Source organism: Onychomys torridus, chromosome 12 (assembly GCF_903995425.1).
Source record: "Onychomys torridus chromosome 12, mOncTor1.1, whole genome shotgun sequence".
Taxonomy (NCBI): domain Eukaryota; kingdom Metazoa; phylum Chordata; class Mammalia; order Rodentia; family Cricetidae; genus Onychomys; species Onychomys torridus.
This window is the reverse complement of record NC_050454.1, coordinates 73,206,775-73,350,265: the sequence shown is the minus strand read 5'-3', so window position 1 is coordinate 73,350,265 and position 143,491 is coordinate 73,206,775. Positions and strand designations below refer to the sequence as shown.

The window sequence follows — 143,491 nt, the reverse complement described above, 5'->3', positions numbered from 1 at the left end:
AGAAACCCTCCCTGTGTATCTGTGTCTGTTTGTGTTATGTGAGTGTGTGACATGGCCCATGGGAGGTCAGAAGACAACTTGTGGAATTCCTTTCTCTCAAGCTGACCTTGAGCTCTTGGTCCTTCTGCCTCTGCCTCCCCAGGCATGTGCCACCATGCCCATTCTGAGGTTTAGGTTAGTTGTTATTAGAAACAGGGCACCCCTGTGTGACTCAGGCTGGCCTCAAACTCATGATTCTCCTGCCTCAGCCTCTTGAGACTGAGTCTTACTATGTATCCCTAGCTGGCCTGGAACTCACTAAGTAGCCCTGGCTACACCTTCCTCTGCCTCCCAGCTGCTGGGGTTAAAGGCTTGGACCACCATGTCAGGCAGTACCTGGTGATAGGGAGTTTCAGACAAACAGCCCTGACTGATACTCTGAGACAGTGTCCAGCTAAGCCTGGACTTCTGATCCACCCATACTGAAGGGAAACACGCACATTGTTTTAGATACTATTATTATTTTAGTTATGGTTTTTCAAAACAGGGTTTCTCTGTGTAGCCCTGGCTGTCCTGGAATTTGCTTTGTAGACCAGTCTGGCTTCAAACTCAGAGATCTGCCTGCCTCTGCCTCCCTAGTGCTGACTGAGATTAAAGACATGTGCCACCATTCCCAGCTCTTGAGAATTGTTTTAAACTACTAAATTTAGGGGGCAATTAGTTTAGTTATGCACTCATAAATAACCAATGGAATAATTATCTACTTTTATTTTGTGGATTATGTTTCTGATTTTATGTTCAGGTAGGCTTTGCTTAACTGAGGAGTACAGCAGTGTGGAGCTGGGTCTATAGCTCAGTGGGTTGAGCATTTGCCCAGCATTCATGAAGCTCTGGGCTTGATTCCTCCTGTGTGTGTTGGCACAGGACTGTGATCCTAGCACTTGAGAGGCTGGGGCTGGAGAATCAGAGCTAACATATGACCATGCTCCTGCTGTTCGGGAGACTGAGGTAGGAAATTCACTTCAGCCTCAGGAGTTTGCTGTCATCCTAGGCAGCACAGCAAAAAAGACTCCTTCGAAATCAATTAATTAAAGAAAAAGGCCAGTGGGTGGGTGGGTGGTGGTGCTCTCCTCTAATCCCAGCACTCAGGAGGCAGAGGCAGGTGTATTTCCTATTTCCGAATCTGAGGCCAGTCTGGTTTACATAGTGAGTTCCAGGACAGCAAGGACTACATAGAGAAACCTTGTGTAAAAACAAAACAAAACAAAACAAAAAAGCAACCAAAAAAGTGGGGTCTGGAGAGATGGCTCAGCGGTTAAGAGCACTGGGTGTTCTTCCAGAGGTTCTGAGTTCAATTCCAGCAACCACATGGAGGCTCACAACCCTCTATAATGAGATCTGGTGCCCTTCTTTGTAGGCAGAACAATGTAATTTTTTTTTTTTAAGCATGCCTTTAATTATAGCAAGAAGTTTCTCTGGTCATGCCTGGTTCACCCGAGTCCCACCTGAATCCTGCAGCTGTTTACTTAACACACAGAGGCTTATTTACGAACTGTATGACCTATAGGTCAGGCCTTTTGTTAGCTAGCTCTTAGAACTAGCTTAATTCAACCCCTTTCTATTAATCTATATGTTGCCACGTGGCCGTGGTGTTACCAGTCTGCTGGTATCTTGTTCCTTGGGTGGTAGGCTGGCATCTCTCCTGACTTCACCCTTCTTCATCTGGTCTTCAGTCTGAATGTACCGCCTAAACTTATCCTGCCCTGCCATAGGCCAATGCAGCTTTATTTATTAACCAGTCAGAGCAACACATATTCACAGTGTACAGAAAGGCATCTCACAGCATTTAATCCCAGCACTTGGGAGGCATAGGCACATGGATCTTTTGAGTCTGAGGCCAGCCTGGTCTACATAGTGAGTTCCAGGAAGGCAAGGACTACACAGAGAAACCTTGTCTTGAACAGCGCCCCCTCCCCCACCCTCAAAAAAAAAAAGGGAAACACTGCATATTAAATAAGAAACATAGGGCTGGTGAGATGACCTAGGGGTAAAGATGCTTGCCATCAAGCTTGATGACTGAGTTTGAACCCTGGCACCTGTTTGCATTTAGGCTTCTGTACTGTCCTGTCCTGACAGGATATATCCTCAGCAACAGCCACTAAGAGCACCCCTGTGCGCATTTGCTACATTCCCTTATAAAAGGCAGACCTGTCCACCTCCCGTCTCTTCCTCTTCCTTCACTGTTGTCCCCAGGGACCGGTCTCTGGCCCCTTCTCTCCCTTCCCTCAATAAACCCCCACGTGGGCCTGTTGTGTGATGTGACTCCTTCCCGATTTTTTTTTTTTTTTTTTTTTTTTTTTTGGTTTTTCGAGACAAGGTCTCTCTATAGCTTTGGAGCCTGTCCTGGACTAGCTCTGTAGACCAGGCTGGCCTTGAACTCACAGAGATCCACCTGCCTCTGCCTCCTGAGTGCTGGGATTACAAGCGTGTGCCGCACCACCACCGCCTGGCTCCGATGTTTTAAAAATACAACAGGACCCACATATTGAAAGGAGAGAATCAATTCTTAAGAGCAGGTCCTCTGACCTCCACATGCACACTGTGTTATATGCACTCACACACATGCACGCAAACAAAAATGTAAAAAACAACAACAAAAAAAAAAACCCCACGAAACTCAACTTCAAGTGATTCAATTAAATATTGATTTTATTATGCATATTTATGTGAGATATATATGCAAAACGTGTCTAAAAGCTAACACCTGTTCTATGACACAAAGTGTATGGATTCCTTTGTACCATCCTCCCAGCTAATCCACAGGCTGGAGGATACTCAGAGTGAAAAGCTGGGGCAGAAGAGGCAAAGCAGTGATGAAGCGTACAGTACTCGGTCCCAGAGCACTGCCGCACTCGACCTGCATCCATCTGGAGTCCTGGGAGAAATATTGTAAAGACATGGAGCAGCTTTGGCTGAGGTGTTTAAATTTAGATGACAGTTTAACCATGGAAAATGTTTGTTCCAGGAATCAGATGTCGACAGAGCAGGGTTTCTTTTGGCAGGGTCTTCCTTTCCTACTGGCCAGAAGAAAATGTTCCCCCTCTGCTAATCACACTGGAATCTCACAGAACAACTGCTCGGAGGACAGGTTTGCCATTAGGAAGCAGAGCAAAATTGTCCCTCTCCTGGAATGACATACGATGAAGACAAAACACAGGCTGAAAACATGATGTGGAGAAGTGTGCTTCATCCTGGAGCACACACAAGCAGCATGCCTTCCTTAAATGTTTATCCACATGTGAGGGAGCAATAGGTCAGATGCAGAGCATTTTAGTGGACGGAAAGCAAAGACTTGTAGGTTGGGGAGGAGTTAGGTGGAAGAACTCTTGCCTCCTGTGACCTCAGCTCTATTTATTCCTAGGGCTGCAACTGGAGAGTGGGCTCTAAAAACAACTATGATTTTTTGAGACAGTGTCTTAGGGTTTCTAATGCTGTGAAGAGATACCATGACCATGGCAACTCACCCCCCCCACCCCACCCCCAACCCCCCACTCCCCCACCCCTGAGACAGGGTTTCTCTGTGTAGTTTTGGTGCCTGTCCTGGATCTCACTCTGTAAAACAGGTTGGTCTCAAACTCACAGAGATCTGCCTGCCTCTGCCTCCCGAGTGCTGGGATTAAAGGCATGGATCACCACTGCCTGGCGACCATGGTAACTCTTATAAAGGAAAACATTTAATTGGGGTGGCTTGCTTACAGTTCAGAGATTCAGTTCATTAGCCTCATGGTAGAACGTGGTTGCTTGAAGGCAGACATGGTGCTGGAGAAGTAGCTACATCTTGGCATGCAGGCAACGGGAAGTGGCCTGAAGCACTAAGTGTGGCTTAGGCACATATGAGACCTCAAAGCCCACCCCCACAGTGACAAACTTCCTCCAAGACCACACCTACCCAACAAAGCCACACCTCCTAATAGTAGCACTCTCTATGAGCTCATGGGGCCATCTTCTTTCAAACCACCACATTCCACTCCCTGGCCGCCATAAACTTGTAATATCATAATGCAAAATTCATTTATTATAACTTCAAAAGTCTCCATAGTCCATCACAGAGTCAACAATGTTTGAAAGTCCCAAGTTTGCTGGGTGGTGGTGGCACATGCCTTTAATCCCAGCACTCAGGAGAGAGCCAGGAGGATCTCTGTGAGTTCGAGGCTAGCCTGGTCTACAGCAGGAGATCCAAGATAGGCACCAAAACTACACAGAGAAACCCTGTCTCGAGAAAAAAAAAAAAATCCCAAGTTCAAAGTCTTTTCTGAGATTAATACCGTCTCTTAGCTGTAAGATTACAGGGGTGTAAATCAAAATCAAACAACATATCACATACTTCCAACGTATAATAGCACAGGATATACATTACCACTCTGAAACACAGGGTAGAGAGCATAGTGAGGAGATACTGGACCAAAGCAAGACTGAAAACCAGGTAGACAAACTCCAAACTCTGCATCTCCATGTGTGATCTCCAACTCCTATCAGCTTTGTTGAGTGCAACATACTTCTTTCTCTTGGGCTGGGTCCACGATCTGTTAGCAGCTCTCCTTGGCTCTGTCGTCTCTAACATCTTGGGGTCTCCAAGGCAATCCTGGCTTCAACTTTATGGCTTCATGAAATGGCCTCTCTGAGTCTCCATGCAGGGACACCTCAGACACATGTCTGGCCCTGGCGACTATTCTTAGGTGCAGAAGCAAACTCCATAACCCATTTCTTCTATCCTTAACTCTAAGCCAGAACAACACAGCCAAAACTGCCAAGTTCTGCTGCTTACTGGAGCTGGAACATGACCCCTCATTCACTTACATCTTCACAGCTTTCTGTTTTTGAGTTACATTTACTGCCTAAGTTTTGCTGTCCTTGAGCTTGCTCTGTAAACCAGGCTTGCCTCAAATTCAGAGATCTGAGAACCTTTGCCTCTAGAGTGCTGGGATTATAGGTGTACACCATCACATATAGTGCTAAGCTTTTCTTTAATTCCTTTCCACAGGATGGAAACATAGCTGTGTGGGATCTTGCCCTGAGGTCACCACTGACTTTATTCAACTTTTTGTTTTTGTTTTGGTTTTTTTTGACCCAGGATTTCTCTGTGTAGTTTTGGTGCCTGTCCTGTATCTCGATTTGTAGACCAGGCTTGGCCTCGAACTCACAGAGATCCTCCTGGCTCTGCCTCCCGAGTGCTGGGATTAAAGGCGTGCTCCACCAACACCCAGCTACATTTTGCATTTTTATTTGCTTAATTTACTCCTTTTCATTATAAATCTTCATTAAAATTATCACTAATAACCATACAACAGCGTGTATACTAGGATGTTTAAGATTTCCTCCACTTGGCAAAACAACAACAAAAAATGTAATGTATAATTAAGAAATGCAGGTTAGTAGTTAGTCATCTATAATAATCAAATTTGTATTCATATTAGGTATGTTTTCAAGGTTAATTTTAGATAGATAGGTGATCTTCAAATGCTTCAGAGATCTGCACAATATGGTGTTTCAGATGTTTAATAACCTAAGGCTTTCATAACAGTGAGACATGTCTGCTCCTGGCAGCACCAATCTACTTCATAAAAGGATGATGAGCACTGAAGAACCTCCATGTGGAGTTTGCTTTCATTGTGGCAACACTAGCCATTTGGGCAAGAAACTGTCTTTGCCTTCACTGTTGACAATGTACTATCCAAAGTGAACGTGCAGGATGTATAGGAAAGTGACTGCTGAAAAGTCTGCCGGATGGGGCTGGAGAATTGGCTCAGAGGTTAAGAGCACTGGCTGTTCTTCTAGAGGACCGGGATTCAGTTCCCATATGGCAGCTCACAACTGTCTATAACTTCAGTTCCAGGGGATCTAACACCCTCATACAGACATACACGCAGGCAAAACACCAATGTACATTTAATAAACAAATACATCTTTTAAAATCAGGTATTCTAAGCCTATAGGTGGAAGATGGATGTCCCAAATTTGCAGAGGAACCTTGGGTGACTGTACAGGCAGCCAGATGTCTCTGTAGCTTCTATAGTTTGGAAGTGGCTTGCATTGTACTTCCTGTTTATTCAGGTAATAATATATCCTTCTGGGATCTTTGATGGAGTTGAAGACTAGATAGTTATAGCTACAGGTTTCTTTATGTATGATAGAAGTTAAATTAGGTACAGAACTTTGGATTCACCAAAATAGGATAAATAATGGAGTAGTTTCTATGAATTTGCCCATTGCAAATGGACTGGATACTGTAAATGCAATTCTTACTTGATAATTGTTCTTATTGTATATAGTTTTATTGTGTTAAAGCTAAAATCTTTCTTTTTATTTAGGGAAAAAGGGGGAAGTGTTGTGGAATGCAATATTTGTTTAACTATGTAAAGATGTGGTGCTGTTTCACCTTGCCTACCTAAGGCACCTGGTTGGTCTAATAAAAAGCCAAATAGCCAATAGCCAGGCAGAGGAGGGACAGGCAGGGCTGGTGGTCAGAGAGAAAAGGGGGCCAGCCAGCCTAGGGTCAGCCAGCCAGACACACAGGAAGCAGGAAAGCAGGATGGACAGTACGTAGACGAGATAAATGAGCCTTGGGGCAGCACACATAGAAATGAATTAAGTTAAAAAAAAAAGCTAGCTAGAAACAAGCCTAAGCTAAGGCCAAGCATTCATAATTAATAGTAAGTCTCCATTCATGACTTGGGGGCTAGCAGTCCAAGAAAGCTTGCTACAGGGGAGGACCTATTCAAAATATTTAAGTTGCTGGACATGGTGGCTCATGCTTGTAATCTTTGTACTCCTGAAGTTAAGGCAGAAGAAGACAGGAGTTTGAAACTGTAGTGAAAGATCCTGCCTCAAAAAAAAAAAAAAAAAAAAAAAAAGAAAGAAAGAATGAATTAATTAATCCATTCGAAGTTGAGGTTTGGGTAAATGTCCAGGAAGACACATGTCAAGGCTTAGTCACCAGTGTGCACTATTTTAGGAAGAAGAGCCTGGAGGGATGTCAGGTCATTTAGGGAGCATCTTTGAGGAGCCCAAGCTCCTTCCTGTCTGTCTTTGCTTCCTGGCTGTCTGAGGGGAGTATTTTCCTCTCAGATCCTCTTAGGACCAGGATCTGAAAGGATGATCTCACATGAACGTTGTCCCTCAAGAGCTCACCGTCTCAAATACTCTGGTCCTATGATGGAATGGCACCAGACACAGTCTTGACCAAAAAGCAAGACACACCTGCTCCCACTTCTCCTGTGTACCTTTTCTACACAGGCTGCATACCTGCCCCCTGCCCGAACTTCTCCAGCCTAGAGACTGGACCCGGCTTTCCCTTTCCCCAGCTTCTTTAGTTTCTGTATAACCCAGCCATTTTGGTTATAAGGCGCTTTTGACCCCTTTGGCCTCTTTGCCCCGTGGTCATCACTCTTGGTCCCCTGCTCCCTCTCCTCACACAGCTCAGCTGGCTGGTCCTGTCTACTCTAGACTCTCCCAGATGTCTCTGCTCTGCCTGTGCTCTGCCTTCTAGCTATGATAAAACCCTTTGGCTCAGTCATGCCTCCTTTTATTTCTTCTCCTTCTTCTTCTCTTTTTAAATTAAGAAGCCATCCTTGTTTACACGAGACCCTTTTCTCAAAAAACTAAAAAGAGCTGGGTAGCGGGCTCAGTGGTTAAGAGCACCTGCTGCTCTTGAAGTGGGCTGAGGTTTGGTCCCCAGCACCTACCTGCAGGGCAGGTGACTCACACCTGGTTTGTCACCACAGTTCCTTTCCTGGCCCGGCCTCTTCAAGCTCCAGGCACATACACAGTGTACATTCTTTTTTTGCTTGTTTGTTTTTTGTTTTGTTTTTGAGACAGGGTTTCTCTGTGTAGCTTTGCGCCTTTCCTGGAACTCACTCTGTAGCCCAGGCTGGCCTCGAACTCACAGAGATCCACCTGCCTCTGCCTCCTGAGTGCTGGGATTAAAGGCGTGCACCACCACCACCCGGCCATAGTGTACATTCTTAAATGTGGGCAAAACATTCTTTCACAAAAAATAAAAATAGAATGGTTAGCCGGACGGTGGTGGCGCACGCCTTTAATCCCAGCACTCGGGAGGCAGAACCAGGCAGATCTCTCTGAGTTCAAGGCCAGCCTGGTCTACAAAGCAAGTTCCAGGAAAGGCGCAAAGCTACACAGAGAAACCCTGTCTCAAAAAAACCGGGAAAAAAAAATAGAATGTTTAAAAAAAAAAAAAAAAGCTAAAAAAAATATGCATACCTGCGTCTGTAGTGGTAAGCATTAGTTCTACAGAATTAGATAAATGATTATAACTTTATTGCTCATTTTAAATTTACATATACATATTTATTTTTTTTAGACTGGGGCCTTGACATTTTTAATGCTAGTATTACTACATACACGTACTGTGGAGCATGGCTTACATATAATAATTGTCACCATGTCAAAGAGATAAATTTTATGAGTTTAAGCCAAAAGCACCTTCTTTGAGCCTTTAATTTAATGAAGAGAGCAGGGCTGACTGACTGAGCAGGGCTTGTAAGGCCAGCATTTGGTAAATCCTAGAACGTAGTTCATGTAACTCTCATGAATAATGCTGAGTAGCTATCATCACTTACGTTTTTGAGGTGAAATGAAGGGAAGTACCAAGCTAGTCAGGGCACAGGCAGGCAAAATCATCCCCGGAGCGGATGCTATTTCCTAGAACTCTCTTCCATATGTGGGTTAGTCACAGAGGGTGATGTTGCACAACTCACACCAGACTGGAATGTAGTGGGTAGCCATCCCAGCATTGGCCTGGAAGTTCCAACCCCCATTGAGGCTTCGGTAATGGTCACGCCCACAAGGCGGGGCAGAGGAGGAAGCGGAAGACCCAGGATCGAGAGGAGGTCTCTCTCTTGGTTCTGGGACACTGGACGCAGGAGGTAGACCGAGCAGAGTTCTCCAGAGAACACTGCCAGACTGAGTCATACCTTTTCCAGACCCTACAACCTATCCCTTCATTTGTAAGTTACCCCACAAAATAAACCTCCCTTTTAACTACGTGGAGTGGCCTTAATAATTTCACCAATACTGGAAAGGCAAAAGCAGAATGAGACTGACCGTCCCACCCCACAGCCCAGGGCAGGCATCCAGGCACTGGTGGTGTGCAGGTTCATGGCTCTTTGTCCCTGGTCAATGCTGGATCAAGCCCCCAGCTGGCCAGAAACTGCTCTGAAATGACCAGCCTCTCCAGGATTTTCCTGAGGCTTGGATAACTTCCGGGCCAGGTCAGACACTGACATTCTCAAAGCCAGAGGTGGAGAGACCTTTTCCAGCACCAGTGGGTGTCTGTGACCTCTAGATGGTCCTCCCTCCCCTCCCAACTGCCTGCCCTGGGACCTCATGTCCCAGCATTAAAAGAAAGATAAGCTGGGCCATGGTGGCGCACGCCTGTAATCCCAGCACTCGGGAGGCAGAGCCAGGCGGATCTCTATGAGTTCGAGGCCGGCCTGGTCTACAGAGTGAGGTCCAGGAAAGGCACAAAGCTACACAGAGAAACCCTGTCTTGAAAAACCAAAAGATAAAATAAAATAAAATAAAAATAGTATAAAAAATAAATAAAAGAAAGATAAATGACTGTGGAGTCTTAACCAGCCAGTGTATTCTATAAAGTCAAGTCTCTGTTGATGCTTCGCAATCCACTGACTGTGGTTGAACTCTCAGAAGGGAGAGGCGGGTGGATCTCTGTGAATTTGAGGCCAGCCTGGTCAACAGAGCGAGATCCAGGACAGTCAAGGCTACAGAGAAACCTATCTCAGACAAAACAACCAAAAAACCAAACCAAACAAACAAATTAGGGGCCAGTAAGATGTGCCTGTTGGTGAAAGTGTGTGATGCAAGTCTGTTCACCAAAGTTTGATTTCAGAAACCAAAAAAGATAGGCAATGAGAAATGACTCCACAGAATGTCCTGACCTCCTCGTATGCTCGTATGTGTCCCCCCACAATCAATGGTATTTAATTAAATACATCTAAATAAACAAAAATCCAATCAAGAGAATACATAAACAAATAGAAACCATAAGGGTCTGTTCTGTTTTAAGCTCTGATGTCTCTTGAGTGAAGTGGCATGTAAAAACCACCATATTAAAGCCCCTGTATCATGGGATGCTATTGTTTATGACTGTCCTCCAAGCCAAACATCTGCCATCATGGGTGTTCAGCTGTGCCTGCTCACAAAAGATTATCCCAGCTGGGCTTGATAATTGATTATATCCCCTCATGGGATATAAACATATAATCCCCTCATATAATTGTTTACATCCCCTCACAGGATTCCCACCTGAGTATCCAGCCACTTCTTACCACCTGCTAGATGCTCTTCTATCCAGGGAAGACAGGGGGAGAAAGCTTCATCTATTTGGCTTTGGAGAAGCCATCATCTCTACTGGGTAAAGAGTTCCCAGTGTGGCCTCTTGTGGGAGGAGTACCTACCTCTCCCGCACCATGTAGGTAACCCTTCATCTGTGTTCTGGAAGGAAGCCCGATGAACTCATTGGCCCTCCAGAGTGAACCTTGGTAGAATCATGCTATGGTTTGTCACTGGGACCTTGGGAGGAGGGTTAGATATTGTTTATGTCACCCCAGGGGAAGGAATTTTAGCAACAGATGTGTTCCAAAAAGATGGGATGTTTTGTACGTGTTGGAAGATGATTAAACTCTAGAGAAGGAACATGTGAGAAAGAGGATATGGGGAGTTACAGACTCCCGGGAAGAGACAAGGAAAAGAGAACGAGGACAGAGAGGGGACAGGAAACATAAAGAAATAAGGAAAAGAAGAGAAAAGCAAGGACAGCGCTCTGCCCCTTGGGTGTGCTCACCGTGGCTGTGGCTCTCACACGCCATTTAGGAGGCTCTGGAAAGGATCAGCCTGAGAACAAGTGGGCAGATCACTGTGTCTCCTGTTCTAGTGAACTGTCACGTGTTCTCTGCAACTGAAGATATTTTATGGTCTTAGCCCAGCCCAGCTCCTTCTTACTGAACAGCTGTGAGATGGTAGGTAATTCGGAGCAGTGCATAGTTTCTACTTTTTGGTAGAAAAGCTAAATTTTCTTAATGCGGGAAAACTTTTTAGTAATTCCAAAACTACTCAGTAAATAGCATTCGTCATGGGGCACCAAGATCTGGTTCAAAGTAAAGCTGTGTCTTTTCCAGCATGGGACAGGGATCTCAAACTGTTTATAGGAAAGAACAAGATCCTACCAGAACCTGCTATCTGCAGGCTTTATAACCAGTGGAGATTTTTGGCAAATCTTGTTTTGAGGCTTGTCCTAGAAAAATTTATCTGTTATCTGTTATGAAAATTAATCCCCCAAATTATAATGAGCATACTTGATTTTTTTCTTTTTAACCATAGTTTATGGCTGGCCAGATGGTTCAGTGGGTGGGGATGCTTGTTTCCGAGACTGATGGCCTGAGTTTGATTGTTCGGAGCCACACAGTAGCGTGAACCAACTCCTGCCTGTTGTCCTCTGATCTCCACCTGTGACACTCCCATAAATAAGTACATAAATAAACAGTAAACAAAAATTGTACGTGTACACGTGAACATTCCAAAAGTGTAAGTGGAGGTCAGGGAACAACCTCATGAAGCGGCTTCTCTCCTTCCATCCTGGGTCCCAGACATTGAACTCAGGTCCTCAGATCTTCACAGCAAGCGCTTTCTTCTTTGGAACCACCTCGCTGGCCCCAGACACACACTCTCGGTGACAGCTACCCATGATTCCGTGAACTTTATTCCGGCATCACCTGTGTTAAACAGGATTGCACAGCCGGGCGGTGGTGGCGCACGCCTGTAATCCCAGCACTCGGGAGGCAGAGCCAGGCGGATCTCTGTGAGTTCGAGGCCAGCCTGGGCTACAGAGTGAGATCCAGGAAAGACGAAAAGCTACACAGAGAAACCCTGTCTTGAAAAACCAAAACAAACAGACAAACAAACCAGGATTACACTAGTTTGTCAAGGAGCGCGTCTCCGCTCTTTTTAATGTCTGTGAGAAACCCACCGGCTCTGCAGGTCCTGCGTTAACACATCTGCTGGGCTTTGCCAGGCCTGGGTAGCTCTGGATGTAGCATTTGAAGAGTGTCTGACGGAGAGGAGCTGAGTCTCTGCCGGAAGACCACCAGGAAACAGGCTTCAGGCCGATGGCGTGCATCCTGCACCTCATTTCGTCCAGGCCTGTACTTGCCACCCGAGTCCTCCAGCCCTAAGGCAGTCAGCGAGGGAAGAGGACAAGGTTGAGACTCCGGATGCCGAGGTGAAAGGCAGACTTTGGAGTCACTGCTCAGGTACCTGTTCTCCTTTCCTTTCCTTTCCCACAAATGGCCCCTCGCTCCTTGAGTAGCTAGGCTGGCTGGCCAGCAAGCCCCAGGGACCCTTCCCAGCCCTGGGCTATCCTACCCATACCTGTTGGTTTTCCCCTTGGGTTCTAGGGGGTCAAACTCAGGTCTGAAGTCTTGCATGGTCAGGGCCTTCTTCACAGCCACAGCCCAAGACTCTGTATCCTTGCATCAAAAAACATCTTAATTTCCTATCATTATATCATTATATATAGAGAGACAGGGTCTGTGTAGCCCTGGAAGACCGCCCCCCCCCCCACCATCTTCTTCCTTCCTTCTATCCTTGCCTTTTGAGTTCAGAGTTGATTCCCAGGGACCACATAGCGGAAGGACAGTGCAATTTGTCCTCTGGCCTTCACACCTGTGAACACATAGGAACAAATCTTTTTTTAAAGGACTTTGCTTTGGTTCTGTTGGGACACCTAAGGCTAAAGCTCTTTGTGACCAGCTGAGGCTGGGTTAGATCTCCTGCTTTGTTTGTTTGTTTGATACAAGGTTTCTCTGTGTACCAGCCCTGGCCGTCCTGGAACTCTCTGTAGACCATGCTGGCTGGCCTTGAACTCACAGAGATCCCAAGTGCTGTGATTAAAGGTGTGCACCACCACCTCCCAAGTGGATCTCCTGCTTTCAGACAACATAAGACTAGGGAGTGCTGTGGCCCCTTGGGACACTGAGGAAGCAAGGCCAGCAGTGTGCACTGTCTTCTGTGGGGCCTCAGGAGAGTGGGAACCTGCCAGTGAAGCTGACATTGTCGTCAGGAAGCAGGCAAAGGCTCTGCAAGTCCCCTGGAAATACAAAGACTTGTGGCCTATCCCTACAGCACAGAAATCCTCTCCCTTCTGGGTTTCCAATGGCTGCTAAGAAGGCTTCCAGACAGCACTCTACAGGGCAGGGCCAGCTTCATGACCCCAGGCGTGGGGGTGGCCAACAGGTTCTGACTGGCTGTCTTGGGAACTATTACACTGACCTGAAGATTTGAGTGAGGTTGAGAACTTGGCTCACGCTTTCACTGACTATCTGACATGTATTTTGTCAGGGCAAAGGAAACTCTAATTCTCCAAACTCTGAAAGGCAGTTCCAATATCCAGAAATTAGCTCAGCCTGGACTTTAGAAGGATTTCTGGCAGTTCGATAAAAGCCAACATTACCCAGGAACTTGGAATCTGGTTCCCCTCAGCCAAAAAGACAAAACTCTGCCTCCACAGAAGAAAGATCACACCACTGGCCTCACTTCAGCCTCAGAAAGTCTCCCAAGGAGGCACAGCACTCTTTAGTCTTACCTAAAAACAGGAAACCTGGTGGTGGCGCACGCCTGTCATCCCAGCACTCAGGAGGCAGAGGCAGGAAGATCTCTATGAGTTCGAGGCCAGCCTGGTCTACAGAGCTAGTCCAGGACAGGCTCCAAAGCTACGGAGAACCCCTGTCTCGAAAAACCAACCAACCAAACAAATAAAAAAACAGGAAACCTGCTGGGCAGTGGTGGGGACACCTTTGATCCCAGCACTAGAGAGGCAGAGGCAGGTGTATCTCTGAGTTTGAGGCCATCCTGGTCTACAGAACAATCTCCAGGACACCCAGAGTGGTTACACAGAGAAATCCTGTCTTGATAAAGCAACAAAAAAGCAGGAGACCTAATCTGGCCTCAGCTGGTCACCTTTGTCAGTACGACTCTCCAGTTAACAGACCCATAGCACCTATCAGCATGTCATGGTCTGTGCTAGGCTCCAGCCTCCCTCAATCCCTACTCACAAGTCAGTGCTTGTTAAACATTCCAAAGACTCCAGCTAGTCTCCTGACCCCCACCCCAGCTGTTCACTTCATAACCTGACTCATCCCACTCTTCTCAGCCCCTGCTCTTCTCACTCTGGTTTCTCTGTCTCTACCCTCTGCTCTTCTCCACTCGATCACACACAGCCCTGGCCATGTCCATTCTGCTTCCTTCTCTCTCTGCTCTGGCCTCTTCCAGACGCCTCTGGCTGTCCTCTGTCTCATTGCTACAATAAAACCTTCTCATACCATGGAGCGGTCATGTCCTTGGGTTATGCACATTTATTGTGTGTCTGGCTTTTGGATAGCTTGAGAGTGGTCCTGGTGAACAACGTGTGTCCATGTCTGTGTGCCTTCAGAGAATGGAGGAGAGGGGCAGTTAGAGAGAGGAGCAAGAGGAGATAGAGGTAAGGACACAAGAGCTGTGGAGGAGAGGCTGGAGAAATGGCTCAGCCATTAGAAGCACTGGGTACTTCTCTAGAGGACCCAGGTTCAATCCCCAGCATCCACGTGGCAGCTCACAACTCTCTGCAACTCCAGTTACAGGGGATCCATGGCATCAGGTACACACACACACACACACACACACACAGGCAAAATACCCATACCCATAAAATAGAATAAATAAATCTAAAAAAAAAGAAAGAGAAAGAGCCATGGAGGAAAAGTATGCAGGACCTAGGCATGTTGGCACACATTTGTAAGCTCAGCAGTTGGGCCCCCCCCCCCCCCAGAAAAAAATGGAAACAAGCCTCCACAAAAATAACAAAAAAGCCCACTGGGCCGTGTGCCTTTAGTCGCAGCACTGGGGAGGCAGGGGCAGGCGGATTTTTGTGAGTTTGTGGCTAGCCTGGTCTGCAGACTGAGATCCAGGAAAGGTGCAAAGCTACACAGAGAAACCCTGTCTCGAAAAACCAAAAAAAAAAAAAAAAAAAGGAAAAAGAGCAGGGGATGGGAGTGTGGGGTAAGGTTGAGTCCTCATCTTAGGGTGTTAGGGAAGATCTCACTGTAAATATGACATTTTATGGGTGGCTTTCTTGGGGAAAGAGCCTTCCTGTAGAAGAAAAAGCAAGAAAAATGCCCCGAGGCAGCTTTGTGCCTCTGCTACCAATGCAGACAGTCAGAGGGCAGAGCCAGGGAGAGGCCAGAAAAGCAGGAGAGGTCAGGCTATGTGAGGCCTTGTAGGACCTGGAGCCTTATAGGACTGGGCCTCCCCCAGGGTCAAATTGTGGCCGCTGAAGGACTCTGAGAGGGGCAGACTGAGTTTAGGCCTACACCAGAAGGAAGAAGCAGCTGTCTGTTGGAGGTAGAAGCAGGATTGTATGTAAAGAGCTTTCATCCTGGTGTGAAGGGCTTAGAGTCCAGGAATCCTCTGCCTGAAGGTTTTGGTTTATAATAACCTATGTTATTTTGGTTACAATAACCTGTGTGATGTTCCGCAAAGTGTGGGGAAGTGACCCTAAGTTTTTTCTTTAGCTTAACCAGAGGGAAATGACTCAAGGAAGGCTTTATGAAGGGATCTTTATGAAGGTTTTATTTGGGATCTGGGTGGCTCCTTTCAAGTTGAGAACTTGCAGAGCATGGGGGCAGTGCCAGGAAGTGGACAGAGTGAATTCTGGTGGCTGCTGGATAGTAGCATGCATCACTTATGGGGACCTACTGTAAGAGTGACAGTTCCAAAGAACCAAGAAGGCCTAGTGAGCATAACTGAAGGCTACTGACAAGGATGTGGGCAGTCTTCGTTCAGCAATGACTAGCAGGCTGTACCCCAGTTCTCTCAAAGCTTGCTGGCTGACCCAGGTGAGAAGCCAAAGTCCCTAAGGGCCAGAGGAGATTGTCACTTATACCATGTGAACTGCAATCTGCTTGAAAAAAGCAGTGATCAGGCGCAGCTAAGTGGGAAGGGTGCAGGAAACCCCTGGCTCTTTCCTCTGGCCTTCCCATTTCCACATCAGCTTCCTATTGGTTGATCCTGGAAAGAAAGCAGAGAGCAAGAGAGTCTGAGTCACAGTGCTCTGACTGTTTTCCAAAGCATAGAGTATGGGAGAGGCTGAAGAGCTTATAGCCTACAATCCCGGTGTGGTGGTACATGCCTTTTAATCCCAGGGCTCAGAGGTAGAAGCAGGTAGATTTCTGAGTTTGAGGCCAGCCTGGTCTACAGAGTGAGTTCCAGGACAGCCAGGTCTACACAGAGAAACCCTGTCTCAAAAAACAAAACAAAACAAAAGCCAACCAACCAAACAAAGCAACAACAACAAAAAACTCCCAGTGAATTTGATTTGGAAGGTGTGGGAAATAAGAAAGGGTTGGTTGTACAGACAAGAAACATGTTCAGCTAGACTTCAGGAAATGGACAGTGCCAGGATTGAGGTCAGAGTCAGACAGACCTCTGAGGACTGAGGAACTAAAAAGGGGAATGGAGAGAACAGGTTGGGGACAAGGTTTTATGAAACCTAGCTGGAACTGTGGAACCAAGTGGATTAGGGCTGAGTGGCCATCCATTGTAGCTGGAAAGGCCAGCCTCAAGTTCAGTGGGAAACCTTGTCTGGAATAAAAGTAAGGTAAAGAATAATAGGGGTCACCGGCGGTGGTGGTGCACGCCTTTAGTCCTAGCCCTCTGGAAGCAGAGGCAGGCGGATCTCTGAATTCAAGGCCTGTTCTACAGAGCTACAGATTAGTTCCAGGACAGCTAGGGCTACACAGAGAAACCCTGTCTGAAAAAACAAAACAAAACAAAAGAATAATGGGGAATATACCCAAAGTTAACTGATCTTTACACACATGGACCACACTCCCACAAACACATGCATATGGAAACATTTAGCACATGCACACTCAAAAGTAAGAGCTTTTCCTGTTTGAGTATATGGACCCTTTCTGCCATATCCCAGCATTATTTTTTTAAGTTTATTTATGCAATTGTATTGAGGAATGATTAAGTCTTGGAGGCAGCCAAGAGGTGGTGGGCGTGCACGCCTTTAATCCCAGTGCTTGTTAAGTTAGGGGCATGCAGAGCTCTTTGAGTTCAAGGCCAATCTGGCCTACAGAGTGAGTTATAGGACAACCAGAATACAGAGAAACCCTGTCTTGAAAACAAAACAAAACACAAACAAATAAAAAAAGTCTTGGAGGAATTAAAGGTGTCCCCACCATCACCTGGCCCAGGCATGGATTTGAAACAGGTTGTTTTTTTGTAACAAAATCAAGATGATTTTGAACTTTGACCCTCCTCCTATCAACTTCTGGGATTATAGACATTTTCTACCACTCCTTATTTTATGGGGTGCTGGAGATGGACCCAGGACCTGTGCATGCTGGACAAGCACGCTAGCAAATATGCTACATCCCAAGGCCAAGGGTTATATATATATATATATATATATACACACACACACACACATATATAAAACATTGTGTTGAAAGTAGGGTGTTTAAAATTTTTATAGATGTGTGTGTGTGTGTGTGTGTGTGTGTGTGCGCGCGCGCGCGCGCGCGCGCGCGCGCGCATGCGCGCACTCATGTTAATACTTGCCATGGTAAGTGTGTGGAGGAGGTCAGAAGACAGTTTTCAGGAGTCAGTTCTTGCCCTCCACCATGTGGGTCCCAGGGATTGGACCCGGGTTCTCAGGATTGGTAGCAAGTACTTTTACTACTTGTCTTTCTAACTGGCCCTGCTTGTTTGCTTTGAAACATGATCTTGCTCAATTGCCTTAGCTGGTCTCAAACCTTCCATCCTGCTTTAAAAGCCTCCTGAATGAACTGGGCATTGCTTAATGCCCATCTAGGCACTCTGAACACACAGCCTAGCTAGCCATGTCCTGAGCACTAAATTATACACGTGTATGGATGGATCAGCAGTATCCAGGACATAAAAATTATTAATTTATAGTTGCTAGCCTCATTTGAAGATGGTTAAACAGGGATGGTGAGATGGCTCAGCAGGTCGAGACTTTTGCTGCTAAGCCTGATGACTTGAGTTTGCTCCCTGGGATCCACGTGGTGGAAGGAGAGACTCTGAAATTACATGCCAGGATTCCATAGACGAAAGTAAATAATATTAAACAGCTAGTCAAAAGCAGGCTCCTCGGTAGATGAGGTTGCAGCTCAGTGGTAGGGTGGTTCTTTGGCATGTTTGAGGCCCTGGGTTCGATCTCTGGCACCACCCGAAAGCCCCCACGCCCACAGAGGTTGTTATTCAGCTCTGACATGCACATACAGACCCATTCTGGACCCAGCTCCCCAATTGCCAAGGTCTTATCCCGTCACACTGTGTTTGTTCTGATGACGTGAGGAACATCTCAAAGACTTGGGGAGAGACATGGGCTGATGCCTGCTGGTGGGGACAAATGAGGACAGAAGCCAGTGACTAGGGAGAGGCAGAAGTCGGAGAGGGAGATTAAATGTGGAAACAGTTTGCTGAAGGAGGCGGCAACAAGGCGCATGAAGGACAGCTGGCTGGTTAGATTTGACAGGAAAGATGACTCCACAGGGGTGGGTGAGGGGCTTCTGATAGTGCACCGTCTGAGAGCAGCTGGGGGCCTAACAACTGATCAGGAAGGTTGCAGTGGTGCATTCCTTTACTCTAACAAGGCAGATCTTTGTGAATTCAAGGTCAGCCTGAGCTGCATCGAGAGTTCCAGGCCCATCTAGGGCTATATAAGTCAGACTGTTTCAAAAACTGCCAGATACTTCCATGGTTTCAAATTCTTCTGCACATCTGTTAAGACATTAACTCCCATTCCCAGGGAATTTATTTATAGAACAATAGAAATTCAGAGCCTGCATTGACCATAGGGTGCCTGCCTTGGAGAAGGCCTTTGAGGTAGTAGTTGTAGAATGAATAATGATCCAGGTTTTTGGGGTACTTGATTTCACCTCCAGGTGCTGATTTGGTTCTGTTTATGGTGTGTCCCACTTCATGGCCCTCAGAACTCGACTGACCTTGTGGGCTCATTGCCAACACCTGCCATATGAACCTAAATTCAGTTAATAGAGTCAGGCATGTTGGTGCATGCCTTTAATCTCAGTACTCTGTGAGTTTGAAGACATCCTGGTCTACATAGCAAGTTACAGGACAGCGAGAGCTACACAGACCTTGTGGTAAACCAAACAACCAATTAATATCTATTATTAGACCTGGAATTTCTTTTTCTTTCTTTTTTTAGTTTTTTGTTTCTTTAGACAGGGTTTCTCTGTGTAGTCTTGGCTGTCCTGGAACTCACTATGTAGACCAGCCTGGCCTCGAACTTGCAGCGATCCACCTGCCTATGCCTCCCAAGTGCTGGGATTAAAGACGTGCACCACCATTGCCTGGTATCACCTTTACTGCTTATAGACATCCCTATCTCATTTTTCAGTACTTCAAAATTTGACTTCTCCTTTGTGGTTTTGAGACAGTCTTGTGGGGGAGTCCAGACTAGCTAGAAACCAGAAACTCTGTTTTAAAAATTAAATTGTTGGTGGCTAGAGAGATGGCTTAGTGGTTAAGAGCATTGACTGCTCTTCCAGAGGTCCTGAGATCAATTCCCAGCAACCACATGGTGGCTCACAACCATCTGTAATGGGATCGGATTCCTTATTCTGGTGTATATTTAAAACACATGAGTAAATACATCTTTAAAATAAAATTATCATTGAATGTACACACATGTACATGTGCTCATACCATTGTCCATTTACAGAGGTCAGAGGACAACTTTTAGGAGTTGATTCTCTTTCACTGTTGGGTGTGGATCCAGGGTTTGAACTCAGGTTGTCAGGCTTGCATGGTAAACACTTCTACCTGCTGAGAATGACTTTGAACTTCTGATCCTCCTGCCTCCACTTCCCCGAATTCGGGTGTGCATTACCATATCTGGTTTATGTCAGTCCTGGGAATTGAATTCCTGGCCTTGTGTATGCTATGAAGGTACATTACTGACTGAGCCACGTCTGTTTTGGAACTTTTGTTAAGTGTTTTGTGTGACGGATTACAACCTGTGGCAGCACATCCAGACCTTAACCTACTGTTTTTGTCTTTTGGGGGGGAGGTGGCGGTGGGGTTAGGGAGTTTAGGGTTGAATTCACACATGCTGGGCAAGTGCTCTGCTACTGAACCTTCATTTCCTGAACACCTCTCATGTGTGGTTGCTGTGGTCAGACAAATTTGCCTCCACTTTTTTTTTTTTTTTTTTAAGACAGGGTTTCTCTGTGTAGCCTTAGCTGCCCTGAAACCAGGCTAACCTTGAACTCAGAGATTCTCCTGCTTCTTCCTCCCAAGTGCTGGGATGAAAGGCCTGTGCCACCTCCACCTGACAACCTCTGCTGTCTTTTAATTGAGACAAGGGCTCATTTATCCCATGCTATGTAACCAAGGATGCCCTTGAATTTCTGGTTTTCTCTATCTACCTCCTGGTTGCTGGGATTATAGGCATGTACCACCATATCTGGCTTTAGGTATACCCCTGGATCCTTTGGCGCTTGGATGTCTGGCTTGTCACGTGGGTGCTGGCATTTGAACTCTAGAGGGACCTCATGTTTGCACAGCAAGTATTCTTAACTACTGAGCTCTCTCTCTAGCTGTAGGGAAATAAGAAATGTGTGTGTATAATGGAGTGCAGGTCCGAGGACAACTTTCAGGACACCTTATTTACATTCTGACTCAAATATTCCTTTGGATGCTATGATACAAAGCTCCCAAGTGACAAGGTGGGATTGGAGGAAGCATTACAGGGAAGCTTTAACCTGTTTTTTTCCTATGTGTATATGTATGAGAGAAAATGCCAAAGGTGTGTGTGGACACCTGAGAAGACCAAGAGGACATCAGATTCCCAGGAGCTGGAGTTACAGCAGTTCTGAGCCGCCCCACATGGGTCCTGGGAACTGAACTTGGGTCCTCAGGAAGACCAAGTGATCTTTTTTTTTTTTCCCCCCGAGACAGGGTTTCTGTGTGTAGTTTTGTGCCTTTCCTGGAAATGACTTGGTAGCCCAGGCTGGCCTCGAATTCACAAAGATCTGCCTGCCTCTGCCTCTCGAGTGCTGGCTTTAAAGGCGTGTGCCACCACCACCCGGCTTCTCTTTCCATCATTTTGTGAGTCCTGAGGATTGAACTCAGGTTGTCAGGCTTGGTAGCAATCGCCATTACCCCCTGAGCCATTTCACTGACCCCTTTGGGGAATTCTTTATTTTTTGGAGCTGAGGATCGAACCCTGGTCCTTACGCTTGCTAGGCAAGCACTCTACCACTGAGCTAAATCCCCAACTCCTTGGGGTAATTCTTAAACTCCCTAGGCCTCAGCTTCCTCATTCTTAATATGGGATATTAACTGACAACATGCTTGCATTTATCACTTGGCCTTGCAAATTTTCCGATCTCATGCGCTGGCTGAGCCACTCCCCGTAGCCTACTCTTCAGACCTGTTTCCCTGTGTGGTAGAGGGAGATTCTGTGGTGCTTGGTTCAGTCCGGGTGGTGCTGGCTCCCTTGTGTTTGCATCCCTGGGATGACTGCCCTTGGGTTGTTCTCCAGTTCTCTGGCTCCTGCTGTCTCTATGAAGTTGGTGGATTGGTGCAGCTGATGCAGCTGTGTGGACTCAGCCTAGGAAAGGAATGGGCTCCAAGATGTGTCTCAAAGTGGAGATGGGTGACAGCACTCCCTTCACATTACCTGCTGTTGGGATTTTTCCAGTTGCACCCAGCATCTCTTGATAATTCAGTTCCTCTTGTAATCTGGGGTAATTCCAGTATGGCTTGTAGTCACTTGTGTTAGAAACACACACTTTTAGTCTTAGAGATTTCTGTCTGGCAGGCAGAACCACTATTACTGGATGATAGTGCATTCCTTCTTCTTTCTTGCGGGCATACTATGAATCATCAGGGTCTCTGATAGGAGTTGAATGGGGATGATATTCTGCCTTGTTAGAAAACTTGTCTGTGTGTGTATGTGAGATATGCTCAGTGAGTAAAGTTGCTTGCTGCCAAGCCTGACAATGATTTGACCTCCAGGACTCAAGGGGAGAACTCACTCCTGTAGATGGTCTTTCTGATGGCTGTCTAAATTGTAATCCCACAGGGCTGTTTTACCTTTCCTTCCTTTTTCCCAATCCCAGGGCCTCATGCATAAGTGCTCTACCACTGAGTTACATCACGGCTTTCACCTTTCAGGTCCTCATCTCTGACCTCATGTAAGGGTTACTATGCTGCCTGCCCAAGATTGGATTATCCGGATGATGACCAGCATTTGGGGAAAAAAATTCTTGTATCCATTTGGGAATATATTTTGATACTGTTAAAAAATGAAATACCTAACTTCTTGGTCAATTTAAACATTTAAAGGAACTGGAGGGGTGGCCTGGTAGTCAAGATCACTTGATCTTCCTGAGGACCCAGGTTCAGTTCCCAGGACCCATGTGGGGCAGCTCAGAACTGCTGTAACTCCAGCTCCTGGGAATCTGATGTCCTCTTGGTCTTCTCAGGTGTCCACACACCTTTGGCATTTTCTCTCACACATATACACCTAGGGAAAAAACAGAGGTTAAAGCTTCCCTGTAATGCTTCCTCCAATCCCACCTTGTCACTTGGGAGCTTTGTATCATAGCAACCAAAGGAATATTTGAGTCAGAATGTAAATAAGGTGTTCCAAAGTTATGCATCTTTAAAAAAATTTTCAACTTATGTGAATGATTGTTTTGCCTGTATGTATGTATGTGCACCACGGGAGTCATCTGAAAAGGTTGGAAGAGCATCGAAGCCCCCGGAACTGGAGTGATGGATGGCTATAACCCCCCATGTGGGTGCTGGGAGCCAATCCTGAGTTCTCTTCAAGAGCAGTGCTCCTAACCACTGAGCCATCTCTTCAGCCCCCACCTTTAACAACTCCACCATGGTTTGTATGCCTTACCGACGGTGGTGGCAATAGCGCCACTAGTTACACCCAAGATTCTTTAATTTGGTGCCGCACCCAACCTCATCCCTTCATCCTTACGGTTTTCTTTTTTTAAAACTCTCTCAGGTTTACTGAGTAATACTTTGCTGCACCTTGGTCTCACACGGCCTCCTCCTCTCCTTGACTGGAACTTTCTAGTTATCTCAATTCAGTTGGAAACTTTCTGGTTCTGTCTACCAGTCACCCTGGATACTCGGACAAAACTTGTTTTTAAGGATCTCATGTATCCTGGGGCTTCACATTTGCCATGTAGCTAAGCATGTCCTTGAACTTCTGAACCTCCCACCACTGCCAGTGCTGGGATTAGTAGGTGCTCAGTTTATGTGGTGCTCGGGATCAAACTTAGGCAAGCCAAAGACGGGGGTGCAACATCCTCAGTCTGAAACTTTGGCTTTCACGGTCAGATGCATGAAATCCCTGGAAGAGTGAAAACTTGCTCTTTATACCAGTGCCCTAAATCTTATCATTAGGGTTCACATTTCCCCTAAATGGCACCAAACTGTTCTGACTGGAACACTGGAGCTTACTGTTCCAACGTTTTATCTTATCACTTGGTGTTTGTTGAGTGAGCAGTACTCCAAACAGGTGTGGGTCATCTATGTATTTATACGTACTTTCAGTATTCCATGTAATTCACGAAAGTCAACGCAGACGCTGAAAAACGCTATTAGCTCATTAAATCCTCTCGCGATGAGGTAGGTGCACTGTTGGCTGCAATTTACAGGTAAGGCCAATTGAGACGCAGGGGTTAAGTGATTTGCTTAAGATCATACACCTGATAGTTGGAGCCAGTCCAAGGTCCAGGCAGTGAATCTTGCCTGGGCGCGACTGGGACACCTCAATCAGCCTCCTTACGCTGCAGAGGTTATGCTCGAGGGTAGGCACGGGAAAGGCCGATTAGAATGCCTTAGTCACAAGACAAGGTTCCTACAGATGACTTTGATAGGTCTGCGGCCCCTCGCAGGGAGGGAGGAAGGAAAGCGCAGCCCCCTGGACCCTTTATGGTTGCAAGTACCACCCTAACCCCACCCTATAGTCACCGCCAGCCATTCCCCACACCGGCGTCCCCTTTCCGTGGGAGAGCAACCAGTCCGGTCGGCTGGGGTCAGGCATTAGTCTTTTTACTGCTCGCTGCTTCAGAACTCTAACAATGGCCATGTTTAGTTCTGTTCACCCCTCTACGGCAGAGCTCAGCGCACCCTGGACACGGTGCCGCAGATCCGGTTAGGTCAGGAGCCGAGCGTGGTAATTAGGGGAATCGCCTGGAACGCTTCCACCTCTCCAGCTTCAGGTCCCGGAAGGATTGACACAGGTTGGCCCCAGCAGCCTTCCCACCCGTCGCTCCGCGTCCCCGCCGAGTCATGCCGAACCCGCAGACTCCGTCATCCGCACACGCAATCTCTCCCTTTCCGCCGGTCCCCACGGGGTGCGGGCCCGGCCGCCAGGCAGGCAGTGACGCAGTGCCCGCAGCCCGGCGCGCTCCAGGTCCCGCCGTCTTCCCGCACAGCTCCTCCCTAGCCTCGGGGTCTTGAGGCCGGGCCCAGGTGACCGTCCTCCGGGTCCGGTCCCCGCCCCGCCCCGCCCCCGCCAGCCGCCCCGCACTGGCTCGGCTCGGCTCGCCTCCTCCGCCGCACAAAGGCCGGCGGCCGCCTCACCGCGCGCAGGGATCCGGGCCACGCGCGCGCGCTCACCCCCCACCCCCGCCCCCGCCCCGGCACGCTCCCCAGACGCAGGCCTCGTTTGCGCCCCACGCTCCCGACACGCAGGACGCGGAGGCGGGCCACGGGCGCCACATCCGCGTCCCGCCACGCCGCGCGCGGGGCCCCGCCGGAGAGGGACTACTTCGCTCCCCTACCCCCTCGAGCCCCGCGCTACTTCCTGCCGCGGACGCGTCGGCGCGCACGGCATGGCGGCGGCGGCGCGCGCCTGAGGCTAGCTGGGGGGTACGCCGGTCCGGTCAGGCCTCGGCGCGGCCTACACGCTCTCCGCCCCGCTCGCTCCCGCTCGCTCCCGCCTCGCGCCCCGCCATGGCGGAGCCCTCGCCAGCCCGACGTCCGGTGCCTCTCATCGAGTCGGGTAAGACGCGGCCGCGCGTCCCCCGGCCCGGCGCCGCGCGGCCGCCCGCTGACTGCCCCTGTCTTCTCTCCGCAGAGCTGTACTTCCTCATCGCCCGCTACCTCTCGGCTGGCCCGTGTCGCCGAGCGGCGCAGGTGAGTACGAGCGGACGGACGGGCGGACGGGAGGGCGAGCAGACCGAGGGCAGGCGGGCGGGTGGTCGCAGCCGCCGCCGCCGCCGCCGCCGGCCGGGTCTGACCGTGCGTCTCTGCCGCAGGTGCTGGTGCAGGAGCTGGAGCAGTACCAGGTCGGTCATCCGCCCCCGCGTCCCCGTCCCCGCGTCCCCGTCCCGCCCGGCCTCCCGGCCGCGGTGGTCACTCGGACGCCTTTCGTGTCTCTTTCCAGCTGTTGCCGAAGAGGTTGGATTGGGAGGGCAACGAGCACAACAGGAGCTACGAGGAATTGGTGAGCAGCGCCCGCCCGCCCGCCCGCCCGCGTCCTCCGCGCGCTCGCTCGCCCGCGTCCCCGGTCGGGTCTCCGCTCCCGTGCAGGCGCCGCGGGGCCGCTCCCAGGGGGTCCACGGTGGCCCGGCAGCTCTGGGCGGCTGGCCCGACCCCCCTACCCCCGCCCCGAGGGCTCGCGGTGGGGGCTGGGAGCAGATTTGGCAGAAAACGGTCCTGGGGGCGGTGCGGGGCACGGGCGGGGGCGCCCCTGGCGCGCGGCCTGCCTGGGTCTCCAGGTGCGCCGCCAGCCACTCAGAGGGGCGCTCTCGGAGCCCTCCGTTCCGACTTGTAACTCGAGCTCTCATTGGTCTCTCCTCTCCTGCCCCGCCCCGGTCTTCAGACCACTTGTTCCCTAGGAATAGTCCTTAGTCTGTGAAGGTGGCGAACTGGCCCCCTGCTGTGTCCCCCCCCCCCCCCACTCCTTTTCCTCTGCAGCGTGATATGCCAGTGTACTGTAGTGCCTTTGCTTCCCCAGCCGTGTTTGTTGACTGCCGTGGGAAGTTGGGCTCACACTTGATCTTGGTGTATGTAGTAGTAGTAGTAGTAGTACAGGGCTTTCAGTTGACATTCTTCCGTCTATCAATCATTTTTGGAGACTGGGTGTCATTATGTACCTGTGGCTAGACTTGAACTCATTATGTAGACCAGGTTCGCCTTGAACTCAGATCTGCTTGCTTCTTCCTCCAAGAGCTGGGACTGAAGTCCTTCGTGCCTGGCTTTCTTCGTTTTCTTGAGTGCTATCTTGTGTGTTAACTTGTATTTCCCTTTTCATTCTCCTCCCTACACTTGGTCAGACGTTCTGTGGTGTATGATTGAGTTTTATCTAGTTAGCCAAAGTTTGGGGTTTGGTTTATCGTTAATGGAACAGAAACGTTCCAGGAAAATAGTTTTTTTGTTTTTTGTTTGTTTTGTTTTCCGAGACAGGGTTTCTCTGTGTGGCTTTGTGCCTTTCCTGGAACTCGCTTTGTAGATCATGCTGGCCTCGAACTCACAGAGATCCGCCTGGCTCTGCCTCCCGAGTGCTGGGATTAAAGGCATGCGCCACCACCGCCCGGCTTCAGGAAAATAGTTTTTACAATTTTAAGTTAAGACGAAAAATTTGTCTTAACTAATTTGACTTGTTAGCCCACACTGAGCATGTTGTGTACAGAGGACAGTTGAGAACTGCTCCGGGTCTCCACAGCTGACTTGTGGTTACACAGGGCCGCTTGGCCTTGACTTGGAGTGCTGCTTCATCTTGAGCCCCGAAGTACAGAGGAGTGCCATCACACTGGCTTCCCCGCATGGCCAGGACTGTAGGCCGTCATCTTCCTGGAGTAGTTATCAAGAAGCCAGCCAGGGGATTTGTCCTGAGTGAGCAGTGGAGTATAAACAAGTTGCACTTTCAGGGCTAGGAATTTAACCTGGAATGCTCAGTTGGTCAGGTGCTCTAGTGGGTCCACTCCTGTTCTCTGCTTAGCCAGGTTGTTAGCTGTGACACCGAGGGGTTGCTGGTTTGTTTAATTTGTCCTTTTAGGATTAATTTTAAATAGCAAATGCTTCAGGCTGGTGAGATGGCTTTTCAGTTAGAAGCACTTCCTGCCAATCCTAACAACGTGGCTTTAATCTTGGGGACCCATGTGGAGGAGGGAAGAGAACGTATTTTCACAAGTGGATATCTGCCTTCCACTGTCAAGCATTATGTGTGCACACATGTACACAGAGGTAATACACTTTTAAAAAGTGAATATTAAGTGAATATTTTCAAGAGCTTTCTAAAAAACTAATGGGCCAAATTTGTTTTCCTACGTTTGATGTTTTAAGGCTGGTGTGTGTGTGCATGCTGTGGTGTGAATGTAAGGCCACTCCTGGTGCTGTATCCACAGGCAGGGTTTTACCACATTCCTTCCCACCAGATAAGGGCAAGGATTCTGATTTACAGCTCCAGCTGTGCAGAGTTGTACTTTGGAGCCACACCCCCTTCCTAGGTGTCTTGTAGTGTGTTTATGTCCATCTGATTCTCTGTGTAGGCCTGGCTGTTGTGGAACTCACTATAGAGACCAGGCCAAATGCCAAGTGCATCAGGTGTTCTTTTTGAAAGTCTAGGGAACATTTAAGTAGTTTGTCTCATAGTTTTACTTGTATTAATTTAAAACAGCCTGGGGGCGGGGGAAGAACCCTGAGCTGTTGTTGACACTGTAGTCCTACTGGGGAGAAATTAAGAAACAAACGTAGGGCTTGCCTTACCTTACCTTTCTGCAGAAGCCACATTATTAAGTCCAGAGAGGAGTTTTTCTTTTTGTCTTTGCTGCTAAGAATTGCTTAAAACCCACTTGAGGTACTGGTATCTGAATTTTCTGTGGCTGAGTGGCTCATGCCATGTCACTTCTCTGGTTGATTACTGTTTGGGTATCCTTCCCTTATCACTGTACCCCTGGTGGTTGGGAACACGTGCAGGAGTGGGGTCAGGGTACACCTGTGGGAGTTGGGCAGCGGGACTCAGGCAAGTGCTTTACCTACTTAAACCTCTCACTGGCCCTGGGACATTATTGTTACCATTTTGTGGAGGATGTATATAGCCTCTAGACTTCTAGATACTCTCTTTTTTTTTTTTTTTTAGAATTTAGGTTTGTGCTATTTCAAGTATATACAAAATTAGAATTATTCTCTACATGTTAACAGTTTGCAGTTTACCAGTTGGCTATGTTTACATTAGTTTCTGTTTGAGGTATTCCATTTTTATTACTATCAATGAAATCTCTCAACAGATAAATGGAATGCTGACTCACTCACAGGCTACCTGTTACTAATGATTAATTGGAATGTTGTATCTGTTCTCACTTTATTGAATTGAATTACCTGTTAGCCAGTGAATTAATTGCACTGCTGTGTCCTCTCACCCCATTGAGTTACCTTTTAAGCAAGTCTGTAAAGTAATTCTTTGAACTACTGGAATTGTGTGTATGATAGAGTACCTTGGCAGGTGTGTGGTGGTCAGAGGACAACTTTGAGAGCTGGTTCTCCTTCTAGGGTAAGTTCTAGTCCCTTGCTGAACCATCTCCTCCTGTAATTTATTTTGTAAATTACATTTATTTGGTGTGTGTTGGGGGGCGATGCATTTAAGTGGTTGAGTTGCAATTAAGAGAACAATTTGTGGGAGTGTTCCACCATGTGAGTCTTGGGATTGAACTCAGGTTGTCAGGCTTGGCAGCAAGTGTCTTTACTCACTGAACCATCTTGCCAGTCTCACTGGAATATTTTAGAGCAAATTCTACCCACTTATACATTCCTAAATTACTGTTGTATCACTACTGTTGTTTTTTGGTTTATTTGTTCTTCTCTGGAGACAGGGTCTCTCTTTTTAGCCCTGGCTGTCCTGGAACTAGCTCTGTAGACCAGACTGGCCTTGAATTCACTGAGATCGGCTTGCCTCTGGTATTAAAGTGCTGGGATTAAAGACTACACCATCCTCCAGCTATTTCTTTTTGAGGGGTATGACCCAGGTTCAGCCTCTAGCACAGCCAAAATGGAACTTCATGAATGCCTGTATCACAGTTGTGTGTCTTGCATGGTGGGTGGGTTAAGACAGGGTGTAAAGTAGCCCAGGCTGTCTGGCCTTGAGACATAGCTGAGGATGACCTTGATTAAGCACCTGATCTTGTTGGGCTTACAAGTGTGTAACACAAATGCTTGGCTTGAATAAAACCTTTAATAGTTTATTCCCTGTGCTGTCATTTTACTCAAGAGACCAAGTATAATCTGCCTTTATCTGACTGTTTGCTGCAAGTATTTCCCATGTTTCTCTTCCTCGGTGGTTCCAATCCTTTGATAAGAATTATTTGGTTGGGGGCTTGAAAGTGGCTCAGTGGTCAATTCCCAGCACCCACATGGTAGCTAACAAATGTCTGGAACTCCAAGATCTGGCATATATGCAGGCAAAGCACCAATGCAGATTAAAAAAAGTGATTTGGTGGAATTTATACATTCTCTATGTCCACGGTGGCACCAAATCAGTCAAATGTGAATCTACTATGGTGTGTCTGGGCAGTAGTAATTTTATAAGCTTTCCAGGTTGTTCAAATACAGCTTTACAAAGTTACACCTTACTTTACATTTGTGTCTGTACTGTATTTAGGAGCAAGAGTACCCTTGCCTATTGAAAATGGAGACTAAAGCCGGGCAGTGGTGGCGCATGCCTTTAATCCCAGCACTTGGGAGGCAGAGGTAGGCAGATCTCTATGAGGCCAGCCTGGTCTACCAAGTGAGTTCCAGGGAAGGCGCAAAGCTACTCGGAGAAACCCTGTCTCGAAAAACCAAAAAAAAAAAAAAAAAAAAAAAAGGACTAAAGCCAGGCAGTAGTGGCATACACTTATGATCCCAGCAGGCAGGTGGGAGGATCTTTGTGAGATTGAGGCTAGCATTGTTTATAGAGCTAGTTAGTTCCAGGTCAGCCAGGGCTGCATATAGAAATGCTATCTCAAAAAAAACAAAGAAAAGTATGCTGAGGCAAAGGCACTGATTGGCCAACCTGGGCTATGTGGAGAGACTATCTAGGAACGAAGCAAAGCGGAGCATTAGGAGGTCTCTCCCACCTCATTGTGCTGCAGGTTGGGATTGAGTCAAGAAGCCACCACATGGGTACTTGAACAACATTTTTTATTTTTGTTTTTTCGAGACAGGGTTTCTCCATGTAGCTTTGTGCCTTTCCTGGAACTCACTTGGTAACCCAGGCTGGCCTTGAACTCACAGAGATCCACCTGGCTCTGCCTCCTGAGTGCTGGGATTAAAGGGGTGTGCCACCACCGCCCGGCGAGCAACATTTTTACTTAGTGTCTTCCATAACCAGTAAGAGAAATCAGTTCATCCTTACATTGTGCTATCACTAGGGGATTATCTTTGGGATTTTGAATGTTTATATAAATTCCTTTAGAAGACTGATCCCACTATGTAGTCCTGACTGACCTGCCAGTGCTGAGATTAAAAGAGTGTGCTGCCATGGTGGTCTCATTGTCATTTTTCTTAGATCTTAAATTAGAAATTTTCTGTTTAGTAATTGCTTCTTTAAAAAAAAATGTATATATATATATATATATATATATATGTATGTATGTATGTATGTATGTATGTATTTATGGTATCAGTGGTTAAGAGCACTGGCTGCTCTTTCAGTTAGGACCTGGGTCCCTTTTCTAGCACTAAATGGCGGCTCACAGCCCTCTGTGACTCTAGTCTTAGGGATCCAGTGCTGTCATTTGGCTTCTAAGAGCACATGACACATGGTGCACAGAGGTTCATGCTGGCAAAACATCTATACACATAAGCAAACATTTTTAAAGATTGTTTTATTATTTTAATTGTGTGTGTGTGTGTGTGTGTGTGTGTGTATACGTGTGTATACACATGAGTGTGTGAGCACACATGAGTACAGGGGTACCCTCAGAGGCTAGAGGTATTGGATCTCCTGGAGCTGGAGTTTCTGGCAGTTATGAGCCTGTCTTAACATGGGTACTGGGAATCGAACTCTGGTCCTCTGCAAGAGTAGCATATACTCTTAACTAATGAGCTGTCTTTCCAGACCTCTTGAGAGGTTTTTTTGTTCTTTGGCAAATTAGTTAATCTCTGTGCAATCTCTCTTTGCCTTTCCTTTTCTTCCTCTTTGTGTTTTCCTGTTCCCCCTTCTTCCCTCCCTCCAGCACAGGGTCTTGTTCTGTAGTCCTGGCTGATCTGGAATTTGAGGTGCAGACCAACCTCCTGCTTCTGCTGCTTTAGTGCTGCATTTGAAGTGTGTGCCACTTTGCTGGGCTTCTACCTCAGCTTTATGTTCTATATAACAGGTCTAATAATTTTCCTTAAAGAGATGGCTTTAAGATGTGTATGTAGCTGGGCGTGGTGGCACACACCTTTAATTCCAACACTCAGGTGGCAGAGGCAGGCAGATCCTCTGTGAGTTAGATGCCAGCCTAGCCTACAAAATGAGTTCCAGGACAGCTAGAGCTGTTACACAGAGAAAACTTGTCTTGAAAAACTGGAGGGAAAAAAAAGATGTATATGTAGGGGCTGGAGTCTGCTCAGTGTTTGGGAATACTGCTCTTCCAAAGGATCTAGGTTCAATTCCCAGCACTCACATGGCATCATAATTGTCTGTAACTTCAGTTCCAGGGGATCTGACATCCTCACACAGACATACATGCAGACAGAACACATGCACGTAATATAAGTAACTCATAAAAAAATACTGTGTTCATGTGATAGACAGTATTTGTTATTTTGTTTGTTTTGAGACACTATGTAGCTCTGCGTGTCCTGGAACTAGGAGACCTGTCTGCCTTTACCTCCTGAATGCTGAGATCAGTATCTGTAAGATTGGGGTAACACCGAGTCATGTGGCCTTGGCTGTGCTGCTTCGAGAGACTAATTGCTTTGTGTCCACAGGCCCACCTGATCACTAGGGTTTTCATCTCCAGGGTAAAGTGCCATTGATTTGTTTCTTGGTGTATGGGTTATTGTTTTGTTGTTTTCTATATTAAGTAGGTTGTGGATTTGTGTCTTTTTGTTGTTGAATTTCTTTAGCTTTTTTTTTTCTTAAGTATAAGACACACTAGCCTTTCTTGTCTTCCTGTTGAATTGACCTAATATTTTAAAACTAGGAAATGACCCTCATTCAGGTGACATTTAACAAAAAAATTAAAATTTATTTTCATGTGTATGAGTGCTTTGCCTGCTTGTGCATGTATTGTCACATGTGTGCCTATTAATCCACGGAAGTCAGAAGAGGACATAGAATTTTTTGGAACTGGAGTAACAGATGGTTGTGAGTCACCGTGTGGTTTCCAGGAACTCAACCCAGGTCCTCTGTAAGAGCAAGTGCCCTTAATCTTTGAGCCATCTCTTCAGCCCCAAATGGTGTCACCTTGCAGTTGAGTATTTAAGTCTGTTCCTGTGTAACCTCTGGGTCCTGTGCTAGACAAATGCCCTCCCACCGAGCTATATAGCCCCCAGCTCGTCATTCTGAGTCTAAACCATGGGCCATATAAAGAAGATTGTTTTGTCAGTTCTTGAGGTGGGCTGGTGTAGATGGAGAAACACAGCTTTCTTGAAAGGAAATAGAAACTTCATCCTATAGCCAAATAGAAGTAACCATGGCCTGGGAACAAAGATTTAAATTACCCTAAATACCATGTTTCCAATGTGGCAACAGTTGCATGAAATTTTTATAGTAACAGAGTAAAGTCATAAACAAAGGTAGTTTTCTGATACATGTAGAAACTGTTGGTTGAAGTTTCTGTCCCTCCAGCCAGCTCCCAAATAACCACCCAGAGACTTATAAATACTCTCCTGATAGCTTAGTCTTGTTACTAACTAGCTCTTTCAACTTAACCCATATTTCTTATCTACACTCTACCACGAGGTGGTACCTTTTTTCATCATGGTATGTTCATCTTGCTTTTCTCCATGTCTTCTCTGGACTACACCCTTCTTCATTCCCAGGCTTTCTTTTTCCCTGTCTGCAAGTCCCTTCTAACCTCTTCCTGCCTATTGACTGTTAGCTCTTTATTAAACAAATGAGACTAACACATCTTCACACTGTACAAAAAGACTATTCTATAACAGGAAACATCAGCTAGGTGATTGCAACAAAGTGGGGGAATCTATGCTATTTATAGCTTGAGATGTACTCTTATCTGATGGTACTCTTAGCTTTTAGAATGGAGGGGACTGGACTGGCATAGTGGCACACCCCTTATAATCCCAGCACTCAGGAGGCAGAGGCAGGTGGATTTCTGAGTTCAAGGCCAACCCAATCTACAAAGCTAGTTTTAGGATAGCCAGGACTGCCAAGAGACCCAGTTTTGATAAATAAAAACAACAACAACAACAACAACAATGCTGGGTGTCAGTGTTTTCATGACTTCAGTCCCAGTACTGGGGGGGGCAGAGGCAGGTGAAATTCTTGAGTTTGAGGCCAGCCTGGTTAAGGACATCCAGGGCTACACAGAGAAACAAACACAACAAAACCCACAGTAATAAAAAGGTGGGGTCTGTTGGAACATTCCAGAAAGCTCTCAGCCATGAAGATCTTCAGTGAAACACAGGTGGCAAAAATAATATGTGGCTATTTAGGGCCCAAAGACAGCCCAAGATAATTTGGTTTGGGTCTTTACCATCCCACCTCTCCAAACACGTTCTCGGTCTGTCAGTCAGCCTTGCACTGCAATGAACATAGTGTGGCTGTGTCTGGGCACTTGAGTCTGCACTGAACTTGGTTGTATAAAAGACAGATGGCCCAGTGAAGTGTTCACCTAGCAAAGATATGTTTCCTCACAGGCTGTAAGTGTGGTTGGTGGCTGGGCCTTTGTAGTTTGTAGTTGATGTCCCTGGGCATTGTTGGATTTAGTTGACTTCACATGCTTTGAGAGTCTGATCAAAAGTTTTTCCAAAGAGTTTAGAATTTGGACATTTGTGAACATACGTAAGTGTATGTATGCATATATTTATTCATTCACTGTTTAGCTTTGTTGTTCTGGAACTCAATGTAGACCAGGCTGGTCTTAAACTCAGAGATTGCCTTCTTCTGCCTTCCCAGTGCTAAGATTAAAGGCATATGCCATCATAACTGGCTTATGTGGGTGCATTTAAACACTTTTTGTGTGTGTGTATACTCAATTTGTGTGTGTGCACGTGCTCATGGCATGTACAGGTGAATGTTAGTATTTTATTCATCATAAATATATTCAGACATATCTTAGTGCCTTTCATTAGTTAAGGAGTCATTATGATTAAAACATTAAAAACAGGGCTGGAGAGATGGCTCAGAGGTTAAGAGCATTGACTGAGTTCTTCCAGAGGTCCTGAGTTTCAATTCCCAGCAACCACATGGTGGCTCATAATCGTCTGCAATGAGATCTGGCTCCCTTTTCTGGCCTGCAGGGATGCATGCAAACAGAACACTGTATACATAATAATAAATAAATAAATCTTAAAAAAAATTAAAAAAATTTTTTTGGGTGACTGGGGAGATGACTCAGCAATTAAGAGCACTGACTATTTTTCCAGAGGACCCGAGTTCAATTCCCAGCACCCACATGGAAACTCACAACTGTTAACTCCCTAGATCTGACCCTCACACAGGCATACATGCAGGCAAAACACCAGTGCACATCAAGAAACCAAAAATACCAAACATTTTTAGATTCATTTATTTTTGGGACAAAGTCTTGCTGCATAGACCAGGCTGGAACTCTCAGAGATCTTCCTGCCTCAGCCTGCGATGGCTGGGATTAAAGGTGTGTGCCATTGTACCCAGCTAGCTTCACTTACTGTGTTTTATGTGTATGGGTGTTTTGTCTGTACTATAGGTAGTTGGTGCCCACAGAGTTTGGAAGATGGTGTCGAATGCCTTGGGACTGTAGTTAAGGATGATTGTGAGCCACCATGTGGGTACAGGGCATTGAACCTGGGACCTCTAGAAGAGCAGCCAATGCTCTTGACTGCTGAGTTAAGATGCTTGGAAAAGTGGTAGCTGATTGTCGTGGAGTTGAGTTGACAAGGCCAAACTCAGAGCCCACTGTGTTCAACTCAAAAGATGCTGCTGTAGATTTGAGGTCCTTTGTTGTGGAGAGTTGAGTCCTTTCTGTTGGTCATTGTCAGTTGAGGCATTGAGTATTTTGTGCATCTCATGCATTTTCTGGGCTTCTCAGATCTATGGGTTTGTTGTGGGTCAGACTGGCAGCAGTTTACAAACTGTACGTGGTCTTTGGTGGTGCAGGTTTGGCTTTGAAACGTCTTCATGTGTCCAGTGAGCTGGCTGCTGCCACCACCAGTCACACTGTTTGTTATGTCACAGGTCATTCGAGAAATGGTTCCTTTGTACTCAGGGTGAGGACAGCAGTTCAAAGGGCTGTTTTTGCCAATGCATAGACAATATCTTAGGAACATTTTCACTTAGATCAGGTTGCCCTTGAATTCACAGAGATCTGCTTGCCTCTGCTTCCTGAGTGCTGAGATCAAAAGGTGTGCGCTACCACCGCCTTGATTCCTATAGAGTTCTTTGCTAACTGCTACTGTAGCTGGCGAGTGATAGCTCTCTGTGCTGGTTACTCTTGTTGGTTATTGTCTCCTTAGCCTTTGAGCTTCTCATCTTCAAGGCTGACGTGAGAGCTCTTGCTTCCTTTGCAAAGCAACATAGCATTTTTATTAGTATTTATTTTCATTTTATGTGTATAAGTAGTTTGCTTGAATGTATGTTTGAGCAGCATGAACATACCTGGTATCTTTAGAAGTCAGCAGAGTGTGTCAGGTTCTTTGGGACTGGAGTTGCGGGCAGTTGAGCATTATGTGTGCTGGGAACAAAATCCAGGTCCTGTGCAAGAGCAGTCAGTTAGTGCACTTTGTGCTGCTGACCCATCTATCTGTCCAACCTCCTGCAAAACCTCACTCATGCCACCTATTATGCTGGCATTCGGAGCAGTTTCTGGTACAGGTGTGCTGTTGATGTTAGGAGTCGCTGTATAGCCCATTTTGAACTCAAAGATGATTGGGTGAACTTGACTTTTGTCTAACCCCCATTCCTGTATTGTAAAACAAATATAAAATAGCAAGTAATAAATCATTAGCAAAAAAGATAACATGAGCCGGAGGTGGTGGCACACACCTTTAATCCCAGCACTTGGGAGGCAGAGGCAGGTGGATCTCTGTGAGTTCAAGGCCAGCCTGGACTACCAAGTGAGTTCCAGGAAAGGCGCAAAGCTACACAGAAACCCTGATGTGTATTTGCTGTCTTTATATCCTCAATACAGTGGCTGTGAGAGAGGTAGGAGCTGTGTTTCATTTCCCTGGCTCCTTAATCCAGCCAGCTTCTTAGTCACATGTCCGTGCATAGAGGCAGGTGCCTGCAGTCTGAGCTCAGACAGCTGAGGCATGAGAATCTTGAGTGGAGGCCAACCCAGGCTTCCATCCTTAGCATAACGGTCTCAAAAACAAAACTTGCATTATTTCATAGTCTTGGTGCAGTGATGAAGTTTGTTCACGTAGGAAGCTCTGGATTAATCCCCAGAGCTACAAAACTGCACTCACCCCAAGGAAGCAATCCAGTCAGACCTATAGCCTCTGATGCAGACTTACACAAGTCTACTGCACAACTATTGCTGACTATTGAAAAGTCTTTATTTGAAATATTCTACTAGAGTCTGTCCAGGTTGTGATTTGTTGTTGTTGGGTGGTGTGAGTGAGTGAGTGAGTGAGTGAGTGTGTGTGTGTGTGTGTGTGTGTGTATGTATGTGTTTGTGTTGAGACTGTCTCACTATAGTTTGACTGGCTTCCCAATAAGAGATCTGCCTGCCTCTGCTAAGTGCTATAATTAAAGGTGTGTGCCACCATGCCAGTTGTGTTAGGTATTTTTGGTTTTTCTTTTTTCCCCCTGAGACAGGGTTTCTCTATGTATGTAGCTTTGGCTGTCTTAGAACTTGCTCTGTAGACCAGGCTGGCCTCAAACTAGAAGAGATCTACTTGTCTCTGCCTCCCAAGTGCTGGGATCAACAGCACTCACTGCCTGGCTGTTAGGTGTTTTTAATTAAGTTTTTGTGTTTTGAGATAGTGTCACATGGAGCCTATCAAGTACTTCAGCCCATAATTTTTCTGAAAACTAAACACAGGGTTTCTCTGTGTAGCTTTGCGCCTTTCCTGGATCTCACTCTGTAGACTAGGCTGGCCTCAGACTCACAAAGATCCACCTGGCTCTGCTTCCTGAGTACTGGGATTAAAGGTGTGCACTGCCACTGCCGCCGCCGCCACCACCACCACCACCACCACCACCACCACCACCACCACCTGGCTAGATGTATCTTTCTTTTTTTTTTTTAAACTGAGGATAGAACCCAGGGCCTTGTGCTTCCTAGGCAAGCACTGTACCACTGGGCTAAATCCCCAGCCCTAGATGTATCTTTTAAGTCTTTTGTGGGAATATCTGCAGGTGGTAGGGAAGATGAGTTGAGAAGTTGAAAGATATTTTCTATAGCTTTTTCTATCACTCTGCATAAATAAAATTCTTATGTTGGAATCAGACTATTTTACATTTGGATTAAGAGCAGAAATCCATTGTTAACTAATAGTTTTCTATATCCCAGTAATAGTTTCTTCACTGACTCAGTAAGCCAGATCAGACTGAAATGAAAAAGTAAAAGAATAGGCTTATTTGAGCAAAGCAACTCTGGGTGAGTTCTCCATCTCCAGAGATCAAAGCAGGAGAAGTCATACGCTCAGACTAAAGCCAGGGAGCATATATACCCTGTAGGCCAGTGGGGGGATGACGTGTCCACCACAAGCTGAGTTTGTGCCCCAGTATGGTCAAAAGCTAGAATGCTTAGGTTGGGACTTGGCCTGCTGGCAATTTCAGAGGAGGAGCTTCCGTGGCTTTCAAGAATGCAGAACTGGGCTTTTTGGTGCCTTCCCTTTCTTTGTTCAGAGATCTCTGAGAGGGTGGGGTTTGGAGAGAGAGGAAATCTTGAGATCAAGCAGGAGTGAGCTGGAGGTTCCAGCCAAACATTTACCAATAGTTGAGGTCATTGTAGATCTATACTTATATGTGTCAGAGTTTCTCTGGAGGAGTTTTCCCCCGAGTTTGAAAATGTTGATGTCCATAGTGCTGGTGCCCTGCCCAGTGGGATTTATCATTCCAGAAGTGCTAGGCATTCCAGTACAGATAGCCAGTGAGAATGATGTTGAAAGTGGTGGCTCACACCTATAATCCCAGCACCTTGGAGGCTAAGGCAGAGGACTGGTGCAAGTTCAAGGCCAGCCTGATCTGCTTAACAAGTTTTGGGCCTGCCAGGGAGGGATACAGAGGGAAGCTGTCATAAAAATAAAAATGAGGGGCTGGACAGATGACTCAGCTGATAAGAGCACTGGCTGTTCTTCCAGAGGACCCTGGTTCAATCCCCAGCAACCACATGGTGAATCACAACAGTTTGTAACTCCAGTTCCTTGGGATCTGACATTTTCATGCCAATGCACATAAAATAAAGTTAAATAGGGGCTGGAGAGATGGCTCAGAGGTTAAGAGTACCGACTGCTCTTCCAGAGGTCCTGAGTTCAATTCTCAGCAACCACATGGTGGCTCACAACCATCTATAATGAGATCTGGTGCCCTCTTCTGGCCTGCAGGGACACATGCAGGCAGACACTGTATACATAGTAAACGAATCTTTTTTTTTTTTTTTTAAAGTTAAAAAAGTTATTTATTTATTTGGAGCTGAGGATTGAACCCAGGGCCTTGCACTTGCTAGGCAAGTGCTCTACCACTTAGCTAAATCCCCAACCCATAAATAAGTTATTTAAAAAAAAAAAATAAAAAAGAAACCCTAGACAGGCAACATTTAGTTTTATTTCAGATATACTGATGTTATTTAACAGTGTGTATCTTCATGAGTTAAACTCTAGTTCTCTTTGTGTTTGCTCTGTGGCTTATCCTTATTGAGGTGAATTAACTTCTGTCTAATCTCTTATTTAAGGTGTTGACTTTGATAAAAGCTAAAGGTTGTCACTGCAGTGAAGACAGTGAAGAATTCTTTTTTTTTCCCCCGAGACAGGGTTTCTCTGTAGCTTTGGAGCCTGTCCTGGAACTCACTCTGTAGACCAGGCTGGCCTCGAACTCACAGAGATGCACCTGCCTCTGCCTCCTGAGTGCTGGGATTAAAGGTGTGCTCCACCACCGCCAGCACACCTTCCTGCATTTCTGATGTGCTCTGATTGATGCGCTTTCTTAAGCACAGCTGTCTCTTTTGTACCTTTTTTCTTTTTTAGATTTTCAAGACAGGGGTTCTCTGTGTAATAACCCGGGCTGTCCTGGAACTAGCTCTGTAGCCCAGGCTGGCCTCAAGCTCACACAGATCTGCCTCCTGAGTGCTGGGATTAAAGGCGTGCACCGCCGCCACCACCTGTCTGTTGTGTCTCCTATGTTATTTGAGTTTCTTTGTCCTTTGACACTTGAACGCATGTATACAGTGTCTTAGCTCCTTAGATTCCCCTCTCCAGCACCTCCTCTTACCACCTTTATCATTTCTTTACTTTTTAATGAATCTAATCAGTGCTGTCCACATGTGCAGAGGTTTTCCAGTCTTAAAACAGTCACCTCTAGGCAGGAGGCAGAGGCAGGTGGGTCTCTGTGAGTTCGAGGCCAGCCTGGTCTACAGAGTGAGTTCCAGGACAGCCAGAGCTACACAGAGAAACCCTGTCTCAAAAAAAAAAAACAAAAAAAACAAACCAAAAAACAGTCAACACTAACCGTGTGGCTTGGAACTTGATATGTAGACCCAGAGTTGACCTTGAAGTTGAGTCCTGCCTACCTCTGCCTCTGCTTTCTAAGTTCTGGGATTATAGGTGTGAGATACTGTGCTTGGTTTAATAATTTCTTTTTATTGTTACATATTATACTGGCATTGTATAGCATATTTACTTATTCGTGACTGGAATTTCGTTTATACCTTAATTGAAAAGAAGCTGATAACAATCGTGTAGGACCTGGAGAGATGACTCAGTGCTAAGAGTGCATCATGCTTTTGTAGAGGACTGGGGTTTGGTTTCCAGTACCTACATGTTGACCTACAGTCGTTAGTTAACTCCAGTTCTAGGGAAATTTGACCCCCTCTTTTGAACTGAAGGCACACGCGTAGTGCACATGACAGACGTGCAGGCAAAACAGTTTTCACAGACATGTTACAAAAAAAATTAATGAGCCTACTTATGAGCATGTGTTTTAAATGCTGTTACTTTGGAGTGGAGGGGCTGAACTGTTTTCAAAAGATCTAGGACCTTAAATACCCATCAGACATTTCTCCCTTTTTGTTTTTGCCTCTGCTCTTTGAGATGGGGTGTCATATAGCTCAAGGTGGTCTTGAACTTGCTGTGTAGCTGAGACTGCCATTGAACTGCCTCTGCCTCCTGAGTGCTGGGCTTACAGGTGTCTGGCTAGTTTCTCCATCTGGCCAGTCTTTAATACTAACCAGGCTAGTCTACTTGACAGTCGCAGTGGCTCCTGGCGGCTTGAGTTTGCGGCACAGCTTGGCTCTTTGGGCGTCTTCATGCCTGTTGGCCATCTGGATCAGGGTCTTTGTGCAAATCATTAGTTAGGTCAGAATTGGATTCTGACAGGTGAGTGTTTGGATTTGAGTACTGTTGAGAACTCTTAGCCTTTCTCCTCTGTTCTAGATGCAAGTTCTTCATTAGATGGGGCTTTGCAGTATTTCTGTCACTTCTTAATTCCCTCAACTGTGCTTTTTGAGGAACACATTTGAAAAATAGCAGTGTTCTCTTTGGTTTGTTCTGGTGTCTTTAGAAATCTGATCCCTAGATTGATCATAAGAATTTCTTTTTTTAAAGGTTTATTTATTTACTATATATACAGTGTTCTGCCTATATGTATGCTTTCAGGCCAGAAGAGGGCACTAGATCTCATTACGGATGGTTGTGAGCCACCATGTCGTTTCTGGGAATTGAACTCAGGACCTCTGGAAGAACTACCAGTGCTAGTGCTCTTAACCGCTGAGCCATCTCTCCAGCCCAAAGAATTTCTTTTTATGTCTCTAAATGTGACTTATAAAGTGACAATTTTATTATATATGATGGTCATATCTACTGTTTACATTTTTTGTTCTAATAAATGTTTAATTTTGATTTGTACACGATCAGTGTTAAGATACTCAGCAGGCCCATGTTCATTTCCACACATGTAAGCACAACAGAAGTATACATTAAAAGTTGATTGTTTTTGAGAAATAGTGTACGTCCTTGTTCTAGTACCATTTATTGGGAAAACGTTTTCTGCACTGAACAGCATTTGTCCCTTTGTCAGAAATTACCAGTTTCTTTCTGCACAGTTCATCCTATGACGTGTTTGTTCTCTGACACCATCCTGTTTATAGATTATACCTCTATAACAAGTCTTGAGATTGAGTATTGTTTGCACCTTTTCAAAGTTAGTTTGGGCTGGGCAGTGGTGGCACAAGCCTTTAATCCCCGCACTCGGGAGGCAGAGGCAGGCGGATCTCTGTGAGTTCGAGGCCAGCCTGGTCTACAAAGTGAATTCCAGGAAAGGCACAAAGCTACACAGAGAAATCCTGTCCTTGAAAAACCAAACAACAACAACAAATCAAAGTTAGTTTGGCTTCTTTTTTTTTTTTTTTTTTAAACTTATTTATTATGTACATAGAAGAGGGTGCCAGACCTCATTACACATGGCTGTGAGCCACCATGTGGTTGCTGGGAATTGAACTCAGGACCGCTGGAAGAGCAGTTGGTGCTCTTACCGTCTGAGTCATCATCTCTGCCATAGTTTGGCCTTTTCTATGTCATTTGTATTGAATTTTAGAATAAAATTGTCAGTTTCTGTAAAGAAAAATCTTGGAGTTTTTATTAGAGGTTGAGTCTATAGACAGTTTATTGCTTAAGGTGTGTCTTTTTCTTACTACATTTTATCGTTTTCACTGTGATGTTCACATTTTTTTAAAAAAGATTTATTTATTATGTATACAGTGTTCTGTCAGCACATATCTCTGTAGGCCAGTAGAGGGCACCAGATCTCATTACAGATGGTTGTGAGTCACCATGTGGTTGCTGGGAATTGAACTTAGGACCTTTGGAAGAGCAAACAGTGCTCTTAACCTCTGAGCCATCTCTCCAGCCCCCCTCCCCCCCCCCCCCTCCGGTTTTTTGAGACAGGGTTTTTCTGTAGTTTTGGAGCCTGTCCTGGATCTCACTCTGTGGACCAGGCTGGCCTCGAACTCACAGGGATCCACCTGGCTCTGCTTCCCCTTAATGTTCACATTTTAACAGACTGTTATGAATTAAAAAAAAAATGTTTGAGTACTCCTGTATGCAATGTTGTTATTAAAGCTTAACTCTCCAACCAGGTCTTGTCCAATAAGCATGTGGCTCCTGATCACCTGTTACAAATCTGCCAGCGCATCGGCCCGATGCTGGATAAAGAAATTCCACCCAGTATTTCAAGAGTCACTTCTTTGCTTGGTGCAGGAAGGCAGTCTTTGCTACGTACAGCAAAAGGTACCTTAATTTGAAGAAGTGTTCTGCTTTGTACTAATAGCTTATGTCATAATTGTGAAGTTGTGTAAGCGTTGTGAAAGGTAACAATGTAATTAATGCCATGGACTATAAATTCTCTGCAATTAGTGTAGATCTTTGAATTTTATCATGTGTTTAATGGGTCCTTTTGCATTTCAAATTGATAAAGACACAGATGTTAAGCTAAAAGCTTGAATTTAAGATGTGTTTGAGGTTTTATCAATGTCAGTTCTTAATTTTTCCATTTTTGTAGCTCACTCATAACTTCAATGGCTGTAATTGTATGTGTCTAATAAACTCTTTAAATACTAGAATTATTACTTTTGATATTTAGATTCTGAAAGTACTTTGTTATAAGGAGAAGTGATTTATAAAAAAATGATAGCAGCTTGAAAAAATATGCACCAAAAATGTAACTTGCATGGTTCCTCTTATTTTTTTTTTTACTAACTTTTTTTTTTTTTTGGCTTAGTTATGTGCTAGCAAAATGTTTTGAATTGCTATATTTTTTCTGTTAGCTTCGTATAACTGACTTAGACTAAGTACCTGTGTGTGACATGCTCTATGTATACATGTGGCTAAACTGCTAATGGGCAAGTGTGTTGGTTCTGATCTTAGCAGACTTAAATTTCATTGTGATTATTTTGTTACAAGCTGTTGCTGATGTAATGCTACCTCTTAGATGCTCCACTGGTACAAAGCTTGACGGAGAAAGAGCACCTCACTTCTTGTTTCATGCCAGGCCTGCTTGCCAGCCTTAGTTGTTTCTTAGTGCCCTGTGATCTTGCACGTGGCTCTCATCAGGAAACTGTCCCCATCCTCCTTTTCAGCATCTTTGTCATGATTTTCATCGGGAGTACTTTGACAGCAGTTGCTTGGGCAGCACATTTTCTTTCTCCCTGTGTCAAGCTCAGTGTTGTCTTGTGACGAGGCTTGTGTGAGAACTGGCAGACTTAGAAGAGGTCTCAGTGAGGGCCCCTATTTCTGCTCGTGTTCTTGTGCTAGTGCCCGAGGATGCTTTCTGTTCCTGTCAAACATGGCCTGCCTGTTAGTGTGGGGTACCCGAACTCAGTGGAGGTAGTTTAGTTCGATGCCTCTCCCTTGTTGGCACTTATAAAGCAGCTTGTTCTAGCTCAGCAGGTGCGAAGCGTGAGCCTGTGTTGGCTTGTGCTTTTCTGTGTGCTCTTCCCTTGTGTGTCTCCTTTAGACCTGGGCAGTATGTGTCTTTAGAAGGCTCAGGCACACACACTGTGTATGTGCTCTTCTCTGGAGAGCTGCCTTCTATCCTAATGTGGGAAGCTATTTAACTTGAACTCACTAATTCTTCCTGATGAGTTCAAGGCAATAGTACTGGCCAGACCAATTTTAAACTGAGTGAGTCAAGTCAAAGATTTTTAGATACATCAGATAAGTTCAAAATATCTTCTTAAAATTCTCTACTTTTGAAAACTGGGGTCAGTTGTGATAAGACTGCTCATTTTAAATGTTGTATGGTATTTTTCATTGAACAATAAACAGTTAACTTGGTATTACAGTCCCTCTTACTAATCATTTACAGTGGATCTCTTTAAAGGTCCTGGAACCTTGGAGCCTCAGTTACCTCATTTGTAATTAGTGGGAACACCTACCTCACAGGGTTGTTGTGAGGACTCATGAGCTGATGTATGTGGAAAGCACTTGGTGGACTGTAAAGTGCTGTGTTGTCAGTGTCCCTGCTGCTGTATCTGAGATGTCTCCAGAACTAGCTATAATGAACCTCCCAGGCTTTTCTGTTAAAAGTATATTAGCTGGTAAAACTTTGAATAAACAGTTTATTACAATGTACGTAAGTACTCTATAAGATCTTTATTTGGGTTAACTGTCAAGATTTTATGTGTGTCTAAACTTCGTTTTAAAGACTGCAGGCACACAGTGTGGAAGGGCTCTGCCTTTGCTGCTCTTCATAGAGGAAGACCTCCTGAAATGCCTGTGAATTATGGCTCCCCACCAAGTCTTGGTGAGTGCGGTTGGCCTGTGAGGCCCCAAAACTGTTCCTTGAATTTCATGAAGACATTAGAAATGCCGTGGAAGTGCTGGTAGAGTGTTACCGCATTAGTAATAAGTACCAAATTTCAAATCTCTTGTTGGCTTGAAGTAATTAAAAAGAACTGAAAACCGCCATAGTGGTTATTTATAGTTCAGTGAAAAGAATCATATTGGTTATTTATAGTTCAGTGAAAAGAATCATAGTGGTTATTTGTAGTTCAGTGAAAAGAATCATAGTGGTTATTTATAGTTCAGTGAAAAGAATCATAGTGGTTATTTATAGTTCAGTGAAAATAATCATGGTGGTTATTTATAGTTCAGTGAAAAGAATCATGGTGGTTATTTATAGTTCAGTGAAAAGAATCATAGTGGTTATTTATAGTTCAGTGAAAAGAGTCATAGTGGTTATTTATAGTTCAGTGAAAAGAATCATAGTGGTTATTTATAGTTCAGTGAAAATAATCATGGTGGTTATTTATAGTTCAGTGAAAAGAATCATGGTGGTTATTTATAGTTCAGTGAAAAGAATCATAGTGGTTATTTATAGTTCAGTGAAAAGAATCATAGTGGTTATTTATAGTTCAGTGAAAAGAATCATAGTGGTTATTTATAGTTCAGTGAAATTAGGACAAAGTGTGAGTCCTTTGGATTTCTCAAACTCTGGAAGTTGTTTGGGGATCTTTTTTAGTTTCTACATATTGGCTCCCCTTAACCATTTCCGTTGTTTTTATTTCCTAGTGGAGATACATCGAGGAAAGCAGCTCACAGGGTGTTCTACTTTTAGCGCAGCGTTCCCAGGAACCATGTACCAGCACATAAAGATGCACAGGAGGATTCTCGGACACCTGTCTGCTGTGTACTGTGTAGCATTTGATAGAACAGGACATAGAATCTTCACAGTGAGTCAGCATCTTAAACTCGATTTGTACCACCTGGAGTGCAGTAGATCTTGAGAGTCCTAGTACATCTTAAAGAGCACGGGGAGGCTGTTACTTCCCAGCCATAGAGATTTTGATCATGGAGATCTGGTGCAGGGTCTAAATTCTGTAGTTTCAGTAAGTATTGAAGTGACTGAGCAGCACAGTCGGGTCTGGGCTGTTTTGAGAGTGCCGGTTCCAAACATTGAGGGTCTTGTATAACTACTGGGGAGGTGGCGGTGAGTTCGAGGCTTGCTGGGTTTACATGAGACCCTGCTTCAAAATAACTGTAGAGCTATCTCTAGCTCTGTTGGTTTTCTTTTCTTTCCTTTTTTTTTTTTTAAAAAAAAAAAGATTTATTTATTTATTATGTATACAGAAGAGGGTGCCAGATCTCATTACAGATGGTTGTGAGCTACCATGTGGTTGCTGGGAATTGAACTCAGGACCTCTGGAAGAACAGCCAGTGCTCTTAACCACTGAGCCATCTCTCCAGCCCCTCTGTTGGCTTTCAAATAATAGAAAGTGCATAACTAAAAGTTTCTCTTCTAGCCCATTTGAGACTTAAGGGATTAAATTACATTGAGATTAATCTTAAATTTATCAGTAAAAAATTCCCCCTCATCCCCAGCAAAATCCCAGATAATTGATGACTCATGCTTACGTGGGTCAATCACTGATTCATTATACAACATCCTTTCTGTGTTCAAGGGATTATTTGAAAATTTAGAGAGTGTCTATTCCAGTGTCTTTAGGAGAAAAAAATTTTTCTTAAAGCAGATTGAAAACATACTCATGTATTGAATGATGAAAAGATGTATGGTTTTGGGATGGTAAATTTGAGATGCTGGTTTGCTGTTTTGAAAAGAGGGTGCTTCCCTCACTAGTGTGTAGTCTGGTCCCAGGAATTTAGGTCTGTCCCAATATTGACTTTGTAACTTGGTGAACTAATTTGGTCCTGTAGCTGGTATTGGGGAGTGGGAACTTAGGGTTGGACCCTTACATTCTTGGGAGAGAACTTTGTGAAAATGTATATGGGAGAATCTGACCCGTAGATTCTATGTAGACTTTGTACTTTGAAGAAAAATGCTGTCTCTGTTCTGGTGATAGTAGTAATCACAGTACTTGGCTGGAAGGGAAGGGAAGGGATAATAGTTCATGTGGGTGGCATCACTCTATGTCAGGTTAGTGGCTGCTGTGCTAACATTTGTATCGGGGTGTTGCTTTTTCTTAGGGGTCAGATGATTGTTTGGTAAAGATTTGGTCAACACATAATGGCCGCTTGTTGTCTACGTTAAGAGGCCATTCTGCAGAAATTTCAGACATGGCGGTGAACTACGAGAACACACTGATTGCGGCAGGAAGCTGTGATAAGATCATCAGGGTGTGGTGCTTGAGGACCTGTGCCCCAGTTGCTGTGCTGCAGGGACACACGGGGTCAATTACATCTTTGCAGGTAACCTCTAGCCCAGTGACACTAAGACTTAAGTAAATAGTAAGATGATATGATTATGTGGTGCTTTAAAAACTTGAATATTGTATTTCTTTTTTAAATGGATTTTGATATGTATGGGTGTTTGGCTTGCATCCGTGTCTGTGCACCACTATGTGTGCACATGTGTGCAGTGCCAGAAGAGGGTGGCTTGTGAGCTGCCATGTGCATATGAGCATTGAGCCTAGTCTTCTGTAAGAGCAGTGAATCATGGAGAACTCTGACTGCTGAGCCATCTCTAGCTCAGGTGATAATGTATTTCTGCAAATGATGGAAGACTATGTAAGGATGCAGAACTTTGTTTCTTTATTTCTGTGTAGCTTTGGGCCTTTTCTGAAACTCACTCTGTAGACCAGGCTGGCCTCGAACTCACAGATCCGCCTGCTTCTGCCTCCTGAGTGCTGGGATTAAAGGTGTGCGCCACCAACCACCTGCCTGGCAGGATGCAGAACTTTGAGAGTGAGTTATTGACTGCATTAAAGTCTACGTTTGAATTGGATGAGAGCCTGTTACAAACCAGCAATAGGTTATTTTTCTGTTTAAAACTTGTGGATTTTAGCTGGGCAGTGGTGGTGCATGCCTTTAATCCCAGCACTTGGAAGGCAGAAGCAGGCGGATCTTTGTGAGTTGGAGGCCAGCCTGGTCTACAGAGCGAGATCCAGGAAAGGCGCAAAGCTACACAGAGAAACCCTGTCTCGAAAAACTAAAACCAAAACAAAAAAAAAAAACCCCAAAACTTGCGGATTTCGATGAGTTGATTAAATTAGGTAAAAAAACTTCCTACAATAAGTGGGAAGTAGTTTTCAACATACATGAAGTATAGAAAAATGTACTGGGTCCCTGTGGCCTGTCAGCTACTGGCCAGCCCTTCCTGACCAATTCAGCTTGTTTGTGTCGCAGATCCTGCCCATACTAGTTCTTCTGTAAATGTTCCAGCCTGTAATTCTAAAATAGTATTTCCTTTTAAAAACCACCTTCGTATTAAAATTGTTAGTTGTCATGCAGATAGAGTATTGTTATTTAGTTTGAATTGGAAGCAAAACAAAGCCTGCACACCTTACAGTCGGCCACCATAGATCAGTGGTTCTCAACCTTCCTAATGCTGCAACCCTCTAATACAGTTCATGTTGCAGTGACCCCAACCATATAATTACTTTCATTGATACCTTATAACTGTAGTTTTCTACTGTTACAAATTGTGATGTATATATTTCATATGGGACCCCTGTGGGTCATGACCCATAGGCTTAGGACCACTGCTCTAGGTTGAAAGACTTAATTCCCAACCCTCCTTGCCTACCTTTCCCCCTGTGTAGTTTTGGTGCCTGTCCTGAATCTCGCTCTGTAGAACAGGCTGACCTCGAACTCACAGAGATCCGCCTTGCTCTGCCTATTTTTGTTGTTGTTGTTGAAGGGGCTTAGGCTGCTCATTTGTAGTCTGCTTTGGGTGCTGTTGGTGGCATCCTGTGTTGCTTGTACCACCTTGCTTTGTGTTTCTCCTAAGTCAGCTTTCTACCTCAGAACAGTGGCACTTTGGTATTCATGAGTTGACCTGCAGGGCCAGCGTAGATTGCTAAGCATGAGTGTGAGGGTTATGCTTTAATATGCTTGTGCAGAGCTTGAGAATTCCTGGTTATAACAAAGGTTCTAACACTGCTGTTGCATGGGAACATCAGCTCTCCCATCAGAGGTGCTGCTGTCCTCTGTGTTAGAACCCATTGATTATCACTTCACACCATTGGCTCCGTGGGAACCTGAAAGTGGTGCTATTCTGTGGTGGTTTTTGTTTTTTTGAGGCAGTTTCTCTGGCTGTCCTGGAACTTAGGTATCTACTTGACTCTGCCTCATGAGTGCTGGGATCAAAGGTGTGTGCCACTATACCCAACCTTTGGTTATCATTATTATTTTTTAACTCACATTTCTTAGGTTGAATTAAATTGTTAGATTTGTAAGGCTTTAACGGCATGTTTTGTTGCCTTTGATTTGGATTTGATTCAAAGTAAAGAGATGGTTCTATTTTCCTATGTAGCTTTGGAATAAAGTTCTGTGATCAAAGGTGACTTGATGCTTCTGCTGAGACATATACTTTTTTTTTTTTTTTGAGCAGAGGATCGAACCCCGGGCCTTGCACTTGGTAGGCAAGCACTCTACTACTGAGCTAAATCCCCAGCCCCCAGACATACACTTAAAAAGTTATTCTTGAACTGGAGAGATGGCTCAGTGGGTAAAGGCAATTGCTGCCGAGTTTGATCATGGGAAGGAAAGAACTGAGTCCTACAAATTGACCTCTGACCTCTCTCTATAAAGCCGTTCATTTTAATGTGAAGAAATCTTGAAATTCATGAAAGGTTTTTGTAGTTAGATTATTTTTTTTGAAAAGGTTACTTATTGTTTTAATTTTTGAGACAGTCTCATATTGCTTTGTTTGGCCTTCCTCATTTGTTACTGAGAGTGGCCTTGACTTTTAGTATCCTCAGCCTCCACTTCCAGGGTTCAAGAGCTGGAATTCATTACAGGTGTCTACTGCTACACTTACCGAATGTTTGGCTAGTACTTTGCCAACTGAAATACAATCCCCACCCCAAGAAGTCTTTTAAGCTTAAAAAATAATTAAAACTAGCAAGATGTCATAGTACCTATGATCTGATGAACCCACAGGAAGTGGAGTGGCAGTGGAGGAAACTTGTGCTCTTTGATAGAACACACATTCGAGCAGTGCTGGAGCATGGAGTAGTGCCAGCTTCGCCTGGAGCAATTCTGTTAGTTATGTGGGGCCATATGTGCTTACAGCCTGCTGAGCAGGTCTCAGGACTGACTGTACTGCCTGCTGTCAGAGCAGGTTTTCTTGGGGTTCTGTTAGGGGTGCATTGAGAGGATTCTTAAAATTCAGTGACAGCATTGTTCAGTTTGTTGAGAATATGACCAGTATTTAGGGACTCGGTACAGTCCTGGCTGGAATGTACTTACTGAAGTCCTGTCTGCTTGTGCTGAGATTAAAGGCCATTGTTCATGGTATTGCCTATAGGAAGATTAAATAGAAGATCAGAACACAAAGGTTGAAAAACTTGTCTCATCAATAATGACTGGTTTTAGCATCAGCTTTTTAAAGAACTGCATAGCCTATTTTCATTTAATGTAATTTACATTTTGAAAAATGTGAAAAGGTGTAGTTACCACCAGAGGCAGAGCATTCTCTAGGAATGGAATGCTCAGAGTTTCCTGGACTTGTTTTATTTTAAAGATTTATTTATTTATTTATTTTTTTGTTTTTTGAGACAGGGTTTCTCTGTGTAGCTTTGCGCCTTTCCTGGATCTCGCTCTGTAGACCAGGCTGGCCTCCAATTCACAAAGATCCGTTAGCCTCTGCCTCCCAAGTGCTGGGATTAAAGACTGGGATTAAAGGCGTGCGCCACCAACGCCCGCTTATTTTATTTTATTTTGTTTTGTTGTGTTGTGTTGTTTTGTTTTGTTTTATTTATTTTATTTTATTTTATTTTATTTTATTTATTTTATTTTATTTTATTTTATTTTATGTATGAGTATTTTACCTGCATGTATGTCTGCACACCAGTAGAGAGCATCAGCTCCCATAGGACTACAGTTAGAGACAGTTGTGAGCGCTGCCTTGTGGGTGCTGGAAATTGAACCCAGGACCTTCCCAACCTCAAGATTGGACTTATTTTTAAGACTGCTAGAAACACTGCACAGAGATTAAAAAACTGAGGCTTTATAATAGGAAATTAATAAAGTTGTCAGTCAAGTTGTCACCAAGCGATGGTGGTGCACACCTTCAATCCCAGCACTCAGGAGGCAGAGGCAGGCGGATCTCTGTGAGTTCAAGGCCAGCCTGGACTACAGGACAGGACCCCCCCCCCCCCTTTCCCCCGCGCCTTGTTCTTGGGTCTAATTTTGTTTTTTCCATTTGTCATTATGCCCATGTACTAGTTACACTGAATAGTGTTAGTTACTGAGGCCCAGGTTTGGCATGCTTTAGTGCCCTAAAACTGGGTCTTGACTGTATTAAAGTTACTTTTGTTCTCGTTTGCTTGTTACGAAAATTCATCAGAATCATATGTAAGTGTGCACGCTTAGATTTGTCCCTGTGCTGATGTCACCGTTGTTAGCATGTCAGCTGATGTAAGCTTGGAAACTGCTAAGTGTAACTAAGGAGACTCTAGACAGGGACTCATGTGTGTTGTTGACTTTCAGTTTAGCCCAATGGCGAAAGGACCTCAAAGATACATGGTCTCCACTGGTGCTGATGGGACTGTTTGCTTTTGGCAGTGGGATTTAGAGTCCTTGAAATTCAGGTGAGTGACTCACGTGGTAGTTTCTCTTTAATGTGATGGTGACGGTCTGAGAGGAAACTTTTCTCCTGAAGTTAATTTGTTACTGCATATGTTTTATATCAGCTTCACTGTAACAGAAAAGCTTAAGAGATCTTTTTCTTTGCTTACTTTTGTAAGCAGAATCAAACAATAGATACTGATTCAGAAAAGATGGAGTCAGAAATGTAGATAGCAGGGCTGGATTCCTGAACCTTTGCTGTTAGAGAGCTACAAAGTTGCCTTGTGACTACAGAGTAGTGTTCTAATGTATTTGAGGAACTAAAATGCTCATTTAAATTCAGAAGCTGGTATTTTATTCAGTTTGTGGAGAACTTGTTAAAAAAAAAGTACAAATGCCTTTAATCCCAGCACTCAGAAGGCAGACAGGCAGGTCTCTCTGTAGGCAGGTCTACAGAGCGAGTTCCAGGACAGCCAGGGCTACACAAAGAAACTCTGTCTCAAGAAAAGGGGGAACTTTTTTCTTTCTTTCTTTCCTTGCTTGCTTTTTTTTTTTTTGGAGACAGGGTTTCTCTGTGTAGTTTTGGTGCCTGTCCTGGATCTCACTCTGTAGATAAGGCTGGCCTCAAACTCACAGAGATCCACCTGGCTCTGCCTCCTGAGATCTGGGACTAAAGGCGTGTGCTACCGATGCCTGGCAATTTTTTTTTTTTTTTTTTTTTTTTTTTTTTTTTGAGATGGTTTCACTACACAGTTCTGGCTGACCTAAAACTTGCTTTGTAGATCAGGCTTGCCTCTAGCTCACAAGGATCCGCTTGCCCCTGCTTCTGAGTGCTGGAAATATATATATGTTATTGTTGCCATGTTGGTGGTGTATCTGAATTTACAATATACCTCAGCTCCAACTTTAATAGTTTTGATGAAGAAAATTAAAGATTCATACCGAGATGTATTTTGTTGTACATACTTACATGAGCTAGAGACTCCAAAAGCCTATCATTGAAGTCGAATCAGCATAGAAGTATGTTGACATGGTACACTTGGGTTTCTCCCATTTATGCGGTGATCAAACCCAAACCTTGTCTCAGCAAGCAAATAGTCCACTAGTTGAGCTATCCCAGCACAAGAAATGTTAGTAATGTTAAATATGCTGTGTTGAAAACATTATTTTAGTGCCAGCTAGATGGTTCTTTGGGTAAAAGCACTTTCTCTGGAAATCAGATGACTTGAGTACTCTCCCAGATCCCACAGTGGTTACTGATGAAAATTGTCCTCTCACCTCTGTGAGTGTACCATGGTATGTGTGTATCTGAACGTTCACACATTATGCACACTCAATAATCATAGATAAAACTCTCCAATGCTCTAATTACATATGTTACCATGTATTCTAAAGGCATATCATCTTCTTTTAAAGTCCCCGCCCCCTGAAGTTCACGGAAAAGCCAAGGCCTGGTGTTCAGATGCTGTGTTCTTCATTTAGTGTTGGTAAGATGATGCTTGCTTTTCTTTAGTTTAAAATAGCATTTATCAGATTACGTGGTTATTGTTTGGAGCATCAATCAGAAAAGTAACCCATGACTTCTGTTCTTTATATTAATTATTTCTGGAGTTTATGTGACTTTTAAGTACTGGGTTCAGTGGAACAAAGACACCTGAGAACATGAGTGTAGGCTTGTTAAAGGAGAGTAACAGCTATGAGTGAGGCTCAGCGTGCTCTCGCTCTCGCGTCTGACACTGCTCAGAGTCGATGATTCATAAGAGAATTCTCAGCAAGAAAGTTCATGGTATCCTGGACGTGGTCCTAGTGTCGTGTGGCCACGTGTAGGGCATGATTTTCTTATATCCTGCCTGAACATAGTTTGTTTAAATTTGACACAGCATTTTGGTGAAATTATTCCCCTTATTCTTGTACAGTGGACTTTCATGGCATATTTTATATATAGCGGCCAGTGCATTTCCCTGAAGAGGTGACTCAGTTCCAAGTGAACCCTTTACGTTGAAGGGTTTGTTCAGGAGACAGTTGTTACGGACTGATGCTCAGGGTGACAGTGCCTTGTTGCACTTCCTAAGGCTTAGTGAGACACGGGACTGTTCCCATTGGATCAGCTTTTTCACCAAAGCTAACAAACAGTTCAGCTTTATAAACTTATTTATTTATTTTTATTTTTTATTTTTCAAGACAGGGTTTCTCTGTGTAGCTTTGGGGCCTGTTCTGGGACTTGCACTATAGACCAGGCTGGCCTTGAACTCCTGAGTGCTGGGATCAAAGGTGTGCGCCACCAAGGCCCACCTTTTTTTTTTTTTTAATATTTATTTATTAAATTTTTTTTCATTTTACATACCAACCCCAGTTCCCCCTCCTTCCCTTCTCCCACCTACTCACCTCCCTCCCACTCTACCTCCATCCACTCCTCAGAGTGGGTAAGGCCTCATGGTAGTCAACAAAGTCTGGCATACCAAGTTGAAGGAGAGCCTAGCCCCTCCCCACTGTATCAAGGCTGAGCAAGGTATCCCACCACAGGGAATGGGCTCCAAAAAGCTAGTTCATGTTCCTGGGATAAGTCCTGGTCCTGCTTCCAGGGACTCCACAAACAGATCAAGCCACACAACTGTCACCCACATTCAGCGGGTCTAGTTTGGTCCCATGCAGGTTCCCGAGCTGTCAGTCTAGAGTCAGTGAGCTCCAACTAGAATGCCGTTTATTGAAGGAGGGAGGAGGTCTTAAATACAGGCTTACAACACAATGGGAGAACCCCGGTGGGCAGAAGTTCGCTTCTGTTTTTTTTAAGCTGAGGTTCGAACCCCGAGCCTTGCGCTTGCTAGGCCAGCGCTCTACCACTGAGCCAAATCCCCAACCCCGCTCCTGATGTTTTTCAATTTTGCATCTAAGCTGTTAATGCCAAATATGCTGGATACACAGACAAGGAGCTTCCCTTAAGCATTCAGGAGGGTAGAATCTTGCAGGGAATTAGCATAGGGAGGATATCAAGGTCAAGGTCAGCAAGCAATACAACAGTTACCCAAAACGGGAGCCAGGGACCTACAGGTCCCCTCTTATTACCAAAGAATGAGCTTCTGACTTAGGTTGCGTGTGAACATCACCAGGTTACCTTACCTGTCATGGAGACACTTGTCCAGGCTGCACAGGCATTCTGTCTTAGGTTGGTGAGTGCCCCCCAGGTATTACCCGTCTCTGAATACTCATTATCATACAGGCTCAATCGTGTGAGAGCTTCGGAGTTAACTGTTCATGGCCCACCTTTTATAATCTTATTTAAAGAGCTGGAGGATGGATTTGTAGTGATAACCTTAATTTTGGAGTAAGAGAACTTTTACATGCATAGAAGTATATTATGTGTATTATATGGTGTATTTGTTACCAGCTACACATTTAAACTTTTAACATTTTTATTTCAGGTGGTATGTTTTTAGCTACAGGTAGTACTGATCATGTAATCAGAATGTATTTTTTGGGGTTTGAAGCACCTGAAAAAATCGCCGAACTTGAGAGCCATACTGTAAGCATTCATTTTAAAAATTCTGTAAATGTTTTAATAATTCTTTTACTGTTAAGGCCAATTTTACTAAGGTTCCTCCCCCCCTCTCGTTTAACAGATTACTTTTATTTTAAATAACCTTTTCCCCCCTTTACTTTGGGCTTTTTGAGACAGGATCTGGTTTCCCTTTGCAGTTCATGTTACTCTCAACTCTCTATTCTCTTGCCACAGCCAATTCAGTGCTAGGATTATAGGGTATGCCACTTTGCCCTACTTATATTTTTTCTTTTTAACAATGGTGTATATACATGTGGGTCTATTGTGGTGGGTCTATTGGATATATCCCCTTGAGGCAGGTGCCAGAGTAGGCCAGAAGGGAGGGCATTGGATCCCCTGGATCTGGAGTTGCAGGCGGTTGCGATCCTGCTGCACATAGAGTGGGTACTGGGAATTCTATTCAGGTCTGAGCTCTCAAAGAACAGTATATGCTCTTGACTAATACACTGTCCTTCCAGACCTACCCTACTTATTTGTAGAGATATGTGAAGATAATTAGATTTATATATCTTACCTATCTACCTTCCTACCTACCTATCTACCTTTATTCTATGAGAATTTTGTACATAGTTTGGTAATATTCACCCCCACCACAACACCTCTTCCAACTCCCCTTCTACCCTCACAGCCAGTTTGCCTGCCTGAATTATTCTTGGACGTATAGCCTTCTGCTGGAGCATGGTCAGCTTTACCAGGGGAGACCCTCATAGAGAAAACTGACCTTTTATCCTATCAGCTAACAGTTACACATAGCTGCTCTGCCAGGGGCGGGACTTGGTGGTGAATCCCCACTCCATGCTGGGATTTGGTCTGGTTTGAACAGATCTTGTGCATGCTGTTGTACCTATGGGTGCAGCTGTGTGTTCATGGGTGCAGCTGCCCAGCTGTGTCTGTCATCCATGAGTAATTATATTTTGAAGTATGAAGGCTCTGTTGAATTTTTGAGACATCATTATTTATGTTTTATTCTTCTCAGTGCTGGGGATTAAACCCAAGGTTGGAACACACATGCTGGCTAATACTTTGCTGCTGCTGCCCCTCCTCCCCAGTGTGATAGCTTCCTCTGTTTTTACTGAATCGCACTAGATAGCTAAAATATATTAAAGTTCAGGGACTTTGTATGTTTGTAAAAGCAAAAGGGGTTCATCCCTATAATCCTGTTTCTTAGGAGGTGGAGGCAAGAGTATACGGAGTGCAGGGTTATCACTAGCTATAGATCGAGCCGCTTGAGGCTAGCCTGAGCTATGTGTTTCCCTTTCTAGTCAGTCTCACCAGTGAGCTTCCGGCTCCGTGAGCGACCCTGACTCCAAATGTAAGACAGACACTCAGTGTCTGCCTCTGACCTTCACATACATGTGCATGCATAAGGACAAATATGGACACACAGTCACACAAGCCGCGAACAATAAAAAACATTTTTTAACTTAAATTTGAAGATTATTTTTATGCCAGGCGGTGGTGGCGCACGCCTTTAATCCCAGCACTTGGAGGCAGAGGCAGGTGGATCTCAGAGTTCAAGGCCAGCCTGGTCTACACAGAGAAACCTTGTCTCAAAAAAGAAAAACGAAAAGGGAAAATTAATTTTATACATTTAAGTATGTGTGTTTATGAGTCACTTGTGTGCCTAGGAGGGGACTAGAGAGGGTCAGATTCCCTGGAACTGAAACCACTCACATGGTTGTGAGACACTGTATATCCTCAAGGACAGTTAACTTCTGCTCTTAACCATTGAGCCTTCTCTAGTCCTTCATACAATAAGGTTTTATGGAAAACAGTCCATATTCAGAGCTTATTTAATGAATAGGTTCAGGCCATGCTAAAACAGAAGGTTTTGTTTTGTATATAAATAAGCAAAGTACTGCATCTTTTTGGCTTCATTAGAACTTTTTTGATCTCTTTACTTGCAATCTAAGTCAAGGCGTGATTTCAGCACAGCTACAGTTTTGTATGCCTGTCTTTCTATGAGTGTGGTTCTCTTGGAAAGGTCTTAGTACTCTTAGTGAATCTCCATAGACTTTCCATAGATATGACACATGTATGACTGGCAATTCCAAGTCAATTCCTTGCTATTAAGCCAATGTATTTATTTTTTTGGAGAAAAGGACTCTTTATGTAGCCCTTGCTGTTCTGGAGCTTGTAATATATAGACCAGGCTTGCCTCAAGCTCAACAGAAGTTCATATACTTCTGCCTCCTGGGTGCTGAAATTAAAGGCATGTGCTACCACTCCTGATCCTCAATATATTTCTTAGCACACAGACTTGTTCAGTGAATTGATAGTAGTTTTCATATCCGTTTTTTTTCCTCTTTAGGATAAAGTTGATAGTATCCAGTTTTGTAACAATGGTGACCGGTAAGTATGTGTTTGTATTTGTGTATGTTGTCAAACAAATGAAATACACTACTTATTGCTCTAGCTGCTAAATATTTTCTCCTTCGTATTATTATCTACAGTTTCATTTTATTTGTGGGTATAATGACACTTGGACACACCACCTTATGAGCTTGTTGATGGTGGTCAGTTCTGGAAATTGAACTCAGCCCTGTGCATTGTAGATGAATGTTTTCCATTGAGCCATAATGTCATCTCATACTTAACTTTGACATTGAAATCTCAGTTTTAAAAAACATTGCATCCTCTTGTTAACTATACTGCTGTGACCTTGTACATTGCAGGTACTTGCAGTAGATAGAGTGGTTGAATAGAACCTGGTGTGTGAGATTTGAGAGTTGTTACTTGCTGCTTCTGAGACCAAGGGTAGCTCTTAACCAGAGGTGATCCCTGAAAAAATGAAGTCCAAAAAACGATATTTTTTCTGAGTAGGTTCAGAAAAATCTTAAAGCCCTCACGAACTAGCATTTGATACAGTTGCCTTCTGGCCTGTAGGATATGGCTGGTTCCTTTCCCAAAGTGCAGTTTTTTGTTTTTGTTTTTAAAGATTTATTGTTCTGTCTTCTGCTTGTATGCCAGAAGAGGGTACCAGATTTTGTGAGTCACCATGTGGTTGCTGGGAATTGAACTCAGCACCTCTGGACGAGTAGCCAGTGCTCTTAACTTCTGAGACATCTCTCCAGCCCTAGGTGGTTTTTTTTTTTTTTTTTTTTTTTTTTGAGATGGAATTTCTCTGTTTAACAGCCCTGGCTGACGTGGAACTCTGTAGACCAGGCTGGCCTGGTCTATAATTCGTAGAGATGCCTTCTGCCTCCCATGTATTTTATCTTCTTTCTAAAACTCAATGTATTTGTGAAACAACTGAATTTATATTGTGTTCTGCTTTGTAGGGCCAGGCAAAGAATAGTAAAAGGGGTAGGAGTGAGCCTCATCTAGCTTTGCATTGAATAATCTGACCTTGAATAACACCTGTAGGCCATTTGTATTTCACTTAATGTTAATTATAATCCTTGGTAGTTAGTGTGTGAGTAGATGATTTTTCTGGATGTTTCAAGGTTCTTAAGTGGAAGCAGAGATGGAACAGCTCGGATTTGGAGGTTTGAACAATTGGAATGGAGAAGCATCCTACTGGATATGGCTACCAGAATCTCAGGGTAAGTCAACGCAGGTGAACTATTGGTGAGTTTCCTCTGAATGTGGTTAATTTTATTGGGAGAGTTTTAACTACCTCCTACATACTATGAATAAAGTACTTCAGTCTCATAACCAAATTAATGCAGGAAAGTGCACATGTATATTTATTACTTTGACCAAATTTTCCAGAAAATAGAGTAAAGGAGAAAGGGTTTATTTGGTTCACAGTTTGAAGAGCTTCAGTCCATCATGGAACAAGGATGTGACAGAGCAGAGCAGTATGTGCTTTGTTGGGTCAGGAGACCTAGAACAGAGGCACAAGGGAACAGGCTAGGACAGAATATAGGCCCTATGACATGCACCCAGTGATTTACTGCCTCCTCCTAGGCCCACTTCCCACCCTTCCCTACCTCCAGTAATGCCATCATATGAATCCATTCTGTGATTAACCCTTTGTGATCAGGCCGGAGTCCTTGTGGTCTCTTCCTTGTCTATTAAAATATGACTGGCATACATAGAAGTGTCCTTCATTCAAGTGGACAGAATTATTCTTCACTTTGTACTTTTACTGTTAGATTGTTCTCTTTAGGATTTGCATTTAAAACCTACAGTTTAGAGGGGAGGAAAAAAAACCCACCCAAATTATTTCCAGTGTTGCAAATTTACAGTCTAAAGATAAGATTTTAAGGGCCAGGGGTGGTAGTACATGTCTTTAATTCCAGCACTCTGGAGGATCCCTGAGTTCGAGGTCTGCCTGGTTTACAAAATGAGTTTCAGCACAGCCAAGGCTACACAGAGAAACCCTGTCTCCAAAAACAAAACAAAACAAAACAACAAAGGTTTTAAAAGGAATTTAATTTTTTATTTGTGGGTAGGGGGAGAATGTGGTTGTGTATGCCTGTGGAGGCCAGAGATCTCCTGGAGCTCGAATTACAGGTGGTAGTGAACTGCCTATTGTGAGTGTTTGGAACAGATCTCAGATGATCTCCTCTATAAGAGAAGCAAGTACTCTCAACTCTGAGCCATCTCTGCAGCTGCTCCCCCCCCCCCCTTTCTTTTTTTGGAGGCAGAGTGTGTGGTAGCTCAGGTTGGTCTAGAATTTTGTAGCCAAGGCTGGCCTTGAACTCCTCATCCTCTTATCTCCACCTCCCTGGTGCTGGGATTACAGAACGATATTTACCTCTGCTGCCTGGTAGAATTTACTATATTTCTGCCCTATCTTTGTGTTGCTGGATAAAATACACTGATACAAATCAGCTCAGAGGAAAAAGGGTATATTTGGCTTATAATTTACAATCCATTGTGAAAATGATGACCAGATCTTTAACCAGCTATTCACATCCACTATCAAGAGCAGTGGAGAATGAATGAATGCACGCATGCCTGTATCTCTAGCTCAGAACCCCCTCTAAGTTTACAGATCTCAGGGTCCCCTGCCTGGGGAATGGTACTGCCCACATTGGGCAGATGTTCCAACTTCAATTAAGGTAATAGAGATAATTCCTCTTGCATGCTTTTCTGCTCACCAGATCTAGATAGGCTCGCATGGAGACTCTTCACAAGTGCTTCTACATTGTGAAATAGAAGACAATCTAATCATCATAGTATCCAAGGCTGGTCTTTGCTGCTGCTGGCTCATCCCTCTGGATATATATATATATATAAATGAATAAAAATAGAAGCTTTCTTGGAGCTAAAACTGGATAACATAATAAGCAAATATACTTTATTATTAAATTAAAAAATTTTGGTCCACTTGGAAACTTCTGCATGATAAAATTGTCGATTATAAAGTGACTTTGAGATAGGCAGATCTTTGTGAGTTTGAGGTCAGCCTGGTCTATGTAGCGAGTTCCAAGACAGCTTATGGCTACATAGAAGACCTTGTCTCACTTTCCCCTCCAAAGAAAACAACAAACACAAAAATGGTGAATTTTGAAAGTTGTATGTTGTTCTTTGTCTTTTTGTGTTTTATTCTCAATAAGGTATCTGTTATGAAGCACTTACATGTCTTAGTTTCCTTTGTGTCACTGATCAAATACCATAACACAAAGCAACCATCGAAAGGTTTGATTTGCTACACAGGTCCATTTCATAGTCTTAAGAGGCAGAGTCTGGAAGCAGGTAGACATTACCTTCAAAGTTGAGCGGAGAATGCATGTGTATACTCTTCTAGTTTAGGTTCTCTGCCTTGTTTTTTTCTGGAGAAACAGTTGATAGAAAGTTAGCAATCAGACCATCAGTGGTGGCACATACCTTTAATCCCAGCAGAGTCAGGAGGATCGCTGAGTTTGAGGCCAGCCTGGTCCACAGAATGGGTTCTAGAACAGCCAGGGATATATAAAGGGAAATCTTGTCTTAACAAACAAACAGTTTTTTTAAATAAAGTTAACAGTTGATTTGGGGTGAGCAGGATAGTTTAAGTACCAGTGGTGTCCTAAAATCTGCCCTGTCTGTATTGCTTGTTGTAGTTATCTTCTGCTCCTCTGGTTTTGCCCTGACCTATTTCAAGATAATTTGTTATGTGTTGATAAAATAGATCCATGAATTAGATTCCTCCCAGTTGTCTTTTCTTTCTGGCCTCCTGTAGCCTAGACTGGACTTTGACCTCATGTAGTTGAGGATGACCTTGAATTTATGATTCTCCTTCCTCTTTCCCACCTGATGGAATGACAGGCTTTTCACTGCCATGAGTGTTGTGTACTGGGGATCAAACCCAGGACTTCACTGTGATAAGCATTTCTCCAGCTGAGCTTCATCTTAGGTTTTCCTTGTTAACATTGTATTAGTGAGGGACTGTACCTCGAGTGGTATGCTTTCTAAGTGAGTTTACACAGTGTCTTTGCTTTGTTAGAGACACATCTTCTGAAGAAGAGAGATTTATGAAACCGAAAGTTACAATGATAGCTTGGAATCAGGACGATAGTATTGTTGTCACAGCTGTGAATGACCATGTTCTCAAAGTGTGGAATTCTTACACTGGACAACTGCTTCATAACTTACTGGTAGGTAGTTTTAATATAATAGAATTCAGAAATTTATTTTAGTGATTTTTGTATTTATTTTTAAATTATTTATCTATGTTTGCTACCAAGCCAAACTCAGAATTTTTTTTATTTTGAATCAAGTCTGGGTTGGCCTTCAATTTGGTGTATATCTCAGAAAGATCTTTAACCTGTTGTTTTGTTTTTGAGACAGGGGGTCTCTGTGTAGCCCTGGTTGTTTTGGAACTCCCTATATAAAACAGCCTGGCCTCGAACTCATAGGTTCGGTGACCCTGAACCTTCCCCCTCCCCCATTTCTTTGAAACTATAACACTGTTATGAGTATAATGTATAAATTATTTTTATTTAAATGATTCAAATAACTGGGAATTTTTATATACATGTATAAATTGTTTTTATTAATTTCCAACATGTAAGTTGCCAAAACTGTCCTTAATATTGTTACTTTGTTGACTAAAGGGGCATGCTGATGAAGTATTTGTTTTGGAGACACATCCCTTTGATTCCAGAATTATGTTGTCTGCAGGACATGATGGCAGCATTTTTATATGGGATATTACAAAAGGCACCAAGATGAAACATTATTTTAATATGGTAAGTGAAGTGAGGTTTTTATTTGTGCTTTTATGCCAGAAGGTGATTGACATGCTGTGGCAACTTTTGTACAAATTAAGGTAATAGAAGCTTATTACTAAGTGTCTGATAGCCCCATACACATATGTACATGACATTTTGTAAACTTACAGATATTTATAAGTGTTAACCTAGATAGTTTTTTTTTAATTCTGCATATATGCCTGTCAGTGTGTTTATTTTATATGTGCAGGTGTCTTGCATGTCTATAATGTGTGTGCAGTGTTTATAGAGGCCAAAAGACAGCAGCAAATTCTGTGGAACTAGAGATACAGATGGTTGTGAGCCACATGTGGGTGCTGCTGGGAATTGGACCCTAGATCCCCTAGAAGAGGAGCCTGTGCTCTTAACTGCTGAGCCATCTCTCTAGCTCTGTCTGTATATATCCCTGTATAAAACTGAGTCAGTTGTTAGATTATAGAACCTACTAGGATTGTATTAAGAATTTAAGACACATCCATTATATGAGAAAAAGACAGAGCTTAATCTAGGTCTAGGCTAGTTGTTACAGTGCCTTTCATAGTGGTAGGTCACTGTTTAAATCAGGATTCACTACAGATTGATATGCACCGTATTAAATGGCTCTCTCTCTTTACTCTTCAGTTGTGGTGGTCCACCTGCCACTTTTGTGACCCAAGGTACTATGAAGTAGGGAGAAATGAGAAATATTAGATCAAAGGAGATACCCAGATGACGAGAGGAAAGACAGAAACACGGGATAGCCTCGGGAGGCCTGGATCCTTATTCTTCAACCCTGAACTTTATTCCAAAGGGCTTTTTTTTTTTCCCTTTTTTAAAGATTTATTTATTTATTATGTATACAGTGAGTGTTCAGTCTGCAGGCCAGAAGAGGGCACCAGATCTCTTATTGTAGATGGTTGTGAGCCACCATGTGGGTGTGGGAATTGAACTCAGGACCTCTGGAAGAACACCCAGTGCTCTTCACCGCTGAGCCATCTCTTCAGCCCCCAAAGGGCTTTTTATGACAATGCCAAGGGGAAGACTCCTCCCCGCAGGGGTGGGGGGGGCATATAGCTAAGTGTAGAACCTTCCAAACACCTGATGCTCAGGCGGGTGGTCATCATCCTCTTTATGCACCTGCTAGATAAAAGCCACTAGGAAACCTAAATGGGCTCCAACGTCCTACCTTCCTTGTTTTCTCTTTGCTACTCTGTAACTGAGGATAGATGTGAGCAGATGTTACAGAATGTCAGTTCCATCTGGTGTTTCATGGTTAGATTCTACTTCACAGTTTTTCTTTTCTTTTTCTTTTTTTTTTTTTTTAATGTAATAAAACAAGTGACAGTGTTCTCACACATGGTCTTGGGCACATGATTTATTAGTCTCACTTGGTATGGATAAGAAATAACTTGTTTAAAATGGCACTTAGTGGGTTTATCACTGTAAAGTATTTTTTATTCTTGGGTTATTAAACTTTTGTATCATTTTATGCTTATAAATATATTTTCATCTAACCTTACCAACAAATTCTGATTTTATATTGAGATTAGGTGTCTATGAGGTAGCTGTGTTCTGTGGGTTAGATGTGTTGGATCCCCACTTGAGCTAGAGTTAGAGGCAATTGTGAGCATATCTTGTGCTAGGAATTGAACTTGGAGCAGTACATGCTCTTAATTTCTGAGCCATTTTGAGTCTGAGTTTAGGCTGGCCTCCACTTTCCTGTGTTGCTGAGGATCATCTTGACCCTTGAATCTTCTGAGATTATAGATGTGAACTGCCACACTTTGTTTATAGATTTTTTCTTTGTTTTTTTTTGTTTTTGTTTTTGTTTTTGTTTTTGTTTTTTTTTTGAGACAGGGTTTCTTTGTGTAGTTTTGGAGCCTGTCCTGGATCTCACTCTGTAGACCAGGCTGGCCTCAAACTCACAGAGATCCACCTAGCAGGAGAGTGCTGGGATTAAAGGTGTGTGCCATTACCGCCTGTAGTTAGAGTTTTCCTGCCTGGCCCACAGTCTGGACAAATTTCTCTTACCCGCCAGGCCCATAGACGCTCAGACCCAACCAAGTAAACACACAGAAACTTACATTGTTTACAAACTGTATGGCCGTGGCAGGCTTCTTGTTATCTACTTCTTCTATCTTAAATTAACCCATTTCTATTAATCTATAACTTGCCACGTGGCTTATGGCTTACCAGTGTCTTTACATGTTGCTTCTCGTGGTGGCTGGCAGCTATCTCTGACCCAGCCTTCCACCTCCCAGAATTCTCTTCTGTCTTGTCCCGCCTATACTTCCTGCCTGGCCACTGGCCAAACAGCATTTTATTTACACAGAGCGATATCCACAGCAGCCTCCCAGCCTTGTTTATAGTTTTTATATTACCTTGAAATTATATTCTGAACAGTTCCTTCTTTCTTTCTTTCTCTCTCTACTTTTTGGTTTTTTGAGCCAGGATTTCTCTTTGTAGCCCTGGCTGGCCTGGAACTCAGAGGTCTGCCTGCCTCTGCCTCTACTGGGATTATAGGCATTTACCACCACTGCCAGCAGTCTGAGTAATGTAATAACCTTAAGATGGAGTAATTATTTATTGTCATTAACTGAAAATTCAAATAAGACAACTAAACTGTAATATTCAGGCATCTCTGAAAATTGTCTCTATTCTAGTTATTGGAAAAAGCACCTAAACCTTGGCCACTTTCTGTGTGGTCTTAAAATTCACAAGTATACCCATCTCTTCAATACTGTGTAAAACTGGCTAGGCGTAGTGGTACACACCTTTAATTCTAGTACTGGGGAGGCAGAGGCAGGTGTAGCCTTGTGAGCTTAAGGCCAGCCTACTCTTCATAGTGAACTCCAGGACACCTTAGAGCTACATAGTAAGACTCTTATTTTCACACACAAAAAGGGATTAAACTCAGTAAGGGAGTCAGTCTAGAGAGAGCTCAGTGCTTGGTGCATACTGCTCTTGAATAGAACCCAAGGTCAGTTCCCTCTTTTTTTAGCCACTTCTGTTTACCGTACTCATCATATATACAACCACACCCTTTCATATATGTATAATTACAAATCCTGAAAAATAAATTTTTAACCATGTCAGGATGTTGCATTCGAGGCAGGCATGGTAGCTCACACCTGCAGTCTCACCATTTGGGAGAACTGAGGTAGGGTTGCCACCAGTTTGCAGTGGGTCTGACCTCAATAGTGAGTTCAGCCCAACCTGGTCTGTGATATGAGTGAGATTCCATTTCAGAACACACACACACGCACGCACGCACGCACGCACGCACGCACACAACACACACACACACATGCACACGCGTACACACACGGATTACATTTGAAATTACTGTGTCATGAAAATAAATACAACAGTAATGCAATATTTAGGTAGACAATAGCAACTTAGTAAGAAAGAATAAGGACATTGTTTTTAATTAATTTAATTTATTTTTTTTGAGACAGGGTCTCACTGTGTAGCCCTGGAACTTGCTATGTGGACCTGACTGCCTTGAAACTCAAAAAGATACTCTTGCCTCTGCCTTATGAGTGTTCTTGAGATTAAAGGTGTATGCCACTGTGGTTGGCTCCATTATATTGTATTTTGAATTTAAATTGTGAAAGTAAAACTATATAAATTTCACACTTTAAAAACTGTATTTAAATAATCTCTATACAAAGAGTAATTGTGTAGATGAACAGTCTTATTAAATAAGAAGCACAGAGCCAAATGCAGAGTTAAAAGCCTAAGAGGTCAGAGCAGTAGCTGAGAGCTAATACTTAAAACCACCTTCTTACCCTTCCTGCCGCTGCTGTCCTTCCCCTCAGCAAGAGACCTACTTCCTGTGTGTCTGTCTTTTTATTGACTTTCTGTTCTGCCTTCTCATTGGTTGTAAATCGAACCACATGACCTCCTCGTCACTGCCTGTCTATACAGACCTCCAGGTCTTCTATGGTTGGTATTGAGATTAAAGGCGTGTGTCTCCAGGCTGGCTATATCCTTGAACACACAGAGATCTGTTTGTTATTTGATCTGGATTAAAGGTGTGAGCCACCACCACCACCTGGCTTCTGCTATGGCTTACTATTAGCTCTGAGCCCCAGGCAACTTTATTAATAACAAATAACTTTATTAATAAACAAAGTCACATTTCAGTACAAATAAAATATCACCATATAATTGACCTTGTATAATGAGGCCCTCTTATCTCACTGCCTATCTGAGAGGCCTAGGATTTCTTTTATTTTTTCAAGATACTAGTTTTATATCTGTGTTGGTCTGCATATGTGCATTTGGATGCCTATGGAGAGGCCAGAGAGAGAGTCAGATTGCCTGGAGCTGTGGTCACAGGCAGATGTGGGCAGCTGGATGTGGTGTTGGTACCTGAACTTGGACTCTGAAGAGCCGTGCTAGGAAGAGCAGCAAAGGCTTTTAACTAGTGTGTCATCTCTCCAACCACAAAGGCTTTGATTTTTGATTCCTGGTGCTAAACCTTACACAGGTTTGTTCCTTAGTTTGGAACAGGACTTCCTAAATATATAATAGACCTGAGGGTGGGAGGACATTGACTTAATAAGGTCTGTGGAAGAGTTGCAGCTTGTATCTCACCAGGAATCACTGTGCAGGACACGTAAACCTCAGAATTGCTTTGCTGACAAACTTGTTGCACAGCATGACCCTGGGATACTTGTGGTGTAGCTTGGCCAGTGTGTGTGATAGGACCCTTTCTATTCTGAAGCTCTCCTCTTCCCGGCTTCCTTCCAGTTCACTATGATGGGTATTCTAGCCAGGGACATAGAGAACAAGGGGCAGATTGTGCCAGGGGGCTGCTACTTCAAGGGTCTCGGGGTTGTACTGCATTCTATGTTTTCATAATGGGATGTTGGGAAGTACAGGGTCATCTGCATATGTTTGTTTATTGTGTATGTATAGGAGCATGCTCTTGACAGTGTCCACATGTAGGTCAGAAGACAACTTTGGGAATTCTCTCCTATCATGTGGTTCCAGGCATAAAACTCAGGTTGTCGGGCTTGGTAAAAGGTGGCTTTCCCTGCTCAGCTGTCTTGCTACCCCTTTAATGATTTTATTTCATGTTTGCTAGCCTGTGCTGATTAATATGCAGCATAGCAGAAGGGATGCCACTTCCTGCCCTGGCTCACAGGGTCATGAATATGCATTTATGCTGAGAATTCATGGGGTGCATGACTTTTTTTGTTTTTTTGAGATAGAGTTTCTCTGTATTGCCTGTCTGTCCTGGAACTCGCTCTGTAGCTCAGGCTGGCCTCGAACTTAGAGATCCACCTGCCTCTGAAAACTGTGGGAGTTTGCAGTGAGGTGAGTGTAGCGAGGTGAGCACAGGTTTGAACACCTGTGACCCCCAGTCATGTTTGGTCATTAGAACGGTTTAATTCTAGGCAAGTTTAATTTTCAAATACTAAACTTTGCTACTCTAATTCTTGACCTGTAGGATTATCCTTTTTATATATCAAACAATTGAATAAAAGTACATGCCATTCACCTGTGAGAAGTAAAGAAAGCCTTCATTCATTCACTCATTCATTTATTTATTTATGGTTTTTTCAAGACAGGGTTTCTCTGTGTAGTAATAGTCCTGGCTGTCCTAGAATTCACTTTGTAGACCAGGCTCACCTCAAACTCACAGATATCCACCTGCCTCTGCCTCCCAAGTGCTGATATTAAAGGTGTGTGTTGCCACTGCCTGGCACCCTTTAAAAAAATAATTTATTTAATTTTATTTTATGTTCATTGGTGTGAGGATGTCAGATCTCCTGAAACTGGAGTTAGGGACAGTTGTGAGTTGCTGTGTGGAGGCTGGAAATTGAACCTAGGTTCCCTGGAAGAGCAGCCAGTACTCTTAACCACTGAGCTATCTCTCTATCCCAAAAACCTTTACTTTGAATTGTTTTTTATGTATTCATTTGATCATTTGAAGTGTTAATGATTCAGTCTTTGAGGACTTTCCCTAGTTTAATATCATCTACTACATGGATAATGTAAAATTGGTTTAAATTTTTTTTTTTTTACTTAGAAGCCTGTGAGTGGATTTGAGAGAGAGAATGTTTGCTTGACATTTGCAAAGCCCTGGATGCAAACCCTATGTCTTAAAAAATGTTCAGAAAGAATAGTATTTATTGAATATATTGTAGACAGTTATCCATGTTAAAGAAGGTTCTACAGCAAAGTTGTTTGCTCAGGGCTGGAGATGGCTCAGCTGTTGAGAGCTTGTTGGTTTACTAGAGGACTTAGGTTTTGTTCACAGCACCCACGTGAAGGCTCACAGCATCAGTTAACTTGAGCTTTAGGGATCTGGTGTCTTCTTCTGACCTGACATACAGACATGAACTTGAAGCACGTACACACGTGTAGGCCAGCCACCCACACATACAAAATAAATTAAATCTGAAACCTTTTATAGTGCTTGCATGGTGGCTGGAGAGACTGCTCCCCCAATGCTCTTGCACAAGAACCTGGTTTGGTGTTTTCCAGTACTCAGTCTGTCTGACAACTCCATGCATCTCCTGCCCTAGGTGGTCCTGTGCCCCTTCTTCTGCCTGTGCTGGCCCCCATGAGCAAGCATGTAGCATATATTTCAGCAGACAGTCCTACATGTAGAGCTAAAACATAGAGCTTGTTAATGTGCCTAATGTTCTTTTTTCCTGCCTCTCCTAGATTGAAGGGCAAGGACATGGAGCAGTGTTTGACTGTAAGTTTTCACAAGACGGACAACATTTTGCCTGTACAGATTCTCATGGGCACCTTCTGATATTTGGTTTTGGATGCAGCAAACCATATGAAAAGGTCATTTTTAATCCTTTCTTGTAGTGTATAAAATGAATAGTTGGGAGAGGTAGTTTGGAAATAGTTATTTAATTTCCTATTGCTTCTAGTTTTAAATACTTTTAATATTATTATTTGTAACAAATAAAAAAAATCTCAAGATGTCATTCCATGATCTTTACTTTCATAGATTCCTGATCAAATGTTTTTCCACACTGACTACCGACCACTGATAAGAGATTCCAATAACTATGTCTTAGATGAGCAGACACAACAGGCACCTCATCTTATGCCCCCACCATTCTTGGTAGATGTAGATGGAAACCCTCATCCAACCAAGTACCAGAGATTAGTACCAGGTCGAGAAAACTCAGCAGACGAACATTTGGTTCCACAGCTAGGCTATGTGGCCACAAGTAAGTGAAAATTCCATCTTTCTGTGTCTGTCTTTCTGGTTTTTCTGTTTATCTCTGGCTTGTCTGTATTTGCCTGTGTAGAATAGGCTGGACTTGAAATTGGAGCTATCCTCCTGCTTCAGGAGGCGTGCTGAGATTACCTAGTGCCACCCACACTTCCCACCCCTGGTTCCCTTCCATTCCTACTCTTATTCCATTCATAAAGGAGCGGGCCACCCATGGGCTTGAGCAAAGCATGGCACATCAAGTTGATGCAGGACTGAGCTCCTCTCCTTGCATCAAGGCTGGGCAAGGTAATCCAGCATAGGGAACAGACTCAGAAAAGCCAGCTAAGTGCCAGGGACAGGTCCTAATCCCACTGCTGGGAGCCTCACAAAGAGACCAAGGCACACAACTATTATACACATGCAGGTGGCCTAGGTCGATCCCATACAGACTCCCCAACTGTTGGTCCAGAGTTTATGAGTTCCTACGAGTCCAGATCATCTGCCCCTGTGGGTTCTTCCATCATGACCTCCCTGGCTCATACAATCCCTCCTTCCTTTCTTTAGCAAGACTCCTGGAGCTCAGCCCAGTGCTTGGCTGTGGATCTCTGCATCTGCTTCCATCAATTACTGGATAGAGTATCTCTGATGACAATTGGGTAGATCACCAATCTGATTACCTAGATGGCCAGTTCAAGCACCCTCTCCACTATTGCTAGGAGTCTTAGCTGGGGTCATCCTTGTGGCTTCCTGGGGGTTTCCCTGGTGTTAACTGGTGATTTTTGAGGGTTGGAGAGATGGCTCAGTCCATCCTGATAAACCTGAGTTTTATACCCATTGCTTACATGGTGGAAAGAGAGAGAGAAACAACTTATAGTTGCCCTGATTGCCATATTCACAGCACGGTGTGTGCTTCAGAGGCACCTACACAAATAAAAGTAAAGAAATTAAATTTTGGAAAAATTCAAAGAATAATACAAGCACTTCTGATACTTTTTAGGTCTCCAAATGTTAGTGTTTTGCAGGATTAGTGTTTTTGTTTGTTGGTTGGTTGGTTGGTTGGTTTATTCTTTTGGTTTTTCAAGACAGGATTTCTCTTTGTTGTTTTGATACCTGTTGTGGAGCAGGTTGGTTTCAGACTCTCAGAGATCTGCCTGACTCTGCCTTTCTTTTTCTTTTTGGTTTTTCGAGATAGGGTTTCTCTGTGTAGCTTTGTGCCTTTCCTGGAACTCACTTTGGAGACCAGGCTGACCTCGAACTCATTCATAGAGATCCCAGTGCTGGGATTAAAGGCGTGCACCACCACTGCCTGGCTTTCTTTTGGCTTTTTGAGACAGGGTTTCTCTGTGCAACTTTGGCTATCTTGGAACTCTCTGTAGACCAGGTTGGCCTGGAACTCAGCAATCTGCCTGTGCAGGACTAGTTTTTAAGATTTATCTATTTATGTGTGTGATGTGTGGCCGTTAGATTCAGTGTCATTAGTATGACTGAAATTGGGCTTGTCATATTCCTCCTATTTGTTAGTCTTTTCTGTCTTTTGTGACTTTTTTGCCTTTTTTCTTTTAGTCTCAGGATTGACTTAAGGGCTTGATGAGGTTTAGGCAGGCAGGCAAGTACTTCAGGTCACAGACTCAGTCTTTTATCTTCTCAATCTTCGATTTTATGTCAAGGTCTCACCCTCCATGAACACTACCACCACTCTCTGAAAGGCATTGTTTGAAAAATCACCCGTACTTTAAAAACATGGTTGTGTGCTTCATATAGTAATTACTGGTACTAGTTACACTCGAATACCTCAGTGATTAGAGCACTTGCCCTCAGAAGACCCTGGGCTTTTGAAAACAGTACCATAAAGAAAAGAAATGCTCCACTATCCACTACCCACTAAGACATCTCTCAAAACCTCTGGGGCTAGTAGAGACTGGTTGTCTTTTGTTGGAGACCAAAAGACCATCTTCTTTTTTCTCGAGACAGAAGAAATGTCACTGCTTCTTGTCCTTGGCCACCACCCAGGCAGGTGGTTGTTTAGACCCAAGGTCTGGACAGCAGCTTTCAGTGCGGCACAGTGTGTACAAATGAAGGGGCACAGTAGGCAGCAGAGCTGCGGCAAGTCCACAGGTCACTGGAAGGTTTTTTGTGATCCTTCTGTTGAGTTAATTACTCACCTGTTGTGTATTTTCCTACTAGGGTACGTTTTGAAAAGAACTTTATCGTAGTGCTTTGTTTCTGTTTTCCTTTGTTCAGGGTGCCTGGAATCAGCGTCTTGTTCAATGCTGGGTGGTGCTCCACTGCTGAGCTTCCTGCCAGCCCTGTTGATGTGTCTAGTGAAGCTTGTAGTTGTTCTGCTCTGATATATCATGATTACAGATTAGTGGATGACTTTGCAGGTGATGGAGAGGTGATTGAGCAGATCATAAGCCTGCAGACCAATGACAGTGGTGAAGGAAGCCCTGAATCTAGCATTCTTGATGGGATGATTCGACAGTTGCAGCAGCAGCAAGACCAGAGACTGGGACTGGATCAGGATGTGACTGCAAATGGACTTTCAAATGGAGAAGAAACACCCCGAAGAGGGAGTAAGTACAAGTGGCATATTTTACTTTAGCATGAGAGAACTGGAATGAGACGTCATCGCTAGGGACATGCATTGCAGAAACCCACGAGTTCTGCATCTAGTGTTCTGAAATTGCTTTGTTACTCAAAACATGGAGTGGTATTGGACATGAGATTTTCAAGCATTGAAAGGCTGTCAGCCCTCTGAGCTAGAAGATGGAGTTTGTGTGTTACGTGAGAGCAAACAGCAGTATTTTTAAAGGAAAAGTTCTTTCAGCCTTTCTCCTTGTTTTGACATTCACATCTTTTGGGAAACTTACTTGAGTGGAGACTTAATTTCTTATTAAATCAGAGTTTAAGGGTGAGCTAGAAGAACGTAGTCCTTCATTTTGTGTGCTGAGAGACCTACCTGGTAACTAGTGCAGAGTGATACCCCTAGTGGGGCTGCTCATTTCACACTAGCAGTTCCACATTTCAGCAGTTGTCCTCCTTGAGGGCTTTTTATATATATATATATATATATATTTCATTTATTTTATTTTTTTTTATTTTTTTGAGCTGAGGATCAAACCCAGGGCCTTTCGCTTGCTAGGCGAGCGCTCTACCACTGAGTTAAATCCCCAACCCAATGAGAATATATGTTTCTTCTCAGGATCATAAAATCCAGATAGCATTACTTTTTTTTCCCCCCCGAGACAGGGTTCCTCTGTGTAGGTTGGAGGCTGTCCTGGATCTTGCTCTAGTAGACTAGGCTGGCCTTGAATTTACAGAGATCTGCCTGGCTCTGTCTCACGAGTGCTGAGATTAAAGGTGTGCATCACCATCGCCCAGCTGGCTTTTATATTAAAAGCGTAGTACCCTGAAGGAACAAGTCTTGCTACACATTGTGTCTCTGGGTTTCTTTGATTATTATTAATTTTTTTTTCATATGTGTAAAGTTTATTTTATTTATTACTTAGGTTCTGTGTTGAGTGCATGCCATGCCACACTCTTGTGCCTGTGCATGCATGTATGTCCATGTCTGTATTGGGTTTATATTGCTATCCATGGAGTCTGCTTTATGACCAGAGGAATTTTGGGGTTAACTCACAAGACAAAATAAAGGAATTTATTGCAGGATCCTGGAAGGGTGAGGCACAGTCCAACACTGTTCTCTGGAGAGCTCTGCCCTGATCTGTTCCAGCATCCAAAACCACAAGGCGGTAGTGAAGAGAGAGCGTCATACATGCATCCCAGGTCTTAATGGTCCCTAAGTGGCCACGCCCCAGGAGCATGTACCTCAAGGTCAGAGGCAGGTGTAACAGTTATCTGTTTCCTTACTAGGGGCAGTGCTTCAGGGCATGGCTCAAACAGCTCCCACTACATGCATGTGTGTGAGTACTTGTGGAGGCCAAAAGAGGGCTGGGGGTACAGGTAGTTCTGAGCTGCCTGATGGCATGCTGGGATCTGAATTTTAGGTTCTTTATAAGAAGAGTCATCCCAAAGGACAAACATGGTATGACTCACTCCTAAGTGGATTCTAGATATAAAGCAAAGGACAATCTGACTGCAGCCCCCAGAACCAGGGAGGCTACATAGCAGGGGGACCCTAGGATGACTGTGGCTTACAGTAAGTTTTGGTTTTACTCAATCACTGGGCAAGCCTCAGTGAAACATTTCACTATTAGGATAAGAATTTATACTGTATCAAGCTGATAATAGAAAAATAAATCAATTAATTAAAAAAAAGAAAACAAAAAAACAAAGCTTCACCAGACACTGGGGGGGGGGACAATAAAATTATTGCTGTGGGATGTTCTGTATGCTGTGAATATGTTTCTCTGATTGGTTGATAAATAAAATGCTGATTGGCCAATAGCCAGGCAGGAAGAATAGGTGGAATAAACAGACAAGGAGAATTCTAGGAAGAAGAAGGCTGAGTCAGGAGATGCTGCCAGCTGCTGCTACCAGGAGAAGCAAGATGTAAGGATACCAGTAAGCCACGAGCCACATGGCAAGGTACAGATTTATAGAAATGGGTTAATTTAAGATATAAGAACTAGATAGCAAGAAGCCTGACATGGACATACAGTGTATAAGAAAAAAAAAAAAAGGGTTAAAGTTATAAGAACTAGATAGGAACAAGCCTAAGCTAAGGCCAAGCTTTTATAAGTAAAAAAAGAAGAGTCAGATGCTCTTAACCACTGAGCCATCTCTCTAGCCCAATTTATTTTTATTCTTGTGTATTCTTGTGTGTGTGTGTGTGTGTGTGTGTGTGTGTGTGTGTGTGAAGAGCCAAAGCACCCCCATTTCAAGCAAGCCCCTCACCCCAGCTTCAAACAGGCCCAAGTTTCAAAATTCTCAGAGCTGCTGACATAGGTCCCAGGACAAAGTCAGGATGTTTGAAGAGCCATCTGGTAGCAACTGATTAACCATAAAATGTCCTAATGCTGGAGATAGTCTAAAAAGTTTGACAAACAACTGGTCAAACTTCAAAGTAAGATAACACAGAAATTCTAGAAAGCTCCTAAAACTTGAGCCAATCAGAATTGTACCCATACTAGCACCCCTAACTGATGTAACCTAGTGGTTTTTGCCTTTAAAACCTGAGCTTGCAGAGGGGCAGGCTCCTTCTCTGCTGCGCCAGGGTGCTCCATGCTGCTTGAACTGCTTCAGAAAACTTGCTTTTGCATTTCAGTAATTTCGTGTCTGGTGGTCTCCTTGGGGGTCTCGCACCCAGGGCACAATAAACAATAAACTGCTGGTCCATCTTCAGCCCTTTGGGAATTAAATAAAAAATATGTTAAAATTATGCTAATTTGTGTGTCTATAAGAGAATGTGTTTGTGTTGTGTGTGTGTGCGCACCACCTTGTGTGTGTACCACCTTGTGTGTGTGTGAGGCCCATAGAGGCCAGGATCTCCTGAAGCCAGAGTTGAGGTGGTTTGAAGTTCCCTCGGTAGCCTAGGGTCATGTTCCATTACTCTTGTTGGGTAGCCTTCCCAATTTGGGGCAAATGTCCTTAACAAAGGTTTTCCCAAAAGGGAAAATACTTTGAAATACAAATGCAATGGAATACATTTTGTATATTTTACAGTTTCAGAAAGTCTAGTAAAAGTTCAAACTGAGGTTTATCAATTAATGTTATGTAATACATTGTAGTTTTAGTTATAGTAACATGTTTCTTCTTACAAGTTCTTTTTAGTGTGTCCTCTTCCTGGTTTGGGGTATGTGTTCTAGTAGGAGTGCATTTTTATTGTCTTAGGTTTCTATTGCTGTGATGAGACACCAAGACCATGGCAACTCTCATAAAGGAAAGCATTTAATCGGGTGGCTTACATTTACAGAGGTTTAGTTCATTATTATCATGGTGGTACATGGCAGTATGCGACAGACAGCGTGCTAGAGAAGGAGATTAGAGTCTTATCTTTATCCACAAGCAACAGGAGTGAAATGTCTGCTACACTGCACATAACTTGAGCCAAGGAGACCTCAGAGCCCACCCCCACAGTGACACACTTCCTCCAACAAGACCACACCTGCTCAAACAAAGCCACACCTCCTAACAGTGCTGCTCCCTTTGGGGCCATTTCCTTTCAAACCACCACATGCATGTTAATTTTGAAATATTTGAAAATATTTTCTGAAAATTTTTCCTAGGTTTTAGAAGATTGAGTTTAGACATTCAGTCTCCTCCTAACATCGGTCTCCGCCGGAGTGGGCAGGTTGAAGGTGTTCGTCAGATGCATCAGAATGCTCCCCGGAGTCAGATTGCAACAGAGCGTGACCTGCAGGCTTGGAAGCGGAGAGTGGTTGTTCCTGAGGCACCACCAGGCATGTTCAGGTCTGTTGAAGGACACATTCTTAACTGTCAGGAAGTTGTTGTAATGTGGTTATCTACACACCTTGTATCCCACTTGATGTAGGAATAACTACTTATATACATTTAAGTAATGGATGAGCAATTTAATTGTGGAGAGAATTCAGAATTTAATTTCCTAGCATTGTTGAGTAGTGAACTGTTTCATATCTGAAGACACCCATTTCCCTTCAGTGTTATTTCGAAATGAGGACACATAGTGTCATCTTTAGGTAATTAGCATGTGTTCCTAAAAGTCAAGCATTATTTTCTCTTACCATACCTTTAAACATAAGGAGTTCTTCCATATAACCAAAGATTTAGTCAGTATTGAAATTGCCAGCTGTCTCAAATGTTGTACCTTTTTTTTTCTTTTTTTGGGCAAGGCTGTTGTAAATTATGTAATAAGGCACATGCAACATCTAACCTAGTTTTATTATGTCAGCACCTGTTGATGTTTATGTCTAGATTCATTGATTTAGGTAATAATGTGATCAGGGTCTCTTGTTTACATTTTTAAAGGAGTCGTTCCCTCTTTTGGTTTTTCTAGACAGGGTTTCTCTGTGTAGCTTTGCACCTTTCCTTTGCTGGAATTAGAGGCGTGTGCCACCACCGCCCGGCAGGAGAGGCTCCCTCTTAATGTTCTTTTTGTTTTTTAAATATTTATTTATTTATTTGTTATGTATACAGTATTGTCTGCATGTGTCCCTGCAGACCAGAAGAGGGCATCAGATCTCATTACAAGTGGTTGTGAGCCACCATGTGGTTGCTGGGAATTGAACTCAGGTCCTCTGGAAGAGCAGCCAGTGCTCTTAACCTCTGAGCCATCTCTCCAGCCCTCCTCTTAACATTCTTAATCATGCAGTTGTAACATAGATCTGTGAAAAACTAGACAAATATTTTTTTTTTGACCTTTAAAATAAAAATTTATTTTCAAGCCAGGTGGTGGTGGCGCACGCCTTTAATCCCAGCACTCGGGAGGCAGAGCCAGGTGGATCTCTGTGAGTTCGAGGCCAGCCTGGTCTACAGAGCAAGATCCATGACAGGCTCCAAAGCTACACAGAGAAACCTCGTTTTGAAAAACCAAAACTAAAATTTTCTTTCTTTTTTTTCTTCAGCTTTGTTTTAATTTAGATTTTTAAAAATGACAGAATCTCATGCTGGAGTGATGGCTTATTGGTTAAGAGCACTAGCTGCTCTTTTAGAGGAACTGGGTTCGATTCCCATCACCCTCATGGTGGCTTACAGCCACCTGTAACTCTTGTTCCAGGGGATCAGATGTGGTGCACATGCGTGAGTGTAGGCAAGACATTCATACCCACTAAAAAAAAAAAAAGCCCTCCTTCCATCGTTTTATTTTTAAAAAATGTTGCTTTGAAGTCAGTTTTTGTCCCTTGTACATTGTTAATAGGCAGCATGGTTAAGACACTAGCCTTTCCTACATCGAGGTGTTAAAAACATCAAGCCAGATGTTTCAATTAGTGTTTAAATTAGAATCAAGAGACCTGAGTCTTTTCACAGCAAAAACAAATGCCATTTTACACTCATGGTAACAAGCTCCTTGGTGTGAAATTAGTCCTGTTTAAATCCTCTCCTGAGCAGGGTTCATGATGTGCACTTACAGGAGTGGAATAACACTGTGGTTTTAATTTAATGTGAGACACAAAACTGGAGTTGAATAATTTGCCTAGAAACATGTTGCTTTTAATTTTATTTACAGAAAGGAAGTGTAATCTTTGAAAATTATGGGAGAGCACTGAAATGGGATAGCCTCTTGAGATGGTTCTAATAGGACCATCTCTAAATTAATACATGCTTTTGTATTTAGTATAAGTAGGTATCACTGAGGTTTGTTCTTAATATTCAGAAGTAAGAAGTACATGAAATGTCAAGTTCCAGGCAGTTTGTTTTGGGAGTGTGTCTTAGGTAGGCCCTCCCCTCCACAGCCTGAGTGAGGCTTGAGGGATGCTCTTCCTAAGCCTCCAAGTGATGGAGGGGCACTGTGCCCAGCTCTACGTTCTTCTAAGTTTAATCGTTTCATGTGTCCTTTAAAGATTTATAAACTGAATGATTTTTAAAGCTGTAGTGATTTACTGTTTGTCAGTCCCACAGCCTCTGCCACCACACATTTAATTTTACAGGCGTTTGGAAGATTTTCGCATTGAGAGAGGCGAAGAGGAGAGAAATCTGTATGTAATAGGGAGGAAAAAGAAGTCTTTCCAGCTTTCACAAAAGGTACCTGAGTCTACTATCACAAAATTAACATTCAGTGTTCTTTATAAAAACTTCAGCCAAGCAGTGGTGGTGCACGCCTTTAATTCCAGAACTCGGGAGGCAGAGCCAGGCGAATCTCTGTGAGTTCGAGGCCAACCAGGACTACAGAGCGAGATCCAGGAAAGGCGCAAAGCTACACAGAGAAACCCTGTCTCGGAAAACAAACAAACAAACAAACAAACAAACAAACAAACAACAAAACAAATAAACAAAAAAAACCCAACAAAACTTCAGTAGCTTTCTAAAAGCATAATATTGATAGCTTGAGGTCTCTGGTTGGGTGTTTAAAGCCAACATAGACGTGTTCATTGTTAGTACGCGGTTCTGTAGCATTAAAGGATCCATGTCGATAACGTCTAGTGACGTCACGATCTCCTCTGTCATTTCTCAGCATATGTGTGCTGTCTTTCTGATGGAGCCAACTGTCATAGCTTGTATAGCTGCTATGTAGGTCTGTTCCAGCACTCCAGGTCTGTGGGATACTGGGGACTGAACCTGACTGAGTGTTGAACTTGCTAGGTGAGCATTGACCAACTTAGTCACATCCTGTGAAACTCTGCTCATGGTGGATTTATGCCATTAATGGTGATCTGGTAACTTACAAGGTAGTTGTGAAAAAGATGAGCTTCTGTGGTTTTTTAAAGTGCTATAAGGAACTAAAAGTAAAAAATAACACCTTGGATAAACAATATTTGACAGAATTGTTTCTAATCTTTGTCTCCTTCAAAACCATTTATAGTTAATGCCATATAATGCCCATTTTGTTGGTAATGCTCATGTTTCTTTGTTTCAGTCAGATTCAGTGGTTTTGGTGCCCCAGTCTAGACAACGGACGTGTAGGCGTAAATACGCAAATTATGGTGGAAGAAATGCTGGCCGGGGTGAATTATCCTCTGGCAATGAATCTTCAGGCTCGGTTGGACATGTGAGTAGAAGGCCTTCATGAAGATTGTCTTACATGGGTTTGTCTAACTCTTGCATATACTCATGTGCTTGTGTTCTGGAGTTAGGTAATGAATCTAGACATGGTAGTCATGGTAGGTCTAGGCATGGTAAATAGCACTGATAAAACCCTTTGAGCTTCAGGAGAGTCTTCTTGGGCACGGTTGGGCTTGAAGGCCTGTGCCAACAGATTCTGCTGAGTTTGTCCTAAATCTGCTAATTGTTTTCTTTAAACAATATAATTTTTTTACATTTATTTATTTTGTGTATAGATGTAGGTATATAAGTATGCCATGGTGTGTCTGTGGAGGTCAGGCTGTAACTTGTAGCAGGTTGTGCTTTGCTTAGAGTATGTGGGTTCTGGGGATTCAACTCAGGTCATCAGTCCTGACAACAAGCGCACCCTTTATCCCCTGAGAAGACTTTTCACTGGTCCTGAATTAAATCCTCCCTCCCCCTTGGTGGTGTGGTTCAAGATAGGGTTTCTTTGTGTAGTCCTGGTTATCCTGGGACTGGCTTTGTAGACTAAGCCGCCCTTGAACTCACAGAAATCCATCTGCCTCTGCCTTTCCAGTGCTGGGATTAAAGGTGTGAACACCCCTGCCCAGCCTGAATGAATTCTTTATTTTGAATGTAATTCACATTTATGTGAAAATAATACATAGATGAAGATGACATTTCCCATGTTTGGTTTGGACCCTTGGTTGGCTGTCAGAGAAAGAAAACATGTTTTTCTGTGCCTTGGCGGCTGCCTGGAATCCCTGAGCTCAGGCAGCTCTCTCCCAGGTGTCTGAGATTCCAGGACAGCCTTTGATCTGGCTTTGTGTTCTGTATTTCTATGTGAGGTCTGAGCTAGGCTCTTGGTGTGTTCCAGGCTTCATTATCCTTGACTTCATCGCTCTGCGTGCGGAGATGAGAAGCGCCTGCCACCAGGCCTGGCTGAGGTTTTCGTCTTTTTCCCTTGGTTTCTCTGTGTAGCCCTGGCTGTCCTGGAACTCACTCTGTAGACCAGGCTTTGTCAAACTCACAGAGATCCACCTGCCTCTGCCTCCTGAGTGCTGAGATTAAAGACCACCACCGCCCTGCTGCCTGACTGAGATTTTTATAATTAGTTTTATCAAAATCACATACCATATGCACATGTACTATAAGAATATCTAAACATTTTTACCATTAAAGTACCACGTACCCATTTTCTCCAACCTGCACTACATTATCTTTTGTTTTCCTGTTCTGCATTTGGGTATTATGGAATCAAACTGATTTTGGTTACTGGTTTTTCTGCTTTTTAACATCTAAATTGTACTTTCATGCATAAAACATATATTGGGAACATAGTAGTGTATGGCTATAAACCTTCTTTTGTTTCTTTACTTCTCAGCTGATGGATATTTGAATATTGATGTTGTCTATGCTTTCCAGCTGTTTGTATGTCCATCATTGACATTCATCTGCAGCTCTCTGAGGGCTAGGCCTAAGCCTCTTGACATTTCATTTTGGTTATGAGCTCAAGCTCTGCATCTGTACACCCTACACTGTCCACTTTCATTCACGCTCTTCGTGGCTGGAGGGTAGCATGTTGTGCTTTCTATTTTCGTCTGTCTAATCTCTAGAAAGTTAAAGGTCCTTTTCTCCACTTAGAGAGTGTTTTAAATCTTTGGAGAGAATCTAATTTATAGCCTGTTTCAAATTTGTTTTATTGCTTTTTGTGTTATTTACATATTTCAGGAATAAAATTTGAAGTGTTTACTGATTTCTGTTTTATCACTTGTTATGTTGCATGTAAGCGGTCTGTCTAATCCTACTGCTTGACTTTTAATGACTACATAGAAATAGTTGAATTTTTCTTTTCAAAACCAGTCTCTCTCTCTCATCCTGAATTTGCTGTATAGCCAAGAGGATGGCCTTGCCCTCCTGTAGTTCTCCTGCCTCTGTCTCCCAAGTGCTGGGCCTTCAGCTCAAGGCTTCATGCGTGTTACGAGAGCACTTTACCAGCCCACCCCCTCCCATTTGAGAAGACTTTCTAAGATTTCCTTTATGTGTGTTTGCCTGTATATATATGTGCCTATGTGTACCAAGTGTCTGCTTTGTGGAGGCAGAGGAGCTTGTGAAAACCAGTCTAGGGCACTGGACTTCCTGCACTTGCAGTTTGAGTTGGCATACTCACAATGCAGACATCAGGAGCTAGAGTACAGTTTCTACATCAGATTTCTTCATCTCTCTGTGCTTCTGTTCTATCTTCATCCTAGCCTGTCTAAGAATCTAGTTAATAACTCATTAAAGTAGAGCTTGCTAGATGTTGATGTCAGCTGCTATTCTATTGTAACTTTTATCTTGAGTATTTTTTCACTTGTATGTATAGTGCTTTGTTCATATTTTTAACCCTTCACGATTTGAGGTCATTTTTGATGAACCTCATCAGCCCTTCTGAAGAGTATAAAGTCTCTAGTTCCTGTATCAGTTAGGTAAGATAAACTGTGGGTCATAATCATGTCTGTAACTCATTTAGAATGTCAGCTTTTTTTTTTTTCCCTCCTAAGACTGAATTGCATCGTGTAACAGACTAGACCAGGCTGACCTCAAACTTACAGAGATCTACCTGCTTCTGCCTCCCGAGTGCTGGGGTCAAAGGTGTGAGCTGCCATGCCCGTGGTATATCAGGCTTTCTTATTTGACCTTTTTGTCTTTTCAGGCTTCTGGCTCAGTCAGGGTGGGCTTGCATAAGTGAGTAGGAAGTCGTATATATAGTCTCCTGACATTTTAAGAACTTTTACTCTCAGCTGGGCAGTTGTGATGCACTTTTTAATTCCTGCACTCAGGAGGCAGAGGCAGGCAGATGTCAGTGAATTTGAGGCCAGCCTGGCCTACAAAGTGAGTTCCAGGACAGCCAGGACTGTTACACAGAGAAACTCTGTCTCGAAAAACCAAACCAAACCCTTACTCATAGGTTGTTATTGAGTTTTACACCTTCCAACAGCTCCTGTTGAATTTTGAGTCCCAACATTCTCCTTACTAATGCTCTGTGTATTTCTTAAAAATATGTCGTCATATTCCACACCAAGCATGTATTTGTAGTAGACTTGTAGAGTTGTGGTTTGATGACTAGCAGCCAGGACAGGCTTCTCACTTGCCTTCTTACACTGTAGTTACTGCCCGGTTTAGTCACCACTGCCTTCTTTGTGTGTGTGTCCTGTGGTTTCCCAGTCCTCTAGAATCCCGTCCATTGTCCATGGTGTAATGTTCAATCAAGCCTTACCATCTCAGACTAGTGAGGGAGTGCTTGTCATTTGCCTCAGTTTTCTCGTGTTTGAAGTGGTGATTGTATAATTTTCTCCAGAGGGTCATTGAGTAGAAATGTGTTTAGAATTGGTGAGATTTTTATGTATGCTGTTACATCCCAATAATTAGGCCAGATATGATGGCTCATGCCTTTAAATTCAGCAATGAGGAGGTAATAACAAGTGGATCTCTGTGAATTCCAGGCCAGCCTGGCCTTACACAGTGAGTTCAAGATCATTTTTTTTTCTTTTTTTAAAGTTAATTATTTTTTAAAATAACTTAAAAGATTTATTTTTTTTCTCTGTGGGTGTGGGTGTGGGTGTGTTGCTTGCTTTATATGTAGGTGAATCACAATGTGCTCAGTGCCTGAGGAGGCCCGAAGGGGGCGTTGAACTGTCTGCAGCAGGAGTTATAGATGGTTGTGAGTTGCCATATGAGTATTGGGAGTCAAATCCAGGTCTTCTGGAAGAGCTAGCTGCAAGTGCTTTTTTTCCTTTTCCTTTTCTTTGTTTTTTGTTTTGTTTTGTTTTAATTATTTTTATGTTCATTAGTGTCAGGTCCCCAGGAACTGGAGTTAGAGACAGTTGTGAGCTGCTATGAGGGTGCTGGGAATTGAACCTGGGTCCTCTGGGAGAACAGTCAGTGCTGTTAACCTCTGAGTCATTTCTCCAGCCCTGCAAGTGCTCTTAATGGCTAAGCTGTCTCTCCAGTCCCACATTTATTCATTGTGTGAATCTAGTTCTCTCTTCCTGTGAGATCCAGGAACTTGAGGTCAGATTCAAGCTTTGGGGGAAATGAAGTTTTCCCTGTGTAGCCCTGGTTGTCCTGGAACTAACAGAGATCTGCTTGCCTCTGCCTTTAGAGTACTGGGATTAAAGGTGTGTGCTACCACCATCTGGCACTTGCCTTGATTTTTTTTTTTTTTTTTTTTTTAAATAAAGACAAGTGTTCACATTTTCTAATGGTACTACAGCTCTGTAGTTACATATTTAAAACCCTCTTTTCACAACACACAACAGTGTGACTTCCCACTCTAGCTTGGCTCTCATTTGGACTTCTTTTCAAAAGCCTGCCATACCTTCAGGCCCTGTTGCTCTGGATGGCAGTTGTGCAGACAGGAAGGGGGAAAATTCATCTCCTAAAACATACTGTTAGCCTAAAGCAGCAAGTTAAACAAAAAAGGCTTTAAATAAATCACATTGCAAACAATACCAAGAAAGGTATTGACACATTTAAAAACAATTATTATTAAAAGTGCTCAATAAGTTATAACTTAAATTTTACAACACAAAATGGTCAATTTCCTCTCAAAAAGAAACACATTTCACTTTCACTCATCTCTGAACAACCACACATCAAGAACCAATTTATTCAGACACATTGCTAATTACTTAAGAGACAAAAGGACAAACGAAGAAAGATGCTGACACCACATACATATATATCTGCACATTGTAGCCAACAAAAGCAAATATCAAGGAATCATAATCCTGTTAGACTTGACCAATTGAACTGAGTAATGCCTGACACACTCACTGACTGCTTCTGTGACTATGTACAAATTACCTTGACTTTTTAAAAAATTACATTACATTTATGTTTTTTGTTTGTTTTGTTTTGTTTTTATTTTTTTGAGACAGGGTTTCTTTGTGTAGCTTTGCGCCTTTCCTGGAACTCACTCTGTAGCCCAGGCTGGCCTCAAACTCACAGAGATCCGCCTGGCTCTGCCTCCCGAGTGCTGGTATTAAAGGCATGCGCCACCACCGCCCCAACTTATGTATTTATTTTCATAGATGTCTGTGCATGAATGTATGTGTGCCACGGCTTGGGTCTAGAGGTCAGAGTCTTTTTGTGTATCCTAGAACCCACTCTGCAGACTAGGCTGGCCTCAGACTCACAGAGATTGCCTGCCTCTGCCTCTGTTCCTCCTCCACCACCTGGCTTCAGAGTACATTTTGAGACAGGTGATTCTGTTTTTTGTTCCCCGGTGTGTGTGTGTTGGAGTTTGAACTGAACTAAAGTTGTCTGGTTTGTTGATAAGTGTTTTTATGCATTGAGCTATTTTTCCTGCCCTGTTAAAATGTTTTTGTTTGTTTGATTTTATTTTAAAGACAGTGCCTACTGTCTCAAACTGTGTTGCTCAGGATGATATTTCATTCCTGGCCCTTTGCTACTAACTCCTCTCCTGGCTTAAGTGATGTTGAGGACGTTACTCAGGATTCCTGCTGCTGGGCAAGCACTCTTCCATTAAGTTACATCCTCAGCCCCTTGAAAACAACAGCAGCAAGAGCAAAGCTGCTCAGTTAGAGTTCACTGTGAGTGCCTCTGCCTCTGCATCAGCCTCGAGTGCCTGGGACTTGAGGGCATATGCCCCATCTGGTTATCACAAACACTGTTTCTCTTCTCTCTGATGAATACCTTTCTAGGACATCAGTTAGATAGCCTTTCATTTAATTGTCCTCTTGTCTCTTGTGTAACACATATTGATATATTCTCTATCTTCTCTTAGCTTGATAGCTTATTTATTTTTACTGTAGTTCAGCATTCCATTGTTTGAAAGTAACACATTGGTGTTTGAGTTTTGACAATTATACATGCAGACTGTAAGCATCTGTGGGAACTCTATAAACTGTTATGTCTGGAGCTTCTCTAAAAACCAGGGATTGTGTGATGAGCCTGTTTAGCTTTGTGACAAACTGACAGTCTTTCAAAGTGGCTACACTCATTTGTATTCTCATTAGCAAGAAAGGAGCGTTTCTATTGGGTCACATCTTTGTCAGTATGTTTCTGTCATCATCAGTATAATTCTAGTTAAAATCCCAGCAGGTTACTTTTGTAGATGTTGACAAACTGTTTTGAGAAAAGAAAAATCCAGGGAGCTAATGTAAAATAGCAGAAGAACATACATAAAGGACTGACAGTGGCTGCCATTATGACTTGTTAGAGTTTCCAACACAGTGGTGTTGCGAGAAGAACAGACCAAAGTCAGGTATAGAAGGATGTCTGGGGGATGTGTTACCTTTTGTTAATAGCCAAAATCCATGCACAGTAATTACAAGACAAATGAAGTATCCGGGCCATGTCACCAGCTGCTCCACTGTTCCCACTGGGGTCCAGCTCTCAGCTACTGCCCTTTCCCAAGGGGAATGGGAAACCTCACCAAGCCCTACTTTTTTCTGTGGCTCGCTGATAGCTCCTCCACCTTCTGAGAGAGAGTTTTTCCGCTCTGTCTGAGTTTTTATTTGGGTATTCAGGTCACGTCCCCTTTAATAAAAACTTTGCTCTTTGGGTCAAGCTGCTCCTTACAATTGGCTATCTTACCGATGACAGATAACAATCAGGTAAACAACATGATCCCAAACAGATCAGTGGTCTGTTGATGTCCAGCAAAGACAACTCAGTGCTTGAGTGAGTACTCATGTAATAGCTGGGCATACACACTCCGCAAAACCACTCTGCAACTAATCTTTCATATGAGTTCACTCAATCTGGATCTGGTGGTACAAGTCTGTATTGCTGATCCTCGAGGCTGAGGCCCTGACTGTGGGGACAAGGGAAAAAACAGCTCAAAATGAGTCAGAAACTGAATATAAATACAAAAAAGAGTTTCAAATTTGTACAAGCTGAGGATAGAATATAGGTGTCTTCAGAGACTGCAATGTTATTTTACATGCAGTTTTCAAATTGATAACTTTGACTCAATTGACATTTCAAAAGTGCTCCAGAAAAGATAACTGTTATGAGACAAAAAGACAAAACCACTAGTGGGAAAAATACTTGAGAAAAACTTGCATTCAATGTACATACAGGACTGTTGAAATGATGTAGTGAGAAAACCGTCCTTTTTTCAATGGAAACATCTCACCGCCACTTGGTCAATAAGGTTGTATAATGGGAAGTTGCATTGTATGAAGCTACTGGCTGTCTTTTCTCAAGGGTTGAAAGCAAGCAGCATTAGATACCCACGTGCACCTCAGTGCATGGTACCGAGCACTGGAGTGGGAAGCACAAAGCCCGACCACAGCCCATCACTTCTCTGACTGGTGGCTGTCAGCCTCACAAATCCTTTTTGGAAAATACCTTGATAAAAATGAAGATTTAGAAGCCAGGCCTGGGGCTGGAGAAATGGCTCCAGAGGACCCAGATTTGGTTAGTTCCCAGCACCCACATGGCAGCTCACAACTGTCTGTGACTCCAGTTCCAGAGGACCTGACACCCATGGCAAAACACTAATGCACATAAAATAATAAATGGAAGCCATGCCTGGCGATGCTCACCTGTGACCCAGGAGTGTCAGAAATTCAAAGCCATTCTCTGGTACATAGTGAGTTGGAGGCCAGCCTGAATACAAAACCTCTCAGAAAGCCCTTCATTGCTTTAGTGAACATGGCTTACTTTTTAAGTTTTACCTAGTTACGTTTCTACTCGTCATTTGAGTTTCTTAGGTGTAGTAGTCTTGTTGGGATGATTCAGCAGTTTGATGACAGGTACGTGTGGGGTCAGATGTTTATCTTCCATTCACGTCTAGGAGACCTCCTGTGACGACCAGAGTGAAGGTTCCTGTTCTTCAGAAGACGATGAATGGAGGAGTGACAGGAGAAGCGACAGCGACAGTGAGAGCTCAAGGTAGCTGTCTGCGCCCTGACCTCTCTCCTCGGAGTTTAGTCGTTGCCTGGGATTGGAGCAAACCTGGGCTGGCTCTGGACTGTGGAGAATGTCCTGCGATGCTTTACCACCTGTAGTAATGCACACTAAGCACCTGGTAAAGAGTGCATGGTAAAGCACATTAAAATGAGTATTCCAAGTCTGTGCAGTCTTACATTTTTACTATGTTTTAAAATGCCTTTAAATAGGATCCATGTTTCAGTATGATTTTCAGCCTCCATTTTTCTTTCTCATGTTGTTTTCCTTCCAGAAGCTTCCCCTATCCCCTCTAGTACACAGATCATCTCGCCTTTGTTGTCTCTTTCTGTGGTACTCGGCCTCATTTCTTGTCTCCTTTGCTCTATTGTGACTGGGATGTGAGTAGTGTCCTAGAGCACAAGAACGTGTATTATTTTATTCTTTTAAGAATTTTCTTTGAATTGTGGAGCATCCATGACATAAAAATATTTATAGCTGGGTGGTCGTGGCACACTCCTTTAATCCCACCACTCAGGAGGCAGAGACAGGTGGATCTCTGTGAGTTTGAGGCCAGCCCGGTCTTCAGAGTGAGTTCCAGGACAGCCAGAGCTGTACAGAGAAACCCTGTCTCAGAAAACAAAACTGAGTACGTCGTGAAGCACTTGAGAGATGCTCAGAGCCCTCATCCCCTGCTGTGTGGTGAAGCTTCATTGTGGGCCGAGAGCTTCTGTTACAGCCTCTTGGAGGAGTCTGTCCCTTCCTTTGTTTTTGTGATTGAGGTGCTTCCCTTGGGTTCACTTGATTTTCCACTGGTGGTTTGTGCTGCAAGGTAGAGTTTATGAATCAGTATCCACCAGTATCTTGGAGGTGCTGGAGCTCTTAGGGTCCTCTGTAATGATTTCTAGTAACTGTGCTTTGCATTCCGAGGAAGTTATCACTTTATCAGCTCTCCTTTAGAGGGTACTTCACAAAAGAAAAGGGCTGGAGATGTAGCTCTCAGGGTAAATTAATTGTCTAGCATGCCCAAAGCCATGGGTTCAATTCCCAGTGCCTCAAAAAATAAGAAGCTCCTTGAGGAGTTAGCCAGGGTTGCTGTTAAACAACATTCCATGTGTTTTCCTTCTTCCCATTGTTGGTGAATGAATCTTTTCTCTCCCCCTCCCTCTGTTCCTTCCCCTCCCCCTCTATATGAGTGTTTTCCCTTAATGCATGTCTGTGTATCATGTGTATGTCTATTACCTAAGGAGGCCAGATGGCATTAGATCCCCTGAAACCAAAGTTCCTGACGTTTGTGAGCCACTATGTAGGTGTTGGGAATTGAACCCTCGTCCTGAAGAGCATCTGGTAGAGCTGTTGCTTTAGTACTGGTGAAGACTTCTTTGTCCATCTTTGTTGTGATCTGTGGTCTGTTGGTCTTTGCTGGTAGTGTGAGCAGGATGTTCAAGTTAAACGGGGGCTCATCATCTTCCTCTCTGCATGCTCTCTCTTTATTCCCTTGGTTCTCCTGTGAACTGTTTGCTTACATTATGGTTCTTGCAGTGACGCTTCATCTAGATACTCTGATTGGACAGCTGACACAGGAATCAACTTGCAGCCTCCTTTAAGGATGTCCTGTCGCCGTAGAGTAACCCGTTTCTGCAGTAGTTCAGAGGATGAACTGTCTACAGAGAACATATCTCCTCCAAAAAGAAGGCGGAAAAGAAAGAAAGAAAGCAAGCCTAGAAGGGAGGTAAGAAAAATAAACCTTTAAAAATAATGTGCCTCTACTTTTAGGCAGTGTTGTTTTCCATGTCTAGGTTTGTTTTGTTTCTTTTCTGTTTTTTGTTTGTTTGCATTTCTTGTCTCTCTTGGTGCTGGGATTGAACCCAGGCCCTCAAACTTCACACCGAGGTCAATTCTCTGCACTGATCTTCAGTGAAGCATGTAACGATGCACCAGGTGCCCTCCCTGACTTTGCAGATTTCACCCTCTACAGAGTCTTGCTTGTTAAACTTTACAGTCATTGAACAGTTCTCCATTGCTGCCCTGCTCCAGCCTGGCTCTTGTCTTCCGTTCAACTTTTCTTGTGTTTTATTTTTGTAAGCAGTTGTTTTTAAGGTTTTCCTTTTTTTAAATAATTGTTGATGTTTTGTGTCTATTGCAAAGGAATAAAGAGAAATGTGTTGGAAGAAGTAAGGTTCCCCCTGTTCTGAGGAGTGTTTTAAGGATTTATTTTTTTATTACATATACACTGTTCTGCCTGCATGTGTCCTTGCAGGCCAGAAGAGGGCACCAGATATCATTACAGATGGTTGTGAGCCACCATGTGATGTGGTTGCTGGGAATGGTACTCAGGACCTCTGGAAGAGCAGTCGGTGCTCTTAACCTCTGAGCCATCTCTCCATCCCCTGAGTAGTGTTAATATATAGCTTCAAGCTGAACTTCACTTTGCTACCAGGAATATAAACTTCAGAGTTTGTAGACATCTCCTGCCTCTTGTGTGGTGGTGCTGTTGGTTGTTTTTTGTTTTCATTTTTTTGAGACTGTTTCTCTGTGTAGTCCTGGCTGTCCTAGAACTAACTGTGTAGAGCAGGCTGGCCTCAGACTTAGAGATTCGTTTTCTATCTCTCGAGTGCTGAGATTAAAGGTGTGCACCACCACTGCCTTCTGTCTGCATATTTTCTGTCTTCATGTTTTCTTATGACTATAGTAATGATTTATTTCTTCTTTTGTTTGTGCCTGTTAGGTACTGTCTCTTGCCAGTGTCATTATTAAAAGATGTCGATCTTGGTTTTTGTTTTCTCTTCATGTGTAACACATTCCCTGTCACTTAGGTCACTTAGGTATAAGAATGTGTATTTCTCATTTCATTTCTTTCTTTTTTTTTTTTTTTTTTTCCGAGACAGGGTCTCTCTGTGTAGCTTTGCGCCTGTCCTGCAACTCACTTGGTAGTCCAGGCTGGCCTCGAATTCACAGAGATCCGCCTGGCTCTGCCTCCCGAGTGCTGGGATTAAAGGCGTGCGCCACCAACTCCAGGCTCATTTCTTACTTTGGTGGGTCAGGAATGTAGGTTCTTCCTGAGTCATAGGTACATCCAGGGCATCTCAGGGTTCCATCTTTTTCCCAAGCTTTGTCATGTGGGTCGTCCCCCCCCCCCCCCCCCCAATGGGTTTCTCTGTGTGGCTGTTCTGGAACTCACTCTGAACTCAGAGAACTTGCCCCTGCCTTAAGACTGCTGGTATTAAAGGCATGTACCACCACCGCTCAGCTGGTCATAAAGCTTTAACTCTTTGTCCCATGTGCCTTTTTCTTCAGCTAGCTGCTTTGATCTTCTTACAACATGCTGTCTGACTTTCCCCAGAAACTGTCCAACAGTAAAGCAAGGGAGTACACCTTGATGCCTCTATGGCCCAAGTTTCATGCAGTTGATTCATTGTATTGAGCAGAGTGAGTCACTGAGTCTCAGCTGAGCTCAAGAATAGGAAAGAAGTATGGAGAGCCCGTTTTGTTGAAAAAGCACCAGGCTTGGAAACCTTACAAGAGGAGATGATCTATGGGGCTGGGGATATTGTTCATTTGATTTCTTGTTTACCTGGCGTGCTTGAACCCCTAGTTGTATTTCTAGCACCACCTAGGGCAGGCATGATGTTAGCATGTCTGTAACCCCAGAACTCGGGAGTCACCTGTAGCTATGTACTGAGTTGGAGGCCAATTTGGGATACATAAAACCTATCTCAAAATACTAAAACACAAAAGAAGATTCCTAATTATTATTACAAGGCTGTGTTCTAATTCCGAGTAGAATGTGCGTAGAAGAGCTTGTGCCTAGCAGACCTTTAGTGGAATATAAGGGCATGGGGATGAGGGAGTCCTAGGCTGGCTTTCGGTAGCTCCATGGTGATTTTAGAAGATATAGGTGAGTGTGGAGGATTAGAGCCAGGCACATTTAATAATTTTTAAAAGAGCAATATATTCTGTGTATTGAACCAAACAAAAGGGCTGTGAATGGTAAAGTATTTGTTTTTCAATTAAGCAGCCTATGTTGCCCCTTTCTATCAAAGTTTTCCTGTCTTCTCTTGGCAGAGTTTGCGAAGGGTGACTCCTGCAGAGCTTGCGAACATAGAACGTTTGTATGAGTTTCACCCTCCTGTTTGGATAACTGACACTACACTTCGCAGGTCTCCTTTTGTTCCTCAGATGGGGGATGAGGTGAGAACAGAAACCTTGGAGAGTGTGCGAACGAGTGTGCGAAGTCTTGGTGCTTGGTGGCTCACTAGTGAACAAACACTTACCTTTGCAGGTGATCTACTTTCGTCAGGGTCATGAAGCTTACATTGAAGCTGTCCGAAGAAATAATATTTATGAACTGAACCCTAATAAGGAGCCATGGAGAAAAATGGATCTCAGGGTAGGTCAGCGTTACAGTCTAGTGTGTTGTTACAGTAGAAAGTAGAGGAGACGGATGCATGATTCCATGGGTGAGAGAGTTCATTGCAAGCTTGAGGATCAAAGTTTAGTCCCCATGACCCATATGCTGGGATGAGAGAACCCACTCCTGTACGTACTGCTTTGACCTTTACGTGGGTGCCATGGCACATGCATGTACACAAACACACAATAAATGCAACAAGAAAATGACATTGAAAATATAAGTCAAGAAAATGTGAGATTTTTAACTGGTTATCTTGTGCTGATCCCAAGCCATGCTAAAATTCCTTAGATTTCTAGTGAGTACACTGACTGCTTCTGTGAGCATGTGAGATGTCTACCCTCTGGAGAGTGGGAAGGATGATTGCAGTCAACGGCAAGTTATCTTTGCGTTTCTGGAACTCAGATACGGTGCTGGCTAGCCTAGCAGTAGTACATTGAGAATTACAGTCGTGCTAAATTGAAGTTTTAAAAAGTAAAAATAAAAAAATAAAATTTCTAAATAAATGTCTATTACAGGATCAAGAATTGGTCAAAATAGTTGGAATAAGATACGAGGTTGGACCACCTACACTCTGTTGCCTCAAACTAGCATTTATAGATCCAGCAACTGGCAGACTTACAGATAAATCTTTCTCCATTAGGTATGTATTTTATTATATTTCTGTGGAATTACTTAGGTACAGATTTTTACATTTTGCTGATCAGTAGGCCTTCCCCTGTAGCTTCATCATGCATCTACAGCACTGTGGACAGGTCTGCCAGGAAGCAGTTAGGCAAGGGAGTCTGCTGCTTGGATGTCTTTGCCGATGTTCACACAGGCAGAGAGGATCATGGGAGTGTTCCATGTGCTGATTCAAGCTGAGTGCAAACTGCATTTGTGCTGTCTGGAGACTGAAAAAGAGGACAGGGTCCTCCCTAAACCTGGACCTCACCATTTCATCAGGCTGGCCAGTCAGGGCCCTCTAGGAACCTTTCTGTCTCGGCCTTCCTAGCGTTCGGATTGTAGGCACATGACACACCTAGCTTATGTGTGGACACTGGCAATCAGAACTCAGGCCCTTACGTTACGTTGCCCTGAAAGTACTTTTGCTAACTGAGCCATCTCTAGTCCCCTTTTATCTTCTATAAATAAGATGGCTCAGCTAGAAAGTCGTGAGTTCCACCATGCTGGGCAGAAAGAGACAGCCTTGGTGCTCACTGGTCAGTGAGTCCAGCTTGCTTGGTGAGCCTGCATAGCAGTGATAGCCTGTCAGAAAAGCAGGTAGGTGGCATTTGGGGATGATGACATTCAGGGTTGTCCTCTGCACTCCACCCTTGTGTGCTCGTGGACAGATAGAATGCCTGTGCCTTTTGAGCATCGTTACTTTCAACTGAGGTGACTTTTAATTTTCTTTTAGATATCATGATATGCCAGATGTTATCGATTTTCTTGTGTTGCGTCAATTTTATGATGAAGCAAGACAGAGAAACTGGCAGCCTTGTAAGTCTGTCCTTATTGAATTGTATGTAGTCTTAAAAACCATTGAACTGCTCTTTGTAGCACTTATAATTATGGTTTTACAAACAATTCCTAGAAGCATAAATGACTTTTAAATATATTGGCTTAGTACTTGTGCTAATTAGTACCTATTCCATGTAGACTCTTTAGCCTTACAATATTGCTTCTGCTTATGGTGTGGATGTTTGGAAATCACAGATTTGTGTTTTGTTTTGTTTTGTTTTTAAAGATTTATTTATTGTGTGTACAGTGTTCTGTCTGTAAATATGCCTATAGGCCACAAGAGGGCACCAGATCTCATTACAGATGGTTGTGAGCCACCATGTAGGTGCTGGGAATTGAACTCAGGTCTCTGGAAGAGCAGCCAGTGGTCTTAATCTCTGAGCCATCTTTCCAGCCCCTGAGTGCTGTGATTAAAGCCATGTAGTACCACACTTGGCTGTGTATACTTATACAGGATTTAAAACAGTGTTTCTCAGCCTGTGGGTCTCGACTTCTTTGGGTTTGAATGACCTTTTCACAGGCAACGCATATCAGATACTCACTTTACGATTCTTCTTTTTTTTTTTTAAAGATTTACTTATTATGTATACAGTGTTGGTCCTGCATGTATGCCTACATGCCAGAAGAGGGCACCAGATCTCATTACAGGTGGTTGTGAGCCACCATGTAGGTGCTGAGAATTAAACTCAGGACCTCTGGAAGAGCAGCCAGTCAGTGCTCTTCACCTGTGAGCCATCTCTCCAGCCCCACTTCATGATTCCTAACAGTAGCAAAATTACGGTTAAGAAGTAACAACAAAAATAATTTTATGGTTGGGGTTTAACACAACATGAGGAACTGTTTTAAATGGGCACATCATTAGGAAGGTTGAGAACCACTGATTTAAAACAACTAATGGTTAAAAAATAATTACAGGGCTGGGACTTGGTTATGCATGCTTCTAATCCCATTGCTCTGGAGACAGAGGCAAAGAGATCTCTGAGTTTATGGCCAGACTGGTCTCCAGAGTGAGTTCTTCGACATCCAGACCAACACAGAAACTCTGTCCCAAAAAATATAGGAAAAAAATGTTGTGTGCCACAGTGTTGTTTTACTCCTGCAAAAACAAACTAGAGTTAAGTGACACGTCTTGTTCCTTTGGAAGAGGAACAGAGTTCAATTCTAAGCACCCGTGTCAGACAGCTCATAACTGCCTGCAGTTCCGTCTCCGAGGGATCTGATGCCCTTCTTTCTACTGTGCGTGGGTTGGAGTGCCAGTGCTTCCCACCCATCCCCTTTAAAAAAATGTTAAAAACATGGGCTGGAGAGAGGGCTCAGAGGTAGAGAGCACTGGCTGCTCTTCCAGAGGCCCTGAGTTCAATTCCCAGCAACCACATGGTGGCTCACAACCATCTGTAATGGTATCTGGTGCTCTCCTGTGGCCTGAAGTCACACATGCTGTATACATAGTAAATAAATAAATCTTTTAAAAAAATGTTAAAAACAAGAAGAAATAGAAACATTTGGATGAGCAAGATAGCTGAGTGGATAAAGATGCTCCCACTGTATCATAGCGTGACAGCTAGAGTCCAGTCCCAGGAGAGAGCGACTCCTGGAAATTGTCTTCTGACCCCCACTTGGGACACCCTGCCCCCAACACACATATACAGTAGTAATGAAGATTTAAAAGTCTTTCAAAACTTCTCACGAACTATAGACCCGAAGGCTGTGGAGCCTGCACAGGACCAGACTAGGCCCTCTGCATACAGGAGAGAGTTGTGTAGCTTGGTCTGTTAGAGGGGCCCCTGGCAGTGGGATCAGGATTGATCCCTGGTGTATGAGCTGCCTTTTTGGAGCCCATTACCTATGGTCGGACTCCTTGCTCATCCTTGATGTGGGGGAGAGGGCCTTGGTCCTACCTCAACTGAATGTTCTAGGCTCTGCTGACACACCATGGGAGGCCTTAGCCTTTGGGAGGAGGGGATGGGGGGAGAGGGGGGGAGGATTAAGGGGGATCTGTGGTTGGTATGTAAACTGAAAGAAAAAAATTCTTAAATAAAAAAGAATTATCTGTACATTTTGCTCACTTTTCTGTAAAATTAATAAATTTTATTAAAACAAAAAATCTTTCAAAATTTACTTTATTGTTTTCCTTTGTAATCTAGTGGCTTTGTTTTGCAGTCCATGTGTATGGAGGAAGTTGACTGATCTCATTTTTACACTGTGCCATTATCCTATTATTTATTGTAAAATTATTTTTTGAGACAGGGCCTCACTGTGGCCCTGGCTGGCCTGGAATACTGTAGACCAGGCTGGCCTTGAACTCACAGAACTGTCGGATGGATGGGTGACTTTCTTTGGTGTTGAGAAAATGCTGTGTTATTTTATAGTATGTACAAAGCATAGGTGAAATGGCTAGTATCCACTGAAGTCAAGTCAGATTGCACTGTTGTTGTAGGATACATTTAAATCCTTATAGTCTAGAACCACTACTGCTAGTTAAAATTTTAATATTTAGTAACTGTGTGGGGTTGAGGGGGTCATGCTAAGCCACAGACCCATTCTACCCTTGAACAGATTTGTAGAGGAGCCCTCTGCAAAAGCCCTTTACAAAGATCTGCTTTTTCCTGTTGAATTATTGTAAGATAGTAGAATTGATTAGTGACTATGTTGTTCTTTTAAATAATACATTTTTTAATGCTTTGAAGTATTTTCAGACCTGACATTTAACTTTTTCTTTTAAAATTTATTTTGTGCATTAAGCATGCATATATTGGTGAAAGCATACCGCGAGGCTTATGTGAAGGTCAGAACTTTTGGAAGGCTGGGTTCTTCCTTCTGTCCTAAAGGTCCCTGGAGATTGAACTCAAGCAGGCAGTTAGGCATGGTGGCAAGTGCCATTATCCATTAACCCACTTCCCTGGCCCCAGGCCCTGTTGCTCATGTGTGATCATAAGACTAACCATGGCTGGTATAATTTTTCTGCAAATTTTTTGAATATTTCATACATTTCTCAAGAGTATTTTAGTTGCATACAGTGGAGAACTAGTCCTCCCTCTTCTCACATGTTGGTTGAGCACAGGGCCTTAGGACCCACTGTGATAGACCCATAACCCTGAGGATTTTGAATTTTCTTAAACTTTGTGCTTGACCTCTGTTCTTTGTGTTATGGTATTTCATAGGTAAAAGATATACATAATGTTAGCAAATGCATATCTCAGACTCGATCATTTCTCTTACAGGTGACAGATTTCGATCTATTATTGATGATGCTTGGTGGTTTGGAACTGTATTGAGTCAAGAGCCATATCAACCACAGTATCCTGACAGCCATTTCCAGTGTTACGTTGTTAGGTTTGTATACAGAGAGAAATTGTTTACTGTTTCAGATCACCATCTGACTAACATGATTTAAGTCCAGTGACCTCTATAATGTCTCTGAGACCTGAAACACCTGTTGTTTGCTTCTGTCTAATACTGCTGAGTCACAGCTTAGCATTGATACTGTATCATTAGTGTTTAGAAAAATCTCCACCTCTTTCCCACTAGCTGGCTCTAGGGTAATAGTCTGACAGGCTATCTGTATGTTCTCCCCTCATTCTAAGGACAGGTTGCATAGCAGTTCTGATGTTTTCGTAAGCCTTACAATTTTATTTTGTTCTTTTTAAAAAAATTATTTATTTTTATGTATGTGGGTATTTTGCTGGCATACCTTATACACATGCCTGGTACCCACTTGGAGGCCAGAAGAGGGCATCAGATCCTTTGAAATTTGAGTGGCGGATATGGTGAGCTGCCCTGTGGGAGCTGGGAATTGAACATTTGTCCTCTGACAGTAATCGGTGCCTCTAACCACTGAGTCACCTCATTATCCCCTTGCATAAGCTTTTGCACTTTCTTTTTGTTTTTTGTTCGTTTTCTTATGTTTTTGTGTTTTGAGAGAGGGTCTGTCTATGTTGTCCTACCTATCCTGGAACTTGGGTATTATTAGATCAGACTGCTCCTTGAACTTGAGCTCCGCCTGCCTCTGCCTCCTAAGTGCTGGGATTAAATGTGCGTGCCACCACTGCCTTGCCTTTCTCAATTTCCTCTCCTCTCCTCTCTCCCTTCCTTTCCTTTCCCTTCCTTTCCTTCCCCTCCCTTCCCTCCCCTCCCCTTCTCCCTCCACTCCCTTCCCTTTCCTTCCCCTCCCTTCCCTTTCCTTCCCTTTCCTTCCCCTCCCTTCCCTTTCCTTCCCCTCCCCTCCCCCTTCTCCTTTTCCCTTTTTCCATTTCCTTTCCCTTTCTTTCCTTTCAGCTGAGGATTGAACCCAGGGCCTTGTGCTTGCTAGGCAAGCGCTCTATCGCTGAGCTAAATCCCCAACCCCATCCTTTCTCAGTTTTTTTTTTTTTTGAGACAGGGTTTCTCTGTGTAGCTTTGCGCCTTTCCTGGAATTCACTTGGTAGTCCAGGCTGGCCTCGAACTCACAGAGATCAGCCTGCTTCTGCCTCCCGAGTGCTGGATTAAAGAAGAGATCATATTTCTTTTGTAATTGATGTATTGCTATTCTGTACAGTTTGTTTTTGGGAAAAGTTAACTAGTGCTTCTTGTTTTTCGTTTAAACAGGTGGGACAATACTGAAATTGAAAAACTTAGCCCATGGGACATGGAACCAATTCCTGACAATGGTATATATTTGTCTTAAGTTAAGAAAACATTTGTCTTCCTAGGTTCCTCTCTTGCTTACGTACATAGTAGGGCCTGTTTGTGTTTGTTCATAAATGTCCTGAAGTTACCACAGTCTCAGCTTTGCTAGAACAAAATAGTTTGAGGTCTTCGAGTCCGTATTTATTGTAGGTATCTTAGCAGCTCAGCTCTCACATGACCCACTTTACTTTAATACACAGTCCCCCCCGCCTCCCCATTCTGTCCTGCTCACCCATAAAAGGAGCAGATGTGACTGCCTGTCTCTGTTGTAGTTTGAAAGGCCGTCCCTTTCCCCACACTGGCGGTTTCCCGGAATGGTGGTTTTTCTGCTGCTTGTGCAAGGACCTGGCGTTTCCAGGTTTGCTGATGTTTCCTGTCCTTACGTTTGGTCATATTGAAGGCTGTATTGAATGTTCCTTTCCTGCTCCGCTTCAGGAGCAATGCAGAATAGCTGCTGTTGACATTTTTTCACTACTTTATCATTAATAATTGAATAGCTTAAAAAAGATAGCTGTCTTTCGAAAACCTCACCATTTTAATAGTGAGAGGTCACCAGTAACTGGCTTCCTTTGCTGTTGTTTTGAGTTTAGTAACTTACAGTGGTGTCTACTGGTCAGAAGAGACATTGTGCTGTGTGTAAAGTTGGCAAGAAGTAAGCCATGTCTTCTCTAGCTGATCAGTCTCAAAGGAGAAGCTTAAGGCCAAAGGCTTATCAACTTGTCTAAAGTTGTACATGCTGGAGTTTAGAATTGGATTCCAAATCTGTGGCCAGTCTTCCCCTCCCTCCCCTCCCACTGAATAGTAGCCTAAAAAACATGACATATGCCCTGTCTGTCCTAGAACCTACTATGTATACCAGGCTGGTCTTAAACTCTGAGGTTCCTCCTGCTTCTGTCACCTGAGGGCTGGGATTAAAGGCATACATATCATACCACATCTGATTGGATGGTACTAAGTCTGTGTTTTCTAACTCATACTAATGACAATATTTTGGATTCTCACATTCTGTCTTGTGTCTTTCCTCCTCCACCCCCCAACCAGTCTCTATCCCATTGATGTGCTTCTCAAACCTAAAGGACGTGCTTCTCAGCCCTTTATGCTGCAGGCATTATTTTATCTATTTTTGACTGTGTGTGTGTGTGTGTGTGTGTGTGTGTGTGTGTGTGTGTGTGTATAAAATGATCTTACGTAGCCCAGGCTGGACTAGAAGTTGCTCTGTATTTGTGATGGCCTCTGGCTTCTGACCTCTTGCTTCCCCCAGGAATGCTTGCATTACAGGTGCACACCATCACACCTGGGATTATGAGGTGCTGGGGATAAAACTCAGAGCTTCCTATATGCTGAGCAAACTCTGCCAATTGTGCTGTGCGTGTGGAACACCAACCACCCCCCCCCCCAAATCATGTTTTGAGCTTTTAAAAATCACTTTTTGAACTTTAAATTGTCTGTTGAAATTTGCTTTCAGAAACCTTGTTAGGTTTGTTTGTTTTTTCCATTTTCTTTTTTTAAAAAATTTAAATTTTTTATTTTTTATTTTTTTAATTTCCTGGACAGCCCTGGCTGTGCTGGAACATGCTCCGTAGACCAGACTGGCCTTGAACTCAGATATACCTGCTCTCACCTCCTGAGCATCAGGATTAAAGGTGTGCACCACCACCGCCTGGTTCAGTTTTTGGTTTTGTTTTTTTTTAAAGATTTATTTATTTATTATGTATACAGTGATCTGCCTGCATGTATGCCCACATGGCTGAAAAAGGCAGCGGGTGTCACTATTGATGGTTGTGAGCCACCATGTGGGTGCTGGGAATTGAAACCAGGACCTCTGGAAGAGCAGCCAGTGCTCTTAACTGCTGAGCCATCTCTCTCTCCAGCCCCAGGTTTTTTGTTTTTTCTTAATTGTTTTTAAAAGTAGTACCTGGAACTTTATAGTTTGAAAGAATAGACTGAAGCCATGAAGATGATCTCTGTTCAGACTTTATCAGGATCATAATTTGTTCTTACACCTCAATTCAAGCAATTTTGTAGTCTCAGTGAACAACTTAGAATGTTGAAGAGTTGAGATCTTCTTTTTCCCATAGAGATAGGATCTTTTTTAGTTGAACTTGTGTCTATAGTATACATTACATGTTAGAGGTTAACCCCCCCTTTCCTTCTTTAATTTTTTTCTAAATGAAATTCATAGTTGATCCACCGGAAGAATTGGGAGCAAGTATCTCCGTCACTTCAGATGAGCTAGAGAAATTGCTCTACAGACCAGAAGACGGTGAATGGGGCCAGAAATCAAGAGATGAGGAGTGTGAACGCATCATCAATGGCATAGATCAACTTTTAAACCTCGGTGAGTTTTATTTTTAAGTTTCCCTTAAAGAACTTCAGATGTAATTTAGGTTCCGTTCTTCACTTAGTTCCTCTTGGTTTGTCAAGTTAAATGGAGTGCTCTCTTAGGAATGATTTTCTAGTTAAATACCACCTATAGGTAATGAGCTTACTGTTTCAAAGCTTACAATTTGGTCTTCTCTTACAGATATAGCTGCAGCTTTTGCAGGCCCGGTGGATCTATGTACATATCCAAAGTACTGCACAGTGGTGGCTTATCCAACTGATCTTTACACAATTCGAATGAGACTTGTTAATCGATTTTACAGGTTGGTAGAGCACCCCTTTCAAGATACCATATGGCTTTTAGGCCATAGTAACCAGCATAAGTTAGAGGTGTTTGGTTGGCTAGCAAGGCATAAGGTGACATACCAAGCTGTGTGTGTGTGTGTGTGTGTGTGTGTGTGTGTGTGTGTGTGTGTGTTAGAAATTATGTTAACTAGAAACCTTTTTTTTTTTTTTTGTGACAAATACTTTTTAAATGCATGAGTTACGGAATTTTTTTTTTTTTTTAAGCTTCATTTTTATTTTATTCATGTGTCTGTGTGTAAATGCCTGCATGTGTATCCATGTGTATGCAGGTTTCCTTGGAGGTCAGAAGAGGGAGTTTCATCTTCTGGAGCTGTACTTAAAGGTGGTTGTTTTCAAATATGGATGCTGGAATTGAACTCTAGTCCTATGGAAGAGCAGCAAGTGCTCTTAACTGTTGAACTTTCTCTTTAGTTCAATTACAACTTCATTAATAATCGTGAACTAAAAATTTTAAAAGCTTATAAAACAGTATAACTCATTTTATGATAATGTAGGTAGAGATTTAGGTACACACTGCTGTGTGATATGAAGCCTGTACTGGAAAAAAAGGAAAGTGATCTTGAATTTTCCCCCCTTTTCTTGAAGTTAACTATTAACTGCTACATTTAAAAGTAAATTTCATGAGTTAGTAATTGGATTTGTTCTTCTGAGGAAAGCTTATTTCCCAGGAATATCAACTTTCTGTTGTTGGCATTTAGATCATTGTTACTCTTACAGTCACTTACTAGTAATTATTTTGTTGTTGTTGTTTTTGTTTTTGGTTTTGGTTTTTTGAGACAGGGTTTCTCTGTGTAGCTTTGCGCCTTTTCTGGAACTTGCTTTGGAAACCAGGCTGACCTCGAACTCACAGAGATGCACCTGCCTCTGCCTCCCAAGTGCTGGGATTAAAGGTGTGGGCCACCACCGCCTTTATTTTATTAGTAATTGTTTTTATAGTAATTGATGGTATTTCAGTATTTATAATCCCATTGATGAAATTATTGTTGACCATAATTACTATTCTACAATTACTGTGTATATATCTAATCATATGTGTTTGAATTAGAAACCAATTTGTAATGAAACTGACTCAAAGTTGATACACTACACATTTTTTTAGTGTGTCTGGATTGGGGGATAGGGGTGTGGTCTGTGCTGTTGCACATGTGGAGAATGTCCAGTCCCTTGATACTCAGCCTCTTATAGATCTAGATAAGCTGACTGCCCAGTGAGCTCTTGGGATCTGTATTTATTCCCAGTGCTGGAGTTAAAGGCTCACTTTATTTTCAAATGGGTGTTGTAGACTCTAATCAGGTCTTCATGTCGTACAGCAAGCAAGCAGTTGTTCCTATGGAACCATTTTCCCAGCCCCATTGGTTGAGTTTTAACATCTTCAAAAGGTACTGATAGGAATGGTGGAAGGAAAGGCTGTGTGTGTGTGTGTGTGTGTGTGTGTGTGTGTGTGTGTGTGTGTGTGTGTCGTGAGGAGGGGGCATGGAGAATGATTTAAGTGGTGTATTTAAATTAGTTTCTGCAATTCATTGTCCGTTATAATGTAATGTCTGGCTGAGCTGAGTTGAGAGCATTAGAAGGTGATTTATCACAATCTTTCCCTAGTGTTGACTTGAAGATGTGTCTCTTTCGTTTAATAGACCAACTTGACTAGGTTTTGATTATTTTCATTTTTTTAAGTGCTAAGTTATTTTTCTTTTCAAGGCGGTTGTCTGCTCTGATTTGGGAAGTCCGATATATAGAGCATAATGCAAGGACATTTAATGAACCTGAAAGTGTAATTGCAAGATCAGCTAAAAAAATAACTGACCAGCTTCTGAAATTTATTAAGTAAGTGATCTCATGTGTGGTAGAAAAGTGACTTTTCAACACACTGTGCTTTAATAGTCTCATAGCTTCCCGTTTATATCACTTAAATTCTTCTATCTGATGTTTTACTTGAGGCAACATTTCCTTGTAAACTTGTGTTTCAGTAAAGGAACGTGACCAGTTCAGTTTTAGTTTTTAATACTTCGTTAAGTGTAATGGGTATTTTCCTGCTTGTATGTATGTACACTTACTTGCGTGCCTGGTGCCCATGGAGGCCAGAAAAGGATGTTGGATCTCCGTGCACTAGAGTTACAGATGATAGTTAGCCTCCATGTGGGTGCTGGGAATATAATCCAGATCCTGGGGAAGAGTAGCCAGTACTCTTAACTATGAGCCATCTCTCCACCCCCAACTTTTACATATTTAAAAATTTGAAGTAAGTAAAAAAAAATCTCATGTATGTGAATGTTTCATCTGCATGTATTTATGTGCATCATGTGTATACCTGGTGTCTGAGATCAGCAGAGAGACAACATTGGATCCCTTGGAACTGGAGTCAGAGATGGTTGTGAGCCACTAAGTGGGTGCAGGGATAGCAGCAGTACTCTTAACTGAGGAGCCATCTCTCCAGCAAATTTGAAGTAGTTTATGCTACTCTATGCCTGTTAGAGATTTACTTGGTGTACTCTATGCCTGCTAGAGAGTTACTATGGTGTACATGTAATTCATTATTTTCTGAATGCTGGTCTCTTAATTTTGTAGACTGTTTAGGTTTTCCAGGCATCTTCTAATGACAAGATTGAATTTTAGTCCATTTTGAATTGTACTCTGTGAAAGTCGACATGTATAAATGCTCTGTTTCCTTTCCTTGCAAATTTCTTTGGAATTCCATGAAGGCAGATGTGGGAATTGAGACCTAAGTTCCTCCCTCACAGGCTTTAGAGATGTCATCCTTTGTCTGTGGACAGATAACTCAACTTCATCCTCCTCATGAGAGACTGAATTCCCTTCCCGTGTGTCTGTCTGTACAAATTCATTGAAAGACTCGATTAGTGTAAGGTCCTACTACTCTGAACATGCCTGGTCTCATCTGAAAGACGTTTTGAGGAAACAGTAGTACCATAGTTAGCATCTAGCTAACATGGAGGGATGTGGGTTCTGTCCTACGTCCTTAGGATTTAGATGTGGTTAGCCTCCTCCAGAGATGTTCCCTCTGCCTCGGGAAGCAGTACTCCTGTTTTTGTCTTGTCATTTCTTTCTAGAGCGTCCTGTTAGCAGCTCTCCCTTTGTTTAGTCACTGACACTTAGATGTTCATTTTGTTTTGTTTCTTCTCTGTCTTAAATCTTCTCTTTTCTGGGTATTTGCTATATCAATATTACTGTGGTAATGCCTAGCAAAAGTCATGTTTGTGTTCAGCCTGGAGAGGCCACTTCAGAGTACCATTATTTCTGTATTATCAACTTCACTTTGAACACACTTAAAAATTGTCATTCTAAATTAGAATGTTAAAGTCCATTATTTTCGAAGAGGACTGGTTGCAATCTCATGTCATTTGTAAAGTTGGGTGTGCCTAGGCTGGGGAGGTGTTTGCATTTTAATGTGAAATGAATGCTTGTCAGGAGTAAACTATTCTTCATATGATTAATTGTGAAAATTTTAACTTTTAGGAATCAAGATTGTACAAGTATATCAGAACTATCTAACACATCAGAAAATGATGATCAGAATGCTGATGATTTGGTATGAAGTTTTAACTTTATAATGACACTAATTTCAAATGGTAACTTCAAACTGAGAGTAGAAAACGTAGGTCATCTAATACCGTTTTTTGTGATACATTCCAATTAGCTATGGAAATAGGGTACTTGATGAGAACTTTCATGGTTAAGTGATGTCTCTGGTACGCCTTTTGCTCAGATGATATCTGATGAGAACTCCATAGTAAGGTGCTCTGGTTTATCCTAGGACGATAGTGATCTCCCTAAAACGTCTTCTGGAAGGAAAAGGGTAAGTCGCTCTGCATGGCTACCTGGTTTGTGTGTTCTGTGTTCAAAACCAAATATTCATCTGGATTACAGCTTTTGTCCTTTAAGTTATATGATGATAATGGATATTTATGAGGTGAGTTACTTTGGTTTATAAGAGAAATTGGGAAAAAAAAATCACTAAATTCTGGTTTTGTCAGCAATTGTTTAGTTGAGAGTTGCTGTGGGAACTGAATTATTAGTTTAGATGTAGTAAGATGTGGACCTCCCACAAAGAAGGAAGTAGGGGCATATGTGTTTGTGGGCCCTTTAGGGTATTGGCCAGACTTGTGTGTGGTTCCTTTTTGGGAGGAGTAGAGCACCAAATCCAAGGATTTGCTGTAACTGTAAGGTTGAGCAGCAGTTGCAGCCGTAGTGAGTGAATTCAGCTTGGAGGATAAGGTGTCTGATGGTTTTCCTTTTAATGTGCATTGAATACTTGACAAGAGTATTTAACATATAATTGTATAGTCCAGGTACAGATAGTTAGTTTTGGTAAGAAGGTTTGTTGAAAAGGGGAAGTTTTAAGGAGAAAGGGAGAAGATTGAGAACTTGGCACTTATGTAGTAAATTAATGAGCAGACTATTTGTAACAGAATGGGCGAAATACTGTAACCCGTGCCATTTAAAATTTTACCTAGCTGCTCCTTGAGTTTAACGTTTATTTAAAAAAAAAAAAAAAATCCGGGTGTGGTGGCATACACCTTTTAATCTCAGCATTCAGGTGGCACAGGCAGGCAGATCTCTCTTGAGTTTGAGGACGTCCTGGTTTATGTAGTGACTTCCAGGCCAGCCAGGACTACATAGTAAGACCCTATCTCAAAAAAACAAACAAACAAACAAAAAACCCAGCCAGACAAATTGAATGCTCAATCTTTTGTACAATGATTGTTGTACTCAACATTGAAGAGCTAGACATGCAATTGTCTTGTCTGGTTTGTCATTTTCATGTTGCTTCATTTCCAGCTGAACTGCCAAGTGTTTCCTTATGTCCATTTCTTGGCTGTATCTGTTGTTGCAGATGACATACTTGATTCCACAAGTCAGATGTTGCCATGTGTATGGAGTAGAAGTTTGATAGGCTCCCAGTGAAATTAGGGTCATCCTCTCTCCCTCCCTCCCTCCCTCCCTCCCTCCTTCCCTCCTCCTGTGCATTCTGTTTCAGTTATTTCAAACCAGACCATAGCTTTTATGTCTCTGACTAACCTGTCGTCTTTGTGGTCACATTGGTCTGTATAAGACACCTTGTCCCATGTGACAGCAGTCCTAGGCTCTCACATCTTTGGTTGAGGTGTCGTCATTCCCACCTCCTTTTCAAATGAGTGTGACAGCTGATAATTGTACACAGACGAGAGAGAGAATTGGCAGAATCGCTTGTTAGACATAGTGTGCTGTGCTCATTGGAACACTTTCATATCTAATCTTACTGTAATTTTTCTCATTAATATTAAAGTGTGCTTGATTGCTTTAAGATTTTCATAAAGAAAACTGTGTTTAGAACATCATAAAACATGATTGGATTTTTGTAGCACTCAGCTTTTTCCAGCTAGATAACAAGTTGAAAACAGCCACAACTTCTATGCAATACAGAAAGCAGAAGAGCCCGTTTATTTTATTTAATTTTTTGTAGCCAATATTATAAACCATAGTGTGGATGTGCTCTCTTCTTATTTTCCACCCAGGCTGAAATAACCTACAAGTATATTTTCAGGTCCACAACTGGAGCAAAAGGAGCAGCAGAGCCGCCAGCTGTGTTGAGAGCGACTGGCGGAGGCAGTGCAAGGCCCTGCTTATCTTGATCTTCCAGTGTGAGGACTCTGAGCCCTTCAGACAGCCTGTGGACTTGGTTGAGTACCCAGTAGGTTTCCTTGCATGGAATTTTGACCCCTCTTTTTGTGTGTGAAGAAGAGAGTGGGGTTGCAGATGTAGATTAAACCCAAGAGAGTAAGATAACAGGCTTTATTCATGTTGGTTTGTTGATCTCTCCCACTAGGTTTGAGGTAGACATGGTAACTCACTTAGACATAGTTGCACAGTGTAGGGTGAAATGGGGGTCTGTACATGGGCATCACTGTCTGTAGGCACAACATTAAGAAAATTAATGTCCTGGAACTGGAGAGATGGCTCATAGGTTAAAAGTCTTGGCTGCTCTTAACAGAGGTTTCTGGCACCCACATAGCAGCTCATAGCGATCTGTAACTCCAGTCCCCAGGGATCTCCACAGGCAGCAGACATGCATATGTTGCACATTCTTACGTACAGGCGTACCCACTTATTTTAAACAGTAAAAATCAGGACAGGTGGACAATGATCAAGACCAAGAACCAAAACCACTGCCTGCTACAGCAAGCTTGGGATTACTGAGGACCATAAAGAAGGAAATTAAAATACCCTTGTGTCAGGACCAATATGAATTGACATTTGATGATATGTGTGGGGTGGCAGAGATGGTTAAGAGTGCTCGCACAGGACTGGAATTTGGTTTCCTGCACCGTGTCAGGCAGTTCATAACTAACCTGTCACTCCATAGGGGTTTTGGCCTCTTTGAGCTCTACACTCACATCCTAACACATAAATTAAGATAAAGTAAGCTGGGCAGTGGTGGTGCACACATTTAACAGCACTTGGAAGGCAGAGACCAAGTGGTTTCTGTGAGTTCAAAGCCAGCCTAGTCTACAGAGAGAGTTCCAGGACACAGAGAAACCATGTCTTGAAAAACCAACACCCTCCAACTCCCCCCCCCCCCCCCCCCCCCGAGGGGCAGAGAAAAAGTAAAATCTTCAGTATTTGATACTTTCTACTCTATCTTTTTCCCTGCCTTTCTGGATCTACTTTTAAATACTAATCCTTGGATCCTTTTCCCCTTTTGTTACTTGGAATATTTTAGAGATCTAAGTCCAGATGTTTACTTTAAAAAAAAAAAAATGTGTGTGTTTGGGTATTTTATGTGTGTTCTATTTGGGTGTGTATTTAGTGTACCTTGTTCATACTGCCCAGGGAAACCAGAAGAGGTGTCGAATCCCCTGGGGCTGAGCCATCTCCCAGCTTCTTATGTGTTTACATTTTGAGGACATGAGGTTCACCTGTGAATTGTCATTTTTAAAACAGGATTACCGAGATATTATAGACACTCCAATGGATTTTGGAACAGTAAGGGAGACTCTAGAAGCTGGGAATTATGATAGCCCTGTGGAATTTTGCAAAGACATCCGGTTGATATTTAGCAATGCAAAGGCATATACACCCAACAAAAGATCAAAGGTAATTTTTTTCCATGCTTTAATTTAATAAAGTATGAATGATGTGTGTATTTTTCTACTTGATAGTAGCAGTCAGAACATGTATGATAACTGGATAAACACAAGACCTCTGTGTTGGACAAAGCTGCAACCAAAGCCCGCATAAGAACAATTTTTAATCTTAAAAGTACTCTCATGAGTATGACGTTACATGTGAATATAGTGGTGAAGTTCATAAATTAGACATGGTAAGAGAGTACTTGTATCTACCAGTTAAGTAGCACAGTTACAATAATATAATAAAAGTTACATGAATATTGTTTCAATTGTCAAGAGCTGGCTAGTGTATACAGTATGGATACATAAAGATGATTCATGTCCCAAATGGATTGTTGCAGAAAGGCATGAGATTACATCATGCCTTTCCAAATGGAGTGAATTTCAGAATTGTAGGTGTAGCTTATTTGTGAAAGTGTTCATTAATATAATTGGATTATGGGTAAGTGAGACCCAGGGCACTTCTCTGTAATGCTGAATAGTAATGCTGAAAATTTAGTCTTTATTCATTAGGTATTACATTAGCTTTGGTTGTTGTTGAATTCCCTTTTTTATGTTTAACCTGTTGTCACTGTTAGCATCTTGTTATTTTCAGTTCAAATATGTTACTTAATTTCCAGTGAGAAAACATGAAAATATGATGAATGCTCAAAATGGTCAAATTTCAGACTTCAAGTGACTCAGAGAGTCTTGTTAACTTTCGATGACTGACGTTCTTACTCAGTTTTAAAAGAAAAGAACAAATTTAGAAAATACTAGAAATAGCTATCAAGTTTTCCAAAGACAAAAGCGGCAACAAATTGAATGTTCCTGTGTCTATAGAACAGAAAAACATAGGAGATTCAGAGCTCACAGTCTTTACTTAAGTTTTCTGGGGTATAATTTCCTTTTAATAATCAAATATGACTGATACTCTGCTGCATATATCTTATGCCATTCTGCAACAATCCATTTGGGACATGAATCATCTTTTTGTCCACAGTACCCATACTGTATACACTAGCCAGCTCTTGACAATTAAAACTATATATATATATATATAGGAGCTGAGGATCGAACCCAGGGCCTTGCGCTTACTAGGCAAGCGCTCTGCCACTCAGCTAAATCCCCAACCCTAAACACAAGCCCTTTACTTTTCTTTCTTTCTTTTTTTTTAAGGTTTATTTATTTACTATGTATACAGTGTTCTGCCTGCATGTGTCCTTGTAGTCCAGAAGAGGGCTCCAGATCACATTACAGATGGTTGTGAGCCACCATGTGGTTGCTGGGAATCGAATTCAGGACCTCTGGAAGAGCAGTCGGTGCTCTTAACCTCTGAGCCATCTCTCCAGCCCCAACTTTTATTATATTACTATAACTGTGCTATCTACTAGTAGATGCTCTTACCATGTCTAATTTATGAACGTCACCACTATATTCACATGTAACGTCATACTCATGAGAGCACTTTTAAGATTAAAAATTGTTCTTAAGTGGGCTTTGGTTGCAGCTTTGTTTAACACAGAGGTCTTGTGTTTGTGTACTTGTATATGTACATGAGTATGAAAACCAGAGGACAGCTTTGTGTGTTCTCAGGAGCCAGTCACTTGAAAAAGAACAAGAAATTGAGAGAGTACTGGGGGCTGCTCGCCGGAGAGGGTGCTTGTCAGCAGTCAAGTTCAGCAGCCTGAGTTTGAGTCCCAGAATCCACATAATGAAAGGAGACAACCAGCTCCTATAGGTTGTCTTCTGATTTTTTTTTTAATGTTCAAACATAAATAAATAAATGTAAAATAGGATAATAAAAATTTTGAGACAGGAGTCTCTGACTGGCTTGTAACTTGCTTAGTAGTAGTGTAGGCTTGCTGGGTACTACTAGCCTCAGAGATTCATGTCTGTCTCCCTGGGATTACAAGACAGTTCTACTACATTGCCCCACACCCCTTTTTAAATGTGATTATGGGGCTTGAACTCAGATCCTTATGCTTTCAAAGGATGTACTTTATTGGCTGAGACATTTCTCAGCCTGTTACTAAACTTTGGAATATTAGACCTGTACACTCATTTCTGGATTTATATCCATGGATATAAATCACATAGCTTTGACCAGGTTGATTTTATTTTAATGACTTGATAATTATTGAATTTGTTGGGCTGGGGATTTAACTCAGTTGTGGAGTGCTTACCTAGCATGCATGAAGACCCGGGTTCTGTCACCTTGCTGCCTAAGCCAGGGAGTGGCACTCACTCACCGCCCAGTGCCTCAGAAGTGATGACTGGAGGGCTAGGAATGGAGGGTCGTCTTTGCCTACATAGTGAGTGGCTGGGCTACGGGAAAGTGGAGGATGTGTACCCCTTGTATGGGATGCAAGACATCCTTCTTTTTATATTCATATTTAGATTTAGGTGGTATCCCAGTCAAATAGTAAAATGATTGGTGTTAAAATGCCTTTGTTTCTTTGGTCCAAACACATACTTAAAAGCATTGTTAGAACTAATTTCCAAATTTGCTTAATGAGAAATGCGCTTCGGAACTGGTTAGGACCAATGTTAAAGTGGTGGGGAAAACTCCAAATTTGGTCTCCTGAGAAGATCAGCAGAAGTGTCCCGGGTTGTCGAGTGTGGAGTTGCTCTCTTACACTAGTTGTCTGATAGGTCGGTGGGTGTGGATGTCCCCAGCTCCTGCAGGTGCCACTGACGTGTGGTAGGGTGAGGGAAGAAGGGGTTTATTTATTCCTTCTCTCACAGTGACACGGAGGGACTGCAACAGAGTGACTTTGTGATTCTGGTTTTGTGTTTGCACCCTTGTAGATTTATAGCATGACCTTGAGACTGTCTGCTTTGTTTGAAGAAAAAATGAAGAAAATCTCTTTTGATTTTAAAATTGGTCAAAAATTCAAGGAGAAACTTCGACGAAGCCAAAGATTTAAGCAACGGCAAGGCTGTAATGGAGCTGTTCGTGGAGTGAGTGTGAGGTTCGTGGGCGTGGCGTTGCACGCAATCGACATTTAACTTAAGTTGTATATTGACTCTGTCTATTTCAGTGTCCAGTTATAAAAGTGTAGGTTGAGATAAACCTGGTGTTGATGGTTTTTTCCTCACTCCAGCCCAAAGAATCCTTGTAAAATGCCTTGTATAGCAGGCAGATGAACCAGCAGTATACTTCTCTATTTTTGAGTTCTTGGTGGTGTTTTAATTTTACCTTCATTATTGAAGGTAATTTTTTAAAACATGTTTTGGGGATTTTATTTTTATTTTATGTATGTGGGTATTTGTCTGCATGTAAGTATGTACATCACAAGTGTCTGTTGCCTTTGGAAGCCAGGAAGGTAGTAGATCTCCTGAGATTGGGGTTACAGAGGGTTCTGAAATGCCGTGTTGGTGCTGAGAATCGAACCTTTGTCCTTGGGAAGAGCAGGCAGTGCTCTGGACCACTGATCTCTTTCTACAGCCCAGAAAAACAATTGAGCTGCATAGTGAATTCTTGTCAGGTGAAGACCTGCCACATTAGCTGCTGGTCTTGCTGAACTTCTTCTCTTGTGTGTGTACATTATTTTCCTTTTGCTTTCTTAACCCACCAGCGATTAGGCTTGGAGTTTGTGAGTTTGTATTACTTGGGTGTTTATCCAGTTCTGTGGGTATGAAGTGTAATTTGCCAAATTTGAAAATTTCTAGCCACCGTTTAAATATTTTTTTCTCTGTTCCGTTTTCCTTAACTTCTTTGGGACTTCCAAAATCTCTATGTGAAGAATACTCAGATTTGTCACTTTAAAAATTGCATACTTCGGTGTAAATAGTCTGTTTAATTGGATCATTTCATCATTTATCCACAGACCTGTCAAATTTAGAGTAAGGAAGTACTTACAATAATAATCTATGCTGAATAACATTAAGAGTGAATATTTTATTATTTTGTTTATGTGCATTTTCTCAGGTTAAGAAACAATATGCTTTTATATGGGTATTCTCTGGCAATTTACTTTTATTTTTTATTAATAATTGTTTCTCTTGTTCATACCTTTTACCAGAAATATCAAACAGAAGCAGTCCAAATCTCAGACAAAAGTAATTCCACAGCTGATGTGTCCTCCTTCCCAGTCTACCTCAAGTAGGGCACCTTTGTCTGCAACCCGCAAGACAAGCACTGGTGTCTCCTCAGGCTTCACTTCCGGGGACTCTTCAGATTCAGCAGAGTCATTAGAAAGGATGAGAAGAAATAGACCTGAAGTGCTAAGGAATGGTTCTGAGTTGTCTGGTGAGGAGTTGAATGTGAATTGGCTTTGAGCATCCTAGTGTGCAGCAGCTCTGCTTACTGCTGTGAGTTAGAAACAGCACAGTACACAGCCTTGACACCAAGGAACAGACGGAATTAATGTACTTGAGTGTTGATACGTTTCCGCTAAGATCTGTACTTCATAAAGTGTGTTTTAAATGAGAAGGAAATTAAAGAGTACAGATAGTCATTGAGAGCAGATAGCTCAGTAGTACATTGTCATTCCCTTACACTGTTGCTGTTTTGGTAATGTCCCTGAACAGATGTGGTCCCTTTCTAGCAATGCTCAATGAGTCTGCCTCGCGATGTCTGCATTGCACTGAGTTGTGCGATGAGAGTATATATTACTTACTGCCATAATTAATGTATGGCTTTCCACATTTGTGATCTCAAATATTGCATTTAGTACAACTCATGGTAATGAGAAACACATGCAGTGATTGGGAAGGACGTGGCCTGTGGAGAAGGTCAAGCTGGCACATGTTATAGTTTGTTATTGTCTTAGTCAGGGTTTCTGGTGCTGTGAAGAGACACCATGAGCACAACTCTTACAAGGGTAAACATTTAATTGTGGTGGCTTACAGTTTCAGAGGTTTAGTCCATTGTCATCATGGCAGGAAGCAAGGCAGCATGCAGGCAGACATGGTGCTAAAGAAGGAGCTGAGAGTTCTTACATCTTGACTCACAGGCAATAGGAGTCTGAGACACTAGGTGTGGCTTGAGCATAGGTGTGGCTTGAGCTGCTTCCAACAAGGCCACACTTACACCAACAAAGCTACACCTCCTAATAGTGCCACTCCTTTTGGGGGCCGTTTTCTTTCAAACCACCACAGTTAATGGATACATTTACAGAATAAAGTCTCCATGTATGTAAGAACAGGAAACTAGAATACCCTATCTTAGGATTTCTTTTGCTGTGGTAATGCAGGCCAGTCTGATGGGGGTGTTTTCTCAGGTGAGGTTCCCTTTTCCCACATGACTCTAGCTTATGTTTAGCTAGCACAATTGATTGTCAAGTTGACACACAAATACATCACTGTTCAACTAGAACCTTTTTTTCTCATTTGTCCCTAAGATGGCATGTTAATATTAATGTCACAGTATAAAACAACCTATAAAACAACCTAACTTGTGTCGTCGTCCCCCCCCCCCCCCCCCCGACAGGGTTTCTCTTTGTTGTTTTAGTGCCTGTCCTGGATCTCTCTCTGTAGACCAGGCTGGCCTTGAACTCACAGAGATCCACCAGCCTCTGCCTCCCAAGTGCTGGGATTAAAGGTGGGCGCCGCCACCGCCCCGGCGAGTACTTTTTAGATACAAAGTTTTCTTTTTAAGTCACTTTTCTTCAAAGCATTATATGCATGCAAACACTCAAAGCATGTTAAGAGTCTAGTTTTAATTTTTTAAAAAAATTTTTGTTTATTTTCTCTATGTATTAATATGCCTGGTGCCCACTGGGCCAGAAGAGGGCGTCTGGTCCCCTGTAACTGGTGTCACGGGCAGTTGGCCAGCAGCTGTCATGTGGGTCCTGGGGACTGAACTTTGGTCCTCTGCAAGAGCAGCAAGTGCTCCTCCTACCTGTTGAGCCATCTCTCCAGCCCCACGAGTCTGGTTCAGTATTATCAAATATTTGGGTTGTGAAACAAATGCTTGCTTATGTGGAAACTTTATCTTTTATTTTTACTATTTTTTTTTTTTAGAAAGTGAAATGGAAGATTTCATAGCTACCTCTTCATCCTCTTCAGCTTCTAGTAGTTCTGAGGAAAGCAAAGATAGTTCCAGAGCTCCAGAGTGCTCCTTGCGCAGTGGTTTATTGAGAAACAGCAATCTCAGGGTGACCAGAACAAGAGCTGCTCAGAGAAAAGCTGGTGAGTGAGAGCAGTCTTGATTTAACTAATAATCATTGTTGATTGACATATTTGAAGTCTTCTAGATGTGATCAAATGTCTCTAGACTCTTAATTTGGAAAGGAAAATCATCAACAATCTTTGTTAGAAACATTTGAAAAAATTAATGTGTCTGGTGTCATCCTAGGAAGTTAAGGCAGGACATTAGGAAAGAGGCCAGCTTGACCTACATGTGTAGTATGACTGCCCAGAATAAGAAAAAATGTCCTAATCCTACCTATCACTTTATTTCCAGGTTCTATTTCTTTAGAAAATGGATGTGGCAGAAAAGCCACTCGGAAGAGAGTCTACTTAAGTGATTCAGATAACAATTCAGTGGAAACAGACGAAAATCTGAAAGGCAAGGCTGGAAGCAACCGGAAAGTCCTCCGGAAATGTGCTGCTGCTGCTGCCAACAAGATAAAGTTGATGAGTGATGCAGAAGAAGACTCAAGCTCTGAAAGCCCCTGCTCTGGCCGGAAGCTGCCACATCGCAATGCGTCAGCTGCAGCCAGGAAGAAGCTGCTCCACAATTCCGATGATCAGAGCCTTAAGTCAGACACGGAAGAGCTAAAAGACCAGCCCCCGGTGGTGTCTAGACCTCATTCTGCCCAGGACAGTGTCAGTGACTCAGACAGTGACTTGCGAGTAGCCCGGAAGAATTTCCATACCAATGGCTTCACATCCCATTCTCCAGCAACATGCAAAACAAAGTTCCTTCCAATAGAGTCTTCAGAGGAAGATTCCAGATGTCATGAGTCTAATGATGGACGCAGCAGCACTGCTGCCCCTGCAGCATCTGGCCAGAAACTTGGAGCAGAGAGCATCTCCGAGGAAGCTGACTCTGAACCAGAAAGCGGTACATTATGCAAGAATGCACATTTGTTTAAGAAAGCGAAGATCCTGAGTGATTCAGAAGACTATGAAGAACAAGACGGAGAGGGTAGTAGAGGTCACAAAGGAGAAGGAACCCCAGTATCTGAAGCCTTGAAGAGTGAAGCTATTCCTGTACCTCAGTGTCTCTTGGATCGTGGATCCGAGACTGATGTGGATTCTGATGTTGGCACATTGAAAGATAAATTGCACGGCGATATGAACGGTAATTGTAGACACTCACCTGTCCACAATTTACCCCACCCCTTTCCAGCTGTTTTCCTGATTGTGTGCTAGCCTTTTGTATATCCTTCCTGTTCCCACGCTCATGCACAATCACTGTTAGTCACTTTGAATACTGGTAACGGGGCATTGTATTAGAGACAGGAACATGGGCACACCATGGTAGTGACTGCTTGTCAAGGAGAAACAGTGGGGTTGGTTCAGTGGTAGTAATGATGGCAGCTGATGAAACAATTTTGTTGAGCCTGTTCACATTGTCACTGGTGGGGATCTGCTGTACTCAAGCAAAGTGCCAGGGCTGGGAGGGTCACTGGTCAGGACCAGCCCACTTCCTGCCATTTTATATAACCTCATTCTGTTAGTAAGAATTTAATTTGTCTATGTCAAGCATTTAGTTATTAACTTTAGAAATAGTTACTCATATCAAAGATTAAAAAAATAATCTTAATTTTTAGATTCTTTATCTCGAGAGAATGGACAAAGCAGAAAAGTTTCCAGAAAAAGGGTCTATTCCAGCGACTCGGAAAGCAATCTACAGGTGATGCAGAAGCCACCCAAAGAACAAACCAGTCTCTTGAGGGTTACTCGTGCTAGTGCGGTTGCTGATAAAATCAAGCTCACAAGTGATGCAGAAAATGTCACCTTAGAAAGTGTGTGTACTCGAAGCAGAAGGAGAAGGAAAAAGCCCATACGATTTGCTTGTACCACAGCAAAGAAGCCGCAGATTGGTGGTAAGAGAGGTGCGCACTGTGAAGTGCGGGAGGCCCAGCGCGCCTGCAGTAGCAAGCTGTCTGATTCTGAACTCCAAGAGGGTACCAAAAATGCCAGTCAGTCTGGAAGTGCAGACTTGGATTCTGAAGGAGGTTCCAGTTTTGAGCAAACAGAAAGCATACAGAACAGGCATACGGGCAGTGTGGGCATAAACACACCTCCTAAAACTCGAAGCTCCTCTGCTGGACCTTCTCAGGAAGATCCCAAAAGCCACACCCCAGATAGGGAGATCAGCTTGTCTTCTGAGTCAGTTTTGGCCCCAAAAGCAACAGCAGAGAATAACTTTGAAGAAGACCTGAGTTACGGGTTACGAAGGTGGAATGGCAGAAGACTCAGGACGTACGGAAAAGCCTCTTTGAGTAGGACAGCACAAGTGACTCAGAGCCTGCCAGCATCGGCAGAGGCTGGGGTGAAGCGAAGAGCACATCTGGAGTTAGACGGTGTGGACAGGCCTGGACAAGCAGAGAATTCAGTGTGTGTCCCTGGCACCAGTCCCAGATCATCCGATTTGGGATCGGTAACTGAATCCGATATTGACGGTACTGACAACACAAAAACCCAGAGGAAGAGAAAAAGGAAAGGAAAAGCAAAAGTGGTTAGAAAAGGTAAAACCTTTACATCCAACCTGTCTAAGACTGCAAGACATCAAAGGCAGAGTAAATGTCCTAGGTTAAACGTGGATGACAATGACTGGGAGGATGTGGACTATGCAAAAGCTAAGAGAGTTGTTCGGCGCTCAAAAATAAAAACGAGAAATGAGGGCAGGAGAACAGTGAGGTACCATGACGGGGAAGACGACAGAAGCATAGAGAGCGCACTAGAGCTCAGTGACCGCACCTTAGGACCTTGAGAGCCAGCACACTCCAACTGACTGACTGGAGTGCAGTGTGAAATCTGGCTTACAATTCAGGGAGTATATTTATATTTTTCTATGAAAAGTTTGTGAATGTGACTAAATCATGACTGTTATTTTTATTTGCACTTGCTGGTTTTTGAAGCAGCGTTCAGCACAGGTGCCAAAACACGCTTCACTTTGGGGGCAGATCTACTTTGACAGTATTGAGTACATACATACAGCAAGAGTTGGAGGGAGACACGCTAAACACTAGACAACTTGGTTACCTAAACCAGTGAGCATTACTTTGTAATAGCAGTGTCATGCAGTTATTTTCTGAATTTGTCCAGAAGTGGTAGTTTCTAAACCCCTGCCATATAGTAGGAGAAAAATCCACGTGACCTATGTTTACAAAATCTTGATAAATATTATGTGCATACTGACATTATAATCATGGCAAGTATAACCATGATTAGTAGGCAAGGCACCTACCACTTTTTTTTTTTTAAATCCTTTTCCCTGGAGACTTGAGTAGAATACATTATACCCACATCTGGTCATTTTTATTAACATGGCTTATACTTTTCTTTCCAAATACTTGTTGGGTCTTACTCTTTTTAAGGAAAATCTGATGACTTTAATGTTTATAAACTTGAATTTATAAAGTACTAGTAAATTATTTTATGTTTGGAGTGCATATTTAAAGATCTAAGTTGAGAGCGTAGTTACAGTATTTTTTTAGATTGTTCACTGATAAATTGTTACTTGGTTTTGTCCAAGGTTTACTTTCCGTTAGGATTTACCAAATTCTTGCTCTTCCATAATCTTACTCTGAAGTAGAGAAGTTTGTGTGCCTTAGATTTAGGGAAAGTGTTCTTTAGTAAGAGAGCACCGGGCTAATGGTATTTCAGTTCTATGTAGGTTTTCCTCTGTCAAAACTGTAGAGTTAAGAGTGCAATTGTGAATTTACTTATGTAGGAAAACAGTCCAATGTTATTCTCCATCCTTGACTTTATTGCTGCCAAGTGCATCTAAGCATCCTTTGCTATAAAACTGAGTTATCTTTGCTAGTGACCTCTAATGCAAAAGATTCATGTTTGGGGCACAGTGGTTTTGAAATCATCTGAAGTGAAATATCATGTCACCCCGGTACCACAGTACACTTGTTTTTGAGCTAATTCTTTTCTTTGGTGGGTTGATTATTTTTGGTCTCCTGTAGGTAGCTCTTCCCAGGGGGTTTCCCCTTGAGTTTCCATGCACCAAAGGGATGTTGTAGTTTACACATCTTCTAGTAATTTTTGACCTTAGTTGTGTTTGATTTCATACACAAGCTACCCCTTTTACTCGGGTTTTTCTGAGGTGACAGATAAGGAAGAGCAGGCAGTATTCTTAGTGTCCAATTGACAGGGTAGGCAGCATTCCTCTGTTCTCATGCAGGAGACAGGGTGGTTTGGGACATTTCCAGCCGTGGTTGGTAGGTACTGTTTCTCAGGGTAGAGACTCTCCCACCACACAATGGGAGGTAAGTTGCTTTCCATACAGTAGATATAAGGTCACTGCTGTCTTTGACTATTGACCCGAAATACGTTTGATTTCCTCTTATGTCCCTCAGGATTTTATCTCCATGTTTACCCTTATCTCCAAAAAGGCACCAAAAGTCCGTAAATAAATACGAAGTACACTCATTAGTACATAAATTCTTTTAGAGAGTTTAGTTTTTATACACAGGACTGTTCTCAGTTTTAGACTCAATTTTAACTGGGTTTTGATTGGCTGGTCAAACAGTTCTTTCTAAACTCCCCCCCCCCCCCCACCCATTTTGGTCCAATTGTGTAAGGCAGTATTTGGGTTTCATCAGATTAAGTTCCATCAGAGATGAGAAGTGGATCTGGTAGCCTTGGGTGTGATTGACAGTGGCTCTCAACTTGTGAAGTCAAGATGAAGTTTTTTGAGGAAGTATTTTTGTGGAGTTTTTTTCTTTTTTTTCTTTTCTTCCTCCTTTTTGGTTATGGTGCTATTTCTAACATTAACTTTGAATATGTGACACACTCCTAAGTACCATTAAGGATGATTAATAAATAATAGTTAAAATGTTTACATTGAGCACTCGGTGTTTGAAATGCGCAGGGATTTAATGCACAGATGTACTTTAACGTCAGGCTCAGTCTGTCCTTTGAGAAGATTACACGGTGAATGTGAGCTGCCCCAGAAAGGAGTGTGCCCCAGCTTCGGTTGCACTTGTGTATTCAGTGGTGAGTGTGTAAAGTAGCCTCCCCACTCCAGCTTTGTATGTCCAGAGTCCTCTATGATTTTATTCATTTATGATTTTTTTAAAGAAGTTTGAAGTATTTAGGTTTGATTTTTACTTCTTTTGAAATATTAATATTACCAACCATATTAAGGAAGATTTAAAAGCATTTCCCCTCCCCATATCTTATTTTAAAAAGGTGTACTGACAGTGTGTAGTAATTTATGAATAAAAAAATGTATCCCATTTTCAGGTAATTCCTAGGGTGGTCATTGTTGTTTTATTTTTTAAAGTGGAAAACTTCTGATCAAATAATGCCTGAAGTTAGTGTGATCCTGGAAATGGTGGTGCAGCAGTTAGGGTTAGCTCTAAGTCACACACACGGTGGTGCAGCAGTTAGGATTAGCTCTAAGTTACACACGGTGGTGGTGCAGCAGTTAGGGTTAGCTCTAAGTCACACACAAAGATGGTAGTTAGGGTAAGCTGTAAGTCACACACAGTGGAGGTACAGCAGTCAGGGTTAGCTCTAAGTCACAGCACAAAGGTGGCTTCTGTGTGAGGAAGCTGCACTGAAGGGGGGAAGTTGGTTTTGAGTAAGACATGTCTTTAAAAAGTACTTCACGACCTGGGAGTACAATGCAGGACGTTTATAAACAGGTCCATACAATACTACCAGAAGGTTGCACTGCCCACAGTAAGGTGTGTCACTAAACCTTTGCCCTCGTTGATGGTGTTTTTAGGGTAGTGATGGGTTCACACTACACTCCCAGTTGCTGGGATAGCCTTTTTCTAAATCACTGTGTGTGGTATAAACATTGAATTGGGTCTTGGTCTCTTCTGCCAGTACAAGTTGAATTTGATTGTGTCAACTGAAAAAAGACTCTGAGGTTTGTAAATCAGTAGAATGCAAAATATTAAAGATGCATGTGATTGTTTTTGTTTTCCTTTCCAGTCCATTGTATTGCTTCTGTTAGGAACACTCATAGGCTCAAAATGGTCTTTTTACTTTCTCCTTTAATGGTTGACGTAACCGGCTCCAGATGTCTTACAATTGTGACCAGATCCTTGAGTTTTTCTCATGGTGCTGACATCTTAGTTCCTCTAGTGTGCTGGAGTGTAAAGGAGCCTTGTAAAGCCTGCCATCTGCTGGTGACTTCTGGAGTTAGCCCCTCCCCACACACCTTTGGCTGTGGAGAGCAGGGAATAATAAAGCAAACCACGAATCAGCACTATAATCTGTTTACCCAGTGTTTTGTAACATATGGACCAAACCAAATTTGTTAAAGCAAGGGAGAAAAAAATGAGGCAATGTGTGGACACTAATTAGGTTAGTGAATGTGAATCCTACATATAGCTCATACTGTCACTAATGGAAGAACTGAAGAGTAAAGAATATAATGCTGGGGGCTGTGTTGTGTTTTCTTACCTATTAACATTTTAAAATTCTTACAAGTGTTCCCAAGGACACCTGTGAATTTTCAAAATTAAAGATTTTTTTAACAGTTTCTGTATAATCTACAAAGATTGTATCCGATATATTGTCACATTGGTAGGAAAATTACACCCTTAACTGGTGCTGTCTCAAGCCTTACTTTCATGACTTTGTTGGTCAGAGTCACAAAGTCTTGGCTTCTATAGTCTCACCGCTTCTATCATTGACATTGTGTAAATAGTGTGGCAAGACTTGATAGTCTCCACTGAAATTTTATAAGTGTGCTTGCTACACTTCCTAAGTATGTGGTAAAGACAAGTTTATTATTATTAAGGCCTTTAATTTTGTATTTTAAATTTTCACTTACATGTATGTATTTTGCCTGCATGTATGTCTGCTCCATGTGTGTGCACTGCTCACAGAGGCCAGAAGAGGGTGGGTATCAGATCCCCAGGGACTGGAGTTACTACAGATGGTTATGACCAGCCCTGTGGGTTCTGGAAACTAAATCTAGGTCCTCTAAGAAGAGCAGCAACCAGTGCTTTTTTTTTTTTTTTTTTTTTTTTTTTTTTTTTGGCTTTTCGAGTTTCTCTGTGTAGCTTTGTGCCTTTCCTGGAACTCACTTGGTAGCCCAGGCTGGCCTTGAACTCACAGAGATCCGCCTGGCTCTGCCTCCCGAGTGCTGGGATTAAAGGTGTGCGCCACCACCACCTGGTGCAACCAGTCCTCTTAACTGTTGAGCCTTTTCTCCAGCCCTTTATTTTTTTGAGACACAGTTGTCTCAAGAGAATGTGTAGTGTTGACTGGCCTAGAACACACAGAAATCCATTTGCCTTTGCCTCCCCAGTGCTGAGATTGAAGGCTGAGGTACCACATGCAGCTTATTAAAGCCTTGGAATTGGCAAAGACGTGGTAATCTCAGCTGTCTAGTTTTAACAGGATCAGTTGTAGACTCCATGGACTCTGGCAGCCCTACCTCCTCCCTTAGTCACATAAGTAGTTTAGACATTTGTCTTTACATCGGTGTTGTAAAAGTTGAAAGGATTTTTAATTTCTGAGTATAAATCGGTCCTTGGGTTTTGTGTTATGGCTCATCTGCAGTATTCCTACCAATCATCATAGGGACTTGTTATGTGGTTCAAGTTCCAATGGGCACATCTTTAAAGTGACTCCCACATATTAAACAAAAAAGCAAAAGCAGTGCATGGAATGCAACTCAGGACCTTACTCATGGTAGGCTAAAATGAGTTTTTAAAAACATTGTCTCAAGTTAAAATCATGTGAGAAATGTGGCTGCTACACTAAGGGTCTTTAAACACTCAAGGTGTTAACCTTGTAGCTCAGGGTGTGGAACTCACAGAGATCCGCCTGCCTCTGCCTCCCAAATGCTGGGATTACAGGCGTGCGCCACCACCACCCAGCACTTCTTTATATCATTATCTAGAGAAATAGCAGTTTACGGGATGTTTCTGGAAGCTCCTGCTTTGGAAGGGTGGAAGTGTGCAGACAAGAGAGTAGTCTCCAGCTGTAGCGGGGTTCTGTTTAAAGATTGATGGAGAGTGAAAGGTTTACAACTGTAGGGTCCTCACTGGATTCACTGTTTCCCAGCCACAGCCACCAATAATAGGACAGGAATATGATAACTTCTGTTTTGGGTTGGACATCTCTTATTTTGTCAAATTTGGTTTAAATACTTCATTTAAGAGATGCTGGCCAGATGAGCATTTTCAAATGCTTCCATAGTAATGACTTACTTTTGACTTAGGAAGAGAAGACAGGATATATTTGGTATGTGAAAATTCTTGAATTGTGGAAATGAAGGAGTAATGCTTTAAGCTAGAACAGCCCTGTCGATACCCATAGTTTCCTTGCCGTAGACCATTTTAGAACACAGATCTTTGGGTTAGCAGTCATAAGGTAAAGTGTTTGTACTGTGAATGTGGGCTTGAAACTGCTGGAAGGTTTTCAGGAGACAGTGCCTCATGGCACTGAGATGGCTCTGAATTTTAGTGAATGATGCAAGACCACCAGGGATGGTAGAGCTTGCATTAATTCATCCATTGTTACTAATGCACTGATGGAGTGGCAGCCTAACACATTCAGTTTGTTGTTTTAAGATGTATTATGTATACAGTCTTGCATGTATGTCTGCATGCCACAAGAGGGCGCCAGATCGTATTACAGATGGCTGTGAGCCACCATGGGGTTGCTGGGAATTGAACTCAGGTTCTCTGGAAGAACAGTCAGTGCTCTTAACCTCTGGGCCATCTCTCCAGCATCCTCTCCCCATTCAATTTGTAATTCCACATAATTTTATATTTTTCTTCAAGATTTTTTTTTTTTGTTTTTTGTTTTTTTTTTGGAGACAGGGTCTCTGTGTAGCTTTAGCACCTGTCCTGGAACTTGCTTTGGAGGCCAGCCTGGGCTACAGAGCGAGATCCAGGACAGGCTTCAAAGCTACACCGAGAAACCCTGTCTCGAAAAAACAAAAAGTTTTTATTGTATTGTGTCTACAGTGTATGTGTGGATGCACATGCCAGATGTGTGGAGGTCAGGATGGCTTTGTGTTATGTGTCTGCAGTGTATGTGTGGGTGCACATGTCATGATGTGTGGAGGTCAGAGGATGGTTTGTGGACCAGGTACACTCTTCCACTTTTGCATGGGCTGCACATTTGGAGCTTAGGTCTGACTCCAGGCTTGGGCAGCAAGCGCCTTTACCCACGAAGCTATCTTGCCAGCCCTGCTTCTCTTTAAAACGTTTAGTACTCACCCGTGCTCTCATCAGTGAGTGCTTGAAGAGTTGCCCATGCAGCCACTTACCTTCCTGAGGTCTTCTTTGGAATTAAACTTGGGACTTTTATCATCTGGAGTTGCTGTAGAAGGAATTCTGGACTTTATCCTACTTAGGGCATAAGTGTTGGAACTTCAAATAGACTTTAAGAGATATTTTTAAAATCTCTGCAGAATATAAGCTTTCCCCTTTTGGATTGGAAATAAAGATTAAAATACCTTGAAGAGTTTGTATTTTCTGTTCACAAAGTGTCCACATAGGTTCTTCTGTCACACCTTACAAGAACTAACTGCTGCAACTAAGTCATTTTCTGATGAAGAAATGTTTAGTAGTGATGGGTTTTTTCTAATACACATATTGCTTGGAATGAATCCTGTCAGACCTGGAGAAAGCACTTGTAGTTACATGAGGAAGTTCACAGTTTCTTTGAGGGAAATGTCTCCTATTTTGCAAGAGATTGTGGATGTTGGAGAAAACAATGCTTTGAGGTCTGTCCTGTAGATAGAACCTTCTACTTTTCCTCATTCACATGGCATGAATGTCGTGTGTGTGTGTGTGTGTGTGTGTGTGTGTGTGTGTGTGTGTGTGTTCGTTCGTGTGTTCTGTACTGTGTGCATGCAGTGCCTGTGGAGGCCAGAAAGTGGTTACTTGGGCAAGCGGCCAGGCCAAGCTGGCTTGATACAGTACATGACCAAAAGGCTGTCGTTTTCTGGGACTTAACAAATGTTGACTAGTCCTCTAGATGCCTGCTTGTTATTTCAGTGATTTACAGTATGTGTATCACTGCCATCACATTCCAATCCAGACTAGTTTTTAAGAGCCCCAAACCCTAGCTGATAGATGCACCAAAGTGCCACAGCACTTGAAATTTGAAGTGTCTTTGATACTTTTGCAAAAAGATTTGAGCTCCCCTGTCTGGCAGACAACTGCTTTCCAGCCACCCTTGAACACTGGCCAGGATTTGCCTTTTCAGTGCGCTTTCTGCCTAGCCCAGGTTCTGATAAAACCCTTTACAATATTTATTTAGCTCATCAAAATGCACAGAGTCCACAGAGCAGGTGCTAGTGCTTGTGAGCTGTTAAGACAGCCATACACACATGAGCAAAGGATTCCTCTGCATCTGCCATAAACTAGGTCTGAAGTATGAGCTTCAGTCTTCCCAACTGGGTAAAGTATTTTCTAATATTGGAAAGAAATTAGGATTAAGGCCATGCTAAACTTCAGAGTCAGTGCAGTTTATTTTTGTTACCTACTCAGCAATACGAGAGAAAGGGAAGCCCTGGTCTTCAGTGTACCTGAGCCCTTGAAGTCATTTGGGATGGTGGTTCTCTTCTAGGGTGGGGAGTTACATCAAAGGTATTAAATATTTCAAAATGGTTTGAAGGTGGGTTTGAAATGAAGCCCTGAAATTGAAACACATGGTTTACTCTTTAAATCTAGACCTTGGAAAGTAGTGCTAGGTGAGTAGCTTTATGAAGCTGAAGGTCCGCTCATGTTTGCAAGCTTAGTTACTGGGAATGGCACTGGTCCTCATTCAGAAGCAAACGGAATTCCTGCTTGTCAAACCAGCTCTGTCATTGTTCATAATTAAGCTTGAGACTTGTTCAGGACTGTGGAGGGATGTACAGAGTACAGTCTTGTGAGAAGATGTTTGCATTTACGTGAACTTTCACCCGTTTTTCAGAGTCTGTAAAAGACAGAGAACCCAGTACAAAAATGAGGCCATGTGTACATGAGAAGGCTGCAGAGCAGAAGCGCAGTAACACTCTGAAAGCACAAATGGTCCCTGAGAAAGTCCCCCGCAGATGTGCTGCTCTGGCTGCAGATAAAATAAAGATAATGAGTAATCTAAAAGGAACAGTCTCAGGACCAGAGAATGTCTGGATTAGGAAGAACAGCAGGAAACTGCCCCGTCGACAAGCTGCTGCCCTGGCTAAGAAAAAGTTACTGAGTGTTTATAAAGAGGATGATGCAACCATACATTCAGAGAACGAAAAGGAGCTAGAAGATAGTAACAAAGTGTTTTATCTCAGGCGGTTCAGATCCTGGAAAGAAAAAGCCCAACCGTGACTGAGATAGAAAGGGTACCCGGAAATGCCAGCGCCCCCCGGTGCCTGCAGCTGCAGTCCACTCCCAGCCCTAAGCCTTCCCCGCACCTTCAGAACAATTTTCTAACAGTCACTACTCTGGGTCAAAATGTGATGAAGGCTTCCAGTCAGCCCTACAGAGCACAGCACAGGGTGTTTCAGGGAGGTGGTAGATGTGGACTGAGTAGTCGGGGCAGAAGGGCCGGCTTTCTGTGAGGTGTGAAGCAAAGGCTTGACATTGCTTGATTCTTTAGAGGAAACAGAAGTGTATGGGATGTGTGGGGGAAACTGAGAAACTGTCCAAATCTGAACTGGATGCTAATTTTAAGGGTTTACCCTCACAGTTTGAAAATTAGGCCATTTTGAAAGGAGTTGTCAAGTCTGTTCGCTGATTAACTGGGTCTAATTCCTGTAATGTCCGTCCCTGGGGACCAAACGCAGAAAGGGCTGGGGGAATCAATGCTGGGATGTTACTTCTGAAGAGGAGTGTTGGGAAGACATTCGTGTCTTATTTATAACATTGGAATTCATACTGAATGATAACCACCTGGTATAATTCAGGGGATATATTTTTCTAAGAAAGCTCTGAAAGTGGCTATCACACTTTTTATTTCCTCCATGTGGCAGCAAAGATGAAGAGGCTGGGCTCCTCCACACAGTCATTTCTGCATGGCGCAGTTAAATCCTATTTCCTAAGTTTCTCTACTGCACCGTAAGAGTTAGAAATTTGAGCCAGGTAGTGGTTGCACATGCCTTTAAACTCAGCTTTTGGGAGGCAGAGGCAGGCAGATTTCTGTGAATTTGAGATTAGCCTGGTCTACAAAGCAAATTCCAGTACAGTCTAGGCTGTTACACAGAGAAACTCTGTCTTGAAAAACCAAAAAAGTTAGAAATTTAAACACTGTGAGTTCATCTCAGTTTCACCAACAAGTGGCAGGAGTCTGGGCTCCACTGTGGCCTTTGATAGTGTTACAGTGTGTATCACTGAACTACAAATGCTTTACCTACAGAGTGTGGTTTGTTGTTGACATTAAGGTCACCAGATATGACTTGGGAATGTACTGTCAAGTCTTTTTAACACATTACTGGAGAAATTGTTCTGTTCTCAGTTTGTTTTTCCAATTAAAAATAGCTGTAACCATTGGACATAATTCGCATGTGTAAATCCAAAAAGGGGGGAGGGAGGATCTAGGAGTTTGTATTTTTTCATTAACAATAATGCACATTTTCTGGTTATATATATGGCCTAAGTGTCTCGATTACTTGAGAAACTTGGTTGCATGTCTGCTTAAAACAAACAAAAAACGTAAGTCAGAGGATTCTAACCTATAGTGTGTGTCCTTTGTTCTTTTTGTATCTTAATTTTAAATAATCTTCAGTATGTTGCTACTACTAGCACAGGTGAGAAAGGGAATTTCTAATGAACTGCTATTTTTAGGTGCTTGGGTTTGACTTTTTTTTTTAGCTTTAATGAAATGTTTAAATGTCCAGTCACAAATGTCATTCAAATTATTATTGGGTATATTATATCCTCAAGAAATGCCATGAGATGAAAATACTTTGGATTTATGAAGACATGTGAATTTTGAATATAGATTGAAGGTTTAAATTTACATTTTGCTGTGGTCAGACTAATTTCTGTCACCATCTGATGCTGTTCAGCTTTTCATAATGGAATCTTTCTCTGGTTTAGCATTTAATTGGAACATATTTTTATTTACCCTTTAAAGTGTTTGGTCTCTTTATTGTGACTGCATGGAGTAAGCTTCTTAAAAACTTAACGCTCTTGTAAAATTGCTCTTGGAACTGTGTGCAGAATTTAAAGCTTGGCCGATGAGCCACCGCTTCTATATGGCTTACAATCATGTTTCAGATTTCTGCTAACAATTTCTTCATGATGTGATTGAGAAATCAAATTGAATACCTCACCAGCAAAATAACAGCTTAAGAAAAATACAAAAAGAAAGCCATGATTCACCTTTTCACTTTTTATTCTGTAGTTCACTTATATCAACTAACCTTGAAGTCTTCTTAAGACACCATGGTGGTAATCTTGTATGTGTGCTATACATAAAGTATCCTAGCTGGTATTAATCTGCTCTTAATAAGTGTGTTGCTTTTTTTTTTTTTTTTTTAAGTAGGTATGTTAAAATTGACACACTATTTTTTTCTACATTGTGAGAAATTTTAAGCAACTTTCAGAGTATTTTGATTATTTTAAAAGGTCTCTTGCTGGGCGGTGGTGGACCACGCCTTTAATTCCAGCACTCAGGAGGCAGAGACAGGTGCATCTCTGTGAGTTCGAGGCCAGCCTGGTCTACAGAGAGAGATCCAGGACAGACACCAAACAACACAGAAACCCGTCTTGAAAAAAAAAACCACAAGAACAAAACGTCCCTGATTTCCAAATATTTACCCAAAGGTTGTGCAGTGCAGGCAATTACCCCGCCCCCTATTTCCTTACATGTAAATTTAGAATGTGTTTTAATTTTTCACTGAGGGAAAGTTTCCTTTCCCCTTATGGTTGTCTGCTTTTCTCGGTGGAGCTTTTTGTCTTCCAGCACATAAACCAAAAATCACACATTCTTCCTGTCCACGAAAGGTCATTAAAAGAGAAGACGCTGTCTATGAGTTAAAAAATGGCCAACTTTTAAAAAGTTCAGCCTCCTATTTTCCCTCGTGTTCTCGGGATCCGCTTGGCAGTCTTCAGCCCTGGGTTTCTTCGAGCAGGAGACGGTTCCTGCCACGTGGGCCGGGGGATGTGGAGCGGGCACTGCGTACTGGGTCATCGGGGACAAGGGGAGCGCACGGGAGAGCCAGGGGCCCGGGCAGGTGGCCGGCACAGTCTGCTCCGGCCGCTCTGGCTCGCGGTCGGTCCCGACGCCCTACTTCTCGCTCTGGTCCTCCTCTCTGCCCAGGGTCCCGCGGCGGACCGGAAGCTCGAGGGCCTAGGGGCGTGGCCTCGCGCGGAAGCGACGTGGGGGCGTGGCTGCCGGCGGAAGCGGTTCCGGGGGCGTGGCCAGGGGCAGGCGCGCAGGCGCCGTCTGGCGGCGAGGTGCTGGGGCGCCATGGCGGCCACGTTCTTCGGTGAGGTGGTGAAAGCGCCAAGCCGAGCTGGGACGGAGGAGGACGAAGAGGAGGAAGAGCAGAACAGGCGGGACACGCCGGAGGACCGGGAGGTCCGGCGGCAGCTGGCGCGGAAGAGGTCAGGCTCCGGGAAGGCCTCCCTGCTGAGCGAGCGTCAGGCGCGGGGACGCCGACTCCCCCACGGCGTTCTTGCTCTCCATCCACCCCACACTTGAGGTTACATCCTGTGTCAGCTGGAAGCTCTGTGTATTCCAAAGCTGTTCCCAAACACACAGAAGCGAGGTCACGCCGGCCGGTGTGCCGAGGTTTTACCATGTTCATGTCCTCTCGCACCACCCCTACACAATTCCAGTTACGGCTCCCCCGCTTCCTCTTCTTTAGCATGCCATTTTTATTCGCTTACTGTGTGTGTGTGTGTGTGTGTGTGTGTGTGTGTGTGTGTGTGTGTGTGTGTGTGTGTGTGTGTTTTATGCCAGAGGTTGAAGTTGGGGGTCCTGTGGCACTTTCCACCTCCCTTTTGAGACGTCTCGCACTGAATCCAGAGCTCACTGTCTCTTCTACACCGGCTGTACCCCAAGCCATAGGGATTCACTGGCTTCCCCAGTACCACCACTGCCGGCTGTTAGGTGGGTTCAGAGATCAGAACTTGGGTGGTCATGCCTGTGTTGCCCACTTAGCACCTTCCCAACCCTAAGTATACTGGTAACAGATTATCAGATCATACCAAGCCACAGTCAGATTCACCTAGTTTTTTCAAGTATACTATTTTCCAGTGGTTTGTAGCAGCTACAGACACTTTTGGCAGTTCATTTCGTTTTCAGCAGCCCCCTCTCGTTTTTTACTCCTGCGAGCCCAGATTTGTCTGATGGTGTCCCCCTGCAGTCATTTAACTGTACACTCCTCAAACATTTGCCCCAACTAAATGTTTGAACATTTGTTTGGAGTCTTGGTCACATTCAGCATTTTGCTGGCAGGAATGTTTGAAATGCTTTTAGTCTCTTTTGGGGGCTCTCTCTAGCTCATGGTGGGTGCTGGCATGGGTGTGTCAGGTGGACAGTGTCGCGTTTGTTAGCAGTAGTTTTACCCATTGATTTATTGAGTCTGTCATTGCCTGAGTCTGCACTTTCTTTAAGATTGTAGTATTTATTTTATAAGAAGAAATATGTGTCTTACCCATTCGTAAGGACACTCTCAACACCATATATCTATCCACCCATCCATCCATTTACCTATATCTTCTATCACCCATCCATTTATCCTCCATCCATGGATATATGTGCATGTAGCACCTGTCTATCGTCTGTCTAATCTAAATAAATATCATGACTGCCCCCATCTGTTTCTCATCTGTCTCTGCTCCATCCATCCATTTATGCATCTGTCTCTAGATAGCGTCTTCCTATTTATCTCTTCATCTATCTGTTTATCATTCTGTCTATCGCTCATCTCTCACTGTGTGATAGTTGTAGTGATATCTGCTTACTTTAGTCTTATCTCTTGTTGTTAGGGAGGTTCGGCTTCTCCAAAGACAGACAAAAACATCTCTGGAGGTTGCACTCCTAGAAAAGCACCCCTGCTCCAAGTTTATAATTGCAGTAGGAACCAATGCCACAGGTAAGTGCCAGACCAAGACTAGACATCCTGTTGGAAGAATGGACTAGCAGGGCACTTGTTTCCACATGAATTCCATATGTTGATATTTAAAAAAGGTCACAACAGGTGCTGGGCATGTGGCTCAGGTGGTAGAGTGCTCACCTACCACTCACAGACCTTGGGTTTAATTCCCAGCACCGTATAAATTGGGCATGGTGAAGTCTGAGCACTCAGAAGGCGGAAGCAGTAGACAGGAGCATGGAGTGTCAGGGCCAACCTGGGCTACATGAAGCCCTGTTTTAAAAAGTCACAGGAATTTATTTCAAGCAAAGTAGGTTGCCTGCTCTTTCCATCTTTGTAATAAACATAAAAATTGAGATTTAAAGGATATACTTACCTTCAGAATTACCGTGCAAGGCCCCATTTTCCAGTCCGTTGGGTATCCAGTGGTGTAGCGATAATTGCAAACATTTTGGAGCGCTTCAGTTCTAAGGTCTTTGAATGCATTTATTGACCCGGTAGGTTCAAGGTAGAGAGCAAAATGAGTTTAGTTGTAACAGTGTTGTGTGTCAGTACATGAGGAGACCTTTATAATTTCAATGGGTTTGTGAGCTCTGAGGAGACCATTTGGGAACTATAGTTACGAGCCCTTACCCTTGTAAGGTAGCTATAATACTTAGAGATTGTGTAAGTAACCAGTAGGTAGCTGTTCACTCATTATGTAAAAGTCTGCTGGCCTTAGGTTTTTTTTTTTTTTTTCCTTATTTATTTAGTTATTTTTGGTATTTTGAGACAGGGTTTCTATGTATAGCCTTGGCTGTTCTGGAACTTGCTCTGTAGCCCAGGCTGGCCTCAAATTCACAGAGATCCGCTTGCCTCTGCCTTCTGAATGCCGGGATTAAAGGTGTGCATCACTACTGCTCAGCTTTTTATTTTTATTTTTTTGTTTTTTGAGGCCTGGATGATTTAGAAGGTGTTATGATGTGAGACTGGTGCACATTCTGTGCACAATGCTGTCTTTCTAGCCCCTGGATGTAACACTGTATGGAAGTGGGGGCTTTTCATTCCTTGGCCTTGTTTTCTTTCTTCCAAAAGAGGGCCAATTAGACCAGTGGTTCTCAACCTGTGGACCGTCCCCTTTATCGGTCAAACAACCCTTTCACAGGGTTGCACATTAGATATCTTATATATCAGACATTTACATTACAATTCATAAGAATAGCAAAAAAAATACAATTATGTAGTAGCAATGAAAATAGTTTTATGGTTGAGGGTCATCACAACATGAGGAACTGTATTAAAGGGTTGCAGCATTACAAAGGTTGAGAACCACTGAATTAGACAGTCTTTAAATGTTTTTTTCACAGATTTTTAAAAAAGAAAATTAATTATGTGTATATGTCTATATGTGTGTTTTTTCAAGAGTACAGGATGGAGGAGGGTATCAGATCCCTTAGAGCTAGAATTATAGAGTTGTGAGTCACCAGGGTGGGTGCTGGGAACCAAACTCTGAGACTTGACAAGAGCAGTAATTGATCTGAACTGTCTGTCTCTCCAGCCCCCAATTAGATAGTTTTGAGTGACTGTTTCAGCTCTAAATTCTGGGGTAATTAGTAGAAAATGCAATTTGCATAGCCAGATGCCAATTTATATGAACATTTTTTTCCCCACAGCATTTTTGTCATCATTTGTTATGAATTCAGGAGTCTGGGAAGAAGTTGGTTGTGCTAAGCTCTGGAATGAATGGTGCAGAACAGCAGACACTGTCCATCTGTCCCCTACAGATGCTTTCTGTGTTTTTTATCAGCTGAAATCAAATCCCTTGGTATGTGGGACTTCACTTAATATTCTTAAAACATAGTCATTTAGGCATGAGCCCTAGATAGTAAACACTGAAGGATCTCATGCTAGGGTGCTCCTTTACTACTCAGTGTATTCTTTGTCTTGATATTAATTTCTAATGGTCTAACTAAATTTTAGGCCTAACTCTGAGAGACAGCAAAATGAGTAAACTACTGTGTTACATTTTATTGCTGTAACAAATGCCTAAAATACTCAGCTTTAGAGAGAATAGGTTGATTTTGGCTTGAAAAATTTGAAGTTCTAGTGAGTGATTGGGGCAGTCCCTTTCCTTTAGTCTGCTGGGGTGGAGAGGGGTAGTGCTTATGACGGGATTGTGTGGGGGCAATACAGCTGAATACAAGGTCAGGAGGCAGAAGAGAGGGAGAGATGAGTACCAGTCTCCTTCAGAGACAGACTGCTAATGACCTGAAGACTCTGGGCCTTTGGGGGGTTTTGGCTCCATAGAGCAATGTCAGGCACTGGTATTTATGAGGTGCTCATATGATGGCAGGGCCAGATACGTCTACATTTTACTTGATCACTCTTAAATTCCCTTTTCAGGTTTTCCTTTGTCAGTGTAGTTGCTACATTGCTGAGGATCAGCAGTTCCAGTGGCTGGAAAAGGTAAGAGGAAGAAGCCCTGACTTGGGTGTGTGGGTTGTTCTCAGGGGCCTAGGGTCTTGTCACTCCAAGTGATAGTCAAATATTAGACAGGAAAGAATTTGTTTGTTTCCTTAAGAAAACACTGTAGGAGTTTGTTATGGAGTGTGTCTTAGAGTTTCTGTTGCTGCGATTAAACACTATGACCAAAAACAACTTGGAGAGGAAATGGTTTATTCAGTTTACTGTAACTGAAAGTTTTTCTATGTCCTGGCTAGCAGGCAATTGGGACAAATCTTTCTCACCTGCCAGTCCCACAGCCACTCGGACCCAAGTAAACACACAGAGGCTTATATTAATTAAAACTGCTCGGCCATTAGCTCAGGCTAACTATTGACTAGCTCTTACACTTAAATTAACCCATAATTCTTATTTATGTTTAGCCACATGGCTTGATACCTTTTCTCAGTTCTGCCTTCAGATCTTGCTTCCTCTGTGTCTGGCTGGCGACTCCTGACTCAGCCTTCCTCTTTCCAGAATTCTCCTTTTCTGTTTACCCCACCTATACTTCCTGTCTGGCTACTGGCCAATCAGCACTTTATATTTATCAACCAATGGGAGCAACACCTTCACAGCATGCAGAGCACTATCACCCATCAGCTTACAATTCCACATTTCTGTTCATCCCTGAAGGAAGTCAGAACAGGAACTCAAACAGGGCTGGAACCTGGAGGCAGGAGCTGATGCAGAGGCCATGGAGGGGTGCTACTTACTGGCTTGTTTCCCCTGGCTTGCTCAGCCTGCGTTCCTATAGATCTTAGGACCAGCAGCTCAGGGATGGTACTAACCACAGTTGGCTGGGCCCTCCCCCACCAATCACTAATTAAGAAAGTGCCTTACAACTGGATCTTATGGAGGCATCTTCTCAATTGAGGTTCCCTCCTTTCAGATAAGTCAATTGTGTGTCTAGTTGACATAAAACCAGCCAACACAGAGTGTGGTGGTTTTTTTTTTTTTAAATTTTAAAAATCGTGTTTAAGCCGGGCGGTGGTGGCACACGCCTTTAATCCCAGCACTCGGGAGGCAGAGCCAGGCAGATCTCTGTGAGTTCGAGGCCAGTCTGGGCTACCAAGTGAGTTCCAGGAAAGGCGCAAAGCTACACAGAGAAACCCTGTCTTGAAAAACCAAAAAAAAAAAAAAAAAAAAAAATCGTGTTTAAAATGACCAGCCTATGTTGGGTTGTTCACGCCTTTAATCCCAGCACTTGAGAGGCAGAGGCAAGCAAATCTCTGAGTTCAAGGCCAGCCTGGTCAACAGAGGAAGTTCCAGAATAGCCAGAGCTACACAGAGAAACCCTGCCTCAAAAAACCAAAAAAAGAAAAGACCAGCCTAGCAGGATAACCAGCCTTGTGCTCAGGATTATATATACTTGAGTAAGACTGCAGTTGCCTAGTGCCTGGAGTGAGTGGCCACCACTCACCGCCACACTCTCAAGTACCAAATCTGTATTTCTTTTCTTTCTTTCTTTATTTTTTTAAAGATTTACTTATTATGTATACAGCATGTATGACTATAGGCCAGAAGAGGGCACCATATTTCATTACAGATGGATGTGAGCCACCATGTGGTTGCTGGGAATTGAACTCAGGACTTCTGGTAGAACAGTCAGTGCTCTTAAGCTCTGAGCCATCTCTCCAGCCCCACATCTGTATTTCTTAGCATTAGGTGTGGTTACAATTCCTCATTTTGGAAAATTGAAATCAAGAACTTTAGAGAAAAAGTTTAATTTGAGCAGTCATATATTACATAGTGAATATGGCTTCTCAAGAATGTTTGAGACTTGAAAGGTTTTATATTTTATAGTTTTTTTAAAGTTTTGAAATATTTGTGTATACAGAATGACATGTCTCAGGATAAGACTCAAGTTTAAACCCAAGTTCATGTTTTATATATTGCTTAAACATTTTATATCATTTTAAGTTAGTGAAGTGAAATTGCATGCTATGAAATTTTCCACTTGGTTTGCCATTAGGTAGGCCAAAGGTTTTGGATTTTGTTTAGGAATATACACCATGTCCATAGTTCACATAGTGCAAATGTTACCACATTGTCATGTACTTATTTTTAATAGAAGAAGAATTCTTTGTTTTATGTGCAGACAATGATGCAGCAATCAGATGGGTAATTGGTATACTGAGAACCTTCAACAGTTACCATTATATTCCACCTGTACTGTGAGGAGGATGTTTCTAAAAACATCCTGTACATTTGAACATAGATACTAAAATTAAACTCATTGGAAATAAGAATTTTGATGTGTACCAATTTTAAAGCAGTTGACCTTCAGTATACTACATTAAGTGAAGATTTGTTTGCAAAGATGTACATGCTGTTCTTTGATTATATATGTGTATACTCAGGGTACATGGTGTATTTTTCTAGGAGAGATCAAAACGTTTAATTTAAAATTTTGCAGGATGCTGGTTATATAAAAATATTACCCTTGTACTATAGAAAAAAATGAACACATTCTAGACTTGAAGTGATATAAAATTAGATACTTTTAAATAAAAATATCTTACGTGTATAAGTGCTTTGCCTGCATGTATATCTGTGTACTATGCGTATGCCTGGTGCCCTTCGAGGTCAAAAGGGGCATCAGATCCCCTGGAACTATAGTCAGTAATGGTTGTGAGCTGCCATCTAGGTTCTGGGAACCAAACCCAGGTCCTCTGTAAGAATAAGTACTCTGAGCATCTGTAGGCCAGAAGAGGGTGCCTGATCTCCTTACAGATGGTTGTGAGCCACCATGTGGTTGCTGGGAATTGAACTCAGGACCTTTGGAAGAGTAAGCAGTGCTCTTAACTCTGAGCCATCTCTCCAGCCCCAGATTACATGTTTTTAAAGCAAAGTATTTCTTTTCTTTTACTTTGTTTCTTTGAGATTCTTGCTCAGTAGCCCAGGCTGGCCTTGAACTAAAATTCTTCTGCTCCAACCTTCTCACTACTGAGATTATAGGCATCTGCTATTGTTTGAGGGTTAAAGCAAAGTTTATTTAATCAATGTTGTTCTCCTTAAGAATATTCTTTGTAAACACTTGCTGTGTTAGTGACAGCCAAATCCTCATATGACGTACAACCTGACATTGTCAAGTGCTGTGGGTTCAGGCCAGAGCTATTGTAGGAAGGAAGTTAACTTATGCTATGATTTTTCTTTTCTTTCTTTCTTTTTTTCTTTTTTATCGGAGCTGAGGACCGAACCCAGGGCCTTGCGCTTGCTAGGCAAGCACTCTACCACCGAGCTAAATCCCCAACCCCTGATTTTTCTTTCTTAAATGGCTATGTACAGCAACAGTTTGCAAGAGGTAATGTTTAGTATTTATTTACAAGCTGTGTTGTAGTGAAGTTAATCTTGTAAATCATTTATGATACCTGATAGAAAACTTTCAGCGTTCTGTTATTGGCATTAGTAGCCATTTTCTCATTTCATAAAGTTTTTTAAACAAGTCAGACATGATGGCACACACTTGTATTAGTCCTTTTTTTTTTTTTTTTGTGAAAAAATACATCCACAAAAAGCAAAGTGGAGGAGAAAATGGTTTATTTTTGCTTACACTTCCGAGGATGAAATCTTCCTGGTGGAAACACACGGCAGCAGCCAGGGAGGCATGGTGGCAGGAGCCAGAGGCTGACTGGTCACATTTCATCCTCACACAGGAAGTGTACTGAGAGCAGGATGTGGGGCCAATCATAAACCATCCAAGCTTGCCCCAGGGACACACTTCCCCAAACGAGGCTGCACCTCCTGAGTGTTCTGTAGCCTCCCCAAACAGCATTGCCAGCTGAAGACTGAGTGTTCAGATCCACGAGGCCATGGAGTACATTGCTTATTTAAACTACAGCTATTGTAAACCCAGCATTGGGGAGGCAGTGTAGGAGGGCCATGAGGCCAGCATTGGCTATGTAAGAGGCAGGCAGGCAGATAAAAACAGAGGAAACTAAGACTAAGTTTAACATACAATCCGTGTTCTCTTAGGTTTTTGGATCCCGACCCAGGAAGAACATGAAGGTAACAGTTCTCACATGCCGACACGTCACAGAGTATAAAACCTCTGAGTCTACCTGCAGCCTTCCTTCTCCTTTTCTGAGAGCCCTAAAAACTCAGAAATTCAAAGATTCTGCCTGCTGCCCCCTGCTGGAACAGCCGAACATTGTGCATGACCTGCCTGCAGCAGGTGGGACTGGAAGTTGCAGCCTTACACTTTGTCACAGGCTTTGTGGATGACTGTCGCTTTTCAAGTAAACTTTCTGAGTAGCTTTAGTGGCTGTGGAAGGCCAGCCACGCATTGCTGGTGATCCTTTGTGTCTGCTCGCATGTGTGGGACACGGTTTAACTTGGGACTTCCCTGCATTGCAGTTGCGAGAGCAGCTTGGAGTCTTTACTGTTGAGCTTCCACAGCCCCTTTCTGTTTGGCCTCTGCAATCTCAGACTCTGAAAATCGGCAATTTTAATTATCAAAGGTTTGGATGTTGAAGCTTGGCTGTTACTCTTTTTTAATTTTTTTTTTTTTTTTTTAAAGATTTATTTATTATGTATATAGAAGAGGGCGCCAGATCTCATTACAGATGGTTGTGAGCCACCATGTGGGTGCTGGGAATTGAACTCAGGACCTCTGGAAGAGCAGTTGTGAGCCACCATGTGGGTGCTGGGAATTGAAGTTAGGAGGACCTCTGAGCCATCTCTCCAGCCCCTGTTACTCTTTTTTTTAATTTTAATTTTAATTTTTGTTGTTGTTTTGTTTTTTGTTTTTTAGAGATAGGGTTCCTCTGTACAATCCTGTGGCTGGCCTTGAACTCCCAAGTGTTCTGGGATTAAAGGCGTGTGCTACCAGGCCTGGTTTATACTTAATGATTTTATCATGCCGCTTACACTTGAGTTAGTTCTCTTGTGACAAAATTCCTAACAGAAGTGGTTTATGGGAGGAAGGATCGTTCTGTTTACAGTTGAAGGGGGCACATTCCATCATGGTGGGGAAGGCATGGCATCAGGAGCTGAGGCCCTTGCTACATTACATCTGCTGTCAGGAAGTAGAACATGAATGCTCATGCTTAGCTCCCTCTCTCCTTTTTCTTTAGTCCACACTCCAGCCTTTGGAATTGTGACACCCACATTAACATGGGTCTGCCCCCCTCAGTTGACCTAATCTGGATAACCCCTCAGACATTCCAGAGACTTGTCTCCTGGGTAATTCTAGACCCTGTCAGGTTGACACAACCAACCATCACACCACTACTCACACATATTATGACATAATAAATTGTCATTTGTTTTCAGTAATTCATATTTCATAGTATGTAGTTTTTTGTTAGATGCATTTTTAAGCATAATGCTTTACCTTTTGTGTTATACTTACTAGTAGAGGAAAGTATCATTAGTTCATAGTATGCATTATATATTACTCTTTGCATGTGCCTCCTCAAAGTGGCCAGTATTCTAATACATTAGTTCTTATAATTATTATAGGATGTTCAGGAAATACAACATAAAGATAATATTTACAAAACATTATTAGGAATTATTATTGGTTTTGAAAGAAGATACCCATAAGTGGATCAACATGGCCGTCGGTGCCTTGATTAAAAGAGGAAGAAAGTTGACCTTTTCAAAACAGCTTTTATTATTTAAAAATGTTTCACTTAAAAATCATGTCATAGAAAATAAGCATTTTTCCTTTGTGTGTTTGTAGTTCTGAGCTACTGCCAAGTGTGGAAAATCCCTGCAGTTCTGTATCTGTGCTACACTGATGTGATGAAGTTGGACCTTGTCACTGTTGAAGCTTTTAAGCCTGTACTTTCTTCCACTAGCTTGAAATGCTTGGTGAAGGTAAGGCTGCAGTGCTCTCCATTCATAACTAAGTTGTCACAGTGAAATGAATGATGGGAAGTGCTGCAGTGCCCTCCATTCATAACTAAGTTGTTATAGAGAAATGAATGATGGGAAGTGCTGCAAGGGCAACGTCAACCCTAAGCAGCATGTTGGGAGTGTCTCAGTGAGGCACTTAGAATTGCTGTTACTCGGTGTTCCAGGTATTCTGTGATGTGGTGACTGCTTTGGTCCTGGTGTAGATTACTGCACTGCGGTCACATCCCATGTGTCCTTATAGAGAGAGTGGTGAGCTGCTTGAGATGTTCCTGCAATTAAGTAATTTGGAAATTTATAATTTATTTTTTAAAAGATGGATTTAATGTTTTTATTTAAGTGTGTGTGCCTGTGAGAGTTTATGTGCAGTGCCTTGTGTGCGTTGGATCCTGGAGCTGAAGTTACAGATTGTTGTGAGCCACTGATCAGGGTGATGGGAAATGAGCCTAGGTCCTCTGCAAGAGCAGTAAGTGCTATTAAGTTGTTTCAAATTTGGCTTCTCTTTCAGTGGGTTTATATGTCCAGCCAGCTGCCGTCTCCCATTTAGTTGAGGGCTGTGTCCCTGAGGGCAGGCAGGGCCTGTTTGTTTCAACTGTGGATGGTATTTGCAGTAAACATCTAGATTTGTTTTGAGATTAAAAATCATTCGTCATATCAACTTGAAATAAACTTCTAGTTTAAATTACTTTTTAATGTTTCCTATATCTGCCCTCATGATAACAACTTGTGGCAGGTGGGATGATCACTCTGGAGAATGTTTTCTTTTGTTAGAGTTAGTGTTTAGCCATGCTGCCCAGGCTGGCCTCTCCCAAGTGTTGGGATTAGAGGCGTGGGCTACCATGCCCTGTTGAGTACTGTTTTCTTTTTAGAAGAATAATGTGCAATTTAGTGTGTGGAGGGGTATGTGTGTGTGTGCGTGGTGTAGCTGGAGAGTTTCTCTCCAGGTCCCGCAAGCCCCCCGTAGTCCTGCAGCCCAGTTATAAAATAATCACTCAGACTCTTATATTACTTATAAACTGAATGGCCATGACAGGCTTCTTGCTATCTGTTCTTATATCTTAAATTAACCCATTTCCATAAATCTATACCTTGCCACGTGGCTCGTGGCTCATCGGTGTCTTACATCATGCTTCTCCTCATGGTGGCTGGCTATGTCTCTCTCTTACTCCACCTTCCTGTTCCCTAATTCTCCTCTCTGCTAGTACTGCCTATATTTTCTGCCTGGATACTGGCCAATCAGCATTTGATTTATCAATCAATCATAGCAACATATATTTACAGCATACAGGACATCCCACAGCAGTGCGGTGTTGGTCAGTGGCAAGTGTCTTCCTCTATTGATCTTTACCTTGTTCTTTGAGACCTCAAACTTGTGGATTAGGCCAGGCTGACTGGCCTGTGGGTCCCAGGAGTCCTCTTGTCTCTGCCTCTCAGCACTGGGTTTACAGGTGCTTGTCAGTGTGTCTGGCTTTTACATGAGCTCTGGGGACCTCAGCTCAGGTCCTCATGTTCTTGTGACACTTCAACTGAGCCATCGATGTCCTTGGCCTCAGTGCCGTTGTCTCAAGGACTAAATACATTGGGCCTGAGAGTGTGTGGCTTATGGAACTTTTTTTGGGACCTTGCTTCATGGCCCTTACCTGGGGATAGCTCCATAGATAGGAGGAGGTGCTGGCTTGTGATGGCAGGCACATGCTGGAAGCATATAGAGTGGCATGCTTGGAAGGAATAAGAAGTCACCCTTAGGAAAGGCACCTGAGAGAGGTCCATGTAACTGGCCTCAGAAGGTGGGTGATGTTAGTGGTGAGAAGTGGGCAGAGAGGCAGTGTGCAGAATGTGAGAGAACATGAACACCCACGTGAGGGTTGTGGAGGCATATGAGAGATGGTGTGCTGAAAGTCAGCAGAGTTGGAGGCTTTGGCCAAGGGAAGGTGTGATAAAGTATTCTGACCAAGAGCAACTTGGGGAAGAAAGGATTTTCTTGGCGTATGCTTCTGGGTTACTGTCCATCATGGAGGGAAGTCAGGGCAGGAACTCAAGCAGGAACTGAAGCAGAAACAATGGAGGGATGCTGGTTGTTGCCTCACTCACAGGCTTATGCAGCCCAGAGCACCTGTCCAGGGAATGGTGCCACCCATAGTGAGCTGGGCTCTCCTACATCAACTATCAATCAGGACAGTCCCCCATAGACAGGCCCCCAGGCCAGTCGATCTGGACAAACTTTCAGTTGAAACTCAGCCGACTGAGCCGTGTCAAGCTGGCCAGGCTGGTGGGGCTCTGAACCACTTGACTGTTTACCTGTTCTTTGATCAAGATGAAAGGCAGCTCATGTTTGGCGCCATTGTCCTCTGTTGAGAATGTGGGGGCTGGGCTGTATTTGCTGACAGCCTTTTCTCTCTTTCCAGAACATTCCTGAAAGCACAGAAATACTGAAGAAATTGATGACAACAAATGAGATTCAGAGCAACATTTACACGTGACCCCAAAGGCAGTGAGCCATGACCACGACCTGCCCATTCCAGGGTCAGCCACTACTGTTTTGTACTTTACTCTGGGTTGGGGGTGTTTTGAGGGTGATAAACACAATAAAAATTTAAAAAACTTAATTGTAATTTTATTTTTTCTTACTGATGACATATCTATAACTGATATTAATGAGCCAGTCCTTTTTTGTTTGGACTATTGTTTGATCATTTTCTTTCTTAAAAAAAATATTTTTTTAGCCGGGTGGTGGTGCATGCCTTTAATCCCAGCACTCAGGAGGCAGAGGCAGGCGGATCTCTGTGAGTTTGAGGCCAGACTGGTCTTCAGAGTGAGAGCCAGGACAAGCTCCAAAGCTACACAAAGAGACCCTGTCTCAAAAAAGATTTTTTTAAAACATTCTTATTGTATGTATACGAATATTTTGTCTGCATGTTTGTCTGTGTACTATGTGAACTCAGTGTCCACAGAGGCCTGAATAGACTGTCAGCTCCATGAAATTGGAGTTACTGATGGTTGTGAGCCACGATGTGGGTGCCAGGAACTGAACCATGGTCTTTTGCAGGAGCAGCCAATGCTTTACCTGCTGTGTCTTCTCTCCAGCCAGCCTCCCAGCCTCTTTCCCTCCCTCCCTATCTCCCTTCCTTTTAAAGGCAATAGACATTTTTAAAAAGCTCTAGACACCAACAGGCTGTAACAATATTGGAAAGTTATTGTTTGTTTTTTACTCTTTTTGGGGACCTGCCACCCAGCTCCCAAATGAATCTCACATGAGGCTTATTCTTAATTATAAACGCGTGGCCTTAGCTTGTCTTGTTTCTTGCCAGCCTTCCTTAACTTTAAATTATCCTGATTACCTTTTGCCTCTGGGCTTTTCCTGTTCTCTTAGTTCTGTAAATCTTACTCTTACTCCGTGGTTGGTTGTGTAGCTGGGTGACTGGCCCCTGGAGTCTTCCTCCTTCTCTGGCTCCTACTTCTTCTCCTCCCAGATTTCTCCTATATATTCTCTCTGCCTACCAGCCCTGCCTATCCTTTTTCCTGTCTTGCTATTGTCTGTTAGTCCTTTATTAGACCCTCAGGTGTTTTAGACAGGCAAACTATCACAGCTTCACAGAGCTAAACAAATACAACATAAACAAACATAACATACCTTAAAATAATATTCTACAGTAGAAAGTATAGTTAGGTGCAAAAAATTTAGTAGCTGTAGATGCTGGTCCCTGGATAGGAAAGGTTCTTGGCACCTGTGATCCTATAGTTTTTTGGTTGTTCTGTGGATAAAATTGGTGCTGAGTTAACAAGGTCTTCTACTTGCTCAAAGTGAAACAGAGAAATGTGTGTCCTCCAGTCAGTGCAGCTGACAGATGTGTGTCCTCTTCAGTCAGTGCAGCTGACAGATGTGTGTCCTCCAGTCAGTGCAGCTGACAGATGTGTGTCCTCTTCAGTCAGTGCTGACAGATGTGTGTCCTCTTCAGTCAGTGCAGCTGACAGATGTGTGTCCTCCAGTCAGTGCAGCTGACAGATGTGTGTCCTCTTCAGTCAGTGCTGACAGATGTGTGTCCTCTTCAGTCAGTGCAGCTGACAGATGTGTGTCCTCTTCAGTCAGTGCTGACAGATGTGTGTCCTCTTCAGTCAGTGCAGCTGACAGATGTGTGTCCTCTTCAGTCAGTGCTGACAGATTGCTTTTCAGGTTAACTTTGCCAGGGCTCTAGGCAAGCGTCCCCAACTCCGCAGTACCCGGGGTTGGTACTGAGGTATGAGTCAGAAACACATGCTGTTTCACCAGACACAAGCTGAGTGGCATTGGCGAAGCTTTAAGATGGTATGTGCAGACATGCTGTTTCTCTCCTATCTCCACCTTCTTTCAGTTATGGAATCCTTCTATAGATGTTTACACATTCCATTTATTTCTAGACTCACTTAGTTTACTCTTCATGGTAATGGTTGGAAGTGAGCTAAAGGCATTCTTAGTTTTCCATGCATGTTAGGTTTGGACTGTCCTGTGCGTGCTGCATTTTTGAACATAGACTGCTGGCAGATATTGAAGTGTTCTCTTCATGGAAATAGAGTTTTACCTGTTCAGAATGTGTGTGCAGAGTCACAAGCGACTTTGTAAACCTGGGACCTGGTCTCACTGGAGCTGGAGCTCCATGATGGGCTGACTTAACCCTGAGTGACTGCAGCATTAACCTTGAAGTTTGTGGTGCTGTCGCTTGAGGACTGGTGAGGTGTTAGGTCACAGTGCAGAGTGTGGGGGTCAAGACCACTGCATGGCTCCTTCTGCACACCTGTGGCCACTTACAAGTTCCCTACCATTTATTGACAATGAAGAGGAGACCTGGCTTACAGATGGCTCAGTGTGACACAGTTACCACATCAAAGCAGATACTGTAGCACTACAGCCCCTTTCTGGGACATCTCTGAAGGATGGTGACTGTTCCTGTGCAAAGAATTAGGTAATGAACCTGAATACCTGATACCAGTTCACAGGCTGCTCCGATTGCTTGACTGGATGGTAAGAGAATTGGAAGGAATGTGGTTGGAAATGGGTAGTAACCAGAAGCGATCTCTCCTCTTTTTTTGTTTGTTTGTTTGAGACAGGGTTTCTCTGTGTAACCCTGTCTGTCCTGGAAGTCTCTCTAGACCAGGCTGATAATGAACGGTGATTGCAACAGACATCGAGTAGTCATGTGGGTTCGGAGGATGCCTTTTGGGATAGCAGCCAGTCTCTTGGTCCAGCTACTCCAGTTCATGAACAAAGTGATCACAGTATCAGGGAGAGGGACTATGCTTGGGCAGCACCCTGGACCTGACTATAGCTGCTGCTCAGTACCAAATCTGCCAGAAGCAGAGATTGACACGGACTTCCTAATATAGCACTAGTCCGCATTGTGGCCAGCCAGTGATCTGACAGGTTGATTACATTGTCCTGTGATCCTCACCCTTGTGTCTTCATTGTCCCTCAGCCACTCATCGGACCAGCAGGCTCCGCTAGCCTTTCCAGTGTAGAAATGAAAGAGGGAAGTCCAGGTGATGAGGCAGAACATGCAGGCTTGGTCAAGCTTGAGATATCAGCTCTGGGTGGCTGTGCACAGAGCCCAGGGTGGTAGGAGGCCGCAGCTGGAGGTTAATGACACAGGACTTCTGCACAGAGACTGCTTTGAGTACAGACAGCAAAAGGACTAGGGAGTGAGTTTAGGGAGCAAAAGTTGTATGTCTGGGTTCACTGTGGCCGAAGTACTAGGAACAGCGAGAACTGATGATTGCTCTGCACTGACCACATTGGTTGGCTAATTAAATTTTTTTTTCTTTTAACTGAGGATTAGGGTGTCAGGTCAGATCAGCAATTATTTGAAAGTATAGGATTTGATGTAATTTTGCTGATAAGTTACTAA

General features: G+C 43.1%; 2 protein-coding genes across 4 annotated transcripts; both read left to right on the top strand.

Annotated features, from left to right (window-relative positions):
* The first annotated feature begins 25,036 nt into the window (after nt 1-25,036).
* Nucleotides 25,037-125,364, top strand: Brwd1 (bromodomain and WD repeat domain containing 1). 3 transcript variants are annotated; one of them, XM_036203661.1, is made up of 42 exons: nt 25,037-25,138; nt 25,214-25,272; nt 25,395-25,424; nt 25,523-25,582; nt 42,501-42,651; nt 44,567-44,665; nt 45,433-45,593; nt 46,846-47,067; nt 51,313-51,413; nt 52,807-52,877; nt 54,810-54,910; nt 57,258-57,298; nt 58,393-58,491; nt 61,326-61,476; nt 61,936-62,070; nt 68,758-68,886; nt 69,056-69,281; nt 71,653-71,841; nt 75,457-75,640; nt 77,797-77,890; nt 78,723-78,854; nt 86,679-86,776; nt 88,313-88,502; nt 90,836-90,961; nt 91,053-91,160; nt 91,700-91,824; nt 92,581-92,663; nt 95,906-96,017; nt 97,269-97,330; nt 99,532-99,687; nt 99,874-99,994; nt 101,733-101,858; nt 103,506-103,578; nt 103,804-103,845; nt 105,574-105,720; nt 106,971-107,123; nt 109,949-110,112; nt 111,166-111,392; nt 113,108-113,275; nt 113,550-114,392; nt 114,865-115,785; nt 124,172-125,364. In XM_036203661.1, the coding sequence occupies exons 1-42, from the start codon at nt 25,090-25,092 to the stop codon at nt 124,555-124,557; spliced, it is 6,915 nt and encodes a 2,304-aa protein (XP_036059554.1). In that variant the 5' UTR covers nt 25,037-25,089; the 3' UTR covers nt 124,558-125,364. The 3 variants fall into 3 exon arrangements, with proteins under 3 accessions (XP_036059554.1, XP_036059555.1, XP_036059556.1); XM_036203662.1 differs by lacking the exon at nt 103,804-103,845; XM_036203663.1 differs by lacking the exon at nt 124,172-125,364 and having other exon boundaries at nt 114,865-119,207.
* A 2,207-nt stretch (nt 125,365-127,571) lies between these two features.
* On the top strand, nt 127,572-140,221 carry Psmg1 (proteasome assembly chaperone 1). The gene is made up of 7 exons (XM_036203698.1): nt 127,572-127,779; nt 129,169-129,275; nt 130,928-131,079; nt 131,658-131,720; nt 135,732-135,930; nt 137,443-137,579; nt 140,021-140,221. Exons 1-7 carry the CDS (start codon nt 127,643-127,645, stop codon nt 140,093-140,095), a joined length of 870 nt encoding a protein of 289 aa, XP_036059591.1. The 5' UTR covers nt 127,572-127,642; the 3' UTR covers nt 140,096-140,221.
* Nucleotides 140,222-143,491: the final 3,270 nt, after the last annotated feature.

What these genes read in the sequence shown, in the direction of transcription:
- Psmg1 (XM_036203698.1), top strand. Translation starts at nt 127,643, where the DNA reads ATGGCGGCCACGTTCTTCGGTGAGGTGGTGAAAGCGCCAAGCCGAGCT. An exon ending in CGGCAGCTGGCGCGGAAGAG is followed by an intron (nt 127,780 to 129,168) that starts GTCAGGCTCCGG and finishes TCTTGTTGTTAG; the next exon opens with GGAGGTTCGGCTTCTCCAAA. An exon ending in AGTAGGAACCAATGCCACAG is followed by an intron (nt 129,276 to 130,927) that starts GTAAGTGCCAGA and finishes TTTTCCCCACAG; the next exon opens with CATTTTTGTCATCATTTGTT.
- Brwd1 (XM_036203661.1), top strand. Translation starts at nt 25,090, where the DNA reads ATGGCGGAGCCCTCGCCAGCCCGACGTCCGGTGCCTCTCATCGAGTCG. An exon ending in GCAGCAAACCATATGAAAAG is followed by an intron (nt 68,887 to 69,055) that starts GTCATTTTTAAT and finishes TTACTTTCATAG; the next exon opens with ATTCCTGATCAAATGTTTTT. An exon ending in AAAGCAAGCCTAGAAGGGAG is followed by an intron (nt 88,503 to 90,835) that starts GTAAGAAAAATA and finishes TTCTCTTGGCAG; the next exon opens with AGTTTGCGAAGGGTGACTCC.